This window comes from Apteryx mantelli, chromosome 4, assembly GCF_036417845.1.
Source record: "Apteryx mantelli isolate bAptMan1 chromosome 4, bAptMan1.hap1, whole genome shotgun sequence".
Lineage (NCBI taxonomy): Eukaryota > Metazoa > Chordata > Aves > Apterygiformes > Apterygidae > Apteryx > Apteryx mantelli.
In genome coordinates, this window is record NC_089981.1 from 62,085,601 (window position 1) to 62,229,779 (window position 144,179).

The 144,179-nt window shown below is 41.3% G+C and overlaps 1 protein-coding gene across 1 annotated transcript; it reads right to left on the bottom strand.

Moving 5' to 3' along the window:
• Positions 1 to 109,616: 109,616 nt before the first annotated feature.
• Positions 109,617 to 111,463, bottom strand: NKX2-1 (NK2 homeobox 1). The gene is made up of 2 exons (XM_013941000.2): positions 111,097 to 111,463; positions 109,617 to 110,287 (listed from the first exon to the last, which is right to left on the bottom strand). Exons 1-2 carry the CDS (start codon positions 111,461 to 111,463, stop codon positions 109,617 to 109,619), a joined length of 1,038 nt encoding a protein of 345 aa, XP_013796454.1.
• Positions 111,464 to 144,179: the final 32,716 nt, after the last annotated feature.

The following is a 144,179-nucleotide window of genomic DNA, read 5'->3' on the forward strand; positions in this document are numbered from 1 at the left end:
GATTGCACTTTGCTGGATTTGGATGATAAGAAACACTCTTTGGGTTTTGAAATGCTTATTGCAACATGTTTTCCTGATTTTTGAAGCTCTGAAATGTAGAGTTAATCTCTATTTTAACTTATTTCCTGCAAAGATACTGTTCTTATCGAAAGACAACATCATAAACACATATATAGACCATGGCAATGAATGGCAAAAAAAGATTGCAAAATACTATTTTGCAGTTCTGTCCAACAGTGCTAATTCTAGTTTGGTCAAGGAGTAACTGCTTGAGCCTGCCCTGCCTGTGACTCTTGCAGTGCTATCTCTGGACAGATAGCTGAAGCAACTTTACAGAATGTAGTCATTCTCACTTGATCCAAATCATGAAGCTTTCAAGATTAAAGGAAAATACAATCTCCCTTCCCCCACCAAACACTGTAACACTGAATAAACATGGCAGTAATTTGCTGGCCAGAACAGAATGTGAAGCACTGATATAACACCCTGGTATTCATTGTTGCTCCTCAGTGTCAGAGGATGCATTTTGCCCTGCCTGAATCTCCAATGACCTGCAAGGATAGATCAAGGCCAGACATCTGAAATGAATTTTAAATTAAAGTGATAAATGCTCAGCTACCTGATAAATTCCATTTCCAACAAATGCTGCTTTTCCTGGAATCATGGAGCAGGTATATGTATAATTTTGCAATTGCTAGATGTAGTTTTACTAATTGGGAGAGACCTAAGATCTTTCCTTTGCTTTCAAGCATGTTATCTTTATCTCTAGCAAGAGCTCTTTGGGTACAAAAACAATTTCACATGTTGCTGAAAAATAAAGAGGTAAGTACTGTCAGGAAGCTACTGGTGGTGACACTGCCATATGTGTTATATATGGAAGTATAAGGCACAATGGATGTGAGAATGTGGAGGATATCAAGAGATGGTGGAGGCAATATTATACTATTACTTATTCAGTGATCATTGCAAGAAAAGTAGGCAAGAGATCATGAGGTCTGCAGGACTGTTAACGTCAGAGCTGATGGCAAATGTCTCCTTTTAGAGAAAATCTAATTCCTATTGATATTGAAGGCACAGATTTTCATCTTATTTTCATTTTCTCAGAGGGCCTTGATCCGTTTTGCAGCTGCTAAATGAATACATTTGGTATCAGCTGAAATTTCACAGATTAAATTATGTAATGCACTATGCAAGCATGAATGAGAACAGAGAAATAATCCAAAGGTATTTAAGAGATTAGAAAGATGAGAACATGGGAAAATGAGAACAAACTAGAGAAAACATATGCTAATACAGCTAAGACAAACTCTGTTAAACATTCATATTTAATGGAAGAGAGAGATCAGAACAGAAGGGTTCCAAAAGATGGTTACATGCTCACTGCACGTAGTGCACAGGGAAATTGAGTACACTTGCAATTGCCTCTGGCAATAAAACTGGCCACAGTAAATCCAGGCCTCACATAAAGACAGAGGAAATTACATGGCATGCTCAATAAAGCTCTCATTACTGGCAAGATACTGGTAATTTGGAGGGAATTTGTAGAAAATTGGCAAAAAATGGATTGCCAGAGCTAGAAATACTAGTTTGGAAAGAAGGATCGGAAGATTTAAATGTGTTACTTGGCAATAATGGCAGTTTTCACATTTTTAATGATGTGACTACCAAGGGAGGGAAGAATCTGGAATGGCTTTCAACATTTGGGAGTAGAATTATCATGATATGATTATATCTTCTGCAACTTTGATCCCTGAAATGGATCTCTGAGGCACATAAAAGGCTCCCCTTCCCCCCCAAAAACCCTTGAAAAATATAAACAGCAAAACACTTAAGTTCTTCAGCTGCATTCAAATATAATTTTTTGAAATTGTTGAATTGTTTTCTGGACTATTGCTTCCTTCTATTTAGTTTGTAAAATGATAAAGATATGCACCTCTTTCAAGCTCTGGGTGCCTTTAAATAGTTTAAAATCACAGTGAACTTTAATAAATTGACACAACTTGTGTTTGCTGGTAACTACTGCCATAATTACTCACACTATTTCTTCTTCTGATCATAATATTAACATAATTTCTGAACTTGCACTTTAATTTTGTCCCTAACTAACACTCAAAGAGGGGTGAATGCTTTCCAGAATGTACCAGTGGTGGAGGTTTGTTGCACTGAAGAGTGAAGTGCTGAGCTAGGGAGCCTGTAATGTGCAAGCAGATTTTTCTCCTGAATTGAAAAGCTCACATTGTGTACTTTTGCTTATGTCAGCTATAGCAGCATGGAAAGGCAAAAGAGACAACCTTTTAGAAAAATTAAACTGGAAACATTTGGAGCTTCAAAGATAAAACAATACCCTGAATTCCACCCAGAGCCCCAGGCAAGTCATGCAGCTCTGCACTCATTGCTGTAAAAGTAATACTTTCCTTAATATCCACATTATCGGTATTCTGGGTTCAGCCTCTAAATTATCTGAAGATATAAATGGAAAGTTGATAGTAGCCTACGCTCAAGATTAAAATTGAATGGGACATAATAAAGTCCCTTCCAGAATAAAAGATTGTATTTATTTTTCCAAGAAGAACGCTTCAGTTCTATTGATACCTGGCAAAAGGCATCACTCCAGCCAACATGGAGAGTTCTGCTCAGCAAAGTGCTTAAGCTGATGCCTAATTTTAAACACTAGGCCAGCTGAAAAAATTCAACTTAATTCCCTAAAATGTAGCCATAGGCTTAATTACTTCATCAAATAAAGGCTCTAAATTGCAAATCTAATTCTCAAATGGGAGCTTCATTCCTTCAGTGCAGAAGTCTTTGCTGACCTTTTGGATGTTTCTCTCACTCTGCCAAAATTAAAACGGCCCTGTTTAGACAGGATTGGGATTGGATTTGTATGTCGTATCCTGTGGAACTGAAAAGAAAAACCCTAACAATATCTATCATTTATGACTTGCACTAATTTTATCATTCCTTACAAAGTGCAAGTTCCTCATGGGGCTATTTTCTGCTTTATGTTTAATATCCTTATCTTGCCATACACAAAGACCCATGGTCCTGTCAGAAGCCTGTTTTTGTCTCTCAAACCCTTGAGATTTTCTAATACTGCTGTATGTTTTGCTTTACTTTGGTCATTATTGTTCATGTCCTTGTTTTAATGATTTTACTAACACATTTCAGTTTTATCTTCCTGCCTGCCACCTCCTTCTTGCTGCCATCTGCAAATAAGATCAGCATACTCTGCACTATATTCTTCGGTTCATTCGTTAAAATGTTATGTAATTTTGGATCAAGAACTGGCCTCTGCAAGGACCAGCTCAGTAGCTCTTCTTAAAAGGCAGTGAACTATTATTTCAATTATTCCATGTTCATAAATTTTAGACAGTTCTATAGTTATTTTAAAAGGTTTGATTATAAACCCTCTTTCTGTAGCCTCCTTGTGAGACTATCACATGAAAATGTAGACAGTATCTTGAAGAGTGGTATCTGTGCTCACACTGTTTCTCTTACCTGTAAACTGCCAGTAAATTGACACAAGCATTGTGAAATTAAGCACTCATACCTCAAGATATTCCAAAAATTAATAATTTTCCACTGCATGAATATGTACATGCTACACATATTATATATTTAATTCAGGCTTAATGGGATACTTGAAAATCTATATTTAACAGGAAAACAGGAATATAGCATATTTACTTCAGAGAAACTAACTTTTGGGATTCCTTGATTGCTGAGTGCTTGATTTTACAGGCTGTAGCTTGCATCTTTATTAGTGTAATCTGACTATTATTTTAAAAGAAATAATAGCGACAGAGGCTTGTGAATATTTAAAATAGGATTCCTCAGCTGTGCTATGTACAAGCTTCTCACCATTCAGCTTAGCTGGGAGCTAAATCCTTTACTATGTGTACACCATTCCTAGCCTTTTTTGAAGAACTGTTAAACTGCCCAAATTTAAAATCACCTCATGGTTCAGCAGTTTAGCTTATAAATTCCTGTGCCCAAGTAGCTGGGCAGTTATAGACCATATCTGTCATTATTGGCCTGATCAATCTTCCAGGGTCCTAGCAGGCTTCTTCACTGAAGTCAGGAACCAGATCCAAATCTACACTTCAATATAAAATTCATGAACTGATAGTTGAAACTAGGTACCTATATTATATAGTTGAATTGAGCCTCTCAAAATAGTCTTAATGGGTTAATATATCCATATTACAATGTAAGATGGGCACCTAAATCCTTTAAGCGCCTCTGGAAATCTCACCCTGTGTTCATACCACCTGCAATATTCTTCAACTTCTACATCAGTATGAATAAGCACGTAATGCCATTTTTTGATATAAAGTAACTATCAAGTTATTTGAATGTTCTCCATTGTAAACAGACAAAACAAAAGATCACACTCATTTTTACACTGTCAGTATTTTTCTGATACAGAAGAGGTATTTGTTAATAGGGAATATGGAGTCTTTGACATTTTGGGTCCCAATCCTTCAGCGAAACTACTCATGCACCTGCTTACTTTGTGCACAAATCTTTCTAATGAATTCTAAAGGACTATTCATGTGCATAAAGCTAAGCCTGTGTGTAAAAGCCTTTGCAAGACTGGGCCTAGGTTGTAAGTTTGATAATGACCTGAGGCTGATTCAACAGAGAACAAGAAGTCCTTTTTAAAAGTTGAGAGTATAACTGCAGTTCAGCTGCCCAGGTACGGGAATTCTAAGAAACCTTGTACTACACAGAATTCTCAAAACTGACCAAGAAAAATGACAACGGGTATCGTATATTTTTTCATTTTATGTTATGATACTGCATTTTAACTAAATCTTTGTAGTTATTGGCTTCAACTTAATTTCATTATGGCTATGAATTCCATTTGAATAACTTTATTGCAGGCGCTCAGCAACTTTCCTGTTTAAAATTCATACATATACGCATAGCATGTCTTTAAGAGTAGATCTGGCAGGAGAATGATAATTGTGAGAAATCATAACTGTTCTCTTTGGAACGTTTTTGTTTGAGGAGAAGGCAAGACATCAGCACTGTTTCATAAAGAATTGCACAGAAGGGCTTTTCATATTTCCTTATTCTTACCATGCCATATTCTGGCTTCTGCTGTGAGTGCTTTGTGCTGCACTGCAGCAGCTTATGTTCCCAGAGACAGCACACTGCCGGCAGGAGCCTCCCAGCATCAGGGCAATTCAGCTGTGATACATCTCTTGGACCTTTTCGCCCTATTGCTTCCATGCAGTGCTTACATCAGGAACTTATATAGACTTTGATAGTTTTTTCATGTGTTTAACTTTAAACATGCAGGTAGTGCTACTAAAAGCACCATTTGTGTTTTTAACTATCCATAAGAAATCAATGTGATTATTTAAATGAAAGCCAAGTTCCTGCTTGGGGATACAGATTTTGGCATTTAATATGCTGAGTATATGAGATAGGCATGTTTATATGCCATCATGAAAAGGAAATGTTTTCTTTTGCATAAAGCTAACTGTTGTCTTATAATGATCTATTCAGTGCTAAATTTATTGCTCTACTTAGTGTACTTAGTGGCCTTTAGGTAACATTGGCTATCAAATGCCACTTGTTTATTAGACTTACTGAGACTAGCTTATTATGAAAATTATGCTGTTAAGATAAAGTGCATGAAAAAGGGGGAAAGAGTCTGTGTCTTGCAGCTTAATCATCTTTTAGTCATACTAGGCTGGTCCATCAGAACATTCTTATTTCCCCAGTTAAAGGATGAATTTAATAATCTCAGCCCGGTGAAGGGGTGAGGAGAGTAGGCATGGAAAAAAACATACCAAAGAAGCAGTGGGTGAAGGTGATCGTCCTGGAACCACCACTTTTGGCTTTGTTCTAGTTGTTGTCCTTGGGGACATGACAGATCTTTTGCTCAGTTTGATGTAGTAAAAAGAATGAAGAAGATACTACATATAAGGCATCATGCTCCTTTGCCACTTTTTTATTATTATTATTATTATTATTATTTACAGAAAGATAAAAGTTATGGAGTTAGAGAGTATTTTGCTGTTTTATAATTTAGTGGTTCACGCTGAAGTTTTCTTTATGTTCTTTCTGTTTTTATGCAGGCAGCCTAGAAGATGGACATTTGACAGGCCACAATAGACTGCTCCTTTCCCAGGTATCTCCTGCTTGTTTCCTTTATCTGTGAATAGGAAATGGCTTAAAGGCACCTGTGTTATGAAGGTCCCAGGGGCAGCTGCCTGACTAGTGAATGCCTGATTATGTGTTAACATGCTTTGTCAGATATTGGCAGAATCTGTTCTCTTCTTTTGCCTTTTCAGCAAGGGTACCATTGACAGACTGGCTACCCATTTATAGAAATGTTGTCCATCAAACTGTGAGGAAGGACAATGGTGTTTTTCTGTGGCCAGTGACTGTGGGAAACTTTTCTTTGGCTATTCAGGCAATTTTTGTAGCTTGCTCTGAAGAGGAGAGACTGATGAGTGCAAAAAGTACAATTAAGCAAAGCCAGACTTCAATTGAAGGCTGTAGTGTAGTCTGCTGTTCTCATTTTTTTATTTGGAAAAAAATCTATGGGTTTTCACGTTGCTGTGTGGCATTCAGCAGGGGGCTATTACAATCCTAAATTTTTTTTCCAGACCACCTAATTCTAAGTAAAAATTAAATGTAATGAGAGCCACTTGGAGTTCTGAATATTTTAAAGCATAATTCCCACAGAAGGGATTCGACCTAAACTGCAGAGAGCATCAGTTGGCTAATTATAGCTGCATTTTATATTACAGCAGGTGTCAGATGCAGTCATCTCAATAAAGTCCACATAATACTCTGGGAAATAACAAAAGCTTTTCTTTGAATGTGGGTACTAATTTCTCCTAGGTGTCATATAAGCTCTGATACTTCTTAGTGGCATTAACAAGAGCACTGCAGCACTCAAACATGCTTTTTGCTTAGGATGAATTGATACTGTAAAGCACTTACTAGTCAGACTTGGCAGATGTCAGTAGTTAATACTAGTGTTGCAGAGTTTGGGATATAATGCAAAGAGTCTTATGTAAATACTTTTAGATGATGGGCTGGTTTTGAGAACGAGTGTGAGCCCTGCACCAACTTACTTAATGAAAGCTAAATAGACAACAGCAGGATAACTGCATTTACTTCAGCTTCTATCATAAGTCCTCTACAAGTAAAGGGCAGATGGGAAGGCAGTAAACTGGTGAACAAAAGCATCAAACTTAATAAGCACTTCATGCATTCATACCATTTGCTCGATTCAATGCAAACAGCAAGTTGGAGTTACTGAAGTGATGGGTAAGAAAGGTCATTCCTAAGCCTTGAAACTGAGATTCCCTAAAGGTTGTATCATCAGAACAGCCTGCATGTGCTGAAACTACAATCTATAGGTATTTGATGGTCACCTGACTTTTTAATTAAAAGACAAGCTTCTATTATTCCAAGAGGAATGTGTTTTAATATATTCATGAATCAGTAAAATAAATACTGAAGTGGGTATTTTGCACAGAAGCCTTTGAATACAAGGAACTGTGATGACATTGAGGTGGAATTACAGGGACAGTGGACAGGGTGAAAAGCAAATGCAGCAAAGCCTGTCCAGCTGATTGTGTGCTGCCTTGCAGCACAGGCACTTACCAAGCTTGCCAGGTATCACAAGAAGGGTGAGCTAAGAGAAGCCTCAGAACAGAACACCACGGTCAAGTCATGAGTGGCTTGCCACTTCTCTTGAAGTAGACAGGACATGGTTATGCTGAGCTTGATGAAATTAAGTCTTCAACTTGGCCAACAGTAGAAGGGCTCCATCAAAGAATAATGCCAGATGTTAGGCTAATCATGCAGCAAAAACATCTACTATGTGATAGCAGAACCAAGGCAATTCAACAGATGATGAAAATCTCCTAACACCTAAGTCTTCTAGATGAGCAATAAGCCACCTAGCTATCTATCTTGGGCTCTATCCTGCTCCCCACATTACTCTCCCATGAGAAAAGGTTCTCCCAAACACCAGGCTGCCTTTTTTCTCACATGGAAGCCTATGGAGAAGTGCAGAGGTTATAGAAATAATAAATACAACTTAATATAAAAATCTTTTATTTTTAAAATGTAATAAATAATCAAGTGAACAAATGAACACAAATTCCACTGTTACCTTAGCAACTCCATGAGAAAAATGATCACAGCTTATGAAATATCATTTAATATTTTGCAGTATTGCAGAATAGTTTAAATCATGATCATACTGCATTACATACTGAATATACTAACATATAGGAAAGGCCTGCTTTTTCCCTGAATCCTAGATGCAATGAATTATTTATAAAAAAACAAATGAAAGTGAATTAGAGAAAGGTATCTATATTAAGGATAGCCATATTTTTGGACTAGCATATACATACTGTTCAAAAAAGTTTTTAAATATAAAAGAAAAAGAACATAAAAAAAAGAACATAAACAATTCATAGAGCCTCTAAACCTGGCCAAAAACAGATACAGACAACAAACACAGAGAGATACAGAAGAGAAAATAAAGTGAGAAATAATTCTTTGGTTAATCCTTTGCTGGCATGTGGAAAGGAAAGGGCTGTCTACGAGAGAACTGCTTTAGCTCTCACACATGAGGTTACCTCTAAGAAAAAGACATATGAAAAGGCCTGAGAACAAAAGCCCAATTATAAAAGCTCAGGGCATGATTGCCATTGTACAAATGAATTTACTAATTTACCCCATTTATTCTACATACTACATTTCTGAAACCTATTAAAACTGAGAGCAGCCCAGCTTAATCTGGAATGCTCTGATGAGTTCTGTGAAAGGTAGGGAAGGTAAGCAAAAGGTAGATTTAACTGCAGGAATTGTCAAAATAAGTCATCCTCTGGCTGTCTCCCTTTTAGTACGAAAAGAAAGAGGAAGCCGCCATTGTACTGCATTGCTTTCCCACTATTTCTTTCCTCTGTCTTAATTTCTCTTGTTGGCATGTGCTCCTGTACATGTGACATGGAGTTGGGTGTTAAAGAATATATTGTTGTAAAAAACAATTCTCCTGATAATATCACTCAGAACTTACTACCCTCTGCAGATTACAAAAACCTAATGGCTTCTCCTTGTGATGTCTCTGAAGGAGTCTTTGGAAGCATGTATCTGTCAGACAGCCCCTGTAGTAATGACTGCCCTAGATACAATATGAATTTTATATGTGTGTAATTCTCCTGGATTATTCTAAAAAACTGAATGAGTCTGGGATAATTTTGTATATCACCTACTGTGAAAATTGCTTTGGTTGCAAGCAAAATCAACTAGTCTGTGACCTACACTTCTTGATATTAGAGGTTATATTAAACTTACTGCACTCTCCTTTCTCCACAGTTATTGCTCCTTCTTCCCCTCCATTTTTACCCTAAGATTACTGGGAAGTGATTGCACAATGTAGGCAGCACAGGTGGCAGCTGAAGGTCTGTATCTGCCAGGTGTCTGCATAACAGCTGAGTCAGTGTCTGCAGCTGAGCACCGCTCAGTTTCTGACATAAACGTTCTGCACCATTGCTTTGAACCATGGCCTTGTATGCCTTTTGGAAGGACCTCTGGCAAATTTTGGATTATACGCAAGTTCACAGAATTTTGGCAGGTGGAAGTCAGAGGAAGGTTTGCTCTGAATTCCTTGTAAATGCTCAGAAGACAAAAATACGTCCTGTACCTGCTATTGTGGATGTGAAGGATGGACTTAATGATGTAAAATATGGGAAAATATAGTCCCTACTATAATAATAATCACTTATACTCAGAGAAAGTATGTGGCCGATCTGCTCAGGTTTGCTGACAGACTGTAGTAGAAAAAGGAAGCCCAATCTTTAGAGATGAGGCAGAAGTTACTTGGTCCTGTTAACTAAGAGTGAAAGATCAGTTCCTGCAGCTTGGAAGGGCCGCACGGGCTCATGTCATTCTGGGTTTTGTGAAGCTGATTTCCTCTTGAAAGCCAACAGCTCCTTTCTGACAGCTGAGGTCCACAAATCGGAGTTATGTGGAGAGAAGTAGCGTAATCTAATGTATACCATCCACTCACGGTACCACAATGAGATACTTTCCTGTAGACAGTGCAGATATACGTTCTTCCAGCTTGATCCCCATGTTCAAACAGATGCAAGAGGTGGGAGAACAAGAACCTTGGTTGAAGGGGAAAAAGAAATCTGAAGAAGAAAGAAACCAGGTGATGGTTAATATAAGAAGCAGTTTGGAAAGAAGTGGAAGATTGCACCTTATTGATCTAAGGACTTCAAAAAGCTTTGGGAACGAGGAAAGATAGGAAATGTGAAAGGGAGTTCTGGACATGGTGCCCAGAACTATGCCCAGCAAGTTAAGGGACCAGAAATGGAGCCAATGCCTTATTTATGGGAAGGCATTGTTCTCCTCCAACAGTTTTATAGCCAACATAACTTCATTGTGTGTATGGAACATTTTAGCTCATTACAATGCTATAGATGACATTGTTGTCTCCGCACAAGCTAGGGAGATTTTGGGAGGAATGTTGCTGCTGAGTAGCTTCAAAAGATCAGCTTCTGAAAAAAAAAAAGAAAGAAAAAAGTGTATGGGAAAGAGAAATTGGAAATTCCCAGAGAGTTCCATAGTCCCTGTATACATCAAGGCTAGATCATCATAGCTGTCTGGAAGCAGGTTTGTGCATAAAAGAGTAGCAAGATCCCAAGAGTCATAGCATTGGTGTACTCCGTTTCTAATGATTTTGTAGTGAGATATATGGACTAGTTCATCATTATCAGGGCTGCTAAGAACTGAGCTATGAAGTTTAATGGAGAATTTCATTCCTAGATCCAAGCCTATGAAAGTGAAACAATGTTGATGTTGCTCCATGTCAAAGATGTATCCTCTGGGGGAACTCATTCCTTTTTACTTAAAGAAAAAAAGAAAAAGATTTTCATAAAAATGAAGAGGAAAATATACATTTAATAACATGTCTGTGTACATAGCAGTTTAATTTTACTTCAGCTGTGGCACATAAGACCATGAAATGGCTTCATCTGGCCTTTCATTAAACCATACTATCTTTAAACATATTTCAAGGAGAGTAAAGAGTTTGGGGTATTAAAAATGTATACCAAGATTTTGCAGGTAATGTTTACATGAAAGTTCAAGGAGTTATCCAAGGCCAGAATACTTGAAGAAGTGAAGGACTGTTAAATTATTATGATCTTAAAACTAATTACCATAATACTATGGAGAATACATTTGTCGAAACAAATATAGAACATATTTTCTAATTTGTATTATGGTTCTCAAGGTCATTCAGTGACAGAATGCAAAATCTTTTATTTTTCTCATTCAGACCCTGTGTCAGGTGCATAAATTCTATAGCCACTGTAGAAAGGCATTTAAAAATTGTAAATTATTAATGAAGAAATTATATCTTTGCCTAATATTACACAATAACCTTTATCTTGTGACAGAGTTTAACAATACATGAACTCAGACTGGCTTTATTCCACTAATACATGCTATTTCCAAAAGTCTGTTGCCTATATAGTAAACTCAGTGCGCACACAAATGTCCTAGCGTTCCTGGAAAATGAATTTTAAATCCACATTTATTGTAAGTGCTTTGGGGAAAGAACCATCTGTTGTTATTGAACAATGCACAATGGGATGTTGGTCTGTAATTGAGGCTCCTAACCACTGTGGATTTTTTCACGAATTTTTCTGTTTTCCTCCCTCTCTTTTGTCCCTCTGCAGACTATGCCAGTGTTTCAAAGGTTGGGATCCCTTGCAACCTCATGAGTCTTTACATTTGCCCAAGTATCAGGTTCAGTTTAGCCCAGCATTCTTCACAAAGATAAAAGGGTGACAGATCCTGACATATTTGTGCTTTTGAAAACTTGATAAGCAGATTCCATGCATAAAGCCTATTCTAAAGCTGTCTGTAAAGTGAAATGGTGCCAGTCTTGGTATAAGAAGTGCAAGGAGCTAGGTATTTAAACTATATACAGTAACATGCTTGAGCAGTATCTCTTATACTATACCAGAAAATGCTGTAATAGCCTTATTTTCCAATTTTTAATTCTGAAAACTTACTTTGAATCTAATTTCTTTGTGAGCAGAAGTCCACATTTGTATCTTAAGTGGATTTCCAATCTTCTTCACATATATGGACTTTTATCAGTATTATTTAGAACTATAATATTGGGGAAGAAGATATATTACTGAATGCTTATTTTACAATTTTATTACCTGCACAGACATATACATGTGAGTCATACATTAATCACTGTGCATTACCAGACTTTAATGGTCAATTTATACATGTCAAACCAATATGTTCTATCATTATAAATACTTTTTCTAAAATGAGTGAATTTACTAACGTATTGATAATCTTTTGTGATTTTTATTCAGTGATGTAGTAAAACTAGAAAGAAATGTGAAATTATTGAAGATATCCAAAGAGCCAGAATGTGTGATACTAGCAAATTACAAGTCTCTTTTCTTTACAAATCACAAGTCTCTGGCATTGTAGTTAAAACAAGCTTTGCCACTGGAAGGGCATCATGACCATAATGCTTGTTCCACAAACAACTGTTCACTCAGTTTCTTAGGTTGTTTGTATAATATAAAGCCAGTAGAAACCATTGCAATTATCTAGTCGGACCTTCCACATAACCTAGAGCTAAGGATTTTGTGGAATTAATTCCTTTTAGAATTAGAACATATGTTTGAGAAAACATACTGTTCTTGATTACAGTAGTTCCAGAGATGGGAAATCTACCAAAACTCTAAGTATAATGTTTCAATGATTAACTATCATAACCATGAAAAAATATTCTGAATTTGCATAGCTTTTAATTTCAGTCACTGAGTCTCGCTACACATTTGCCCAAACAGACAACTTTCATCAAACTTCATCTTTCTTTAGTAAAAAACTTACAGACCCTGGCCAAATCGCTGTTTAACTTTCTTCCTGGGTTTGTCTGTGGACAGAATTTAGTGTGCAGAAAGTATATGAATTCATAGTGCTTGAGCTAGTCAATTCTAGTTTGACGAATACACCCATTTGATGCATACTAAGTTACTAAGAATCAAACTACCTTACCTAAAAAACATTTTTATATAACATACATGAGATTGTTTATTTCACTTTGAAATGAAACAAACTACCTCTTAAAAAGGTACGTAAGCAATAAGATCAGCCACAGAAGGAATCAATATGGAATAGCTGAGGCAGTGTAAAATCACATTGTTGTCCAATTTTGTCACATAGACAATCCTTTTTTAAACCAAACAGACTGAGTTTCTTGGAACTTTGACTACTAGGCCTGTTTTCCAGATCCTTGATTATTATTGTGGCTCTACCTCAAAACCAATTCCAATTTATTAATGTCCTTAAACTGTGGACATAAGAAGTGAACACAGTATTCTCATAACGGTTGAACCAGCAGCAAGAAAGAAGGTAGTATATACCCTCTCCCTTTGCTCAGTATTCTTGTACTTATACATCCAGATCACATGAGACCACAGTTATTAGTGGGATATGTGCATTGGGCCCAGCTAACCCCTGTATTCTCAGAATTCAGTATGTTTATACTTCCATCTGGTCTGGTCAGGGAACAGAACTGTATCATTTGAGTTATAGTCTACACTGCAGATAGGCTATATCTGTAGTTAGGATTGTTCCTGAAGCTCATGTGTTGACTTTAAGTAGATTAGGGGGATCAAAAAGTTGACAAAGAAGAAAAACAGATGATGCTAAAATCTTTTCAACAAGAAGTTGGTTTGTTGTAACAAGACATCACTGGGAAGTTGTGCTGTGGCAAAGTCTCACCTTCAAGGAAATCACTGTTTGAGGCTGGACAAGGATTAAAGAGATGCAGGTAGAGCAGAAGATCAAGTCAATCATGCTATTATCTTATCTAATGGGACACGTTGCATGGGTTTAGTAGCCTGCATATGGATCTGGACTTTAGAGCCACTGATATGCGTGTGACTGAATGGAATTGCAAGATGATGAGCACAGCTAATAGTCCCACATTGAAATACAGTATTCTGCTGCTGAATAGCAGACAGAGATGACAAGGACCCCCACAATGAGCTGGGCCTCTGGAAAGCTCCAACAAGTCAATTTTTTTTAATCTTGATTTGGACAGCTGATATTATCAGCATGATCACATTATAACAGAAATCTGTCTAAAGCAACACTGAAATGGACGGGATATGGCAGTGTTCCCCTGCTGAGGAAGACATTTAGTTCCTGAGAAAGATATTCTTAAGGTGGAAAACACATGACAGTGATTTTGGAGCATTTATCCACAAATATCAATGATGTCAGTAGCTTGCTGTAACTGCCTGATCAGAATTCAAGGCACCCTCCTCAGAAAAGACCTGAAATTGAGGGCCTAAAGAGCTGTTATTAGTACAGGCTGAGCCTGAGCAGTGTTGCAGGGAGAAATCTCAACTGAATGTCTACTGTATCCTCTAAGTTACTAACAACATCATTCATTCTTGCTTTAGAAACTCCTATTGTGAGAATTCCTCTGTCAGCTTCTTTATTCCTAGATCTATGACAAAATCAGTCCATATTAAAACATGTATTGTTTGCTTGAACCCCATTACTGAACACTGCAGATGGTAGGTATCTGACTTCTCCTTTATCTGCAGTTTCATCCCACTTCTGCCCGAGACACCTTTAAGAATGCCCCAGCCATAGGACTATACCTGCTCTTATAGGGAAATTCTGAGCAGAAATGACTGTTCTGTAGAAGCAGGGTCAGTGTACATATTAGCATGCAAGGAACATGGTTCAGAGATGTAAATGTACACACACATATGGGGGTAGCATGGTCAAGAAGCTCAAACTTCATCTTCCCAACTGGCTTCTCTAATCACTTAGCCAGAGTCAGACTCAGTCATGCTTTGTCCCATCTGGCCCTATGACTTTTATATTCCTGTCTGTTTTAACAGGAGGTTGAAGAGTTTACTTATTCAGAAAACCCAAGGCTTTGTGATTAGGTCTTGTAGTACTAGGCCCTTGTAGTTATGGCTCTTGTTTGGGAGGCAGAAGTTTTGGATGAGGAAGGGGCCTAAACCAAATTTTTCTTAGTTACTCTTGAAATAAATATCACCATCAGATGACAATATGGAAATATCCTCTTGCTTTTCAAAATATAGAATCTAAATATTGATTCAAAGCTTTTGCCTAATTATAACTAGTCCTACCATTTTAATCCAATAAAGGTTGATTATCTCTCTTTGGATTTATTTTGTTCCTAATTTTTAATGGCTTTTTAAATTTAACTTCGTGAGCCATAGAATTCCTCTCTTGTATTTTTAGTTCTCTTTTCAGTTTGCTGTAATCTCTGTCTTCTGATCTGTATCCATTACCCTTAACTTTCCTCTTCCTCTACTTCTTTCGTAGGAGGTGTGGATTTGCTAATCAGTTATGTTTTTACAGCTGCTTCCACTTGGCTCTGCTCTAGGTTTGTTTCGTAATTAGTCTGCCCTTCTTTCTTTGTTATGCCATTATGTTTGGGGATAACTTCCTCATCACCACCTAATGTTCTTAAGCAGTTCATAATTATTGGTCACAGTCTTTTGCTCAAATTCTTCTCCTGATTGCTTAGATTGATTTGTTTCTGTTTTGTATTTTACTCTGTTCAGCCATTAAATTTATTTATGATCCCTTGTACCTAAACAAACTTTGATTTTTCATTCTGTCAAGAATTCCTCTTTACATTCGCAAGGTGAGGTCTAATATAGAATTCTACATGGTAAAGGCAACAATTCTGAATGAGGACATCATCATCTATGATTTCTAGACAATCCATTGATGTTTTAATATTGGAAACATGAGAACTCTGCAATATGTGACTCCCAGAGAAGTATCACCTAGTAATGCATCTACACAGGTTATGGAGAGGCTTAAGCACTTTGGGATAAACGAAGTTTAACCAGTCCTAACCCTATGCCACACTACCATACCTCCCTTCTCCCCCTTCAGACTTTAAATAAGTTCTAAACATTGGTTTTAATATTCTAATCATGTGTTTTCTTTCAGGTCTCAGTAATACCAACTAGATTGATTTTATGCTCATAACTGAGCTATTCCAGTTCCTCCTCTTTATTTTTTTTAGTTGGACTTCCAGCACTGGTGCCTAGGCAATTATTTCTTCTTTTTAGGCTCTTGGATGTCTTGATTAAGTCTGTTCTCAACATCTTGATTTTTGTACTGCATAAATGCTCATTTGTTTCCTCTTTCAATCTTGTCTTTAAGTATAAAAGCTGTCCTGACTTGTCTAGTTGCTCTGTCCTCTAAGAAACTGGTTCATCTTCCACACAGGAGGCCATCCAAACTGTACAATTTCCATCCACCCACAAGATAGGCTGGTATTCCATCCATCTTACATCCTTTATCTGGGTCACCTTTTGTTTTATATTTTCTGTTGTTTTAAAGTAGGCATGCAATATTCTGTGATAAAGTGAAACCACAAAGACTAATTTTTACATCTGTAGTACACATGGTCAAACTAGTTACCATTTTGGAAGCACTATGTTGCCAGTACTCACAGAGTACATTTCCCAACATTCATAATCTGGGGAATAGGTAAAAACACAGCTTTAAATATATATGCTTTTTAAATAGTAAAATAAGGGTACAAATAAATAGGGACTAGAAAAGGGAGTAGTGTGGTTTATCCTATGTATAGCTTTTAGCTTCACTTTCCTTTATTCAAATATCCTCTCTTAGTCTCCCCTGCCTTTGGCTGGAAATAGTAATGTTGTTGTAGCAGTGGTGATCCATGAATCAAAGAGATACAGGGTATGGAGAGAGAGATAAATTAGATCTGATAATGTCATTGGAAAAGAGAGAGATTTCAGGAGCAGTCTCCTCACCAAATTATTATATCCACAGAACTGTGATCAGGGACCTGCCTGAAAGCTTTTCCTGTTTCCCAGCTATACCAGCTTGTCTTATAGAAGATATTCTCTCTCTGTACAAACTTTGTTCATCTTAAATTAGAATGAGATGATGCTATTTGCTTTAATTAATTGATGAATTTTGTCTTGACTTCTTTATTAGGAACCTCAGTGAACAATTTTGGATGTCCAAGATCTCTTCTTTGAGAGAGAGAGATCTCAAATTCTTCTTGTGCTTCATTTTAGGAGCACTGTCTTTAGCCAAAGATTTGGAGAATGTCTGAATTCCCAGAATAAGGCTATATCAAGGGTGATCGCTGGAAATCCTGCAACATCTTTTCATTCTTTCAGTCCTGGCAGTCTCTCCCATGCTTTTGCTGGTTAGGATTTCCCTTATCAGACATTCAAAAACTAAGAGGTTGTAATGTGATGTTAATATGTTGATATGTTGATAATATATTGATACGTTGATAATATATTAATTATAGCATTTGTGTCTCAACCAGATGTCCACAAAGGTCTTGGAAGGAATGAAATCAAAATGCTGCTGTGCAAGCTAATTCACTATTTTGTCGCAACATTTCCAGAACTGCAGTTGGCTATAAATTAGTTTGAAGGAATTTTTCTATAATAACCGATTTCAGCATGAGGCTGGAAGTTCCATCTGAAATCCCAAACTGCTAATGATATTGGAGAAGAAATGAAAACAATTGGGGGAAGAAATAGCAGAGAAATTTTTAGCTAAATCTCTTCTGCTTTAAAATATTATGTATCTAGATCTTGTGGTAGTGGTATGTCTAATGTAATCTGATACAATAATTGACTTTACTGACTGGATTTTACAGTGCTCTAAATTTGGTTGATATCATACATGTAAGTGTGTGTGTATATATATATATATACGCATATATATATGAAGCATTTAATAATTCCACATCATAAAAATATATTTCTATTGAATGCGCTACATAATTAATCTTAGATGCATTAACTACAGTAAGCCCAAGAACGCAGTAGCTAAGAATTTCAAGAACAGTTACCTCTTGCAATTTTGGGTGCCTCTATTTTTGTTAATGCTCAATTTGGGACTTCTTTAAAAAGGGACTGATTTTCAGAGGTGGGGGTACTCACCTGTTTTCTGAAAGGCAGGTATTTGAAAGGTTTCTTGCTCAGGTATCCAGTATAGAGCCACACAAAACCTTGAGCTGTTTTTGAAAAATATTTGTCATACCACACTTTCATTTGTATAAAGCAACTAAAAATTTTCTGAGCTAGGGGCACAACAAACTGTAGACTGTGGGGTGATAAAGTTGGATGGATCAGAAACTCATGAAGTGAAATGTCAGTATTTTAGAAGTGTTGAGTGGCAAGAGGTTAAGAAACTGTGTCCATTAATTATCAGATCAGTTTCCTGGAAAACATGTTGCATAAATTGTTTCTTTTTTCATATGAATGTTATTTTTTTCATCTGGATCCTTATATGAGCTTATATTAGAAAGGGCTGAGCATTCTCTCTTCCCGATAAATCAATTAAGCACCTGAGTAATTCCACTTGCTTTAAGACTACTTCAGCATCTGCTCAGAGTTATATACATGCTTAAATACTCTGTTGGGACTTAAATAATGTGGTTTTGGATAGCCTCATCTTGGTATTATTATTCTTGCTAAACATACATAAAATGAAAATACAAATCCCTGTGTTACTCTACTCCTATTCTTTTCAGAATAATAAAGTTTCCTCTTAGAAAATTTGTGTGCTTTATTCCTTTACTGATATTAATCTGTGATTTATAATTTTGCTTAATATTCTCTGAAAATTAAAAACAAATGTATGCTATCTGTTTGTTTCCCTGGTTATTTATAACATTAAAGAAATCCAAAAGGTGGTGAAGCATGACCTTTCATTCCTGAGGCTGTATTGGCTATCCTTCATCAAGCTGTGCTTTTCTAAATGGTCCCCATTTAATCTCCTAAAATGCTTTTTAAGATTCCCTCCTCCCAAAAGGAATCCAAACTAAATGGTCTATAATTTCCTGAAGTGTTCCCAGGGTCTATCTTAAATAATGACATTATGTTGGCCACTTTCCAGCCATCAGGTCTTTTTCTGAATAGAATGACTTTGTAAAATGTCTGCAAAACCTGCGATAGTAACTGCCCTACTTTTTTAAAGAAACACTGAATATGGGTAACTATTTATGTGGAATGTTGTTATTAAATATCACTATATTATTATATTATAATATAGATGATGTAGTGTTTTCCCTTTTCCAATAGCAAATCCACTGTCAGTTTCATCTAGAAAATATTCACTTGAGGTATTTACTATAAATGGATTTTTGTATTTTGTATGTGGTTGCATACAGTTATTTACAATAAATGTCCTTAAAATGAGGTATTAGAATAAGAAGAGCCAAATTGTTTGTTCAGTATATGGTCTCAAACTAAAAGACAGAGTCCTAACAGAACAGATTTAAATAGGAAACTAGCAGAAAGCCAGAAATGATATCTTTGCTATTTAATATATAAATAACTTTGTTTTAAGTGTTTCAAAACTAAAATAAAAAATAACTAGAAAGAACAGATGTAGGACACACACTTACAACATTATGGCATAAAAAGATAGGTATTAGGAATACCTCTGGTACACATGTGATTATCATAGCCTGTGCACTGTAGCTACTTAGGGCAAGCACTGACAGCTTGCTAACATGGACCGTGAAGCGTATTATTCCTTCTTAAATATGTTAAGTTTATTAGCAACAGTAGTATCATTATTATTGCTTTGTACTAGGGCAATATGAGAGGTGCCAGTCAGGAGTTTAAGCTGAACTGCACTACATCTATGTAATACAATAGTAATTACTGCCCCACAGAACTTTGATCTGAAGCATTAAAACAAAACAAATGGATTCCAGGAGGAGAGGACATAGGATAACAGCTAGATGTCCACAGCACAACCACTATGAAACTGCTGTTGAGGGCTGAAAGTCAATGTTAACTGATTACCATATGCATACTCCTGTCTATACTAAATGAAAAGTAAAATACATTGTCTTAAACTGCCTTCCATGAAAATAAAGCAAGGTGTGCATGTGGCCAATTACTACAGGTCAGCTGATGCTCAATACTTTGTTAAGACTTAGTAGTGAAAGGTGTCTAAGCCTTGTGTTTTGCTCTTAGTAATTTTTGTGAGGTTTTGGGCAGTTTGTTCAATATACTACTCCAGCACTTCACCTGCAATACAAACTTTTAGTTTTAAATAATTTATACTTGATTACAGCAGTTGTCAGTTTATGTTGTCCTTTTCATTCTTGAAATGCTTTAGAAGAATTAAATCTCACAAAGCTTTGAGAAGCAATTAAGTATTAAGATTCATTTTTTACAAATAAAAAACTGGAGGTGAGGTAAACATTTCTGAATATCAATTGTAAAATTAGGCACTGACCAAATAGATGCATTTGATCTGATTTTCAGAGGCACTGAACAGATTTGGATATTCATAATGGAAACTTTTGGCCTAGTGGCTAAATTCACAAAGAATTGTGGATACCATGATACTGAGAATTACAAGTTTTTAGGTACTTGTCCTCAGGATGCAATCTGCAGATCTGCCTTGTCTGCATAACTACCGAGGACCAAGATATGTGAGGAGTTCATTAACTCAGAATAGTATTTACAGCAGGCAAGCATGAAGCTGCCTAAACTAACACATGGGAAAGACTGATTTACAGATTCTCATAATACCAGCTGCCCTTCTGATACATAAAGAATGCTTTACAAACTTCCCTCCACATGGGTTGAAAAACTCTGAATCCTTTCCTGAAGTTAACTGTTTAAGTCATTTTTAGAGAAATAAGAGATGGAGAGAACTAGGGACCATGAGCGTGATCCTGAAATCTATTGCCTAGAGCACTCACAAGGGTGGGGAAATTTGGGGACTGTTATTTAATGGCTCCAACTGCCAGTGAGAGGTGTCCCTCCCAAGAAGAGTAAAAACTCCCCAAACACCCAAATAGTGAAATAGTGCTCCTGGGAAAAGTGGATTTGACCTTGTTTTTTCTCCAGCCCCAAGAAGAGAACTGAACCTAGGGGAAGTGCTATAATCACTAGAGTATGGTACCAAAAGCAGGTCAATACATGCCTTTGTTTTTAATGAAAGAAATGGCTAACACTCTGTTTCATGTAAAATCAATCCCCTAGATATGTATTTTGCATGCCCTGAGCACAGCTACTATTTCAGGCTTCTCAAGAGATACAGGTGGGATGTTCCTATTTTTTGGATCTGAACAAGAAGGTATGAGATGGGTGTTCTGCTGCTGAACATTTGTGAACGTGTATTGTACAGAAAGAACTGTTAAGTAGTTGGGCTTTTAAATGACACTTTCTCTGACCTATGAGACTAAGTTGTGACTTTGAAGATCTTCACATGGGTGGTGTTTGGACTCTTTTAAAGATATGCCCTATAGATATATCTATAATGACATTTAGGGTTACCCTTGAAGTTATTCTCAAGCTGTTTGAGCCATGTGACCCTGTTTGCATTATATTTCTACAGACTGTTTGCTGTAAACCAAAGCTGTTTGCACTGTACTGCTATTTCATGAGCACACAAGTAAGATATGTCCCAAGTTTCATTGAGGAACGCTTCTATGAATCATTTGGCAGACTTGACTCTTCTAGATTAGTCTCCTTTTGTAAATAGCAAAGAAAAGAATGAGATACAGAAAGGTCATAAATAAAGAATGGCAAATTGTGGGATTCCTGGTGAGAGTATAAAACTATCTCCCAGTGTGAATTTCTGAGCCAGTGAAAAAAGACAAGGACAGTGAGTAATGACAGAGCTAGCTTCACACCCTGAAGCATAGCGGAGCTTCCAGTGCTGAGGTGGATGGCTGGGGATCATGTTTAGGAACTCACAAGTCCTAAAGATCTGTGGGTCTGGGATTGAAGGTGACTGCAAAATTGACACCTAGCTATCAGTGTAAGCATGACTTATCCAAAGCTACAAAGGGAAGCTTGTGCCAGAGCTAAAATCAGATGTTAGGATTTGCTAATTTCCTACATCTGAAGCCCAGATCACTATATTCTACCTCTCCAAAAAGCTGTACCAAGACATAAAATTTCAGTGTTGCATTCCGTGCTTAAGGAAAAGCAAATAACAATGAAAAATGAGGAATAATAACTGATGTGCAAACTGTTAAGAGCCATTTATATACATACTATTAGCAAAGGATTGCATGCACCAATGAATCAGCAATTTTAATCAGATGAAAATACTTTTGAGCACAGTTCCAGTATGATGAATATGCTAGAGTTGTAGATCACCAGGAAGAAGATTAATATTCTGTGTATAATTATACACATTTCTTCTCAATTCTTTTTTTGAAGACAGACAGCAAATAAAATTTAAAGCAACAGTCACTCCATGAATTCACTTCACATAACCACAAAGAAAATGTACAATAGGGCCTGCAACTGCCTGCCCCCATCTGCCAAGTTCCAACATCTCCCTAGAAGACATCTACTTAACTTCCTGTCTACTGCCTTCTTGCTCCTTGAGCCTGGTCCCATTGCCCCACCCAGCATTTTCCTTCCATCCTCTTTCAGGCATGGAGAGGCTACTGGCCTGGGGTAGGGCATACAGAAGTGCACTGCCAGATAGTTATCCCACCTGGCAGTGGTCTCACAGTCTGTTCCTAGGAGAGGTCTCACAGCAACTGTACAGTGGGTGACCCTTGACAATGGAAGTTTTCATGGGTCCATTTATAGTGAGGCCTGCACTGAAAGGATACGTTGAATATTTCATTTATGGCCTGAGAGTATGTCTGTGTTCAGAATATTTGATGTCTTCCTCTTTCTTCAGTAGGTGACAAAGTCTACCTTTTTGAGGGTGGTGGTGTACATAGCCACAGACTGTCTGCCTTTAGCCTTGCTTGAAGCACCTCTCAGCATCTTATCTGGTTTACCCGTACCCTAGCTCGCCCAAGCACGCAGTGATCTCCGCATAGATGTAGCTGTTTCCAAATGCATGGTCTCTTCCATCCAATTTTGATACGGAAAGAAGCATATGAGCCTACTACTGATATGATGAGTTGCGATGTCCCTGACTCACCCTTTTGACACCATAAAGAGGAAACATTTGTGCTGCGCTGTTTTGCACAGTGAAACAGATCTGAGGTGGAGTGTAAAGTGCAGGTTGGTCCAAGCTCGTGGTTTTGCAGGATAGGATGATCTTGGGCTTCTGTAGATCATCCAGATCCTGCAGGCATGCTAACAGCTGAGGCTCCCCACTTGCTGTCAGTTGACAGGCTCAAAGTGCACCCTGAGCTAGTGGCTCAGCAGTGTAAATAGTGAGCGAAAACAGTCCTAAGGACACCACCTGGGATGCTGAAGCAAGATAACATAGATGTAATTGTTTGTGCTTCTGTGGTCAATGGTCATTAATTTGCATTCATTGACTGTTTGATACTATCAAAGGTCTACAACATAGCAATCTCAATAATGTAAGAACAGCAGTCAGTCCTATTTCAAAGAACTAATTGGATGACTCATCCTAAACATCAATTAGCACAATCAGGTCCTTAGTGATGATTTTTGAAGCATTATTGTTAATTTCCTTGCTGGATTTTTTTATAGCTGTCATCTGTTGCTATCAGGCAGTGTTAATGTGATACACTGTGTGCTCTCTTTGTAGGAGCAAAATGAGAAAAACATTTCCATACTGCACACTGATAGCAACTAATTACCTGTGCTAGGGAGAACTACATTCTGTGTTGAACAAGTATTTAAATACATAAAGTGGCACCAGATCATGTTAGGTAAAACTGAAATAAACTCTACTATTTCTAATAGTGAGTTCTGTTGGAGCTGATACATGGTCACCAGACCTGTGTCTAAACTGTAGTTGTTTGCCATAGTACATCCTCTTTGCTCTCCAGTCATCCAGATCAGGGACTTTTTCAGAGCACAGCCCAAATCCCCCTGATCAATAGAGTTATGGTGGCAATGGGGTGCACACACCAGTTCCCAGGAGTTTAGGAGCGTTCTTTCCCTGCTGTTTGCCCAAGAATACAAATAAGCTAGATCTATGCTGCACACTGTAATGAGGGATCAAGATAGCTCAGCCGCAGAGTTCCTACCTATGGCAGTATTTATGGAAGGGTAAATTGGTCCAAACCAACAACTGTGCTGGAATGGCTAGGCTGGTTCTGTTTAACTTGTTTAAGGTGAGTTTGGGTATCTCAACCCTGCACTGCAGCGCAGACATGCAAACAGTAGTCTCTATGCAAGGAAGGCTCACTTAAACACTAGTTGAAAACACCTTAGACGCCACAGAAATGGCACAGAACTTCTACAGAAGCCACCCTGAGATAACCGGAGCTGCAGTTCTTGCTGGCTCACTTTGAGAGGACAGCAGGACCATTACCTGCACAGCAGCAGCCCTCCACCGAGGGGCTCAGACATCTCTTTTGTGGCCAGCTTACCAGGTATGTACACCTGGAATCCAGGTCATGGCCTGTGGCAGAACGCAGTACTGTGCACAGATATTCAAATGTAGCCAAGGCCACCAGTGCCTAGGACTGGCAGCATCTGAATGCTCATGTCAACACAAAGTGAATTGATAGTTTCCTTTTACTTTCTGCTGGTCATGGTCTACTTCACAGAAAACACACCTGCATGTGGCACTCTTGGTAGCACTTCCAGCAGTTAGACAAAGAACAGACTAAGTCTGGAGAATGAGCTGCCCAGTGTAACTATAATAAATCTGTGGCTCAGAAAGCCTCTGCACAGCCTCTATCCCTAGGTATCTATAGTTTGGACAAATAAAGGAGTTGATATCTTTGTATATTATCATCAACTTCATGATCATAGTTAATATAAATGCTGTAGGGTTATTGTTTTTTTACTCTCTACCTCTCTACATTTCTCTCTGCTGAATGGAGCAATGACTGCCAGGCCTTCATTGTACTCCTAGGCCTATAAAAACTTTTATGAAGAGAATGGAAAACACTGGGATTAATTATCTGAGGAAATTAATAAGAGGGGACAGATTAGAATACATAAGATAGTGATTGGCAGAGAAGACTGAGGAGGAATTCTTGTTCTATGGCTATGTTTAAATGGCAAGATCTGTGCGTACTTCCCCATACTCTGATCCAGATCAGAAATAGGTACCCAAGCCCTGAAGAGCAGTGCCATTTCCTACTGGCTAGTTTGGGCATCTCTCTCATCATTTGTTATGAAGCCCATTTTGAGATGATTTTAGCCCAGAAGGTGCTTAAAAGTTTGGCACTGCAATAATTACATCTCTCTATGGTTTTAGCTTCTAAGCCAAAATCCTCCTTTTTGATTGCCTAAATATGCTTAGTGCCTCTAAAAATCAGGTCACGTACTCACTTCTTATATATGAATATGGCATCTGCAGCCTTTACCAACAACAAGTTTCTATTTTCTTCCGTCTCATTGATAAAGATATTGAATAGCACTGAACTAAGAATAGATCTTTGTGGAACCCCATTATATAATGATGCCCTCTGTGCAATTACTTTTTAGCTGTATCAGCCATTTCAAGACAGTTAAAATATGCTACACAGATTTTGTGTTGTGTCAATTTTTAACCAGAAGGTCAAAGTAGAAGGTGAAATATCATAGACCAGTTATAGCATGCAACTTCCTTTAGTAACAAAACCTTTTCATTTCATCAAAAGACGTAATCAGATTTATCTAATTTTCTATGAAACCGCATTCACTGGAATGGTTTGTGTTACTGTCTTTAAACTTCTTAATGATTAGGTCCCAATTTATTCTTTCCATTATTTTCCCTTGTAATGAATATATACTCAGTTTTTAGTTACTTTGGTAATAATAGTTAGGCATTTAAAACTTTGCCAGCGTATGAGGTGTTTTCTAGGCCACTGAAACTTTGACAGCATTACAGTATTATAAGAGGTTGTTGTATGAGTAAGTAGAATAAAATAAACCTTATTTCCTTTGGATTTGTATCTTCTTCCCCCACTTACTGCTGTAATCCCAGCTCCCTCTATGTCTTCTACATCTTTCCCAACACTGTTCTGCCATGTTCCACCACAATGTCTCTAGCTGTCCTCCATCACATTGCCTAACTCCCCATACCACTGCTATGCACTCCTTCCAGTGTCTCTGATGTTGTCCCTGTGTCTAGTTCCCTTCAATCTTCTCTATGTTCAGTACAACAAAACCTTCAGTATTCTCCATGTTCTCTACCTCTGTATTTTGTCCTACCAGCTCGGAAGACACAGCACATCCCTGGCACAGATATGCTGATTAGCTGGCTAGTATATGTGTGATTACTGACTAGCTGGCTGCTGCTAACTGTAGCGAGGAATGAATTCTCCTCTCTCCTCTACCCTATTTTTTTTCCATTAATTGTGTAGTAAACAACTTATCTTTGCCACTGCTACCCTTCTGCTAAATGTGGCTGCAACTAACCCAAAAGGTCAAAAGCTTTTTTTTTTTTGGGGGGGGGTGGGGGGAGAAAAAATGGTAGGGAAGGAAAGGAAAAGAACTAGTGGCCAGCTGAACAGCAGTCACATGAGCCTCATTATTTATTAAGCCACACATAAAAATCAACCTCAGAATGCTTCTTTGGCCAATAGTTTTAAAACTCAGGGGTGCATATTATGCCGTCCTGCAGATCTGAAAATGATTCAACTTCAGTATCTACTGTTAACATTCTCTATCACTGAGAAAATAGGAAGCACTTTGTTATCACTGAGGTGTGAATATACCACCCAGTTTCTTTCCAGTAGCAAAAGAGAAGTACTTACATTGTGCTTTGTCATGACCTAATAATATCTTATTACAATAATAGGTCTAGTAAAAACTTCTAATAAAAAAGAGGAAACTGCATCATATATACTTCATAACACAACACTCAATTAAGAGGGTCAGTCATAGTTCAGAGACTTTTGCTAGAGGCCTGCAAAAAAGCACAAGCTCTAACTCATACTGCCTAAGAACGCTCTTGTTAACGGGACTTATGTGAAACCCCTTCACTTTGCCAGTACTGTGCCCTACACTGGCCCAGACTAGGAAAGTGCACTTCACTTAATATACATATAAAAATACTAAACAACATAAATTCTTCAGCAAGAGCTTGAAACAGTATCTGTGCTACAATCACATATCACATTAACATTTGATGTTATTACTGCTTCACAGGTGCAACAATCCTTGGTCCTTGCCCCTGTGGGAGAGCAGTGGTTGACTTCTATTTCTTTTTTAACTGTTTACATTTTTACTTCAATCATAGTTTGTCTTATCTCTCCCTCTGCAGGAGGGCAATCATCAGTGAGATTTGCCGCGAATACATTGTGGCTGATGTACCTAATGGAACCTGCACTTATAGCCAGACCTGTCAATAACCCTAGCACCATTACAGTAGATAGCTTTTCACAAGATTGGCTTCTTCTTGCAAAGATTATTCAGTACCATATGCGCAAACAACAGCAGCCATTATTGCCCTTTATTTCCCACCTCTCCTTTCCTTAGACTAGCACATCTCTTTATTATTATTTGACAGCAATGAAGAATAGCCCAATCTTTGCCATCATTCGGTAACAACAATTCTTAGCACTTTTCATGTTCAAAGGGCTTTGCAGTCATTATCTAATTAATCTTCACAACAGCTCTATGAGGCTGATAAGAAAGGTCTAGCCTCATTTTATGGATGGGGAAACTGAAGCTGTGAGTTTAGCCGCTTGATTTTCAAAGGTACTGTGCATTCTTGGCTCCCATTGAAGCTAATGAGAGTGTAGAGGGAACAACATCTCTAAAAATGCAGGAGCTGGTCCAAGCTCTCAGAGGAGGTTACTATGAGAACATGATGGGCATTCCTTGGTCCCAGAGCCATGCCCAGGCCACCTGGCCAGTCCTCCCTCACATCTAGGTTGTCAGTGGCAAGGTGGCCATTACACTTCATATATTCCTAGCTAGCTTTTCGTTTAAAGTTTCAATGTCACGGAGGAATATTTCATAAACTCTGCACTGGAAGTCTCACCCCACAGGGATTTTATTAGATTTCTCCCCACTCTAGAAAGATGCCTTTAACCTGTTAAAAGATGTCACTGTGCGTTGCAAGCACCAGGTTTAACACACATTGATTCACTTGCAGTTTTATGGACACATTTTACAGAAATTGCACTTATTTTGAAATACTCTGTAAGCACTAAGGACCATAGACAGAATGCATTCACTAATGCTTCCCTAATTCATGGAGGTGGCTGTTTTACTAGTCACTATCAGATCCTTAATCAGTGGAGTTGTACAGCATGTAGATATTCAGTAAAAGTGCTTAATAAAAATCATTTAATTCTAAATTACAAGAGTGCACTTAACCCCAAAGATATTAAAACTGATTGTTTGATGTACTGCATTGAGTGGTAGAAATTTAAAAATAAAAGCTTCCTTTACTTGCATCGAAGAGAATAAATCTTGTATCCTTCATATCCTAGTGTCATGATGTTACACTGTGATAAACTAATCCATTTTGGAGTTCTAAGCTGTAAATACAAAGTACTTCAATCTGATTGGTGACAATAGGAGAAACTGAGTTTCGAAAGCCAGCATTATGGCTGGCTTTCCTATTATACGGATCTTGAAGGTCATCTGTCTCTGTCGATGTACTTGCTGCTGTGGATTTATCAGTCCATTCTGTGGTTTGGCTGGTGGTGTAATGTGAGCTGTATCATAGTGTTGTAGTGGTTGCTATACATTTTTGGTATTAAATTATAGAATATCTGCTTCTTCCCTTTGTAAAACATATCATAAAACGTTTGTATTCACCCCTATACACATGGATCAATCCCCTCCTCAAACACACACACACACACACACACACACACACACACACACACCAGTGGATGTGATCACCTTCACCCCACTTTCACCAATAAGTATTCAGAAAATGGACCAGCAAAGTCTAGGCTTTGGGCAGATGCAGATGTTTATATTTATTTTCATGATATGAAAAGTAATAAATAAGCATATTGGGGCCCTATTTCAATCTGTTTTCAATGAAAATGGTTTTGCAGTTTGATTTTTGTCAAAATGTAGCCTTTTTGGAAAACATTAATAGCAATGATTCTTTTGAAGAAATCAAAACCTTAACATTTTTGCTTAGGCAGTTAGAAACAGAATCATTTATTTTTATTCAAACTTAACAAATGTCAGGATTTTACTGTCAAAAAACAGAAAGGAAAAAAGGAAGGTGATGGGTGTGTCTGGATTTTGATGCAAAATGCAAAAACTTAAGAATGTGCATTTATTTTTAAAGCAACAAATACCTTTTAATTCTCAGCACTTTTTCCATGGGAACAAAAATCAACTTCCTTCCATACCTAGTGTGTAAATAACCATTATAGACATATTTTGAAATCTCCTTTCACCAGCTCCTTGCTAATTGCCCATTTTTCTGGACAAGATGCAGGACCTGCCTCAGAATATGTGTTTGGCTGCAGGACTGATTTGGGAGTCAGAATCTATCACAATTCAGTATTTCTCACAGTGATGATATTGTTTGAATCCATCTTCCTTCATATTCCAGCTTTATATCCAGATGTTTCCCACATGCCCTGTACTTGAAGATGCATTTTTTGATTGCTTTAATGGGACATTCAGGGACCGTGGAGTGTTTTATTTTCCTAATTTGGAGGCTGTGGGAAAGTGCAGGTTTTCTTTTCTCTTTAGTCCTCCAGAATTGTGATATGAAAACTATCAGTTCAATGTGCTGAGAGTTCCTTGCAATAAAAGAGGCTTAATTCCATCTTATGATGTTAAAATCCTCCCGAAATTATAAAACAATTTGTCTAAAAATTTTTGTGGCTTCTAATGGTTTGGTTTTTCCTTATTCCAAAATAGAATTTAAAATCTTGGGATCAAAGTCAAAGAGTCATACGCCTTTTGATTAATTTTTTTTTTCTTGTAATGTTTTCTGACAAATTTGTACAGTATGTTTGATTGCTTAATTGTTTAATTCTGCCTTCCATAAACAAGATTAATTGCAATTCGCTAGCCTGAATAAATATATTCCCTTTACAGTAAATAGGCAAGTACTGACATTCTGCTTCTGAGCTGTAATGAAAACTTAAGACTGTTTGAAATGTATGCACTGCAATCCTGGAACTGCTTCTGACACCTCACTACAGGGCATCAGAATAAAAATGTTTGAGCCTGGAAGGTTTTGAAAAGATTATCATACAGGCTCACAGCCTTGGAGGGCAAGAAAAAGATCACAGGCCAGATGCTGATTTAGAGGCCTGATCCTCCTCTCCCATCAGTCCTGCTGCTGTTGGGGCACCTTCCTGTGTCATACTGGTATGGCTGAGAGCGGAGCAGCCCTGTCGCCCTCCACAGTGCTTCGGAGAGAGTCCCGACCACAGTTAGCAATCACGGAGCTTCAGAAGCCACAGGCAGGGTTTAGGGAGGCTGGCTGCCTTTGTGGGTCCCCAGAGAAATCCCATCCACACACACTTAAAGCCTCATTCTCGTCACATCCTTATGTTACACTTCATGTAACTCAATTTATGTAGTCCACATAGTGCACAACTTGGAAGTTAATTATTTAAACTATATGTCAGCATGGATGATGTAAAGAGAAAAAATTAGTAAAACCTCTCTTGATAAGACTCATGCTAACTAAAATTGCCATATAGTTATCACCTGTTTCATCATAATGTTAATTTAACTTAATTCACTAGTTCAACAACTCACACATACAAAAAAAAAAAAATCCATCATGTCAGTTACCAGTTACAAGGCTGAATTAGTGAACCAAATTTTGGACACAGCTGGTTGATTCTGAACTCAGTTTTCACCCCGTTTTACACTATACACCACAAAACCAAATATAAACATTTTTTCTAGGTGGGATAAGCATTCTCATCTACAGAACACAATGGAATTTTTTCTAACAGCAGTCTGAAACATGTTAACTGAACTCTACTCCTTTGACTCTATTCTTTCTTTTTTCCCCTTGGCAAAACCCCATTATAGTGTGCGTACAGTCTGTAGTATAGCAGAGTCTATAGTAGATACATGCACAGGGTGACCAGATAGTTTAAGATAATGTTAAAAGTACAACTGCACATATATTGATAATATTAGGGATTAACAGTCCCACATTTACGTGCCAGGAGAACTATAGTAAATTAAATAAATACATGTATTAATAGTTTTGAAAGTTATTGTTAACTTAAGAAGCACAGTCTTGTCTGTTTTGCATCTGGCATAACCTTCTACATATATGCAAAGAATTTGCCACCCTCACCACCTAATAATTTTGCAGAAAGAAATGTGGCTATACAAAGCACAAAACAGCAGCAGGAAAATGGTTCTTTTCTTTGTATATATTATTGAATACTTTAGATTACTGGAAAGGAAAAAAATCCAAAATTCACTGTAATTGTCATTATTCTTTATGCTTGTTTATCTTTTTGGATTCAGCTTACCTTAGACATTTAAAAAATTATGAAATGAATTTCACTTCAGTTTATTATGAGCTTCTCTTTTAGCTTCTCAGATTCCAACAAATATTTTTGCTATATTAAATATTTCTACTGATTATTTTATTTGGAAAAATGTACTGTTACAAAAGCAGAAATTTGGATTACATTTCAGAATTTAGCCCATAGCTAGGAATTTAATGAGTACCATCAAATTTATTTTTCAAGCAACACAACTCATCAGAGTCCTTTTTCAATGAATACATATATCCTTGATACTCAACATGAATGCTATGCAACACTAATTGCATAGTACAGAAACTCATCTCTGTCTGCCTGAATTTAAAAATAATTTGTTAATGCTCATGTTCCAGAAAAAATAAAATGTTCAGACTAGCCTAGTGGCCAGGTTCTCAACTTGGGAAAATTGTATTAAAGTCACTGATCCAGAATAGTAAATGTTTCGAAATGGCAGGAGCAATAAAGTATTAATGCACATTTCTGGGAGTTTTTCTTTATCCAGCTCTGCCAAATGAATAATACTAAATTCTTAGATAATTTTATTTTAAATTAAATAATGGATTCAAATCTTATCAGATTCATGATTCATTTAGATTTCACTAAACCACACTATCCAAATGGTTATGCATATAGTTTTGATGAGCTGGTAGTTTAAGTACAAAGATAATACAGAAAGCTTTTGCTGAAGTGATTACATGGGATATTACTACAGTTGGTGTTTAAACATGTTTTCAGTGTGAAATAGCAAAGCTGGAATGAAATTAGTTTACCATCAGAAATTGTAAGAAGTTTTAATATAAAGTTTATCAGACAGATGTTAATGTTTTGATAAATCCACAAGTGTGGTGATGCTAAAACTACCATGAACTACACACAAAGCACTATATATAGTGCTTTGAGTTCAATTAAAACCAAATATGGATTGTGGTGGTAGGATTATCCCCAAATTAAGTCAAAATAGAAGTTTGAGCTCACTATTATGGCAGTTTTCTAGAAAGCCACTAGGTGGAAGTTATTTTCCTACTGAGCAACTTTATTTTGCTCAGAGAGGCCATTGCCTTGCAGTATAAAGCTGTAAAGGAGGCATTTTCCTTCTGTATTATCCATGTTACAGTTTCAAGCAAACACTTAACATAAAAAGTTGTAATTTACAGAAGTCCTGGAATATAGAACTAGAACCTGTCCTTACAAGTGCTAGGCAGGAGTTACTCTACTAATACTAGTGCAATTGAATTGATGCGACATTTTCTCAAGTAGAAAGGATCAGATCAAATACAGGCAAAAAACAATAGCTGTAAAACTAGTAATAGATGGAGAAAGAAATTAAGTATAATCTGAGCAGAAATAAAAAAGTCTGGCTACAACTGGGGGAATTACAGAGAAAAAAGTTATTTCATCTAAAGTGCTTCCAGCTCAAGTATACTTTTTGATATTACTGTTTGCTATTTTATAAAATTAATCTTACAGTATAAGCTTTCAGATAAAGTTTCACTTTCTGGTCTTTAGTGAACTTGTCGGTACAAAACCCCAAAAGCAGTGAACACTGCATTTCAGCTTGGAATTCATCAACTGTATTTGCAGCAAAGCTGAAAGGGGTGTGACCTGGAATCAGCTACTGAACTTCTTCTATGATGCAGAAGATGGAAACTGATCTTTCCTGAATTTGTCCTTTGCTTTCTGGAAGTCTAAATTTCACCAGTGAGGCAGGATTCTTATTTGATCTTGTGCCATAAAGCATATGACTAACAGAGGGTTATTCTTGCATTTCCCACTGCAGCAACTCTTTCTTCTCCCATCACAGCCTTTATGGCAGAAGAGGGTGGGATGCACAGTGCTTACAATTGGCACTGCTTGGTTTTCCTTCCTAAAGGCAAATTTGGCCAATTTAAAAAAATTTTTTTTTTCTGAAGCATGTAATGAGGAATGCAAAGAACCAGAGCAGATCATACCACCAACTTTTTGTGATCTCCAAAAGAGAAGGAAATGATTGCTAAGCATGCAAACATAAAAATCACACCTTGGGTATAATGTGTTCACTGTTGTGAATACCATGTGATTAATGCCTATAGTCTGCCTAAGATCTTTGAAAATCATGACTTTTCCTGGCAGAGGTTTTTTATTATTATTATTGAGTAAGCCCACAGCAAAGCATTAATTACCAGGATCTTTGTCATTTGGAAAAAAACAGCTTTGCCTTTTTAGCCCTTTGATTTAAAAGGGAAAAAAGCAACATCATTATGTAGTAATACTCAAGCAATAGATAAAAAAAAAGTAGATAACAACAAAAACAGGAAACTCATAAAGCTGATAATATAAATAAAAAATAACTTGAAGAATTTCTTAGGGCCTTGTAATGATTTTTAGCATGATGAAAAATGAAAGTACAATAAATCACTCTTAATATCTGCCTCCATTTACTCATAAAAGGATTTGTCCTATGTGAACGACGTTGGTAAAAAATTTATAACAGTAATATGTCTAGATAATATAATTGTACAAGTCACAGAATCGGGGTCTGAAATCCTTTCTATGAATGCTAGCAGTGGTTAAATAAATGCTAATAACCAATATGAATATACTTCCTCTTCTCCTACTACTTCATAGAGCAAAGGAGAGAAAATCAATTGAAAACACTAAGGTGGGGACAAGCAGTTTCAAAAGTGATTTTTGAAGGGTTTTCCTTTCTTACCTGAACCTCTTCTCTCCAGATAGATTCTTTCATGAATCATTTGGACTAAGAACAGAAACAGATATGGGGAGACAAAAGTCAGAGACAAGCTAAATGGATTCTTACTCCAGACTACAATCAGTCCTCAAGAAAAGCCAGTTAATGATACTTGAGACAATGGGCCTGATCTCCGGCTCTCCCATAGTCACCTTGAAATGTTCCCACTGTAACGGTTTCATAGCAGCCCAGAAGCTGTTGCCCCAGCCCTTTCTTTACCTTTTGTGGTGATGCAGTCTTTGGGCTTCAACATGGGAGACTATGTTGTATCTTGTGCAAAGAAAATGGAAATAATTCAGAAAACAATATCGAAGGCATTTTAGGCAACTAAATTTGTTAATTTGTAACGTTTAATTTTTAAATTTGTTAAGATTTTTTTTCTTCATTGTATCCATATACCAATTGTGAGAAACTGTTTTTCTGTCAATTTCCCTGGCTATGTGCTGGAGAAGGGACCCGATGCTAGCGTCCCTAACCAACAAAACTTTGGGTTTGCCTCGTGAGGAGACTGGGTATCAGGAGAACACTGAAAGATCTAGGGGTCCTGGCTCTAGCAGAAATGCCCAGGATCTAGTATCCCAGCTCTATGACAGTAATAATTTATAATTTAGAAGTCCATCTGCAGTCCATCAGGCCGTTAGGACTCCTGTACCCTCTGTCTCATAGTGAAAGAGCTCTGTGATCTTTGGGGGCCTTTCCAAGCTGTCCTGATCTAGATTTTCTCTGCAGTAAACCCATGAAAGAGGTGGAGGAGGCTGGGAGAGAGGTGTCCATTGTAATGCTTGGCACCAGAACTGAGGGCAGGAAACCCCAGTGACTTCCCCAGTGTCGCTGGGTAAGGGTATGTCGTAGTGACATGGTCTGGCAAGAAAGGAATCAGGAAAAAGAATAAAGTAGGACAGATAAAGGGAGAGGAACAGGAGAATAGGAACAAGTTAGGAAAGGGGAAGAAACCAGAGATGGGAGGACAGCAGCAGTAGTAGTTGTCAAACAGTGAAGATGAGCCAACAGGACAGCAAAAGAGGAAGAATCTGGGGACATGAGAAAGAGTGGTAGGTGCAGAAGTAGTATGCGTAGGACAGGACTCCAGGAGACCAGGACCGTAGAGTTTGACCATTCCTCAGCTGAGAAGCTTACTCTAGTTTCCACACTGCATGATTCTCACTCTGTTATGGCTAGTCAACATAAAAGACAACGTCCTTCTCTTCTGCCTTTTGATCAGCTCCAGAATGTTCTGTGGCTCTCAGTGTTTCAGTTCTACTAATGAACCTATCCCCTGTGGGGTCATGCAGTAACACATGATGAAAGATTTGTTTTTCCAAAGTCTGAGATTTTATAATCTAGGAAATTTTAAAAAATGGATATTTTTAAAAATTCACATTTAAGGAGTTGTATAAAGGTTGAATAGTCAACCACTTAAAATATGAGACTATCTTTATTATTAATTAATAACAGCATTACAAACACTTCAATTCCATGATTTTATAACCTTTTTCTTGATCTTAGCCTCATTTCCCTGTGCATAGGGGCTAGTCTGAGGATGAATCCATGTTATGTGCTAGAGGATATTATCATCTGCAGGAACTCTATCTCATTGACTGCTGAAACCCGGGAAAGCATGCACAGCGAAGAAGAATGGCCTGATGACTAAGACAATGGCATGTTGCCCTAGAGAACTGGTTCCTATCCTGAATTTTGCCATGGAATTCCTGTGTGATGCTGGGGAAGTCACAAGTCACCATTATCACAAGTGGCCACTATTTTTTGTTTTGTCACTTTCCTGATATCATGATTGTGCTTCACTGTTATGCTGAGCTCTGACCTCTGCATCATAGAGTCCTCCAAGCTCTGCTCTGAATATGAAGTGCTTTGAAAGATTTAAGACACTGCAAAATTAGGTCCTTGTTTCTTCAGATCAGTCACCCATATTTACCAGCCATTTCTATCAATTTGGGCTTTAATGTCAGTGGCTATGTCTGTATTATGGAATTTCAAAATGCTTCTATCCTGGAGGACTCCCCCCAGAGAAGAATGAGATATGGGTGTGCATCAATCTCTTTTCCTAGCCTTGTTTTATTCAAAAGAAACCCATAAACTTGGTCCAAAGAGAACCACAGTGAGTGGAGTCATTGCAAGGTTGCCTCACCTGGACAATTGGGCCATATCAATGGAATGCACCTTCCCTGCCTTTTGGTTGCACATCTGTGACACAGGAACGTCAGCCCTCAGGGAAGCACAGGTCCTAATATTTCTGAAGAACTCAGAACTAGATCTAATAGGCATTTAAAGCTGATGCTCCTTCCACTATCATGATGCAAAGACACCTGGGCTGAGTCTGCATGATATGGCTTCTGTGGCTACACTAGTGTTAATTCAGGGGTCTGGGGCTTCCTTGCATCACAGTATTGAACCAGCACAGCCGGACCTTTAAAAATACCTTTTACAATAAAAGATTGAAGTTGGATCAACTCTTTAAGTAAGCATGTGGGCATCTATCTATATAAGAAGGATATAGGCTGTGACTCCTAAATGCAATCTTAGATCTGGACCTAAGATACGAAAATTAGAGTGTTGTAGAAAGGTCCACAAAGAAACGAGTAATTCTATATTCAAGTAAAGCTTAGGGAGTAAAGGGAGTATGGCATGGGATGCATGGCAGACAGGGAGGATAAAGAGAAACATTGAGCAGTAACCCGTTCCATGAAGACTCACCATCTTGGACACTGAATGAGGCAAGGCCACATGGAAGGCCACATCTGATGGTTTTATTTGACTGGAGTTGCGGGGTTGTTGTAGCAATAGTGGTCTAAAGATAGCAACCTCAGGCAAGCTGTGTGGTGGGAGAGGATAAGGTTAATTAGACCAAACTAATACATTGGGAAATAACAGATTTGCCTTTGGGTACACAGTCCCTTCTGTGAAACAGAAGCAGCACTTTCCAAAGTATGGGTGGATCCTGTATGATGAAGGCTGTATTGTAACGCAGTCAGAGATAACTGAATGAGGTTTGCGCAGACAAGCACAGTGAGGTTTTCCTTAACTTCTAGAGACTTGACTTTTGCATTCTTTTGATGCAGCTCTATCATAAAATATTGCTAAACAGGGTATGGAATTCTTCCTTAATACCTGCAGGAAAACCCAGTACTCCATCACCTTACAGATCAAACTGCATCATGCTTTTTCTGCATTACCCACATTGCAACCTTCTGATCCCTTCAATTTGTATTCCACACCCCCAAAAGCAGTGCACACTCTGGACTCACTCCTGTTGATCCTCTTCACAGAAATAAAAGTGACAGCTTCTGTGAAAGGGGAAGTATTGCAGTGAGCTACATATGAGCATTGAGCAGAACAATGCATCAAGTAAGCAGCTGAACCTTGAAGGGAATCTCCACTGAAGTAAAACACAATAGGAGAGGCTAATTCAATTAGCAACTGATGCTTGTTGCTTGAACCAACTTCACTGAGTTTTGAAGAAAGGCAAAGTACATGTTGGCAAAAAAGGAAGATAGACACGTTAACATCTTGCATTTGTTCAGTTTGCCTTAAATCTTACTAGACATCCCAGCTTTCTGGTGTTTTTTTCTGGTTCCCTCTCACCTTATATATATATTTTCTTCCACAGATGAAAATGATCTAACATGACTAAGTCTCTGACAGTATTTTCACTGTCCCATTATTCACCTGGAGCGTCCTCCTGTACGATCTTATCCCCAGAACTTCTGCTTTTGCAGCTTTGAGTTACATACAGACTTACTCATGCTACTTCATTCCTTCTACCAATGCAAGATGCAAAAATTCATTAAGTAGAGTGCCAGGCCACTAATTGTAACATGCTATTAAGCAGGCTAGAGAAAAGTAGAACTTAAATATCACACAAATATGTCTAGTTCTCCAGGAGCCCTCCTATCCAGACCAAAACAGCCTGAATGCAGATGGCATTGATTTAAATGTATTAAAACAGCAAGCCCATTTTTAATGCGGAAAGCCTTATTACAAGGCAGCCAATCAATCGTTATGGTCACTTTGGGTAGTAGTGAGAAGGAAATGATTCAAACATCAGATCACTAGGTGTGATCATTTTTGCTATTAGTATAAAAATCCTGCCAAGGTAAGCCAGAATACTTTATATCCAATTAATGTAATTTGATCTGATTTTGGAAAAGGTTATTAAAGACAACAAACAAACAAACAAACAAAAAATTTATTTCTATGTAAATACATGATTTCATCCTTTCAAGAACATTTATTGCTTTAACACAAAACCAGTTTTCTTTAACTTAGCAATAAAACCAATTTTACTTAGCTCATGTCAAAGTTTATCATGTGACTTTAAAGCATCTGTTAACTTTAACAGCATAAATGAAATCATCACTGAATATGGCTTCACAAGGCAAATGTTTTTTTTTTTTAATGTTTAAGCCATTCTTGTCTATACCCCCTTGTCATTAACTGGTAAATCAGTAATTTATTTCCTATTAGAATTTATATAGTTTGCAGCAATTAAGAAGAAAAGCATAATTGCTGACAAACCCAGGGCACTATTTAAATCACTTCCTTGTTGACAACATATTTCTCCTTCCTAAAACTGAATGTCACTGAAATCTGATTTGTACAGAACCCTTGTGGACTCATCATTCAAATGTACTGCACCTGTCACCTGTGTGCTAGCATTCTGCTAAGGATCAATTTACATAACCTCATTTAATGGTTCATAAATCATACCCATTAAGCCCAGCTAACAGGAACCAAGGGTTCTAATTTATGCTGCCTTTCATAGCAGAAAATTGGGAGGCTGGAGCCTGTGGATAAAGAACCCAGGTCTTGCCTTTGATTGTTGATTGTGATGGAAAATGTATGGATGATGAGAACAGATTTTCACTTTATTGATTTCCTGCCAAAGCACAGCATGCTTTATTGTGAAAGGGGGCCTTTTGGCAGCAGTGCTAAAAGTGGCAGTTGTTTAGGAGCCCTTTGCCAAGATGACATCTAAGACAATACGGAGTGGTAAATACTAAAATAATATCAAGCTGAAATGTTAATTTTTAAAAAGAAACCTCCCCAAAGGTTCATAAAATCAATGATGTTCTCTACCCCAAAGCACCTCACTAATAAACATGAAGCCAGGTGATTACCAGGGGGTAATAATTTTTTTTAAATCTATTTTTCTTAAATTCTTTATTCTATTATAAATTATTCATGGTATTTCACTCAAAGTAATGCAGATGTTTGAAACCCACTGTAGAGTGACAGTTCAGCCAGAGTTGTGTGCTGGGCCTGTCTTGAGCTTTGTACTCTGTTCCTCCCTTTGATTAAATACCTGGAAATAGCTTTTTCTGTCATTTGATTTTCCATTTTTAAGTTCTATTATTTAGTAGGTGGCTGTGTGCCTTAGTGTGTGTATTGCCAAATGAAATATGAATATGCCTAGGGCAGTCTCCCCCCATGAGTTTAGCCTGGGTCTCAAATACCAAAAATAGTCTTGATATTACTTTCTAGAGTGAAACAAACTGTGTTGGTTTGTCCCCCTTACTCACTCTACATTACATCCCTTCATTTCAGCTTGCTCTATAATTTTCTGCTTAACAGTAAGAAATCCTACTTTTCTTTATCTTTACTTAGGATGAGATTGATTTGCAACAACTGAGGATTTAACCACTAATCAGGCAAGTGGGCAAATAATTTTGCAGGACTGAGAGCATAGCTTCTCTCCTCTGTCAGCCCGGATACTAATTTGATAAAGACAAAAAATGTGTTGGGGTTTTCTTTTTTTCTGTCTGTGCTTTATGGATTAAGAGCTCCATCTTGGAAGATGCTGGCCATATTCCAGAGAAATACTTAAGTTAGTGAACAGGTTTACTGATGTAAAAGACTTGCTCAGAGAGAAAAGACAACACAGTGGTTGGGGCATTAGCTGAGGAGCTGGGACACTACTTATTGAAGTCCATCACAGACTTCTTGTGTGACCTTGAGAAATTCACTAGAACCAAATCCACAAAATGCACTTTGTTTTGTTCAGTAAATTCCTAATATAAAATACATAAACAGACAACAGAGAAGGGATTAGAACCCTAATTCTTGCCTCCCTCCCCCTTTTGTGTTGCTATCAGCTAAGCTGAAGAACTGTGTTTGTGCAATCTTTTTATCTGCTGCTTTCATCTCGTGACTTTCCATTACAGCTCAGCAGGACAAAGTGAGAGCTCAAAGCCCAGAACAGGTTAATGTATTTTGGTGCTTTGAGATGGAGGTTCTAGGTCTTCAGCTGTGAAGAGACATGAATGAAAATCTCCCATAGTGCAACAACATCCTCTACTCACTCATCTATTTTATAAAAGGCATTGTGTTCTTTTCTGCCCATGTTTGTGCAGACCCTGCTCTAGTAACTGTGCTCTATAACACCTATATGATCAAGATCCAGAGGTGACAGGCAGTGGAACACTTTGTCTGTAGATCCTGGTAAGTCTTAGTTATAAGCCAGTAGTTCAGCTCTGTCAAGTTAGATATACTGGGCATCCCAGCACCCAGAACTAAGAAAAATTGAAAATTAGGTGAATTTTAGGCACCTTCATGGACAAGCAAAGATTTTATGGATTTTAAACTTGGGCTTTGAGGGAGTCACAGCTGTCCTTCTGTAGAGCTAGCTCTTCATGGCCTGGCAGTAAGTTCTGGTGAATCTTGCTGTGGCAATTTCTAGACATTGCTACTGTGAACTCCCTGTCTCATCCCTCTCCTGCAGGTTACTACTTTTGTAGCAGAAATGGCAGAAGGGGGTACGTGGCTGTACCTCAGCCATTCTAGTTCACAGCTCAGTATATTAGCTATTGAAGTTTCCACTAAGGCACTGGAATATGAAGTGTGGCAGCTAGGGAATGAACACACATTTGATTCAAAAGAGTCTCTACTTGCAATAGTGGCAGTAACCTCTGGCAAAGGAGAATGGAGAACAGATGGGAGAAGTAAACTACCATAATAACTTACTTTAGTGTACAGGAGTGGATCCTGCAATCTCTGTCTCAGTTTCCATTTGCAAACTGGGGAGACAGTGCTATATGAACTAGATACATACATTAAAAGGGATAGCAGCAATTAGGTCCACATCAATATCTTAGATCTGTTCTCTCAAGAGTAACATATATTTCAGTGTTTTGCAGTACTGAAGCCTGAATGCTCATTGTTTTGTGGACTGGAGTTCTACACTGGTTTCTTTGTCTCACAAACATGAATATAATTTTTTAGAGATGGAAACTGTTGGGCCTCCTGCAGTTATTCTAATACACCTGAGTATTGAGCTCAAACAATCCTACTGTTCAAGTCCTTGGCCTTTGCTACACAGAAGCCAACAATCCTACTGAAGAGAGGGGAAGCTTTGTAATCTCAACCTACATGTTAGTAGGTTCATGTCACTGTACTCATTTTCATTTCTGACATAATATTTCAGCACAAGATTCCAGAAGTGAAAGGTTTTAAACTCAAGCTTAGCTCTACTAAAAAATAGTTGGCTGCCAGAATTCTACCTGCTATTCAATTTCAAGGTCCTATTAATCAAAACAAAATAAACACAAAATCACAGCCCATAAAATATCACTGTAGTGTTATCTATATAAGAATTATTTATTTTTCAGAGGCAGAAGTGAGCTGAAGCTTACTGAAATAAGCATCTCTGCAGGTGCTGGGAAATGGCACTGGCAAATTTACTTATGTGGTTTGAGGTATAACCACACCCAGACATTCCCTCTGTCTTCCTGACAAAGGTTATTGCTGCTATAATAATGAGAGCAGCAGGAAAGATCATCTTAGTTTACTGTCAGAAATGCTGTCTTTGTCCTTTCCGAGGTGATAAACCTAAACAAAGCAATGGAGATGACACCTCTGGAGATGAGATTGTCACAGACATGGTGTTTGGAACCCACAGTTGCTGTGATCACTTTATTTATTTAAATTAAATTGCAGTTGTTTTAGTAAGGAGTAAAGCAGATCAAGACCAATGCTGTTCTCTGCAGAAAATTTCCTCACAGGTGCTATTCATTCAAAGTTTAGGCGCACAGTTCGCTTAATATATTGTGGATAGCCCACTGACTTGATTAGACCACGTCTAAAATTTACAGAAACTCTACTCAAATCAACAGGGCTACCAAGACTTGTATTGGACGATGATCTCCATGAACATGAGCTAAGCCTATGAGCGAGACTGTGGCTACCTTTTAAGTCAATCATGTTTCTGCTACTGACGTCCAAGAAGGCGAGATTTCACCCTACAGCATTCCCACATAATGTTAGTGTCATTAGTGGATACACACCGTAGTGCATAAGACTACCCCAGGGCACACCAAGTATGTGGTCTGAATAGCTAAGGTACTCTGTACTGCTAGACCTGCCTATCTGGGCATACACCTGTTCCAATCAGTTCATGTTAACATTATTAAACCAGTATTAAAAGAAAGTGAATTTACCAGAGCCACCAAACTGTGTTATTCTGAGTTGCCATATAATTTAGTTCTTCCTTGCCTTGTCCCTGAACACAGGCCTTTAGAAACGCTCCACACTGACCCAAGTCCAGACATGGTATGTGGGAGGATAATAAAGAAAATATGAAAGTGGGGAAGGGAAGAGAGAGAAAAGGTGGGAATGCAGGCAGATATGCAAGGTATTTAGGACTCTGTCAGAGTTGTGGTGACACATTAAAGTTAGACAGCTAACACTGTTCCTACCCCACTCCTCTAATGGGTCCTGTCACTCTCCAAGGCAGAGGTGTCTAGTATGCTCATAAATCAGTCTGTGAAAAGTCCAGATTCTCAGACTACCATATTAAAGGTGACGGAACTTACAGATGGTTTGATCTAATGCCCTAGGATGATATCTGCAGTGGTTCAGGAACAAAAGTCACCACAGCAGGTAACAGTGTCGGAAGGTGATGGAGAGGTTCTGTCCGAGTCAGTTAGAGAGACAGGTGTTCAGAGCTGAACAGTGTTGGTCTGAAATAAAGCTTGATGATTTATTCAGTTAGCTCCCTACTTTTACCCACTGACTTGTGGTGGGTACTGCTGGTGGCATTCACCAACACAGTCAGTCAGAGATTAATCTTTAATCAGCAGAAACCAGACATAACTTCACTGAAGTTAATGAATTATCCAAGTATAAAACATGTAAATGGGAATAAGGCAATTCTAGAAATCAAAGGCACTATACATTCAGAAGAGTGAAAAATCCAGTACTTAGAATATTTTTAATGCTTTTATATGAAGGTTAAATAAAACAGACTATGCAATATTTCTGAGGCGAGCTGGGAAAGAGAATACAAAGTCTGGTTCTGATCTAACATGAGTTTACTCTGATTAAACTCTACAGCGAGATTGTAGTCAAGTGCTCTGTCTCTCAAAGGTAGAGATCATTGTACTTGCAAAACTATGGCTGAGGATGATCTTTCAGTCATGATCCTATTGGTACAATTCATTTCTTGTTGAGATATGTCTCAAGATTACTTTGATGAGAACTGGAAATCTCAAATTAAATGCAAGATTCCAGGAAAATCCTAGACAGAAATGGTGGAAGATATCCTGTATGTGCTGTAGTCTTGCAACTGTTGTATTTCTTGTTCATTCCATGAGAAAACTATGTATGGCAGACTGAAAATGAGTTAAATAATTTTTCTAAAATTCAGTCCTTTTTAAACTTAGGAATGAAAATAATACTAAAATATACCAACACTGATTCAACTGTTTTTTTTTTAACAGAGAAACTAGAAAGGAATGGATTTTTTGAGGTTACAGTAGCATAAATAATATTTTTTAGTTTGGTTTCTAAATGTGAAAAGATTTGTGTAATTGCTCTGTCTGTCTTCCTGGTACACCCCACTCACCTTAATAATTCCTTGTTATGCTGTCTAATTTCTATAAAATTATACAGGGGAGTGTGAAGTCTCAGAAACAGATTTCAGATTCAAGCTTACTACAAGATGCATTAAAGTAGGTAGCTGCACAGGAGTGTAAAAAATAGTGCCCTTATTGCCAATAAGGCTGTAGTATGAAATCAGCCATGTGATAAGACATAAACAATAACACATAGCAGAGACCATGGAAACCAGCTTTCATAATTCTGATGTTCACAGAACTACTTGGTTCTTTCTCTAAGGCTTTTACATTCAAATCTAATTATATTCACTACAAACTAAAAAATCTCCTGAGTCTGATATTAAAGAAATCCAACAGGCTTATTCCTAGTTATCTTACTTCTCATTTTGAAGCTTTTCTGGCTTCCCAATTACAGTGTCTAAATAAATAAATAAATACATATCAGAACACAAGTTTTCATCTGATTACTGAAAACAGGCTGATGGAGTTAGTGTGCAAACTCCATTCCAGTAAGAGTTGGTTCTTTTCTTTCCTTTTAGATAAGACAGAGAGATGTAATTTAGATTAATTTCAGTAGCAAGTAAGTTCTATTCTCCCTTTAGAAGTATAGCTTTGAACAAGAAGAGTTTTTCTGAGCTATCTGGGAGGGAAAAAAATATATTCATTTTCATAGTAAATACAAGTTGAGTGCAATAAGCTCTACTAACAGTTACATTACAAAATAGCTTCGCTTATTAAATAGATCTCTGCATCTGTAAACCTACGTCCTATAGAGTGTAAGTATGTATTCTTTACTGCCTGATTCGTCTGTTCAATTGCTACTGCAAGTGAGGGTTTAACATGTGATAAATTGTAAAAAGAAATTAAATGCCTAGTCCTGTGAGATACTGACCATCTTGTTTCTGTTGACTTCAAATATCTTTCAGAAATAGTCTCTTTAAGAATGATTTTAAGAATTTGGTTAAAAATCTATCCTGCATCCCTGCTCTCTTCTTCCCTAAATAAAACAAAAAGAAGAAAACCAGAAGAGACAAGGCAAATTTGTCTGAATAATATCAGTAGCTTTATAGTGCATATCATATCTTTTGACTTATTTGAAACACTTTTAATTTTGCAATATCAATATAGACCATGGTGCACCTTAATTATGGGGCTTCCTCTTTATATGCTCTTGTCCTAACAAATCAAATTCATAACACTCAGTGGATTTTTAATCAAATTTTTTTTATAATATGTAGGGATTTTTGTTAGCTTTTGGGGGTTTTACAATCTAAAAGATTTTAATTCAGCTAATTAAGTTGCAGAAGTGGAGAAGAAACTCAAGCTATCATGGGCCGTATCCATTCATGGTGGAACCGCAGGAGACAACAGAATTACACCAGTGAAGAATTTTGCTCATTGTGTTTCTTCTACTTAAATTTAATTAACCCTTTATGAACCACTTTCATTTCAATGGCATTATATGAAACAACTCAATATGATACAATTCTTTTGTTAAAATTGCATTGATTTCTCTGGAGATGCAGATATCAACACAAGTCTCTGTAAAATCTCATCTCCTTTAAGGTAACTCAAATAATTGCATTTTTATTTAATGCTTTCAGGTTTTTAGGTAATAGAGTATCTAAATGAATTTGTGTATTAAACCTGGAGTTAAATTGCATGGGTTCAATGTTATATTATTGCTCTCAGTTTGCACCAGTATCACTGAGAACAGAATCAATGCTTTTCTTTTCCAAGTGAATGGTTGTACTTATGAAATAAAATGTACTTATGTAGATTCCAGATCATTATTATATAAAATTCTGACAATTTATTTTGATATGTTTGATGAATTGGGTATATTTACTTATTTGGATATAATTTTAAAGTCAATTGGGAATACTAAAAAAATAATACATTTTCATTTAGGGACAAAATGTTACACTCCTGAAGACATTAAAAAATTCTTATTAAAACTTTGGTTGGTAATAGAAGCTTAGCAGTAACATATAAAAGGGATCACTATAATTATTAGCCCCTGCTGTTGGAAAGAACTCCTTTTGTCACTGCTGGCTTCTAAGGCAGAAAAAATTATTCTACAGTTCTTCCAACTGATATGTCAAAGCACTGTGCAAACATTGGTGCTGAAATTAACAATTAGAGTAATTTGCTGGTATAAGTATAAAGCCAAGGTTATTTCTCATTTTTCCCCTTTTCTTTCAAGCAAAGGCAAGCTAACACCCAAACCACCAGGCTGCCTATAGCTTACTTGCATTACCACACTATATACTTAAAAGGTGCCCTTCTTGCCAGGACAGTAGTTAAATATGTGTCTAAGATGGAGACACTACTCAGTTCACTTCTGCTCATTTCAAGCTCCCTTTTCTTCTTCCTGACCTCATTTCCAAGCCTGAGTGATTATCATAAAATTTCTGTTGGAGAAGATATGATCTCCTCTAGACCAGCTCCCTAAAGGTACTTCATCTTAGGGACTAACTCCAGGACAAGGTGTGCAGCTGAGGACCCTGAGCTAATGGAGGTGTCTTCTCTGGCCCACCAACCATGTTCAACAGGTCAGCTAGGAAAGTGCCTCTTCTTCACATTCTGCTCCTTGGGGGCTTAAGAAGATGCCCAGTCAGCTGGCTGATTCCCAAAACTGCTTTCCTACGTATCTAACTCTCCCTGAACATGGAAAGCCTTCATGCCCAGCTCAGAGCTGAAAGTTCAGCAGGGAGCAGGTGAAGCTTGGAATCAGCTGTCCAAGAACCTTTAATGGTCTGGACTTTTGGTTGCTGTGCATTAAATACAAGGATCCCAGTACTGCAAACACATATATATATTCTTAAGTTCCATCATGTGAATAGCCTAATTGAGTTCAGTGGAACTATTCAAATTTAAAAGGAAAGTATTCATAATTGTTTGCACATTCAGTGCCCTAGAAGTGAATCACCTGAGTGCATGCTATAGTCACCTTTTCCCTTGAGGCTTGAACTACTCCTTTAAATGTACTACTAGACTCACAAGTCACCCTGGAGGATTAAGGCAGCATTTAGATCTGTGAAAGATTTACAGAAAGTGTTCATTTTCATGCTTTTTCTCCTATGAAAACAATTTGAATTTAATTTTTTTAATTGCTGCGGGGCTGTTTGTACATGTGTGTGTATGTGTGTGTGCGCGTGTATGTGTGTGTGTAAAATTGGCCAGTATTAGCAATCTTCATAAAGTGTTAATGTAATATTCAGTATATTTTCCTCCTTCCAGATACACTTTTTAAAACTTATCTACATTATGATAATTATAAAATAAATACTATGTTCCTAAAATAACTCTTCAACTGTAAAACAGATAGCAAACCCAATCTTCTTATAGTGAGCAACAGTGTACTTTCCAGCAACCGCCAAACACTATGAAAATGGTTTCATTTACTTCCAGAATTTGCCAAAAACAGATGATGACTGAAACTGGTAATGACTATTTTCTATTCTCTATCCCTAAGTAATTGACCATTAATTATAATATCAATAGGCTGTGGATAAGTAAAGCAGACACATGTTAGGGCTACATTTCATTTGTAACTGTTTTGTATATATCATAAATCTCTAATATTGGGCTATTGTCACACATGATGAATTATTGTAAGCATGTCAGCACATAGTGGAAGTCAAGTACATTCAAATACTACTCAGTCAGAATTGAATTTGGCATGATAGTCTCATAAAAGGGGACTCAATTGAGAGTTTCCACTTGCCTGCTCTAAACTTGTCACTTGTAGGTGCTAAAGAGCTTGTTGTGTTGGTTTAATTAGTCAACAAATCGGTCCTTACTTGATTGCGTGGTCGTATCACATATGTTAACACTTCACTGTTTGATGGAGATATTAACAAGTGACAAGAGTCTCTTGGTCTATGGACTTTAAAGAAGAGAAGCTCTTCTATATTATTTCATTTGGTCCTGCCAATATTTATTAGATCATGCAGGCTGCAGGCTGCCAGCAAGAGAAAGACAACACAAACATTTTTCAGGGTTATGCTCATCTGTATCCCAAAGAAGGGTCACTAAACAATCAATGGCAGAAGAATATAAGTAAGATGAGTGTTTTCTACCACAGCTTAGAAATTCATTATTTGATAGAGTTTGCGGCAGACCTCCTTGGAGCTTTTTTCACTTAAAGATAATTTATGACAAGAACAGAGAGGTTCTTGAAAATGCTATAGCAACTGGAGCTGAATGATGCCACTCTGGCACTAGATGCATAGTCACCAGAGGCCAGTAAAAAGGAAGTTTGCATTTGTATGAAGAACTGTATTAGTTAAGCATTCATCAGTGTTGTATAAAATATTCATATTACTTGTTGGTGGAAGATTAAACAAAAAAACTTCAATAATTAAAATGGCTTATTCCCAGGAGTGGGGGTAGGGAAAAAGTTGGTCCTCTGCAAGTTTGCAAAAGGGCTTGTCTATTCACTTTTTGTATAGCAGCAAACAAAAGAGGAATGCATACTTTATAGGCTCCACTTGTTCGACCACCATTCTGTTATAGCTTTTATCTGTGCTTTACCAGTAATCAAGTCTCTGAAGCATGTGCTGTAATAAAGGGGAATATATTGCATATGGAAAATCTCCTTAATAATTTTTGGCAGGTCTCTTGCTAGAAAAAGCCATCTAAAGCATTTTGATAGGTGCCATAAATGCTATTAGTCATAAATATTGACTAATGTGTCTTGACAATGTGTTAAGAATTATAATGAGAGAGGATCTCTTAATGCTTGCTATTTTAATAGTGTTCTAGCTAATTTTATTTCTTTTTGTTAGCAATCTAGAGGATAATTTGAATAATTCCTTTAAGAGGAAATCCCTTTAAAGAGGAAAACAAATAATGATTAATATACATAAAACTTCATTGCTTCCATCTTCATCAAAATGCTATCGCCTCTCTACTTCTTAATTTTCACTAAAAGGGTCAAATTGAACCTTCCCATCCTTTCAGCGCATAGGGTGATCCTCAAAAGTAAGGGTCTGGTGTAAGACAGTTGTCTTGATTCAGCTTGAATTTTTCATAGTGGCTTTAGCATTTTTCATGTAATGTTCCTAGTACAAGAAAATTCATAAAACCAAGTTAAAACACTTGAAATAAACTTGCTCATAAATAACCAAAGATAGAACCACATTTTAAAAAACAGTGGCAGATACGTTGCTTGCCTAAATTTCTCTTTGCACAATTTGTCAAAAAGGGTATTTTTGTACATTCAAAAGCTTCAACATATGTATACAAATGGCATTTTGTAAAAAAAAAGAATAACCTTGTTAATAACAAACATGCACAGATTTTGGAGATGCAAGTGCACAGCCTTAGGGACAGAAAATTGTACTTGAAATTTTTTTCAGCTGCATGGAGCTCCCTCATTAGTACAAATCATTTATTCATACATCCATATATAGATACACATTTTTTGTGGAAAAAGTAAAATTATTTACTAATAAGAATATCAAATGTAATGGCAATTCTGATTTTATTTGATTAGACTGGTGCCAAGTATTTTTATCTGTTGTTCTAAGATGTAATCTCTATTAGTTTGAATCACTGTTCACTTCTTATTCAAGTATCTGGAGTTAATTGTCTTATATTCTTACAATTTTTATTGCCGTAAGGATGAAGATGCCAAGTAGGGATTTAGGACCCAGATATCTTGGAAACTGCACAAATATATAACATAAGATGATTCTTGTCTGTGTCTTGGTAATACTTACCTTTAACAGTGTAGCATTTTTATGGTGTGTAGGCATATTGTGTGCACTTGGAATACGGAATACAAATCTCCAGAGCATTCAAATGATTCTTGTCTTGGGCCATATTTTAGACCATTCCCTTGAGAGATGTTCAAATAAGAATCTTTACCCAGATGCCCATAGTCTCTTAGGGAGTCTGCAGTTATGCCAGTCCTTTAAATTGTTGAGAAACTCCTGTGAATTGCTAAGTATCCTTAATTTTCGCTGATTACAGTGAACAGGGGGAGATTTTAGGAGACATTTGACATCTTATCAAAGTGGGGGTTTGCAGTGTCCTAAAGTGGTGACTGCCTCTGGATTTTTTATAAGTTGAGGTAATTTACCTTGACATTTCTGAAGGTATCCCACTCCCTGTGTACTGGTTCAAAATTTTCTTCAGAATTTTCTTCACTTCCTGTCACTTCAAAATATTTTTGTATTCTAAAATGTGTTAGCGCAGCTAACAGAGGCAGCGAACAGACGCAGCAGTTTGCGCAGCAGTTCGCGCAGAAGGGCGCGCGAAGGGACGTGCGAAGGGACCTTCATTTCTGTTCCCTGCGGTGTACACTTCCCCAATATGGTCGTGACACGCCGCACAGCGCGTTCCCCAGCGGCTGTTGGAGTTGCTGTGTCAGAGGCTTGGACCCAGACTGGCCCTCTGACAGTAGATGCAGCTCTACAGGTCTCAGGCTGCAGGGAGTGCTTGGGGCCTCTCCGGGAGGCCTGGGCTGGCAGCCAGCTCTCCTGCAGGAGGTGTGCTGCTGTTGACGAGTTGTGTCGTCAGGTAAGGGAGTTACGGGAGGAGGTCAGTAGGCTGCGTAGCATCCGAGAAGCGGAGCAAGAGATAGACAGGGTATTCTCGGAGACTGTACAGCTCCAGGAGTCCCAACCCCCTGCAGCAGTGGAGTTGCCAGAGGGCTCTGTGCCGTGTGAAACGGTACATCATAACATCATAGAAGAAGGCTGGAAACTGGTCACTGCTCGTGGGAGGAGAAAGGCTCCTACTCCTCCTGAAGACCTGAAGCTGAAGAACAGGTTTAGTGCCCTCCAGGATGAGGAGGAGATGGGCATGGCTGCCAGGGAAGTAACCGGGACAACAGACCCTGTGCCCTACCGGAACACCCGGAAAAAGCGGCGGGTGATTGTTGTGGGGGACTCCCTGCTACAGGGGACGGAGGCATCTATCTGCCGACCTGACCTCTTGTCTAGAGAGGTTTGTGGCCTGCCGGGGGCTCGTGTGAGAGATGTCATGCAAAGACTGCCAAGGCTCGTCCATGCTTCGGACTATTACCCACTGCTGCTCTTCCATGTGGGCGCCAATGACACCAAGGGCAAACTGGAGACCATCAAGCAGGATTTCAGAGCTCTGGGGATGGTGGTCAAGGGTCTGGGAGCCCAGGTCATCTTCTCCTCAATCCTGCCAGTGAGGGGGATGGATGAGAGGAGGAGGAGACGGACTTTCCAGGTTAACGACTGGCTGCGCCGCTGGTGTTGGCAACAGGGTTTTGGTTTCTACGACCATGGGACCCTGTTTGAAGATCGACAACTGATGGCGAGAGATGGGATCCACCTCACGAGGCGGGGCACGCGGGTCTTTGCCAACAGGTTGGCCAACCTGGTAAGGAGGGCTTTAAACTAGGAAAGATGGGGGAAGGGGAGAGTTATAGTGACAGGGTAGTTGGCAAAAGACTGCTCAAGTCAGGATGCCTCCAACAGGTGAATGCAGCCAGGGAAGTGCGCATGGGATGTGGCTATGGAGGACCCTCTTGTATCCCTCCTGGGAAACCTGCATGCTCGATCACCTCCCTGAAATGCCTGTACACCAATGCACGCAGCTTGGGGAACAAACAGGAAGAACTAGAGATGTGTGTGCGGTCGCAGGGCCATGATCTCATTGCCATTACAGAGACATGGTGGGATAGCTCGCATGACTGGAGTGCTGTCATGGATGGCTACGTACTTTTTAGGAAAGACAGGCCAGGAAAGCGAGGTGGTGGAGTTGCTCTTTATGTGAGAGAGCAACTGGAATGTATTGAGCTGTGCCTAGGGGTGGATGAAGAGCGAGTCGAGAGCTTATGGGTAAGGATCAAAGGGCAGGCTAATAGAGGTGACACTGTTGTGGGTGTTTACTACAGGCCACCTGATCAGGATGAGGAAGTGGATGAGGCCTTCTACAGACAGCTGGAAGTAGCCTCACAATCCCAGGCCCTGGTTCTCATGGGGGACTTCAACCACCCCGATATCTGCTGGAAAGACAACACAGCTAGGCACAGGCAGTCCTGGAGATTCCTGCAGAGCATTGGTGACAACTTCTTGACCCAGGTGGTGGAGGAGCCAACAAGGAGAGGTGTGCTGCTGGACCTCGTACTAACAAACAAAGAAGGACTGGTGGAAGATGTGAAGGTTGGGGGCTGCCTTGGCTGCAGTGACCATGAGATGGTGGAGTTCAGGATCCTGCGAGGAGGCAGCAGGGCACCAAGTAGGATCGCAACCCTGGACTTCAGGAGAGCAAACTTTGTCCTCTTCAGGGATCTACTTGGAGGAATCCCATGGGTGAGGGCCCTGAAAGGAAGGAGTGTTCAAGAGAGTTGGTTAATATTCAAACATCACTTCTTCCAGGCTCAAGAGCGGTGCATCCCTATGAGTAGGAAGTCAAGCAAAGGAGGTAGGAGACCTGCATGGATGAGCAAGGAGCTCCTGGCAAAACTCAACCAGAAGAAGGAAGTATACAGAAAGTGGAAAGGGGGACAGGCCACTTGGGAGGAATATAGGAATGTTGTCAGAGTATGCAGGGATGCGACGAGGAAGGCTAAGGCCCGTTTGGAATTAAATCTGGCTAGAGATGTCAAGGACAACAAGAAGGGCTTCTTCAAATACATCAGCAGCAAGAGGAAGACTAGGGAAAATGTGGGCCCTTTGCTGAATGGGGTGGGTGCCCTGGTGACGAAGGATGCAGAGAAGGCAGAGTTACTGAATGCCTTCTTTGCTTCAGTCTTTACTGGTCAGGCCAGCCCTCAGGAGCCCCAGACCCTGGAGGCAAGAGAGAAAGTCTGGAGAGAGGAAGACTTTCCCTTGGTGGAGGAGGAGTGGGTTAGAGATCATTTAAGCAAACTTGACACCCACAAATCCATGGGCCCTGATGGGATGCACCCACGAGTGCTGAGGGAGGTGGCGGATGTTATTGCTAAGCCACTCTCCATCATCTTTGAAAGGTCATGGAGAACAGGAGAGGTGCCCGAGGACTGGAAGAAAGCCAATGTCACCCCAGTCTTCAAAAAGGGCAAGAAGGAGGACCCAGGGAACTACAGGCCAGTCAGCCTCACCTCCATCCCTGGAAAGGTGATGGAGCGGCTCATCCTGGAAGCCATCTCCACGCATGTGGAGGAAAAGAAGGTGATCAGGAGTAGTCAGCATGGCTTCACCAAGGGGAAATCATGCCTAACCAATCTGATAGCCTTCTATGATGGAATGACTGGCTGGGTGGATGAGGGGAGAGCAGTGGATGTTGTCTACCTAGACTTCAGCAAGGCTTTTGACACTGTCTCCCATAGCATCCTCATAGACAAGCTCAGGAAGTGTGGGTTAGATGAGTGGACAGTGAGGTGGATTGAGACCTGGCTGAATGGCAGAGCTCAGAGAGTTGTGATCAGTGGTACAGAGTCTAGTTGGAGGCCTGTAGCTAGCGGTGTCCCCCAGGGGTCAGTACTGGCTCCAGTCTTGTTCAACTTCTTCATCAATGACCTGGATGAAGGCACAGAGTGCACACTCAGCAAGTTTGCTGATGATACAAAACTGGGAGGAGTGGCCGATACGCCAGAGGGCTGTGCTGCCATTCAAAGAGACTTGGACAGGCTGGAGAGGTGGGCAGAGAGGAACCTCATGAAATTCAACAAAGGGAAGTGCAGGGTCCTGCACCTGGGGAGGAATAACCCCATGCAGCAGTACAGGTTGGGGGTTGACCTGCTGGAAAGCAGCTCTGCTGAGAAGGACCTGGGAGTGCTGGTGGACACCAAGTTAAGTATGAGGCAGCAATGTGCACTTGTGGCCAAGAAGGCCAATGGTATCCTGGGCTGCATCAGAAAGAGTGTTGCCAGCAGGTCGAGGGAAGTGATTCTCCCCCTCTACTCAGCCCTGGTGAGGCCACATCTGGAGTACTGCGTCCAGTTCTGGGCTCCCCAGTACAGGAGGGATGTGGCACTACTGGAGCAAGTCCAGCGAAGGGCCACAAAGATGATTAGGGGACTGGAGCATCTCTCTTATGAGGAAAGGCTGAGAGAGCTTGGCCTGTTTAGCTTGGAGAAGAGAAGGCTGAGAGGAGATCTTATCAATGTGTATAAGTATCTGAAGGGAGGGTGTCGAGAGGATGGGGCCAGACTCTTTTCAGTGGTGACGAGCGACAGGACGCGAGGCAATGGGCACAAACTGAAACACAGACACTTCCATCTTAACATGAGGAAAAACTTTTTCACTGTGAGGGTGACAGAGCACTGGAACAGGTTGCCCCGAGAGGTGGTGGAGTCTCCTTCTCTGGAGATATTCAAAAGCCGCCTGGATGCAATCCTGTGCAATGTGCTCTAGGTGACCCTGGTGGAGCAGGGGGGTTGGACTAGATGATCTCCAGAGGTCCCTTCCAACCTCAGTGATTCTGTGATTCTGTGATTCTGTGTTTTACCCTGACCACTGCTCAATACCTTCTCTTCCTCTTTTTCTCTTTTTCATTTTGTATTAAAATTGTCAAAATCAATTGTATTTGCTAGAGGATGATCTTTTGGTTGTATGGCAGCACTAGCTGAATGGCCTTCCCAGTCATGAATGAGAGTTGTCTTGCCTGAAGCTCAAACCAGAGAATATTGAGGTGATGCTGGTAGTTCAGTCAGGAGACACGAAAACTGCACTGATGAGTAGAGAAACTCACTCTCAATTTAGTCTAAAACAAGGATGACTACGCAATCCTTAAGTGTAGAGGAAAGGGAGGTACAAAGTGCACCTACCAAATCATGGAATCATCAGATAATTGAGGCTGGAGGGGGCTCAGGAGGTCTCTAATGTAGCCTGCTGCCCAAAGTTGGGCCAGCTGTGAGGTCAGACCAGGTTACTCAGGACTTTATCCAAGTAGGTCCTGAAAACCTCCAAGGATGGATACAGCACAACCACCCTGTGCAACCTGTGGCACTGCTTGACCGTCCTCGTGTTGTAAAAGGTTTCCTTTATATCAAGCCCAAAACTCTCTTGCTTGCATTTACATGCATTGTCTCTCGCCCTCCCACTATGCACCACTGTGAAGACCTGGCTCCATCTTCTCGACACCCTCCTCATAGGTGCCAGGGGGCTGCTGTCAGGTCCTCCCAAAGCCACCTCTTCTCCAGGCTGAACAAGCACTGGTCCCACAGCGTCTCTTCACGGGGCACCTGCTTCAGCCTCCAACCATCTCAGTGGCCGTCTGCCGAACTCCCTCCAGCTGATCAACATATTTCCTGTATTGGTGAGCCCAAAACTGCACACAGTATCCAGATGTGGTCTCACCAGGACTAAGTAGAGGGGGATAATCACTTCCTGTGTCCGTGCTCCTGTGAATACAGCCCAGGATGCTGTTCTGCAGGGGCACACTACAGGCTAGTGTTCAGCTCACTGCCCACTGTGACTCCAGGGACTTTTCAGCAGAGCTGTCTCCCTGCCTGGTACTCCCTGGCCTGTAACACTGCAAGGGGCTCTTCTTTTCCAGGTGTAGGACTTTGCATTTGTCCATGTTGAATTTCATAAGGTTGCTGTTGGCTCATTCCTCCAGCCTGTCTAGGTTCCTCTGGGTAGCAGCCCTGCTTTAAGCATGGCCAGTCCCTCCAGTTTGATGACATCTCCACACTTGATGAGAGTGCATTCTGCCATCTGCTTCGGGTCACAGATAAAAATGGTTAACAGGACAGGTCCCACGACAGACCCCTGCAGTATCCCTCTTGTTACCAGGCTCCAGGCAGAGTATAATTCATTAATCACAACCCTCTGAGTCTGATCATCCAACCAATTATTTACTCATCTATTTGTCCAGCAACCCAAACCATAACATCCCAGCATGGACACAAGAATATTGTGGAGACTGTATCCAAAACCTTTCTAATGTCAAGGTAAATGACATGCACTGTCCTCCCCTTCTCCACAGATCTAGTCATTTCATTATAGAAAGCGATCAGGTCAGTAAGGCATGATTTACCCTGCTGGCTGTTCCCAATGACCTTCTTCTTCATGTGCCCAGAAATGTGTTCTAGGAGGACTCGCTCCGTGATTTTCCTGAGGAGCAAAGTGAGGCTGACCAGACTGTAGTTACCCAGATTGCCCTTTTGGCCTTTTCCTGAAGATTGGTGCAACATTTGCTTTTTTTCCAGTCATCAGGGACCTCCCCCTGATCTCCATGACCTTTCAGAGATGATAGAGAGTGGCATTGCTATGATACTGGCTATCATGTAGATTCCAACAGACATAAAAGGAGTCATGCCCTAAAAGCTTTTGAAAAATATGAGCCAGTTACATGCTAGGAAATAATAAATAGTTGCAGTGTAGGGAATTAGTTCAACAGTACAATTTGGGTGATTGTCATCACCCTGTCAATAGCCTAGAAGAAGCCCTTTATAAAGAGTGGAATTATATGGAAAATGTTAGAGAGAGTCCCTCTGAATCTTCATTCAGTCCATCTGGCTTCCTCCTCACGTATGTTCACTGAGACACTAAAGTAAGTTTTGTCCACTGTAGAACCAGTGCAACCACAAGGGGATGAATCCAATCCCCATTTGACTCATATATTATCAACATGACTGTTAAGTATGTTTGCTGAAACATGTGCAACACTGTCAAAAGCAGTTCTTTCTTGCATAGAGAGATGCCTCATCATGGCATGCATATGTGTATGCATAGCCATTCTTCAGATTAGCCACAGCCACATATTTATAAAACACTTAATTACCAGAACACAAAACACAGATTACATTTCCACCCTTAACCAACTTCAAGATACAGTCAGTTCTGCCTTGGGGGCTGGAAGATCAATGTGATGATATCTTGAGATGCTTTCCAGCCCTGTTACTCTTGTAATCAGCAAGAAACAAAGAAATCCAATTCCCATCCATGTGTGCTCGGATTTCCTTCATTGCCAAATATGAATGAGTACAATGATGCTTAGTTGTTGCTACTGCATTGTCTTAGTAACTATACAGGAGTCAGCCAAAGATGGCAAATGCACTGCTATTTGAAAGTGGTGTGGACTAGGTAGTAGTCCTCAGCTACTATTAGGTCCTTAGAGAAAATGTTTATTTTTAAAAATAAAAAGATTCCAGTGGTATCCCCCCAGACACGCTCTTACAAAAAATAAAATAGAAAATACTTGTTTCAAACATAAGCAGTGATGCATTGTTTCCCATGGGAAAACGTAGTCTAATACAAAATGTTTGGGTCTAACGACATTATATATCAGAAATGCATGGATAGGTTCCTCAGTGAGTATCATGATTGTCACAGTGTTATCTGCTACTAAGCCAAATATTAAATACACAGTTTGCATGGTGTGGGGCTCAACTGTCTTACAATCTCTGGAACTGCTTGTCTCTCTCCAGTAACTGCAAATGGGTCCTAAATGATGACCGGCTCTGGTGCCTCACTTTTAGACAGCTAAAGTTAGGTGAGATGAATCCTATCTAGATGAATCCTACTAGAGGTAGTGTGCATGCATTGATGTTCTAAGCTAAGAGGTTGAGCAGTAAACTAAGGAGGACTGAGGCAGAAATATATATCCTATTCTGGTGCACCTGCTAAAGGGATGGTATCTCTGACAAGGGAAATTGGAGTAGTAAATCCTTTTTATAAGTGTAGCCCAGAGAGCTTGAGGCAGTAACTCTAACACTACTGCAATTAATTTGGCCACAGCTCATCTGTAACAGTCCCTAATGACACAGATATAACTGCAGAGAAACAAGTATTGATTCTTACTCAAATAAGTTTGTAAATATGGAATCGTGTCTTATTAAGAGAATAAGAAACAGCAATAATGATCCTTAATTCTTATCTGTGGGTGCTTTGTACATCTAGTATATTCATCACTTATACCCATGTGTGCCTCTGCCTTTACATGCAAAGTACAGAGACTCCAAAGTGTCATCTGCTCAGCGGTTTCGAAAGGTCTGTACATGATCCACTAGGTGTCAGGGCACTGCACACACACGCATCCTCACATGGCTGGATATACAGTGGGTTTCTCTGATCCACGCTTGGTACCTGTGGGGTTTCCCACCAGACAGGTCCTGGCCTGCCATGAAATTGGACTTGGGATAGACCAACAAGCAGGATCCTCACTCTTATGACATGATGTGCAGACACTAGACACACAGTCTTTTTCTTTACCTCAAGATGACTTCTACTCAATAGTACTCTGCTTTGCAATAACTTAACACTTGTACATGTTGTCTGCGCAAAAAAAAAAAAAAGAAAGCAGCAGAGCTACTCACAGCTGACTTTAGTTTCAATCCAGATCAGCACTAAAATCTAATAAACATATGAACATTAAAAACATAGGGTGATCAACTGCAAGGGATCCCCCAAAATGAAAAGGTGCAATATATTATATGTCAAAGCCTACCAGTTTACTTATTTCCCAACAAACACACAATGATTACCTCTCAGCTGTAATTATTAAAATGTCCTTTGGCAGCTATCAAATTCTGTTTTGCTTCAAATGTTGGGTAACACGGAGAAACTAAATCCAGTTTAGAACACATTTCAGGCTGTCATACCTGCACAGTAGTACACTGGTACATACTCTCAAGTCACGTAGGTGCTAAGGAAATATAAGTGTATTTATAATATGCATAATGTTTAGCAGGTACTTTTGTTTTGTGAAAAAGGAATGGACATGAATATGTGCTCAAGTTTTCCATTGAAGTGAGGGCATGAATGGTTGTCCTGCTTTATCAAATATCTTAAGAACAGAAGTTAACAGGTGATTTCTAGTTAATTTCTAGCTCCTTATTAAGTTCAATGTGGCTCATGGCACTCCCTCTGACAATCAAAAGGTGGCATTTCTAGCTGCATGCTTCCAACTAATTTTAACCAATTGTTCAGTCACATTTAATAACATAATAGTATTTCAACTATTGATGTACGGATGGTAAAGCATTAAAAATTCTCAGTGAATTCTGAACATTGGAAAAGCCACTGCAGGAGATTGTTGTGAACCTGAATTTGACAAAATTTGAGTTTTACAGTGATTTCCAATTTTCTGCCCTCTAAAAAGCTAAACATCCCCTCAGTTCTGGATGGCATATGTGATCTGTAAAGTCTATACTAAAACATCAGGAAAAAATCTTAATGACGTTTTATGGATTTTATGGTGCCTTTCATGGCTCCTTAGTCTGTACTAGAGTGAAAAGAGTAGCCTGCAGAAGGGCCAGAGGGTTCATGTTTACTTGAATTCAGTGGTCCAAAATCTTCCAGTGAGGATCTCAGTACCTGTGCCTGCTAGCTAAACTGCAACCCTAAGCATTTCCTGGGGCTGTAAGGCCAGATTCAATTCCAGTAGGCAAAGCCCAGCTACTTTTGGTTTGCGAGATGTGAGGAATGGTGAGTCATCTCTCAATTTACAGCAAAATATCAAACATGTAAGTACATGCGGGTGCAAACAAGGTATATGCAGTAAAATATGGAACTGTGATAGTTTATTATGATTATTGCATTTACCTCTTACATTCTTACCCCTTGAGCAGCCTTGATTGCCACAAAAAAGAGACAGACTTTTGGAGAAATACTCTCTTTCTCATCTTAAAATTATAATACCATCTCACTACTCCTCTCAGCAAGGGAGGAAAGTATTATACCACCAGAAATGGAAGTCTTCCTTCCCTGGTAAGGGACCTGGGAGGATAAAAGTCTAGCAGGCTCTGCAAGACTGAAGTTGAACATCTGTAGATAAACACTTAAGGTCACTTTTAATAGTCCCAACTCCCTGTAACAGCAGCTGTTCTAAAAGTAATTAAATCAACTTGATACTAAAAATAGTCCCAAAAACGTTTAAAGACTTTCTAAAATAATTCTGAAGGGTTTTTAATCTGCTGGAAACTAGAAATTATTTCAATGAATACAAAAATATACTCCAACTGAGGCTATAAATATATGTGTGTGTATGTGTGTGTATGTGTGTGTGTATATATATGTGTGTGTATACATATATATTTATATATACACACACACACGTACACAGAAGAGTTTAAAGGGATTTTTACAGAAGAATGTAATGTGTTTAAAGGTCAATAAACAATATAAGAGTTTCAAATTATGGTCATTAAAAATAACCCTCCACGGAAACATTACCTTTTCTTCTCCTGTGGTTAAACTTTACCAGCCAAAATTATGGTGGATTTAATCCTGGAAAGGTTGACAGTCCAGTACCTTGCCCTTAGAGTACCTGGTAGTGCAATACCTTGCCCCTAGTAATATTAAAAAGGGGAGAGTCCCAACTAGCTCAGGAATTAGCTCCAAAACTTGCTGAGTCCTGGAAACACCCCTGACACCAACCATTAAAGCTGTGTAACATTCCTATTTGCCTTTATTCACTATAAAGGCTAGAAATGTCCTATACTACAAGCATGGCAAGGGCAGCTAGTCCCCTCTCCTGGGGGTGGTTTCCTGCCAACTGACCTCATTCCAGGTACATCCCTTTCACTGTAGTACTGCAGTGCAATACAATCGAAGAAGAGAGGAAAAAATGGTTTCATGAATATGAGATTTACAGAGAGGGAAAAGAACATGTATTAAAAACTTGTCCATTTTATTAAAATTATGCTATGCTACTACCGCATCACTTAATAGAGCAAGAAACAAAGTATAAAAACACCACTTCAAACCAGTAGTTAGGGTATTAAGGGCCTGATCCAATGACAAGTGAAGACAATGGGGAGGGTTTGTATCAAACGCTGAATGCCCTCTGAGCCCATCAAAGGGATTATCAACCATATGACGAATTTGTGTCATCCTGTGCTGGACCATGCTAATCTTATTGTGTCATTTCAATTGTGGTAAACATTCAGCTGATGCAAACATATATGGGTCTTACTTTTTTTCAAATTCTAAAGGATTTACTTAAGGAGATCTAAAATTTCCCCTCCTTATTGCATATCTTAGTACTGCAACTTAGTGAAACATTGAAAGAACTCAGGAATTTCTTCATACAAAGTTTATGTCAATTCCCTTACATAGCTAATGAAACCAACTCAACTGAGTAAATAAGATAACTGAGTCTTCCCTCACAGAAAATATTTTACCAATTAATGAAAAGTTGTCTTATATAAAGGAATTCAAATTTTTTTGATTGGCGCTAGACTCACAAACAGACAAAAATAAGCTGCCATTCTTCCATTTGATAGCCAGACGCTGCCAGTTGTTGCTAGGGCAGTCATGCTGTTAAATTAGGTCTAATGAACGAGTAATTGCTTTAGGTATAGTGAACCATTTCAAAGAAAACAAGGATTCTAATTGATTTGCAATTTGTTTGGCACGTTGCATTGTCTGGGGCTATTGATTAGTCTTCTGGATTTCACACTGCATGTGTTTCCCTTTATTAAGGGAATAACAGGTTACTGATTACTTTCCTTCTGGGTTTAATGTAGCGGTTAACGTCTACTTTGTTCTTGTGTCATGTCACAGGCAAGGAAGGAATAATATGCAAGTGGGTGGCCCTTTGCTAAGAAACTCCCCTGCTGCTTTGAGCTGTGTACTCTAAGACATGCTGAAAAGCAGATCAAGAGAAAGGGTTAGAATAGCAGGACTCACAAGTTATGGCCTGAGTCAGGCTACACCCAGGCTAGAAACTTGGCTTTCCTTCTCTGTCAAAGCACAACACAGTATGAAGCAGTTGGTGGTAGATTTGTTCTTGTTTGATTATGTGTCTACATATAAGGAAACATACTATAGTTTTATATGCCCCAGTTTATGTACAGCAGCAACATCTTAAATAAGGAAGCTTACAGTATATTTATCCTTTTGCTGCAAGAGATTCACTACATAGCATACATCTTCTGGAAAGCATGCTATCACACATTTTAAATCTATCTTGGTTTGTGAAAAATAAAATTAATTCAATTAACAGCTTTTTTCCTTTCATAGGTCAATTTTTTATAATATAGTTAATGTATATTACAGTATAATTCATTTCTAATTTCTTAAAATTTTTAGCTAAGAATGTATTCCTTAACACATCTTTAACAAGTATGATAGTAAAATAAAACAGACTTCATTATTCTAAAATTGATTATGGCTCTGGAGATTATTTAGTTTTAGATTTTGTACCCCCGTGTTGGGATCCAGTACAGATGAAATGAAGTGTAGGCATCCAGACTACTCGCAGAGTCCAAGGAATCATGGGGTTTTTTGTGTCCTTACCACATCTTCCTCTGCCAGAGGGATCTGCCATATATGTGACTTTCATGTATCTGAAGATCTTTAGCTGAAGCCTGGATCTGAAGCCTGATCCACAGCCAGTTGAAGTCAACAGCAACCTCCCAATGATTTTTTAGAAGCTTTTGCCGGTGAGTCCATCAGCTTTCTTAATTCATCTCTTGAGAAACCATCTATCAATTCTCAAGTAACATGAATGTCACTGCCAGGTGAGCTGCCATGCAGTGTCCTAAGTGCCCTCAAGCTTCACGTAGCACCAGTGGCACCAAGTGAGTCGTCTCAAAAATCTAGTCTTTGCTCTACGTGTCAGGATTTGAAATTTCTAACTTTGTAAAGATATTTTTGTTGAGTTGTTATAAAGGTGTTTATCAGCACCTTTCCTGTACACTAGGAAATCTGCTGAAAAAGGGTTATGAGACATCTCTGAGATATAGCACCGGTCATGTTCAGTTTATTCTAATGACAAATTTAAAACTTGGTAACTCATGATCTTTCATGATCTAGAAGTTGCTGATTTGTAAGTTTTTGAAGGGAGATATAGAGCAGCTGTGACTTAACCTGATTCATCCTGAATTTCAGAGCATCTTAAATGTCTTAATGAAATTTGTTCCATACTTTCAAATTCCTGTTAGACTGAGATTAATGAAGCCCTTGACCTTATAGGCAGAAATACAAGAAATAGTCTCAATAATGGAAACAAAAATAACACTAGCCACAAAAATATTTTGGTATAAGTTTTGGTAGGCATTTGGCATGTAACAGATAGAGAAGAGAGTGCTTTAAAACTGTTGTCACTACTGCTTTGGGATGCCATATGTAATTAATTTTTGCTTCTCCATTCACAAACGATAAACTGTTGTATACCAAAAGTATACCAGAATGATTTTTATAACCTGATGTATCATAATCTATTTCTTTCTATATTCTGTGATCTGATGACATCAGCATGTCCATGTCATACAAAATATATATTAAAGTATATATTAAACTGGTAATTAAATATTTTTCGTACAATATGGGTGACCTAATGTAACTGTACAGTAAAAGGAACCATAACATCTTGATTCCCCTCATGTTTGCTTTTCAAATCTTATAGCTGGTGGGGGAAAATCGGGATGGGGGAAGATGGTGCAACTGCCCAATAGTTATGGTGGACCATAGGCTTGAGGATAGCTATTTGAGCAGCTTGCAGAGACACGGCGAGACAGTTGAGGCACTAGTTTGCTACCCCCCTACTGCTCTAGCCTTTGGTTCAGTAAGGTAAGCCTGAAAAGGAGCATTTTCAAGCAAGAATGTGCACAATGAATGATATCCATAGCTACTAAGAATGAAGATTAGAAGCCAAGCATACTCCAATTACAACCTTTAAAGCAGATTAGAGATTAGACTAAATGTGACCAATATAGAAGCAAGTATACCCTAACGTGATATGATCTGAATTTTCCTAAATGGCATGTTATAGCCCATCATTTCAATCACTGTGTACTACTAGAGAAACTCAAGATGGTTTTAATGGGGAGTGATCTGAGCTGACCTCTGTTGATAAAACACATACATACCGAGGTGGATTGCTATGATAAAATTATGAATTTCTCACAATTTGGGGAAATCTTCAAGGAAATATTCCATTTAAGTGCATTACTGCTGTGCAAGCTTAATCTTTTCATTTCCTCTTGTTTTGTTTATTCCAGTCAGGATTGAGATATGCCATTTAATTCTAAGCAAAATTATGTGGAATGCAACAATGAAGCAATGGTCAAAAGTGGTTCTGCTTTTCACCTTCAATCATAGGGTTTGCTGTGGTACAAAGGCCATGTGATGCACCACATGTAACAGAAACTTTGCTGATGAATCCAGGGACTAACATATGTTGTTCTTTGCTGAGGTTATTGTGTACTGAGTGGATTCCAGTGAAACCTTTTTTTCCCACTTTGGGGGGTGACTTGTAGGGGAAATTCTGTTGTTTCCTAAATCTTCTTCTCTGGGGTTCAAATATTCAAATTTTATGCCTGCATCCTCAAAGTTGCACACACTGTGGTGTGCTCCAGGATTCTGGCCTCTTATCATCCAACAAAAAACTTGGCCACAAAAGCTCCCTTCTGCCCACATGAAAGGCTGTGCTCAAAAGAGAGCTGGGTGTGCCCAGATTTCACCCTGAAATGGGGTGTCCATGCAGCCAAGGAAGGCACCTGGTTCTACAAGGGAAGTAGAAACAAATTGAAAATTTGCTGGGTCAGGGAGAAAGAATGCAAGCTGCATGACAGATAGGCTTAGCTACTTAGGAGTCTCGCACAGGCTGAAGAAGTCTTCGGTTCCCTCCCCAAAAGTTTATGTAGTTTATCCAACAGGTATAATTCAATGAAGAACTAAGTCTCCTCCTTTCTAGTTAGGTAAGTTTAATCTTTAGAGGCACCTGTACAGATGTACAAATGGTAGGCATTTACCTATGGAAACGAAACTCAAAGGCCAGCATTTGTTCAAAGCTTTTTGTCTCTGACATGCATGTTCTGGTGAACCACACTGGGAAAAAGTGTATCAGGGAGAAAAATATCACTTGTGGCACCCAGCTCACTTTCTGTCTCTCACTTCAATATCAGAAGCAACAAAAGTAAGCGTGTTTCAATGCTTCAGCCACCCAACATTACCCTCAGCATATTAACATTAAGTCCATCTTCTTTTGTGGGTTAAGCTGAAACATAAGGTTGGGAACATCACATCAGCTCTGGCTAGCAAGAGTTAAAAATCAGTCACTCTCCTACATATTGGACTGGGCCTCAGTGGATGCAGGCAGGATATAGTTACCTTGTGAGCCACTGCAAAGCTCAGCTTACCACCATGGTTCATCTTTGACAAGAGTAAGATTCTTCTTAGCATGATATAAATAGCAATCTAGGCTTGCACAGAATTTTTTTAGCTAAAATTAAAGTCACTATAGACTCTAAGTGCCAATGGATTTAAGATAGAAATCTTGAGGACTGCCCCCTTTAACTACTTAATTCACCGAGGACCACCCGTAAGTGGCTATCTCCTTTAGCGGCTATCAGCTTAGTTTCTCAGCTGGCGTACATGAAAATATTTTCAGTGAAGTTCACAGAGGCTAGTCATCAAGAATATTTCCTTAAATATCAGATAGCTCCTGAGAAATAGAATACATTTTCCATTCTCATCTTTATCAGTTGTTCACTGTTACTGATTGTAATATTGTACGGAAGCCACAAAACTACTAAGCCTAGTGTGCTAGGTACAGTAGAAACATGCCTGTGACCCTTACTTCTTTTAGCTAATCCTTCCATCACTTTTGCCTTGACTGAAGGCAACTAAACTCCATAGTTTAGTCTCACTCACATATTTTACTCTATCTTCTTTGGAAAAAATCATACTGGTGTTGGAGAATGTTGCTGTTGCTTCTTTCTGACCCCATCTGTGTTGAGCTTTTTCACTGAGAAAAAAGGTCAATAATGACAGTTGCTGAGACAGCTAAACTTCTAACGTGGCTTTGCTGGTTAGTATGCACAGAAGCAAATCACATTTTAAAATATTTAAAAACATGGAGGAGTTTTAAAGAACTGTTTAAAAAACTGCTCTTAGTTTGGTGCCAGCTACAGATGCCATACTGATTACAGATTACTTAAATTCCCCAAGCCTTATTATCCTCTCACTTACACCTAAAAATTGGGAAGAATTCCACTGAAGTCACTGGAGTTACACAGGTGTAAACCTGTGCTGGAGAAGAATATAGCCATTATGGTCGGCAAGTTATCAATGCTTTCGGTGGGTCCAGTTACATCCACCTATCTATTAATACAAAAACAAAGCATGTAGGATATAATGTCTATGCTTAAATGTCTATGTTTAAAGCTTCATTGCTTTCAACCAGATTTCACAGCTTTATGTGCCAGATGAAATTTGACTCAAATATGTAGAGAAATAATCCAACTCTTAGGAGCCCTCACTGTACCACATTATTGAGATTTTTTACAGAGCATGTATCTTTTCCATACTGATCAGACTGCTTAGTTTCTCCAGGGTTCCATACCACTGATCATCCTGGCTGAACTTATTTTCTACGTCTACTGTTACTCTCTTCTGAGGTGAGCTGCCAGACCAACATACAGCATTCAAGATGGGGTTAATCAAGATAAAGATTAATTTCTGCAGCAATCTCATGATGTTAGTGTTTATTCTATTTTTTTTTTTTGGGGGGGTCCCTCTCATTTCCACAATATGGACCATGTTAGTAAAGATTCTGAAGAATTCCTAGTATGACTGTGAAGACCCTTGTAGACCTAATGACCCCAGGGATAACTACAACACCTGTTCACATGAAAAGTGATAAGAGGAAAGTTAGTATATTCCATGATTCTTTTTGTGCTATTTAGCTGACAGTAATAACAAAGAGAATTAAAACTTAGTGACCTGTCAAGTTTCTACAAACAGTCACCAAGAGCTCCACAGACAAGCAATGGCCATGAACAGATGAGTAGGAGACAAACTATGAGGAATAAATCATTAATTTTTTTTTCCTAAAAGTTGGGATGATCCTATATTACATCATTGTAGAAAACCCTTAATACCTTTGCTGTGGTCCCTAGCTCTCAAATGAGATGAAGAGTTCTTAGTCTATAAAAGAATCATATATTTCTTGAACAATACCAAGTTGAGAATAAAAACAAATTTGTTCCTTAGAAATTGCCTAGTGTAGCAGTTGTTTCATACTGCCTGTTGAACATTTGGGTAGACTGATTCAAATGTTAAAGCTGTGTTCAAACCAGAAAAAATAAAAATAATAAGCTGTCAGAATAATTACTAAGAACATACAAGGATTATACAAAGTAAACTGCAGCCTGCAAAAAGAGAATTGCATGTTAGCTAATTGTTAATTTTAGCAATTGCAATGGCTAATTACTGTGGCACACATTGACTATTAGCATGATGCCCCAGCACCTGCTTTCTCCAATGAACAGATTTCTTCATTGCTCGTGCAGGAGCAAAATGTGTAATTATTGGCCATCATTGGGGCGATTTTTCAGTGATTCTTTTGTGTGATGTGAATAAAGCATAATGACATATTTTATTAGAGGGCAAATAGCTGTTTGTTAATGGAAATGATTTGAAATCCAAGAAACTAGGAGCTAGGAGCATGTTTTCAGTATCAGCATGAATTCAAATGTATTTTCTTTTAACTCTTTATAAAAGAAGCATAGAAATCAAATCTAAACTTAGTATAATATATTTAATGATATGTGCAAACACAGCATTGATTAATTGCCTCAAATGTTTTCAATGCTACACCATTTCATTTGTTACAGCAGTCTGCTAAATTTATGCATTTCTTATTTAAACTCTTCTTTCCTGGGTATATAGTGTTAGCAAGATTATGTGGCTTGTTCCTCATTTACTGAAAAAAAAAAAATCATCTTTGTAACTTAAGCAACAATTATGGGCATTATGAGGCACATTTTCATTGCACACATTGTAGAACACAGTGCACTGGCATTATTATTCCTGAAAGTACATGCTTGAATGTATCTATCAAGACCCAAATGTCAGCTACTGAATAGATTATGCATAGTTATCCAAAACAGTATAGAGATACATAAAATCTCAACAACACAATATTCAACTTTTGAGAAAAGATTTTATTAGATAATCTGCATGATACCTGTGAAGAACAATGCAAATGAAAAAAATCACATATGAATCTGAAACTATAGTGGTATTTAAAACAGCTGACTGTCATTTTTGAAGGACAGATCATGGGTAATATATGAAAGTTGGCCTTTTCATCTTGTTGTTAGTTGAACACTGCTCAAAGCTGAAAAAAAGCGTGATGAAGGGACGTAATTTTCTGAATTCTGATATAAATCTAGACTAAGTCAATGGAAAACAATGAAGTGACTTGGGATTTCCAAGGAAAGTATAAGCCTTGTCAATCTCTGTGAAACTTTTAAGGTAAGCAGGAGACTTCAGCCTCTTAGACAGTGTTCAGATATGGAAGCCAAAAATTTTACACCATTTTAGAAGTACCTTAGAAGTCTCTTCTACCTTAGAAGAGATTTTTTGGCATGACTCTGATTTCATTTCATTTTGACAAAGATCCAGTTTCTTAACTTCAACTGAATTTGACCCAATTTATACACACATGAATTAGATGAAATTCAGACCTAATGGATAGATACAAAATGACTGGTTGAAGTAAATTAGCTTTTAAAACCATATTCAAATAAATAAAGCCAGTACATAGTAGATGTAATAGGAAGATATAGTAAAGGATCCTATATTCTACATTTCTCCTAAAATTGCATTTGATATATGTAACACATTTTAAAATTGTGGCTTCAAAGACCAACTTAAGAAAAATTAGCCCAACTCTACATACACAGAAAATCTGGTTTGTCCCGTGTACTGAGTCCGAGTTATTTACAAACTTGAGGAAGAAACTGTGAATGGGCACTTCCTCTTCTCACCCAGGGCCTATAGCTTCTCTGCTGTTGCAAGATGTAGATAAGTTTGGTATTCAGGTTCACTGTTTGACCCATTAAACTGGTATTGAGGTATAATTTGTGTGTTTTCCCAGTACGGTTGCACATAGAATGGGGTTCATTTCCACAAGTTTGAATAAATTTATCCAGTTCAGTGAACCTGTTGTTAAGCTTAGCAAAACTCAGTAGGTGGCTTTAAAGTCCTGTAATTAGCCCATTACATAAAATCTGTACTTTAGATTTTTGCACATTGGTTAATAAGTATAACGTGCTTTGTATATATAAATAACATTACATTAAATGATGCAATATAAAGGAATTAAAGGCCAAAGCAGTTAAATAAAATACTTGAAGGAGATCTCAAATTAGCATGTTTAATTCCAACTCACTGAACAGGAAAAGGCTTTAGCCTTACTGTACCAGTTCCATACAATGTGCAGAACAGCAGATATTTAGTCTCCATTTTACATAAGGTCGCTGTCATCCCTGACCTCTATGTGACTTTGGAAAAATGTTCTAATTAGCTTGTTTCTTTTAAAATCTAATCATTACAATATCTAAATATAGTCATGAATTACCCAGACAGCACTTGCCTCAACATTTTTTCATAGTTTGTACATAGCTAATTAATTCTTGATCCTTAATTTTTGCTTTTCAAATGAAATATATTAGAAAAATGCCGTCTACAGCTAATTAACCCATGCAATGCTTGCTGTTTCATAAAAAAAACACTTACCTTAAAGTTCAAGCTTTTTAATAGATGCACAAGTAAAACACAGCTTTGAATCCTGTTGCAATAGGTCAAAGTTCCACTTTAATCTGACAGATGATTATACTTTTTATTTTTAAATGTTGAAAAAATTACTTAAGCAAAATTGCAGACTTCATTTTCTCTTCAAATCTATCGATGAATCCTATCATTTGAGTTAATATATTGAAAGGTAATGTTCCATATATAACCATTACCTTTTTGAAGAACTTCTTTATTTAATAAAATTAATACAGAATACTATATAGCCCTCTTCACAGATTCAAGGTTATCAATACATGAAGAAACATATTTGTGAAGTTTTGTATAAATGCACAGATGCATACATATATATACATACGCATATATACATACACTACTATATTAGAATTACATGAAATACTCAGAGTTAATTCTTTTGCCAAAGGAAACTTGCTCAAATTTGATCTCATGAACTCTTGGATAGTTTGCCAAGATTCATAAATACACAGATTCTTGTGGGTGAACCTGACCCGATTTATGTATTTATACTGAATTTACATTAAATCAATGGTTTCACTTGATTTCAACCTGAAGCCAAACCTCATTCAGAATCCCCATCTCATTCATTTGAGATTTTAGGAATCATCGGAAAATTCACAGACAAAGCCTGCATAACAATCTTTATGATGCTCAACCAGAAGAAAAGAGCTATTGAAAGTGACAAATTTCACACACCTTTCCTTATTGTGATATGGCAAATAAAACTACCCCAATTTGCAGTAGTGTCCCGTTTTTCTTGTGCCATTTTATACCATCATCTTTGAGTGCCTTTGACATTTTTCCCATTAAATTTATTTCAATAGTCCTCTACTCTGCTCTTTTTGTTAAATATTTCATTTTATTGACAATTTTACTTTAACACAATTGCTTCTTTACACATATATGTCCACATTATCTACTTTTTTCTACTAAACATTGACATCTGGAGAATATTTATGATTTGGCCAGACACTGCACAAGGTGCAAAACCCACATACATTTCCTATTTGTTTCATACAGAGCTGATCCCATAAAACTGGAATAAACTTTGACCCCTTGCATAAGCAGTTATATTTCTCAGAACTATCTGGACTATGTTTGGAGGTAACAGAAATGATGAAGAAAATACCATGTATGGTATTAATAGATCAGAAAGTACGACTAAGAGGTGGAATGACTTGCATTGACTGATTGAGTATACCATAATTTGTGCAAAATGAATTTAATTCAACAGCTGAGGAAAAAAGATAGAAAGAAACTGCAAGATGGAAAAACAATCAGTAAAGGGGACAACACAAACCAGGTTGATCTTCTTTAACTTGTTTCATCCCAATACATTCCCAACCTTGCATCCTCCATCTTGCAAAATGCATCTCATTTGGTTATCTCTGAAGGCCAGGTTAATGCTCTGTTATGCTATTTTCCAACACCTGCTTAGACTTTCTTCTTCTGAAAAATTTCAATCCAATCTACTAAGTACACCATCAATTACACTCCTTTACACTATGGATCTGCATAACTGAAACAGTGAGAGGCGGTCACAGAGTATGGGTTATTTTTGTGAATGGAATACTTGATTCAGGCTCTTAATTGACCATGTGCATTAATTCTACTCATGGGAAAAAAGTTATATGTGGGGATCAATCTGCTAGAATGCCAAAGGGGAGACAATTATGGACAGGAATTGGAAAGTTGCCTTCTCCCCTCCCTAAATACAAAATTCCTCATTAACATTTAGCAGTAAGTTAATGATCCAAAATAGCCAACACCATCTTGCCTACTAACCATAACTCTCCATTTTCCAAGGACTAGTAACCATTAATGAATAAAGCACACCAATCAAATATTTTTTTTAAGTGTAAAAACATTACCAAATGGAAGATGGGGAAAACTGTTTCTGTTTGCCAAGTCATTTTGTAAACATATATATCACATTGTCAGGCAGCGTATGACCATGTTCATCCTTGGACTTCCTGAGAAACTGCAATTTAATTTACAGGGCAGAGAGATTTGTCTTATCATAGGTGAAGAGGGTTTTTTCCTCCCCCAAAATAAATTAATGTCAATGGAGGACTTAGTTCTCTCTTTCTAGAAATGGATGAGTATATACAAATAGGTAACTATCAGACCCTAAATCTATATATGGCAATAAATTAAAATTTTCTCAAGTGAGGAGAAAAGCGTGTGTTTATTTTGAAAATCTGGCCTAAATAGGAATTTGGATGCCCATCTTTGAAAATATTGATTGTATACATGTTGGTAAATATCACATCAAGTAATAGCTGACCCTGCATCATTTCTAGGTATCTGAATCTCTGAAGCTTATCAGTGGTACCTATACAGTAGCAAAGATACAGAATTTTACTTTTGTTTGCTTTTGAATTAAGACACTATTAGGGACATCATATCTGGAAGCATCTACCTAGTTTAAGGACTTTGGCTGACTACCGTTTAGAATATTTTGGGGTTATATAGAGAATTAACGACTAAGCACAGGAATGTATAAATAATATTGCTGTAAAAGTAGGCGAAGCAGAACAGACAATGTGTTTTCTTCACTTCTGCTTTTTGTGTCAACAGTACCATAGATGGTTGTTAGGGTTTGTTTTAGTTAAGCCCTTGGTTTTCCTAGATATAAATACTGATTTTAAAATATGTGCTTTTAACAATGCTTGACTGCTTTTCCTCATATACCTCGTTAAAGAATAGGTGCAATAGGACAAAGATGCTGAAGAGGTGGTGTGATCTTTATTGCTCCTCTGGTTTTGCTTTCTATAAGCTGACAGAAACAGACATCCATTACAAACTTCCTTTTCATACCGGAGCTTTCACAATATAAATTGAAAACATGTTAGCTGGGAACATTTTGTATGGAACTAACAAAAAAGGACACATTTCTCTTATAACTATTATTATGAAGGCACTGATCATGAGTTGCTAATGAAAACTGAGGTGAACTTTTTATTCAAATATAACAGACTACCCATGAGTGCTCTAGCATAACCAATCATGATCACACTCCACAGCAGCTGGCAAAGACACAAGTAAAACAGAAAATACGCTACCTGAGTTTGTGATGTGTGCTAGAATTATTGTTTCATCTGTTGAATTTATATTTTGAACTCTAGAGGTTTTAATTATTTGGGGGAGTCTGGGATAATTTACTGAGTTCGCTCCCTTCTCTCTCTTTTCCCACTAAGGTAAGATTTCTTTATATTGTGAATCTAATGATGTATACCTCAAAAAAAGTGAACAGCATCTAGCTCATATAACTCACCTGATTTTATCTACTATCTTGGAATGTTTAAAAGCTAGAAGCTAGTCCCATGTATTCCATTGGGACAGATAGAATTTTTCTTTTCCAGTAATATAAATTTCTGGGAGACAAACAGTTTGCTGGGACAAATTAACTGACTTCACAGAATACAGCTGAGCAGAGACTCTAGTTAAAGATTTTTTTCTAGCTGGTCAAGGTTATGCATTGTGAGACTAAATATTGACCAGTCTCCCAACTCAGAGGGATTCAAATTTGGAAGTGCGAGTTACAACGGAAGCTTCTGTGGTAGATCAGTTCCTTTAAAAGTGCAAAGACAGCTCGAACTTTGAAGCAAATAATGTGGTAGTCAGAGAGCCAAGAAGGCTGCTGAAAATGCACTTTGCAGTCTAATACATTATTACTATCACTAATGTAGAAAGTATGCTTCTGCCAGCACATAAACTCATGGAACCTGTTTCTAATATCACCAAGTAAACTAGGAGACAATTTTCTTTATAGTATATTAGTAGCAATGTTTTTGTCTCACAAAGCACTCACTCTAAAAGCTCCTGAAGATCTAAAACTACAGCTTTTTTCATTATTCCTTTCTACACTTGTTCTAATTGTTTCATGGGCTAACCATCCATCTGCATTTTCTATCACAGATATACATTAAAAAACATATTAGAGGATCAGAATAAAGAAAGATTACTAAAAAAGTATGACTCCCTATGGTCACCAGTGAATTGTGTTTTAGAATAATTCCTTCTAAAAGCGTATAAAATAGCACCTGAATAGTTTTAGCTCAGGGTTTCAACCTAAAATCCTTTTAGGCACCACACCTTAATGAAGTGGAAGGAGTTTTGAAATAAACAGTGATTGCAGAATCAGGTCTAAGCAAGATACTGTGATTGCATTATCAATTTTATTCTATTATTGTGTATAGTCAAAAAGAAACTTTATTTATTACCAATAAAAAGCCCAAAACACTATTAAAGCATAAAAGTTGCAGACAATATTTGCTGCTATTATTTCATATGAACAGAAACAAGTCTTGTGAAGGAATCTTTCGTTTCTGAGGCTATTCAGGTGACAGTCTAAAGACAAGCACTATTCTCTTACCTAGACTGTATATTTGACTACCTAAGAAATCACACTTTCAGAGGCAATCCTGCCTATGACCAGAACAGTTCAATTTATAGAAGGGAGAGTAGGTGGCTCGGAGAGAATAAGAGTGCAGGAAGAGAACTCCTAAGTGGAGGAAAGGTTTAGATCAAGTAAGAGAAAAGTTATACATTCTAAATTATTTATCCAAGCTTCTTGCCTGGTCAAATGTTTAGACACTTAAACAGAAATATCCACTATTCAGGATATAAACTTCCAATACTCTGCACTGCTCTAGTGAAATTTACTATGAAGCTTCTCAGTTTTTCTGAAACGAACTACTCCTGTCAAGTTCTAGCTGCCAGAACTTAACATACTTTCTCTGAAAGTGTTTTAATTTCATATTCACAAAACTTTTCCCACTTTAGAAAGTGAAGCACAAAAATTTCAATCCACTTAAAACTCAGTGTGGGAATTTGGAAGGCCTGAGAGAAAGAATTCTGCATCCCTTTTTTCTGCGCACAAAACCTTTAAAATGTGTAAATAAAGCACCAATTAGGTTTACCATTCTAGAGGATAATGAGAAGTGCCCATCAAATATGTTACATTCTTAAAATGTTTTGATTTAGCAGGATAAATTCAGAATACCGTAGTAGCTTCCAGAGTAAAACCTGATTGCACTTACATGTCACATTCATAAAAAACAACAAAAAACAAAAAGGAAAGGACCCTCTCCCCAAAAAACCATAAAGCTCTAATTGGAAAGCTTCCATCATCTGAACACTCGCTTCCTGGCATACATGAAATGATCAGTGGGGAAAGGAGGGTCAATCGAGACAGACTGAGAATGAAATTAAAATAATAAAATGTCTAAACATTTAACTGCAAATAGGAAATCTTTATACACACCCACACCCTATTCTGTAGCATAAAACTAAGGCAACAATTATTCATATACCTCCAAGTAATTTGCAGGCTCCACACAAAAATCTCATTTAAAATAAGAAATTGCTATTTCTGCACATTTATTCTCCCCAAATGCTGGCTAATTGCTGCAATGGCCATTATAAAGAATAATTTTCGCTTAGTGAAAAAAAAAAAAGGAATGAAGAGAACATTTTCTGGTTTTGTTCCTCTGCGGAGGCTCTATTCAGCGAATCCTGAATGCACAGCGTTTCACTGCTACATTTATTATGCTGAGAGGTCAAGTATTACACAGCATCTTGTATTACGCTTTGCATGCTAAGTATTTCACTTCACAAATTGACCCTTCGGTGTACTTACTACATAATGCTCTAAAAACCCAGCTAAAACGCAGGACAATTAGCAATACTTTGGCTCCCGCTTAACAATGGGGACACCAATGTAGGTGATTGCATTTACAGTGTTGCTTTCTTCACAAAACATTTTTGACACATTAAAGGTACTTTGGAATTGTGCAGTACCAGTCGCCCCTCTCCTGAATGGCTTTTCCAGCATGTACTGAGAGAAACAGCTACTGTAGTTTAGGGCTTAATTGAAAAGAATTCAGGCACGGCCCTATGAAGCACCAATTAGGGGGATATTATATCATAAAAAGCTGTAATATCCATTTTCAGGCTTGTTCACCAGCCAATACAAAGTAGGGCACGGCTTAAAAAGGGACGGAGCTTCAACCCGGGGAAGGGGGATGTTTGGGGAGGAGGGCGGGGGCCGCGGAGCGGTGGGGGGGGGGGCCACAGACAATCCTGAAATTAAAAGAAAAAAGAAAAAAAAATCATCGCGGCCCCGGCTGGTGCAGAGGTCCCCGCAGGCGAAGGCGCCTGCTTTACACTTAAATCATTGAACCGCAGCTTCAGGTTATTGTAGCAAGGTAATAACCATCAACAACATCGGCGAGCGCGTAACGCGGCCGCCGCGCTTTCCATGTTCCTAATTACAGACCGCGTTGGGCTCCGTGCCGGCCTGCCTCCGCTCGCCCCCGAGGCGGGCCCGCTGCCGCGCAGAGCGCCGCGCAGAGCGGCGGCCTCGCAGAGCGGCGGCCTCAGCGCGCGCGGCGCCGCGGCGGGGGCGCCGCCGCCCCCCGCAGCCCCGGGAACGCCCCGAGAGCGCGGCGGGATGAAAGCGCCCGGAGCTGCCGGGAGGGCTTTTTTAACTATTATTATTTATAGCTGTAATCATGGAAACAAACAGAACCCTCCATTAGAGCTAACGCCTCAACTCGCGTTTCCGCGATTTCGGCTCCCACCCCCCTACTTGGCAATCCAGAGGGCGGCAATTTCTTTTTCTTTTTTTTTTTTAGTTCATTCTGAGGAGAAAACAAACAAACATAAACTTATCGCCCCGAAAATTTTGGATTTCCTCACGTCAAGCTGCTAATAAAACGACATTAATGGATCAACCCTGTAAAGTGTCTCTTCAGGGGTTTTAAAGTACTTTTCGAGTGCCCCGGGAGCCCCGCGCGCCTCCCCTTCTCCCGCCGCCGCCACCGGCGGCTGCCCCGCGGCGCGGCACGGCGCGGCACGACACGGCCGGCGCCCGGCCGCCATCGCGCCTGCCGCCCCAGGCCCAGCGCCTCCCTGGCCCTCAGGGACGTAAGGAATTAGGCGCGACCCCACCGGGTCGCACCGCGCCAGTTACTCACGTAAATAAAAACGTGGACCCGACAGGCTCCTCCGAAATTCAAGCACCGGCCGCGCCCGCTGAAAATAGCTCCCTTCTGTCCACGTGCCCCGAAAAGGAGTGCAGGGAGCTAAGCGGACGTGTCGGGCGGGAAAGCGCGCAGCGCAAAAGCCGTATCGCCGCGGGCACCGTCTCGTCCTCCCGCCGCCCCGGGCGCCCCTCCGGGCCGCGCCACCCCCGCCCTCCCTCGGGCGCGCTCCGGAGGGCGCTGCGCGGGCGCCACACTGCCGCCTCAGGGTGGGCCAGAGCCGCTTAGGCACCATCCAGACGCCTCGGCCTGGGCCAGCGCCTGGCGGGCGCCATTGCGCCGCCTCGGGAGGGTGAGAACGCTGCGCGGCGCCATTTTGCTGCCTCAGGGAGGAGCAGCGGCGGTGGCGCCGTTCCCCTGCCTCAGGCAGGGTGAGCGCTGCGTGGGGAGTTGACAGGTGCTGATTTGCAGACTTCGTGTGTCCTGCCTAGGAGCTTTCTCTTGCTACATTTCCTTACCATTTACCTAGTGCTGAAGCTGTTTGCAGTCAGGATGGGCCTCTTTTGTAGGGCTTTGTACAGCAGTACAGGGCCCGGAGAGGACGTGAGAGAAAACTAAAGGCAGTTTTATTTGCACTTGCATCCCATGGTCAAAAGGATACATTTCCTTCTGACCTGCTAGAAGGATGGGAGCTATCATGCGAGTCATCACCTAGTTAAGCCCCCTACTCCTGTACACCTGGAGTTGGGGGTCAGCTGTACAGTGGGCTTGCTTTTGGCCTGCAAGACAGAGTGCTGAAGGGGACATTATTACTGTAATTATAAGATTTCCTAACCAGAGCATTTCTAAGGTGTGTATCTCTTTGCCATCAGTGTGGCAGTGCTCAGTGAGACTTAGAAAATTCAGGTGTAACCAGATTAAACTCCCCTTCTGCACCAGGGAGCATGATCTTGACTCTTGCAAGCAGAATCCCTACAGCCTGCTCCTCTCACTCCGTGGTTATGATAGCTTGATGCTGGCTCCTTTGCAGTAAGCAATGCAAGTATTAAGTCCAATGTCAACACAACTGGTAAAGAGAAAATCTTTGCTATGGCTTCCTGATGGGGACTGAAAACACAGTGAATAAGTACCTAAGGCTGTGTCCCTATGAAAATATATTCCCTCAAAAGGAACAATAAAGTCTGTATGTAAAAGAACACAGAGTTACAACACCTCTAATGCCTGTTCTGCCTGTTTTTCTCAATGCACATATTTCATTCCTTTCTCCTAGGGCTCTGGCACCACTCCTGTAGCGCTGTTCTAGAAACACAAGTGGTACTAGGATCATGGTACGGGGAAGAGAGACAAGTAACAACAGGAAACTAAAGCTAAATAATGTGGAGGGAGGGGACTGGTGGTGGCAAGGAGTTGTTCAGTGAGTGTAGTGTCTGGGGAGCACTATCTGCATGGGATCCCAGTTGCTATTACATGTGCTTCATGTGCTTAAGAGTAGTCCTGTAAGTGATGAAGCAGGATTTTTCTTCTGAAGTGAACTAATAAAATACCACATTCCAATGGAATATGGTTCCATCAGAGCCCTCTGCCTTGCTCTTGAGACAGTCTCCACGCATAAAGCACTGTTGTTTGTGAAGAGGAAGAGCTTTGAGGGCTGATACCAGCTGTAAACTCTAGAGTGGCCCTGCTTTCGCAAGTGCAAAGTCACATGTTTTCCTCCACTAAAGGCTTTTTGGAACTGTGCACATAGCAATGAGTCATGCTTTTTGCCATCCTTAAATTTGTGACAGCTCACTTCAGGTCAGGCAACTTAATAGTTTCACAGGAATGACCAGCGGTTCAACTTTGGCAGTATCGGCAGAGCCTGACAACAAATCTTTCAGCACCTGTACATAGCTCTGTCTGTTTTAAAACTTGATTAAATCTTTTGAACAACCTATAAACAAACAAAAGGAACCAAACATAGAAGACGGTCTGTCTAGGTGTCCTTCCTCTGTGAGCCAATACTATTAGGTGATGATGCCGGGGCAGTGTGTGATGATGGTTTTCATGCTCCACTTTCCTTAATTAGAAGCTTTTGGCAGAGGGAAAAGTGAAAGGATATTCACTATGACCACAGACTGCAGCTGTTTTAGCCATTCTTCTCAGCAGAGCGTTACTTAAGACCATTGCAAGTACATGGTGGTTTTGTCTTTCAGCAGCCAGAGCACTGGAATCCCACTCTGCTGCACATGCAGACCGAGCACTGACTGAGTTCGGAATGAGCAGAACATAGAGTCTGGGATTGCACTTTGCGATTTTTCTATATGATACAATTATAAACACTTGCAGGGACCTGTGGCAAGGCTGTTGTTGGGAAGCCTTTGTGACATGTAATGATTCAATGTCATGATAAATTGTAATGTAACCGAGATTAACCAAAACATACTTCTTATATGCCTTCCAGAGAAAGGTTTTTTTCTATAGATCAATCAATTTGATCACATAGCTGATGAGATGTGGGTGCCTAGATGGAAAATAAGTGTATGGTACTACATCAGTATACCTATATCACTGTAGTGTGGCATCTATCTCATCTATCTGTCTTGTCCACACTCTTGGATCCCTGGTTTAAAAACATCAGTTTACTTTGTTTCCTAGGAAAGGGAAGAAGTATTTAAATACTGGTAAAGGTTGATTAGCACCATGACTAGCTAGCTACATCAATTGGCAATATCCGCAGCATAGTACTGAATGGAATACACCTTAGCAACACTACATTTGACAGAATGATGCACATGCTGAAGCCTATTGAAAATTACGGGCAAGTTATGTAGTTATGAAATATTTTCAAGACACTATTTTTAGGTGTGCCATATTAGAATCACATTTTATTGGGCATGCAAGATAAATGTATGCTGAGTGTTATCTAGACTTATCTCCCCTTATCTGTTACGCTAATCCCAAAACAAACTAACTAAAGACACAAAAGAGAGAAGTATCCAATAAGGAAATTCTAAGGAAGAGTGAGCATGCAAAATTCATTAAAAGAAAAAGACATTGAGAATTAGATATCATTTTATTATCCAACTCCTATATTAGGTCTATGGTTGCTAAGTTTGAGACTTTTATTTATAAAGTATTTCAATTACTTACAAAGACTTACACAGCTAATCAGTTACAACTGACATACATTTTGGCTAAATACCTATAATTACAGTTGTTTCATACCTGAGCCCCTGTTATTGATGTTGTGTAACAAGCAGTCCTGATTGCTGACATCAGCCCACTTAATGTGCCTGCATTTATGTGATAATTGGATAAAATCAAATAAAGACTTTTAGTAACTTCATAAAATACAGTAAATATATTTACTGAGAAGGGTGTAGATCTCAAATATTTCATTATTTATGGTTTCATCTTTTTCTGACACTGCAAAGGAGCATGAAAATCACCAAGTATCTTAGGAAATGTTACTTTTTGAAAGTATGTTTTCCGGTGTAACAGTGTACAGGTCTGTGATATGTGAGGTGAGATTTGTAGAGAGACGTAGTATCTTTGATTAGAGCAGCTGAGATACTTAGAAAAAAACAGACAATTCAAGGCTTTGTGTCTAGAAGCTTTCTGTTTTTCCCGGCTCCACCAGCTGATCTAATAAACCACGTCACACTTATATCCTTAGACTACCATTGCTACATTAGCGTTACATGTTTGTGTTGACCCAGAATACACAGATGATCAAACTAAGGTGTGCCTGCAAATGAACATGTGGAAATTATGGTCTGCTTAGAAATAAAGCTTCAAAGATATTTTAGAACATCACCTTATTAAGAAGATACTTCAAAGGTATGAGGATAAAAAAGCAAACAAAAAGAATCTTCAGCCATTCTAAATAAGGCATTACTGACTGACAGATTTGGATTCAGCTGAAGATTTTTTCTATTTAAATAGAAAAGTTTGAAGGATCAGTTATTCTGTACATGCTACAAGGAAAATGTGTGGGTAGTGTACACTTTACGGAAGGGTCACTTTTGACATTAGAGCAATAAAAAACACATTTGTGTGCTCCAGGGTGAAATTCACTGCAGAGTAAAGGATCTGTCTACCACATTAACCCAACAGTCTGGATGTACAGGGAGTATGAGCACAGTCACTCTGTGCCCACTGGAAGCTAGAGAGGGCGATGCTCTGTTCCAGCTTTGGCTGTGCTCACCCTGAGTGACCACTGAATCCACAAATACTCTGTAGAGGCTTGCATTTTCCCCTTCATTCTGTTGGCTGAAATAGCAGCTAGAGGAGATTAACACTGCAGCCTGTCAGGCTGTATACAAACGGGCAGTTGAATTCCAGTCCTCAAAGCTTTCTGCTCTCCCCTGTACAAATCTTTATTTCAGTGACTCTGTCACTCAGTCCTACTAAAGCTCATCCTGTTAGACACTCCGTGTTTGGGTCCTAGCCTTTTGGATCAGTTTGCTCTTAAGCTTCTCTTGGTCTGAGTAAGCTGCAGCACTGCTTCTTTCCTTCACATCTCTGACATGTATCCTAGGCATCTGCTTTCGGTCTTTAATCCCTTTACAAAAATGGGTTCTTGCTGGCCACCTGCCATAAGCCTGCAAGAGCTGCTTTGGCTTCCCAGGCTTCTTATTATAGTGAGTACCCTGTGCTCCAACCTTCCAGGCTCCACTTTATCACTTCCTGGACATATGTAACAGTTAAAGTAAGACAACACAGAGTCTTTGTGAAGGGTGTAAAACCAGTCACTCTACACCTTGGCTAATACAGCTCTAGACAATTTACAGGTATTTCCTCACCTCATCACTCTTGTGCGCTTTCTGCATTTAGATCAGAGTACCTCTGCAGAAATCTTTGCCTTTCCCATCCTGCCCTCACAAGCTTTTTCCCTGAATTGTAGAATTTCCCTTCTGTATATCCATTTTCTTTTTGCTTCAGCTGATCCTGCAGTTAAACAGGACTATTCTGCTTTGAAAGTGTGCCCATCTGTTCTGTCCCAGCATCCTTTGTCTGAGTCTAAGTTACCTTTGGGTGACCCTGCAATCTTTCAAACTGTGGTTTAAAAGTAGTTCTTTTAGCTCCAGTTCTCTTTCCAGACCCTTTAGAAAGGCTGGAAACAAATGATTTCTTCCAGGATATGGCCATTCCATTCCTTCAAAATGACTTTTGATTGTTTCTCATCAGGTAGATATGTGGCAGAGCCATGATGAAGCAATAGCTGATTGTGCAGCCTTTAAGATAAAACAGTGGCATAGCAGTTTAATAAAATCAACCAGAATTCATACATTATATATAGATTATTGAGATTGCTGTATCTGCATTTCCACACCTTGTGATTTTGTCAGGAATCTCTTAATATCTAATGTTTACTTTAAATATCTATTTTCTGGAGACATGTGACTACATGAAAATACCAGCTTTCATTTTTTCAGAAAATTCCCATTCTCAGAATGGCCGTCTTGGATCAGATCAGATGTCTAGCTAATCCAGTCTGTGCTCTCAATAGCAACTCTTAAGGAGAGAATCTAAGAAATAGGACAAGTACAGCGTGGTACTTCCGTGGTGTCGCTTTAATAGAAAGTTGCAGAGAAGCTACAGAAAGATTTTTCTTCCATGAATTTGTCTAGGTGTTTTTTAACCTCTTTATACTACTGGCCCTACAAAATCCTGTGTCAGTAAGTTCCACAAGATAATTACGCAGCATTTCTTCTTGTTACTTTTAAACCTGCTATGTCATCTTTTCACTGGATGCCTCATAATTCTTCATTATTCACCTTCTCCATGTCATTTGTGACTTTAAAGACTTAGTTTCCAACGTGAAGAGTCTTAAATAGGACTTGGCGAGAAGCCATGTTATGCCTCTGATAGTTCTTTTTTCTCTGAATATATTTTAGTCTTGCTATATTCCTTTGTGGTGGATTCACTACGAGGTATATTTAAGCTGTAGCTGCACTATGGATTCATTCACTGGCACAGAGGTGCTTTCTGTTTTCTTTTCTATCCCTGTCCAGTAATTCCTAACGTATCATGTACTTCATTTGTCATTACAGACCACTGAGCTGGTATTTTCAGAGAACTATACAAAATGACTTCCAAGAGCTCCTTCCTGAGCAGCCAGTTAATTTAGAACCCATCAATGTGTACACAGAACTGCATATAAGCGGCTTATTTTTCTTCAGGTCCATTTCTTTGGATGTATCAACATTATGTTCATCAGTGATTTAAGTGGCTGCTTACTAAATGTCTTGAGATCTTTCTATAACTCTCCATAGTCAGCTTTAGTTTTGGGTAGCTTGAATATTTGTGTATCAGCAACAGTCTTTATCTTGTCGTGGTGTATCCCTTTTTGTGACAACTTATGAGTATATTGGACAGATGCCCAGAATTCACTGGCAACCTGCTTCCATATTTTTCTTCAAAATGGTAAACGCTTGGACATTTTTTTCTCCCTGATCTTTAACCAGTGTTTAATACACAAGAGGACCTACCCTCTTATGCCAGAACAATGTCATTTAACAGTCATAGGTGAAGGACCTTGTCAAAAACTTTTTGAAAATATGCCATATACCCTATCAACTGTGTAGCCAATATATATGAGCATTAACATCTTTGAAGTAACCATGGAGTTACTAACTGCTGTTTTCACAAAAAAGCTTAAAAAAACAAGCCCTCAAATTTAGTGAACACATAAATGGGATCCTACACATATGTTAAAAAAACTTATTTTAAAGCCTGTTTTGATTTGTCGTGCTTGGTATTGGCAATGCAACTAATTACATGTAATTGGTAGTACTTTAGTATTTATTCCCTTCCTGTTCTGTACAGCTTTTATTAAGCATGGCTACTTGTGGCTAGGGAGGAGGTGCCTCGCCGAAAACACATTTCACTGAAATAAAGCCTCCGATTTATTCTGAGATTGAAGGGGATTTCTGAAGTTCCTAGGTTTTGCATTGGTCCTGTGCGGAGTGGAGAGTGTCAGGCACCATAAGTCAAAGCTACTTTTCCTATACAAAGAATGGAATGACATGGAATGGTGTCATTAATAAGCCCTCATAGTATTAGGGATAAATGTAGAGAGGAAAACCGTAAGCATATTTATAAATATAATAGGCTCAACTGTAGCATTAATCCACAGTCACTGACAAAGGACTGCCCTGAATCAGGGATGATGTGGGGATACTGTGCTTCCAAAAGTACCAGGGAGTAAAGCTGCTAACCACAGGAGGACGTGGTCCTTCCAGCAAGAAATTCTCTATGAGTCCATATTCTTGTACTAGATTTTCCTTGCTCTGCATCATCAGTAATCCCAAGTGAGATGGACAGAACCATCAGGAAAATGCAAGGACTGGAATGATGTTGGCTACTCGTATAGAATCACCAATGGGAATAGTCTGCATGCCTTGGCCCTCATTAGCCATTAAGTCCCAGCTATGGAAATACTGATCTTGACATTCTTTTAGTAAGTGAAGGTGCAGAAATGTGGTAGCGAATATGATGTATATCTTTTAGAAGCAACCCTGAAATTCAAAATACAGCGAATACAGCTTTGCTTTCTTAGTATTTGTGCCTTCTCTGCTATTGCTTTTGTATCACAGTTTAAAATATCAATATCTATACTTCACTGCAGCTTGCTATTTTGATAGAGAAATGTACTCGACTCCCTACAGTTATTGCAATTGGAGGGGGATCTGATTAGGATGCTTTTCCTAATTAAGTGATATCACCTAAAGTGAGTTTCCCTACCATTGTCTCACTACAGAGTAAAAATAACAACAGAGGAGAATCATTTAGTTATTTTATTTTCCTGATTAAAATGTCTTTACTCATTCATATTTTACTGGGTAAAATTCCATCTTAATGAAAGAACAAGGGTCAGTTTCCTAACACAGCTAATTACGTGTCCTTGTATTCCAATCATAGTTAGGGCTCAATGCCACTGAATCTGGCAGCAGCACGTCTCAGTAGACCCATACAGAAGGAGAAAGCCCAAGGTGGGGACTCAGCCACCAGGGGTCAAACAAAGGGTCCTTCCTAGGGTTTTTTTTGCCCACAGTCAAGTCTGGGGGAAAGATGCATTTCATCCCCTCCCTGACCAGATACAGCATATAAGCACTTCTTCAAAATGTGCAGGAACTTCTTTGACTTAAGCAGCTTCCCTAAAATCTGTGTATTTCAGATTCAATTAGTATGTTTCTGCTCTGGCAATAAACCACTCTCTCCCGATGGGAAGCACTCCTCTAGATTTCTCTCCACTTCTGTGCTCTTTTTAAAGGTCCAGCTGAGCCTTTATTTGACCAAAATTCTGCTCTCCTAACCAATGCAAGTAGTTCCACTGAAACCAGTTAGCCAAATAAAGGGGAGTTAGAGCATCTTCCCTTATGTTTTGAGTTAATAGAAAACAAGTAAGATAGATGAGGTCTGTATTTTATCAGCCCCCTCTCTTTGGTTCACCATCTTATTTAGGCATGTGTTCATAGAGTTGCATAAGAAATCTTTTTAAGACCTTAAAAGTTAACAGACATGGTCCTAAAACAGTTATTTCTCCCAGAAAGAGAAATGTTTTATTGTGGCAAAAGAACTGTTGTATTTAAGAAAATATTAAAGTAAAATATATTCATTTCTCTTTTTAATTAAGAATTTCAGGTACAACTATTGGATACAAATCCTGCAGTTTTTACTTAAAGCAAGTCATTTATGTTTCTAGAAATTTTGCTTGAAAAAGGCTTCAGGATCAGGTCCAGGTTAGACAAGTTTTCTAAATAGAATATTATGTAACACTCATTTATTCATTTATTGTTTTTTTACTTGTGACATTGACATTTATGTTGTTTCATGTCTCCTCTGATAATTGTATGCAGCACAGTTTAACAAAGCAGTTTTCTTTATACTATTATGAAAGTTGAAGCAGGATTTCATATGTTTCATTTATTTCGATCTGACTAGTAACATTCTGTGTAAAGTATTTCATCACTGTACTGCTGTCTTCTGTGCCTTTGTGCCTGCATGCTTAATCATTAATGGAAAAATAGACCTTCCTGCAGTTCTGTGTTTTCTTTCTTGTACTTCCTTTCCCACTTCTGTTGTTTTTATTGACTCTATCACAATAAGTAACAGACAAAGAGAAGATTAGAGCAAAAAGATTTCCCCAGCCCATCAATAAATTTTCCTAAGCTTCATTAGCTTTAGTTTCTTAAAAAGACTTAGAGTAACATTTATATTATGTAAATAAAATATATAATCTAAGGGATCAGCTCTTTCATGTTCAGTAATATGTACCAAAATTAATTCAGCTGAAGCCAGTGACTTAAAATTTGTACGAGAGAGCGGAAAACCAGGCTGGTGTACAAAGTGCCAATTCTTGTCACTTTTGCTTAGGCAAAAATCTAGGGAAAGACAGCTGTGAGAGTGTTGTCCAAATAAGAATTTTGATAGCCAAGGAACGTTAAGAAGGCCAGAATTAAATTCCAGTATTTTCTAGATGGAAGTGTTTGAAAGACTGTTCTCTGCTTGTGTTTTTTTTTTTTCTTCAAAGGTTTTCCTTTTCTGTTGTACACATTGCAACAAATTCTCTCCTCATTAGTAGAAGACGACAATTTTGCCTGCTGAAAATGATAACAAATGATGTGATTGAAACTTCTCTTTAAAAAATTGCTCATACGGTATACCCTGCTGGGCCAAAGTCTCACCTCAGCTTTCCAGGATTTCACCTTACTCTCTTTACTGCCTTTATGATTTGTCTATCCAAAAGATTAAAATATTTTTATCTGAACTATTTGACCTTTCGCTGGGACATATTTGCTTTAGGAAACAATGATTTTAGAGGCAATTCTGTGACTATTTTAATATTCAAATTTGGCATTACAGCATTGACATTTTATTTACTAAAAACAGTGTCAACAATTTAATTTTTCATTAACCAGTGTTACTAAAATTGCCCTCAGTGTTAAGAACATTGGCATCTTTACAAGCAAGCAGTGTCACATTCAAAAATGTTTCACTGAAATATGAACATGAATAGCACAATTGTCCTGCTGGTCAGTTTTGAATATCTCCTGTAATAGGAGCATTAAATAATTTGAGGGCATATGCTTTATTGTAGTAGCAGTTTATTAAATACAAATGAAACTTTACAGAGGCTAAAGAGCCTCCATTAAAATTGTATTTAATTCTGCTTTCAATTTTTATTGTACGGGTTTTTTTTCAAAAACAAGCAAATTAATGATACAAGGTACTTGTCTCTTAAAGTAGGAGCCCTTACGTTCCCTCCTCCTAATTAATTCCATCCCCAGACCCCATTCACTTTTGCAATAAAGGTGGCCCCTGTTCAGCTGGGTTTGGTACATATACAACTGAAGGGCAGAAAATATTTTAGTATTATTTATTTGTTGTTACAAAAGTGAAGAGCAACAAACAGTGGACAAATGATAAATAATGTCTGTGGAAAATGTCAGCATTTCAGAAAGTTCAAGAAGAAAGCTATTCTCTTAAGCATGCTTTCTGGTCAAAAGATTTTTATCTTTTGCATTCTCTAATATCCTGGTTTAAAAATAATCATCTGAGCTTGGAAACACTGCCTCTGTCCCCAAAATAGTATATATTTATAAATTTGTATACAGAGAATAATAAAACTGCATCTCAATTTTTAAAGTAATACATTTTAAAGCAAATACTGTATTCTGATACATGTTCTAATAGTAATCTGTGGACAAGTTTTAATATTCTTCACAAAAGTGAATTACAATCACTCCTTTGGAAAGAAAGCATTTTAGACAGATCATCTCAGCTCTAAGCTGAAATGGAGAGCTGCTTAGGGCATTTTAAAGACTATGTACAAAAGTAATAATTTGTACACACCTGTTTGAAGTGCAAGATGCAAAGAATCCGAACCATTTAAATACGGGTCTTGCACAATCAGAATTAATTGTAATAAATAAAATTCATGAAATATGGTACTTCTCCCTGGGAAATCACTTGCCTTATACAAATCTCTAAGACATAAACTCTGCAGCCCCCTCTGGACCAGAATGTTCATTGAATAGTTGTAATAAGAAGAGAGAATCAGATGTTATTTAAAGGCACTAAGCAAAGTGTAGATGTTTAATACAGATAACTTAGCTCTGCATTCACTTAATATGGAAATAATTATTATAATGTAGCACTTCATTATTTATAATGCATTAAATGGAGAATTTTATATGATGCCTTTACAGAGCAGAAAGACAGTTCTCTTGCATAACTGAAGTGCACAAAAATTAGAATAAATAAAGAAAGGTTGAAAGATCTTTTTAAAAGCAGTATGTGTGATTTGATGATTAAGAATAAATATTAACCCCCCAAATGCTAAGCAAATAGGATTACAAAGCACGCTGTTCAGTGGTTTTAATCTCTGTTTTTATGGAAATGATTTCAAATCTCTTCTCTGGTGCAGGAAAGATTGTCTGAAATATCTCTATACTTTGAATGACTAAGCTATATATTTTCTAGTTATTTTCTTCACTCAGAGTGTGGGAAATGTTTATTCTAAAGCCCAGATGAAGCACTGATGTGAGAAATGTTGTAAAGCATCTCATGTTGACTGGAGCTAATTAACTGCAGTGCTCCAGTGTTGTTCTCAGTTTTAAGCAGGAACACACAACACAATACCTTTTATTTTGCTTTTCAATAGATTTTTTGCTTAAAAACAGATGAATTCAATATCTGTACAATTTTAACCCTCTTTTCCTTAAAACATTCTTAGTAGATACACTAGGAATATTTTCTATGACGTGGCAATTTATGTTTATAAAGAAAGTATAATTTGCTAAACTAACTGTACTATTGTGCCCTTTTTTAAGTATAGTGTACATACTAAACATGCTATACTTTATAACTGCATTTCCAAAACAGCATTACATTTTAAGGGTAGACATCAAAGAAAACATAAGCCTAGACAAAGAATGTCTCAAAGAGATTCAGTGATTAACTTCCCCATTTTCTCTCATGTACAAGCTAACCTTGAATCAGAAGTAAATGCTGATATCCCATATATCCTACACTTGCCTCTGTATATCGTAAACATACATGCATTCAGGGTGTTAGAAGCTAAGATACTAAAAAGCTGTTTCAGCTGTAGAAGGAAGCATTTTTGTTATGTGCAAATCAGATTGTTCTAATATCTAAGACGTGTGAAATACGTAAGAATTCATGATTTACCTTTAGTTGCTGCCACTAGAATTTTAGTATCTAGAGAAAGTTTACTGTAATAAATTGTACTTAATATTAAAACACACCACCACTGTTAAAGAATTTGATTTAAAACACCTTGTATTTTCCATTGGCTACACAAAAAAAAAAGAATCTCTAATTTTTTACCTGACTAGCTGCAAATTTACCTATCACTTTTTCATACCACTTTCCAAATTCTTTATCTGTGTTTCAAAAGTGCTGCAAATTTACCTATCATCTCTTCATGCCGCTTTCTAAATCCTTTATCCTTAAATCAGAAGTGCTGCTTTATTTTTGCTACAAAACGTCTTCTTTCATACCCATACAGACTCTAAGAAGCAGAGCCAGAACAAGATATTGATATAAAACCAGAGGGTGTAAAGTCATCTGAAGATTTTAAATTCAAGAGCAGTTCAGCTCTGCATCACACAGGAGCCTTTCCACTGTCTGCAATGGGAGCTATGTCCCACTTTGAGACTGTATCTCTTGAGGTCATATCTTGGTATTAGTCTATGTTTGCCACTCTCACTGCCACTCTGGGGCATTAGATTGCCCTGATGCACAGAAGGGCTGCAGGGAGGGGAGGGATGGTTAGGTGAGCATGGCACTCTCCCACAGAGCTCACCTCCATGCAAGATAAAGCTGTCCACCTGGCAGCCTGCCGCTCCAGTGAAACACAAAACCGAACTCCCAGACTGAAAACTCCAGTGTGGAGGCTGTCAGCCATTGAACTGTGAAAGAAATCAGTCACAGTTGAAATACTATGTGAATTTTATGCTGACAGTAGATAGGACCTAGCTGCTCCCCCATCCTTTCTCTCCATCCGCTGTTATGCCCCTCAGACAACCATGACATATTCTTGGACCCCTATGAAATCACACTTCTATAAAGTGGAACTGGAGCTGAGAGGCCTCTTCAGGCTCGGGGTCACTGAGAGCATACTACATCTTTTGTTTCTGTTATGCTGCTCCTGCTGCTTCTAGGGATTTGAGAGCAAAGAGAGGAAGGAGAGACTTGTGACTAACATGTTAGCTGCAGCTTGGCAGGCTTCTTTCCATTTCCCTATCGTGCTACGGACTTCCAGAGGAACCTTGAGCCTATCCCTTCATCTCTGTAACTCAGCTTACTTGTTAGAGTAATACTCAAATTTTCTCGCTCTCTTTCTCTGGTTGAGGCTGGGGCTGTTTCTGGGTTTTAGGCACTACTGTGAGATGAATAAACTCCATTTTATTTGCACATGATCACCTTTGTACCAGAGAGTGAGAAACATCAGAGGCCCTATGTGTGACAGGACAGGTCCACGTAATGGAGAGCAGAAATCCATTCCAGTTCTCATCGTAGTCAGCCTATGTTGGCCCATAGTCTTTTTTAGTCCACAGAAGAACACACAGTGAAATCCCACCTTCTGGGAAGTTTCCACACAGATTAAGAGGAGAAAAGAGATTGCTAGATAAGTATCCAATCACCTATCTGCATTAAATCCCTTTTTATGGTGTTAAACCTTCAGAAAGAATTCTCCCCTTCAGGACAACCACTATATTCCAGCTCCTCCATATTCTCCTGTCTCCTCTCTGTTTTCCCTGGCTTCATGTTTTTCCTTTGTTTTTCTATCTTCATATTTCCCTGCAGCCACTTGAATTCCTGGTACTACCTCCTGTATTTTTTCAACCTGTCTCCTTCCTCTCATTATCTGCTAAGGTTTTGACAATAAAGTAGCTAAAATTGAAATGATCTCTGCAATGAGAAAAGAAGGTGTGCTGAGTTTCATACTTTCTGAAGGCATTGAGTAGGACTTCCTTGTTACATTTATAGCTGGTTGACTTTGAGGGATGGGGGCATTTAAAAAATGTAACTGTGATTTCTTTACAGTCTATCATCTGGGTCACTTAGACATATTATGTAGGCCAGATCTCTAACATCTCAGGTTTCTGAACCATGCTTTTTAACTAACATGGGTCTAGAAACACTCTGCCCTGAAAGTAGATCATACCTTTTCCATTAGACAGTACCATCTGCCTCTCTTCCAAAGGAAGTCCCCTTATTGGAAGTATTGTGTAGTAAAGAGATCCAAAAGCAGCCTTTGAAGCTTATTTCAAGAATTTTATTCTGGATGCCAAGCAAAAATCGAACAAATAAGAAAAGGTAGTCTGATTCTTAGTGTAAAGGACTAAAGTGAAAATGATGTTTCAGATTAACTGGAATTTTTCCTTTCCCTGACTATGCTGGGTTTGAAGAACCCCTTTTATCAGTGTTGTTAATGACTCATCGCAGCAACCTGTCAAGTCAGTTTTCAGCCCCAGTTAGCTCCTGGTGCACCATCATGAACTGCCAGCAGAACTGATTCCTGTGCCCCTCTCTCTCTATCCCTCCCTGCAGTGCCTACTGAGAAGGTTAGACTGGAAATGGCACAGAAGATATATAGGGGACTGAGAAGCGGGGAGCAGCTATGGGAATAAGCCCAAGAAATATGAATTCTAGCAATAAACAGACAGTGAAAGCTCTCTGGGGACCTGTCCTTCTTGGGTCACATACCCACAGAGCTCCCACTAGCTCTAGCGTGGATAGGGACTATGAAAGAGGAGCTGCCTTGTGTTTCCATTACATATCTGCTTTCTCCAGGTGAGCAGTAGATCTAGACCATCAAGGAACTTGTTTGAGAACTGAGTACTGGACCCTTGTAACAGCTGATTATAGCAGACATTATGGGTTTGTTTGTTTTTTGGGGGGAAGGGGTTGCTTTTTTTTTAGTGGGGACATTTCAGCAGCTGTTAGGGTTTCAGTGCCTGTAGGTGTGATGGCAGGTTTGTGGTGTTCTCTTTAAAGAGACCCACATTTGGCTGCTGTGCCTGCAAAGTCCTGGGGTTTCACATGCTGTGAAATGTTGGTGGCTAGTAATGATGGACCTGTCAATAGAACACTCTGAGATGAGAAAGTAATGCCTCTTGGTGGTAAGGCAGGCTGCTAGGGAATTGATTCACCCTTCACATGTGATGGATGAGAGAATAAGTATAGGAAAACAATGTCCATGTATGTATTGAGCATTAACATAGGGGCAGAGGTGTTTTTCTTCAACTAAAACATTTGTCCCCATTCACTGTTTCAGAGTTTCTGAGGGAAGAGGCTTTGCAAGCTTCTCTCTATATGAGATTAAAATAGGGTATAGCATTAATGCAAGTCTTTCTTATCAGTGTTAATTGTCTTGATCTTACATAATAGCCTTTCTGAAAGAGTCTGTCCTTGCAAGGACAAAGAGACCTTGATCTAGGATTTCTCCGAGTAACAGAAATTGAGACAAGAAAGGGCTAGTATGGATCTTTAGTCCTACTGCCAGCACACCACAGGCCACTGTACTTTGCCCAGTAATTTCTGCATTAGGTTTCTGTCCAAGCTCCAACATACCTCTAGAAAGACATGCAACTTTGAGTTAAAGTGATGGAGAATCTACCACACCACACTTACGCCTTCACTATTAAAGATTTGTACCTTATTTCAGGTGGACTTTGCCTAGCCTAAGCTTTCAGCTAGGGTGTCATTATGCCTTTTTTCTACTAAATTAAAGACATCTAGTATAGGAAATCTTTTCTTAGTTGCATGTAGACTGTGATTGTGTCATCTCAACCTCTTTTCTGCTGCCCTGGAAAAACACACTTCATTGATTTTGTGTACTGGAAAAGCACCTCATATTCCTTAAATAAATATAATTTAAATGTTGCTCCTGTATTGGGGTAGAAATGGACCGCATGAGAGTGAACAAAATGGAGGGTTCTTGTATTTGCAATGAATAAAATAAAATAATAGAGAGCATCATGTAGGGAGGGAAAAGAGTTTGGACTGTGGCACAGATTTTTGTTTCCAGTTGCTATGTGAATTATATAGGCAGGAAATGATTCTTCACACTGTAAGAAGACTCCTTAAAACTTGAGGTTCTTCTGCTTCAAGGTGCATATTAACTATTCAGGATAATTTTTGTGCAGTTCTGGTCAAAATGGTGATGAATAGTGCATGGTCTGAACTGAGATAATAACAGCAATGAAGACACTAAAAATAGAAGAGTAGATTTTCAGATCCTAAAGCACTGCTTACTGAGTCTCACAAGACAGGAGGAAGAATAACTTGTCCTGGTCCCCCCACTCTCTGCACTTTTTAGAGAAAAGCTTAGATTAGAAACTACCAGGGAAGAACGTGGTGGAAGTGATTCCAAGCTGCAAAGCACACTGAGAAAGGGCAACCCTAACTTTAATGTAACACCACAAAAAATGTTGCCCTGTGGAATATTCTGTTTATTTAGGTCAGCAGAGCTGAGGAACGGAGGGACCTTAAACTGCCACATGTGGATCACATCATGGTTTAGTGGTGGAACTCCTTGCCACAAAATATCTGTGGGAAAGTCCAAGAATTAATGAAATTCAGAAAGCTACCAGACATGTATGAGAAAGCTCTCTTTTGAGCAGTTTATTCCATACTTTCCCATTTTGAGCACCCTGTTTTAGAAGCAGTAGTTAGTACTATTGTCAGAGAGAAGGATACTGAGTTATATGAGCTACCGGTCTGATTTGACCTTGCCTTTTCTATATAATCTTTTTTTTCTAAGCCTAACCATTGCCTTACAGATAATGTTCTAGTATCAGTGAACTTTTGCACATTCACATCATCCCCATTTCTCTCCTGTACCTCCAGTAGTACCAGCATTTTTGTCTGACCTGTAATATCCTCATACCTCCCCATGGGCCTTATCCCCTTCACTAGAGCCTGGTATTTATTGCTGCAGCCCATTACTAGAAACGAGTGGCAGAAGTTTTTCTCACTTCAGCCAGAAAAGTAGCCCAGACTTCCAGAACAGCCTGTCTCCCTTTTGTTGTTCCTCCAAGCTTTGGGACCAGTGTGCGTTACAGTGCAAGTTCTTGTTTGCAACACAAGTTCTGGATCACTCAGGGCTCAGTTTCCTGACTATTTTGCACTAGGCTTTCCTGGGTAAAGACAGGATACCCAAAAGGAAAGTGACTGCAAAGTCATTTTTGAAATCTGGCTTCCAGTTTAGAGTCAGCGACTTTTTGCACTATTTGCCAAAAAAATCAGGCTGTGGCTGAGGCATATTTTTTAATAAATTCTGTCAAAACATTAAACACGTCTTCATATCTCTAAAATATTAACTCTATTCTGAATCATCAGAAAAATTCTGCTCTACTTTTTGTTCATAGGGACCAAAACAGTCTAAAAAGCTTTCAGAGAGTGGAGAAAATAGTGTTTTGCAGCACAGTCCTTAAATTTATGGGTTATTTCTACTCAAAAAATGTAGAAAATAGACTCATTTGATTGCTCTATGCACAGCAGCTTAAAACAACCAATAATAAAGGTTGCATACTGGAATGTCAAAGTTTAAAAATGCTGCATTTCCATTATTTATATTGCTAGAGAGTGTAATTGCTCTGTGATTTATGTCTTGTGAAGGAATCTTGAGATCTGGGTTTGACTTACCTAAATTGTTAGAGATAAGAGATAGAAAAAAATGTTGAAATGTCTTTATCACCAAGGTCTTCCTTTTTACAGACAGATCACTCAATGTGGCATAAGAAATCCCAGTGCTTTAAATCTATAAGCCAGGACTAGACTGGTCAGGTTTCACTCTAGATCAGTAGATCTGGCCAAGTAGCAATAGCCTAGTGGGAAGAAAAAAGCAGTAAATCTTATGATTTAGCTTCTTCACTCAAAGATATCTGTAACCCAAAGGACTTCAAATGAGAGGAAAGTCATGTGAAATACCAAGTTTCTGGGTGAGACTTTGTTGAGAGTTTTTCTCACTGGCCTTCACTGGCTTCTGCAGCAAAGTCTGTTCTCACCTCTGAGCTTCCCTAAAACATACCCTGGAGAGGTGATGTAATTGCTTCTTCAGAAGCCAAGAAAGCTTTTTGATTAAATTCAGCATAAACAGAACAAGGCCATTTCTGGACATTTTAAAGCCTTGTCTCAACTTTTCCACAGAACTGTTTTTTGATACTCCTTGGTCCAAACTCTCTCTGGCTAGAAAGACTTCCATTGCAACCTAGGAAGCTCTTGGTTGCAGGTTGTATTTCACTTTTCTTATCAAAGGAGCATGCTGGAGTCCCTCTTAGTGTAATTTGGAGACTTATCATCCACGAGCCCATTTATCCCCTGTGCTATTTCAGCACAAAACTGTTGTGCGTTACTGTGTTGGAAAACCTGTCCTTTCTTAGAGGTGGTGCACTGCCAGAATGATCCAAATAGACTGTGAATGGAGCTCACTTGCATAGTTGCCTCCAGTTTCTGTTAAGATGGGGATGGAGAATCTTTGGAAAATGGGATTATTTTTCTTATCTTCCATGCTATTTTTGCAGAGCTTTGCACATGTTAACATTGCCCTGTGTTGTTTCTTCATGCTTTTTCTCTATTCTTAGTGCAACTGCTGTTGTTATCCTAATCTTGCATGAGATAATGCTAGGGAAGAAAAAAAAACTTCTCTCAGATTTTGCTCGTCTATAAGCATTTTTCAGTAAATACATGGATTTACCAATATGTTGAGAGAAGTATCAGTGTTACCTGCTAGCTTTCATCTCTCCTTTAATGTTTCTCTAGACCCAGGTTCTGTCTTGCCCTTAGGCATTAACAATGTTGCACGTTTCAGTTTCCTTTGCTGTATTGTTTGCCTTTTGTTCAGCTGTTTCTCTCCTGTATTTTCTGTGAATATCCCACATCCATGCAATCACAGGCACTGCAAGCAGGGAAAAGGAGTGGCAGAGATACTGTATGACTCTTGGACTGGTACCCCCAGAAATCTTGTCATTCCATCACTCAGTCAGCCCTGTTCAAGCCTGATTTAAAACCGATTGAGTTGTGGACTGAGTTGCTTTCATCTGTAAAATAGCCTTTTAAGGCAAGAAGAATTGCCCATTCTTTCAGACTGCAAGAAGAGAACATATTTGCCTGCATGACACCATTTTAATAAGAATAATTTTCTTAACATTAAAATCAGTGGATTTGAGGCATCCTATTTTCTGCAGAGAGTATCCTTTCATTTTACTATTTTATTTTCTTAGAGCAAAGATTGTTTGGCAAATGTATCTCCACACCATGATAGGAAAAGGCTGAAGAGCACTTTATTTTGCAGAAATATCATGGTGAACCTCAAGTTTCTTAAGGAAAAAATGTGTCTGTGATTATGAACTGAAAGGAAAAAGAGAAATTGTAAATCACTGCAGGTCTAAGGAAGGAATGAAAATCTGAAGTTTAAAAATAATGCCACAAGACTTCTGCAAAGTTGAGATTTCTGTTAAAAAAACAGTCTATCTCGTATCCCTCTTGCAGCCTTGAAACAAGGCTTTTAAAGTGATAATGCTAGACTACTCCAACACTCCCTGTAAAGAACTTCTCAGGTCAAATGGCGAAAGCCTAGAAGCAAAGTTGTGGAGCAGGATATACGCAGGAGCTCTTGATTTTCCACTCCAGTTCTCAGTTTTGCACTCAGCATTAGGACAGAGATTGCTCAGCGAGTAACTAGCTCACTTTTAAAAATGTGACATTTTACTTCAGCAGTCACGGTCGGGCTGACATGTCCTGAGCGGTATAGGCTAATGGGTGTAAAAAATGCATGCAGTATTTTTATTTTTAACTGTTGTTACTTATTAGAGTAAACCGCTAAGAGAAGAGAATGACAAAAGAGCAGTGGGTTATTGGTATCACTGCCTGTGGGTTATTGTGGGAAGTATGCGTGATAAAGAGCCATTTGCTGTCACCAAGGAAATGCAGAATAACTTTAGGAGGAGTAATATCATTGCACCTGACCGGGTCAAGGTTATAATGGTGGCTGTTGGGCATGTACTGATGCTACTAAACCCCTATTAACATGGAAAGGCTTGATCCTATTCCACTGAGAGCCGGGGGAGTCTTGCATCGTAACTTCAGTGGGAACAGGATCGGGCCCAAACCGTCTTAACACAGACTATTGATGACAAATTTCTCACATGGGAGAAAAAATAGTGCCCGATTTTTGAGAAGAATGACCCCAAGTTGTAAGAGCAGGGGCACATTTTTGGAAGATTCCGTTTTTATTCACAGAGACTTGCTAAAGACTTTCTGAAATGTCCTAAATGTGACAATAGAAAAAAAGAAGAAGAAGAAGAAGAAAGAAAAAAGAAGGGAAACGTTTCCGTTTAAATAAAATATTTCTGATGTGAGAAGATGGCACTTCAAAACCGTAATTATAGAAATGTTAGTAGTAAAAAGCATCCTTCATAACCTGGCAATACAAAACCCGAGCACAAACATAAACTTGTCATCCGAGTGGGAAAAGCATCCCTCCAAGTATGATTTTTTTCCCCTCTCACCACTTTTATATCCGAAATTTGAAAGTATCGGACAACTACAGGCAGGTGGCGTGGTTTGTTTTCATTTTTTAAAGCTGTGCTACGGGAACGGTGTATTTAAATTGCCTATAGCCGAAGCGCGCGGCGCGCCCCAATTCCCAGGAGACGGGCTGCGAGCAGGGAGGCAGCCGTGGGAGACGGGCAGTTTAGGCTTCGCGCTCGTAACAAATCGATCCTCGACTGCAGCACACACTAACAGTAGCAGCACTGATTGCTTTAATACCAGCCGGTGCCGGCCCCAGGGCTGAGGCTGGTTCGCCTAAGAGCCACCGTGCCCTGCGCTTTGCCCCGCGTGCGCGCACAGGGAAAGCGCCGCAGCGCGCAGGCTACGCTGGCTGAGCCAGACACAGTGTGCGGGAAATAGGAGGGATACAGCAGACATCTTTTCCCCTCCGTGTCGCAATGAATTTCATCTTTTCTCCTTTTTTTTTTTTTTTTTTTCTTGCTGTTTCCTCTTCAATTCTGCCCGCGGAATCCGACGAGTGCTTTACACTACAAACCGCCGAGTAATGGGGCGGGGATGATAAAATTCAGGGTTTGAAGAATTCGCTAGTGCCTCGAGAATATCACTTTAAAACTGCTTCGAAATATTGCGTAGCTTTTTAATTGAAGTAAACAAAGTGCAACAAATCCTAATTCAGATATGATTGCGCTGAGATTAGGCTCTAATTACTTAAGGTTCAGGTGGACTCTGCAGGCTAAAGCCTATAGGAACAATCTGAATTTCACAATCATTCTGTCAAAAGCAAAGAGATGAGAGCCCACACGCTTCCTAACAAGTCATTTTTAACAGTTACAAGCTTCTTACAAAGACCACACAGGGAGTCTAAGAGATGCAAATCTAATCCCTGGTCATTCTGCAGGCCTTCAACAAAGATGTACTAAAGCCTAATAGAAAAGAAATCAGTTCTCTGTCACCAGCTCCTAGTAAAATCTATTAGAGAAAGTACGGATCTTGTATTTACAGCAGTTGCTTTTAAAGGTTAAGGACAAGTACATATAACAGGTATAATTTTTTTTTGTCTGAAATATTTAATAAAACCTATTATCTGCTCGTTTTATTACTAAACATGCTTTGGAAATTAGTTTGTATTCATTAGACAAAAGATATATCCCTCTCTTTGTTCTTTAAAATATTGGCAACAGAAATGAAAAACGTTAGAGTCTTTTAGAAGACTGTCGTTTCGGTTTATTCTTTTTTTTTTTTTTTTTCAGGGCGCCTCATTTAAAAACGCATGCATCGACCTCAGAACTGCGGTCAGTGTCTTGTCAAAATACTTTGAAATGTCTCCATCCCCTTGGTAGTTTGACCAGTGTCCAGAAGTGAATTTTTAAATCAAACGAATATCTAAATCAAGAAAAATAAAAGGGCCAGTTGTATATAGCCAAATGATACATAGAAATAGCCAGCCTTTTTGACGATACTCTCCTCTCTTAAGTTTTATTTTTAATGAAATCATCGAAAGTCCTCTATTTTTTTCCCTCAGTCGCTATATAATGAATTACCTCTGTCTCTCGGCAAATCTTACATTGATTTGTTAAGGCTCTCTATTGTACTTTTGAACCATTCAAATTAACTAACATAAAAGCCGTCACTTTACTGTGCGAACAAACACAGATGCAAACACACCTCTGTGTACACCTTTACGTGTATGCATTTATTATGTTTTTGCAGAAGATCTATATTAACATAGAGGGCTTCCCCCCCCCAACACTTTTATATAGCAACATTAATTTTTAGGTCACTGTTACTCTTCGTAGGATTTTCGCCTGTTTCTTTTGCCCAGAAAAAGGTCTCAGTATACCAGTCTATAACCCAGTAATGTAAGTAAATGAGGTCGCAGTCTTCCACCAGCAACACTTCGATTGGGTTATGTGGGAATATTGCCTGGGTAAAGACTGTCGGATTAGACCTTCTATTTCTCTGATAATAAAACTAACGAGTCACTTGTTGATGAACTACAAGTTTTCTGCGCGTTCTTGGAGTGCAATATTCACCATGGGAGCCGAAGTGCGGGGGCAGGGGGCTGCCCTAAATTACAAGGGGAGCTAGAGTGTGCTCCGCAGAACAGATGATACTTCTGGGGATGAAATCGCCCTTTCTTATTCGGGGCTATGTTGCCGGCATGAGTAAAGACTTAACTCCCGACAGCATTCAGGTAATACATCTCCATAGCTTGGTGACCCACAGCAGAAAGTAAGCTGCTCTTTAGGAATTATGTAAAAGCAAATCAGATCGGAATCGTTTGCTTTTTCTGCTCTTAGCCTTGGAATGTTTTTTTCCCACGCCGTGAGAAATTCAGCACGATCCGTACAGCGTGGGAAACACCTACAAACTAACCGGCATGACTTTAGGAGAATTAAAAACATGTGGGGCCAAAAACTACTCATTTCTCTCCATGATCAACACGTAGATTTCGGAGGGACAACTCGTATGAATAAATCCATCAGTGTCTCGGCTGGGAAATAACTTTTCCTAAGCCGAACAGGCCCCCTTTCCTCCTCCATCTCTGTGTCCATCTCCCCACGCCGGCATTTTCGTGGGAAAATCTGCTCCCTCCCTACGCCTGGAGACGGGGGTACGAGGAAATCTTCTCTCCTTCGGAAATGGCAACGACGCGAAACCCTCCCTCTGCACAGCCGATTCCAACCCCGGCAGCCGGCACCGGCTGCTCCGCAGCATCGGATAAGTCGCGCCGCGGGCCGGGACGCGGCGGGGTCTCGGCGGCGCCTCCGCAGCCCGCAGGCGCCCGGCCGCGCCGCCGGTTTGTGGGGGCCCCGGCGGCCCCCTTCCCTCCTTCCGTCTGGAAAGTGCCTGGCCGCTCCCCGCGCCCCCAGATTGCCTGAATGGGCCCCGCCTGGGCGTGGGAAGGGCCGCGAGGGCCAGGAGCGATTACTGCCCACTTTGCGGGGGGAGGGGGGGACGACAGGTGGCACGGTGGCACGGTGGCACCTCGGACCGGGGAGGAAACGCTTTAGAGCACCAAGGGCAGCCTTCAGGGACCCCGGCCACCAGCCCCTCGCCGAGCCGTCTGGCCTGAGCCCTAATTAGGGCTCGCACCCTAATGAGCTGGCCCGGCGGGGAGGAGCGGGGGGGGGACGGACCTCCCTTGGCGGCTGGGGGAGCAAGACAGAAATCACAATCGCGGGAAGTTTCCCTCTTCTTTTCTTCTTGCCGGGGAAAGTGCTACTTGCCGGGGGGACGGCGCAGCAAAACGCGGGGAAGGGAGCGGGGAGAGGTCTGGAGGAGCAGCGAGCGCGAGCGAGCGCGCATCGCCGCGGCGCTCTGCCCGCCCGGCGCCGCGCCCCGGGCCGGCGCTGCCGCACTGGCAGCCGAGAGTCCCCGAAGCAGTGCCGGAGAGGACGGGGCTCTGCAAAAACCCACCTGCCATCCCGTTCAGTGTGCGTGTGGTTTGCAAGCCGGTAATAACAATCTTTACCTCTTATAGGGCTAAATCAGCTTTCTACGACATTGCCTTATTTATTTAGATATTTATTTATTTACTGCCCCCTTTCCCAAGGGCTGATTTGGTCCCTTGAAGTGGAGAAGAATAAAGTGTGTGTGGCAGAGGGTGGGAGTGGGAAAAAGCAGAGACTGCTGCGACCGGGACGCGCCACAGTATTTAGCTGCAAGGAGCAAGTGTCGGCTTCCAGCATCCTCGGAGAAACAGGGCGGATGGCTGTGATCGGAGCTGGGAAGTTGCCTGCAAACATTGTGCTCTGTCAGCAGCGCATGCAGTCACATAAACAAGTAAATGAGGGAAATCGGAAATGCCAATTAATGTGCTATGTGCGGTGTTGGGAGAGCCTTTATTTCTCTATTGGTTATCCGCAGGCGAGCCTCAACTTCCCTGCCCGCTCCTTTCCTGCGGGATGATTATGATGGAGGACGCGTAGGCCTCCCGGCTTTCTCGTGCCTTTGGGCACTTGAGGAGTAAGAAAAATGCTCTAGAGGAAGCAGAGGCGGGGAGGTGCGGTGTCTGCTCGGAGCAGGGATTGCTGGGGGGGGTGAGGTGAGGGGAATTCTAACCTGGGACTAAATCCCCCCCAGGCTCTGTTGTCTGGCTTTCTTTTCTGCATCTTTTCCGCCAGCTCTGTCTGCAGGACAGGACGTGGCTCCCAGGGGACGGGACTGTAGGAGTCCGGATTTGCTCGCAGAGGCAGCGACGTCCCTGGCCCCTGTCCGCGCTGCACGGCTGTCCCGCGACGGCCGCCGCGCCCCGGTGATGGGGCTGCTCCAGGGCAGCACTCGCTTTGCTGCCGGGCTGTCGCCGCTGAGGACACTAGCCCCTGTTTGTCACCCTCCTGCAAATGTTCTTCCTCCGGGACTTACTTGAAAACAAATTCGCATTTTCTACAAAATCATTTACCTAGTGTACTCCTGATTAAATGACTGTTAACCCTAAGAGACGGGTAGGACAATCAACATGCTTTTCCAATCACCATTCTTTTCTTGGCTGTTGGTATTTTTCCCCCCAACGGGGAGTCTCGCTGTAGGTCAAAAACTTGCTTTCTAAAGCAATTAAGTCATATTTTCAAAGGGAATACTAGATTTAAAATACATCGTGATTAAAGCATCGTGTAAAAGGTCTGCAGCGGGAAGAGCGTATTTGGTGCTCGTCTGTAGATTCTCTCACCTACCACCTACTCTGAATGCGTTCTGTATCTTCCAGCATGTCCGGCCCTCATGATTGCAAATAGGCCTGTTTTCAAATGGAAATAGGACTTCCAAACTGATTATGTGTATTGAATCAGAATCACTCGCTAGATCCTCTTGTTTAAAATGTATTGAAAAAAGCATGATGGTTGCACAGCTCTGAAACTGTCTCCTTCTCATCTCAGGGAGGTCCATCTATTTTGCAACTTTTTGCCATTTGAGAATGTTTCAGCTGGATAATTACGCTGCCGTTGTGGAAAGGAGATACACTGACACACAAACATCCCCTCCCCGCTACACATGCAGACACACACACACGCACACGCACGCACACTCCGCCGCCAAGCCCCGGCGCACGCACCTTTTGCCAGCAACCCCGAGCCTCCCCGCCGCACAGCTCGGCGGTGCCCGGCGCTGGCCCGCGCGGACCCACCCGCGCTCCCCGCGGCCGCCCGGCTCCCGCGCCTCGCCCCCGCTGCCCTGCCGCGCAGCCCCCGCGCCCCGGCAAGCCCCGGCGCCGCAGCCACCGCCGCCGCGCACAGTCTCCTCTGGGAGCCAGGCACAAAATGCGCAACCCACCGGCACCCTCCCGAGCCCCACGGGACGGCACCTACAAGTCGGGACCCAGTTTCCACGCCTGGGTTTTGCTTCGTGACCTACTATTGAAAGACAACCAGCCTGTGTGTGTGCGTGCGTGTGTGTCCATGAAAGAGCCAGAGCCAGGGAGTGATAGCTTTTGCTCATACACTGAAGAATAAGGACAACCTCCATGCGAAGGTTCTGTCTGTTGATATGTAATGAGTGCTTTAAACCCTGTCATATCTTGCAAAGAACAATCCATTCAAATTCACAAGCATAATTAAAAAGAAAGGGGAGAAAAGGGGGGTCTGCAACTGGCAGGCAGCGATCAGCCCCCCGGCTCGCCACGCCGCGCATGGGGGAGCGCGGGGGCGGCAGCCGGACCGGGCCCCTCCGCGCCCCCCGCTCGCCCGGGGGCAGCCCGGGCCACGCACCCGCCCCTCGCCGTCCCGCGGGATCGCCAAAACTTTCTCGGGCGCTTCCTCGGGATTTGCTTTCCTCCGACTCAAACCAGCCAAGCCCCTAGCTCCGTGGGGACGGGGGGGCCAAATCCTGCGCGTGTGCGGGGTGCCGAGAGCCCGTCGGGGCTGGACTAGCCCAGGTGGGCAGCAGCCGGGCTGTCCGCGGTACCGCCCGGCCGGCCCGGGGTCCCACGAAAGTGACTGCACGGGAACCTCTGACAGCGCAGAAAATGTCAGTGCCGGGCCACGTCCTCCTTCCTTCCATGCATTTGCACAGTACCTTGAGAAGACATAACTTCTTCCGGCCGCATCCCGTCCCCGATCACTTTTGGGTTACCACGGGGGTGCCACGTACTGCCCCGCCGTTAACCCGCCAGGCAGACGCAGCGACCGGGCAGTGCCGGGTCCCCAAGTCCCACGCCATTCGCCCTAACTATGGCAAAGCGCCACGGGCAGTCGGCACCTGGTCAGTGGGTTTGGGATCAGCGCTAGGACCGAAGCCCAGCGGGTTCCGCGGCCGTGCCGCGTGCGCCCCGCCACGCGTGCCGGGAGAGAGGGGAGCCGCGGAGCGCGCGCAGCTGGGGCTGCGGGGAGCACCTGCAGCCTCGGCGGCTGGGAGCGCGGAGGGCTGCCTTAGCTGACATTTAAAAAGTAAGGAGCGAGACCGGCGCTCCCCTCGGCAGGCGCAGAGCCGCATTGAGATCGCGGGCGGGGAAATGTGCCCCCGCCGCCCGGCCGCGCTGGGCCGCGCAGCACCTGGGGCTCAGGAGGCTTCGCCCTTCGCTCGGGAGAAACCCCGGCTCGGGCAGGGCCGGCCCCGCCCCGGCCCCGGCCCCGGCTGCCGCTGCGCCCCTCGGCAAAGCCTGCGCTTCGGGGCAGCAGTATCAGGCCCGTCTTGCTGGACTGAGACCTGCCACCTGAACACCGGCGAAAACTTTGGCCGGGTTATTTCTTTCGCAGGCGGCGGTGCGGGGAGGGAGGAGCGCGGCGGCGCCCGCTGGTCCGGCGCTGCTCGGAGGGAGCCGGCGAGGCGGCGGAGGCGAGGCCGGGCCCGGCGGGGCGGGCGCCGGCGGCCGCGGCGGCGAGGGGCGGCCAGGCGCGGGGGGTTTCCCGCAGCGAAAAAGAAAGAGCCGAGCACGGGCCGGGGGGCAATGCTTGTTTCAAAGTAAGAGTTTTCTCATTGCAGCCTGCCTCTGCTCCCTAGACCCAACTGTTAATGCCGGATACAGCAGCCCCTAAGTACACCATCCTCAGTGTAGATGCATCTATAGGTATATACTCGTATATGGGCGCACATGTATAGACTAAACACCCCGCATCGATCATTCACTTTTTTTTTCACTGCGATGAGCTAATGCAGAAAGGGATGAAAGGGACAGGGAGCCGGGTGCACTCCGCTTGGCAATAGCAACAGTGCGTTTCTAAAGTAAGGCGCAGGTTAAGAGCAAATGCCCAGAGCAAGAAGGTGCACAAAAGAAGATATTTTTAAGAGCTCCTCTGAGAAACAGCAACATCAGCAACAAAAAGTTTCAGAAACAAAAGCACCGAGAGAAACTCTAAAAGAACTGTGTTCTAGAGTCACGTTATTAGGTCACTAACACACTGAAATGAACTCAGCCACTTCAGCAACACCTTTGATATGAAGCAAAAAAGTCTGTTCCCTCCAAGATCCCAGGTGTGCGTAACTTTGTCTCCTTCTAGCACATTATTACTCGGAAAAATTTACTTGATCGGAGAAGAAGGACTCTGGTGAAATCCAGCAGAACAGATGGAAGTGTAGATCTCACACCTTGCTTAATTTCCTGCATTGCAACTATCTTTTTTTCTTAAACTCATGTGTACATACACTTTTTTCCCCTTTCCTATGGATGAAACACTATTCAGAATGATATTAGAAGTTTTCATCGAAAGAATACAAGAAGTCATATATGCTTACTAAAGCCAGAGATGTAAATTCATTTGCTAAAGAAGCACAGCCCCCAAACTAATTTAAAATTACTCGGAAAGTCCCGCTGTGCTTAACGAATAAAAATATATTTCAGAAAACAGTAGCCATCATTTTCAGATTTAGTTGCTAGCATGAGATATGGAGCTAGGCAGCAAAAACAGATGTAAGCATCGCTAGTCACCTCGTAAATACTTTTTAAAACATTTTTTTAAAGTTTCTTATATCAGCTCAGGTCAGTGAATTTCTAGTATCTTTCATAGTTAATGCATTCAACGATTTGTAAATGTCTTTGTTTCTTAATGTCTGTGTCACTGTAAAAAAAAAAAAAAAAATTTCCCTCTCCCCCCTCAGAAAAATAAACCTTTAAATAGAAGATTAAATGTCATAATTAGCGTTTTCAAATCTAGGTTTCCCAAGGAATTTTCTGCACAGTAAGTTGTTTAAGCGTCAAAACGAATTTCAATTTCTTTTTAACATCAATATATCTTATTTACCGTCTTATTTATATAGCTGACCAGAAGCTTTCGAGAGAAAGACATAGTATATAGAAAACTTTGACCTTACCTGCTCCCTAATGTGCTTGCAGCCAGAAAAAAAAAAAAAAAATCATTTCATGTTATTCACCAGTTTGCCAGAGAAGGTAATCTCTCTACCTCATAGGAACGGCCGCACTGGGTCAAATCTCTGTACACTTTTGATACATATAAACAGTATTACCATTTACTTTTTTTTTTCCCCTGAAGGGGATCATAAGAGGAAAGCGGTCAGATAGAAAAAAATATTTCTCAGCTTTGTTCCCGACACGGCCATAAAAGGACTGAAATTCTTCAGAAGTCATCAGTTTTTACCTCTAGGTCCCCTTTGTAAAAGCAGCCGTCGCGACAAGTTGGACCGGGGCTGCCTTCCCAGCGAGGCCCCTGTACCTGCGCTCTGCCAAAAAACTGCTAAAATACTTTTTTCCCCCTGTGGCAACTTCTCTTGGTGTCATCTTAGAGCTGTCTCAGATTACATTGTTTGGGATCTGCACTTTGAACACTGTCTTAGGGCACTGCACTGCCTTTTGAACTGAGATGCAGGCAATATACTTTTAGATCAGCTCCCCATCGCTTTTCTCGTAGGTATGGAAACAATTCTGCGCTACTTCATTATTCTGCCTGCCGGGGACAGAAATAGCATGTGGGTGCAGGCCCCAGGATTGGCGAGTCTTCTTAATGTTTCTTCCCGAGCCTCCCCAGCTACTGGTGGTAAAAGACGGTGCTGTGAAACAAAAACGTTTTGATATGAAACAGCAAATATGAAGAAGCCTTTTGCTATTGTTGCTGTTGTTGTGACGGTGGTAGTGGTGGTTGTTTTTTTTTTTTTTCCACAGCCTGCTGTGCCTCTACATGCACACTTCATGGCACTCAAGCATGAACTCCTATTTACAGCAGGAAAAAATGCCCTCAGCAATTCTCGTATATTTGCAGGCAGTGTCAGGGAGTGGGGGAGTGGAAGGGAACAGCCGTTCTTCACTAGCTCCCTTTCTCCCTCAAAATACGGGATGCCCACGGTCTGATGTCGATAAAGGACCAGTTATATCGGGAAATGTGTATTTCTTCCATCATTTCAGATTTAAATCATGCTCGGCCCTCCCCCCTTCCCACCCGCCATCCCATTATCCAAGTTTTGCATTGATTAACGAGAGACTGAAAATCAGCGTATTGGAAGAAGCAAGCGTTTACACGGAGGCATATATTTTAATTTAGAAAAGCTATACAGTGACTAAGTTCTCGTGAGTGTTCTCGAGGGAGATTGGAGAATAAAATGTATTTTTAAAAAAATCACCGAAATATTTTTATCTCAGTCAAGGCATAACTGGTTTATACAAAGAAGTTTATGATAAAAGGCAATAACACAATGTCATAAAAAAACCTCTATAAAATTGTTAAAGAGAAGTTTGTTTGCATTTCTCCTGATTGATATGTAAATACAGTTTGAACTGTGTTTGCTCGGTCTCTAGTGCTTAATAAAGAGATGAATTCACCTTTCTGTGGAACAAGTAAACAGACTTTAAACTAAGCCGACATCAGACAAAGTGGAAACGAGTTTATTTAATCGAAACTAAATCTAGTTTAAGAAAGATAAGTTAGTGTACATAATAATCCATTACAGTAATTACACCCACCACCAAATATGTGTTTATGAGGTTGTCGAGACATAGTAAAATTCATTTATTTCCCCCGAAGTCTATGATGAAAAGTCACTAGCTGGTTCTCTATTGAACTTGCCAACTTCAATTTTTTTCGGGCCAAAATAATATTTGTAGGTTGTATGAATGTCTTTCAGTTCTCGTCAATTTTAAATATTACTGTGTTTGAAAGGATGCACACATTAATTACATCTGAACGGGGAAATGTCGACTTAACCGCATCACTTTCCACTTTGCTCTCGTATATTAACTCCTTAAGAAACTAACTCTAATTAAAAAATGCGTAGCCTTCACCGTGCCCTGACACCGCTCCTGCTGCCTTCGCCGGGACCTGGCAGAGCTGTGACACGTACAAGGAATTCCAAACACTTTATCCCTTTATCAGAAATACCAGCACTCGGCTCCAGACCCCTCCGTGCCAAGTTTGACACGACGTTATGCGTCTGAAATGAATATCCTCAGTAAAGAAAAGAAAAAAGGAATATTTTGGGGTTAGTTGAGAATGTCCCTGTATAAAGCAGGGCATAATATAAAGAATGAAAAGTCTCGAAATTCCTGTTGACACACGTGATGTTCTCTAGTTAGAAATAAAGGGGCGGGAGGCAGAAAGAATCCGATAATCTTTTTTTTTATTCTGTCAATTTCCCTTTTTCTCCATCCAAACTACCATTTGGTGTCTGAGTAACACCGGTTATCTTGTATAAATAAAAGCCTGGAGCTTTCGAAAGCTGCTACTTAAGCTGGGGTCTGGTTTGTTTCCATTCCAGGCAGTCTGTTTTGTTTTTTTTCTCTCCCTCTGTCTTCAAAAATATCAGTAGTTCATAATACCTCTGTAGTTCAGAGATCTTTGAATGACCGTGATTCGCTTCCGTGGTTTAACAGAGGATGTGGGGGAAAAGCGAAACCATGCAGAAGATGCAAAGGAAAATACACTATGAGGTCTTTTAGGATGGAGGAGTTCTTATTTTCAGGTACACTCACAAAAAGGATATTTGGGGTCTGAAAGACAGCGAATTACACGTATTTGTTGATTGTCCAATACAAGCCGCTTCACTTGATCTGTTTTATCTATTTACAGCGAAGTTAATACCTAACTCTCTTGCATTATCCAAAATATTTAGCTTATTAACAAATGCACCTCGGTTTCTCAGCTACACGCGCACACTGCATACACACACACATGCACACACACGTACACACACTTTCTCTTCGTCTGCGTCTTTGCAAGCTTCCCCAGTCGCTACAGAAAAGCAATCGGCGCTCCGCTGCGCTGCAGCCTGCAGGCAGCCTCCCGCTCGGTACTACGGCTGATGACGTTTGCAGAGGAAACCGCAGCGTTGTGTGCATGCATGCGGAGGGGTGTACGAGGAGAAAATCAAATGCATTCTCATAAAGAAAGTTAATTCAAACTACATGTCGTACACAATAAACTATCATTTTATTTTGATTATAAATAAGGTGACTGTACTTTCCTTAAAATACAAGTACATAGGAAAACCTGGTAGAAATGAGTCTCTTTTTTTACAAGTTATTAAAACTGGACGCTCTTTAAAACGGCCGCATATTCTATATTGTCAGCAGGTTCTTCGTTAGTTTGTTTCCAGTGGCATTAGACTTTTACCTTATCCTCCGTGCCTTTGGCATTTGAATTTCTGCTCCCGGAATACTTTGCTTTCTCTAACAAAAAGTATCTGAGGTGCACCCCCCCCCCCCCCACAAAGCGGGCTAATCAGTTTGGACTCTATCCCTTCACTCTCGAGTTTATCAACCCCATACGTTTGCCCGTCATTTTTCCACGCTGGGGACTTATCCTGTTTCCCATTAACTCCCTGGCGCAGTCCCCTTCTGGGAACACAGTCCGGGCCTCCGGAGGGGCAGAGGTTCAGGATTTGGTAGCATCCCGGTTTGTTTCTCCATCAAGGGAAAAAAAAAAAAAAAAAAAGGAGGAAGGGAGGGACCGGGGAGGGGAGGGGACCAAAGGGAAATAAAAAAGAATATTCGTAATGTGTATAATTTATTAGAAGCTTCTTAGGAACTATATTTAAGCCAAATATCTACATAAGTTACAACAGGAAAAGGCGGCGTGCGCAAATAACAAACTGCCAGAGGATTTACGACGGGGCGATCAGTGTCCATAAAAAAGGCGGGGGTTGGTTTGGTTGATTGTATTTTTTTTGTCTTTTTACAACAAAATATACAGGTTACTAAAAACTATGGGTTTAGTCCAACTTTTGACAGCATTATACATCTACAGGTTCACATCAAACGTAAGGAGGAAAATAAAAGCCAAGCCTTTGATGACTCCACGTCTCCAACCGCTGGCCCTGGCGGTGGGGCTGGGAGAGGAGACCGAGGGGAGGGGGGAAGCTGCTTCTTGTGTCTGGGTGACGCGAATGCTTTTTTGGGGAAAACCACCCCATCCCCCGAAATTTCTATATTTACATGCAAGTCCTAGACGCTGGCAAAGTGTACATCTGAAATCCAAGCCTTCGGACCATGCCTAACGATGGTCCCCTTTCTGCAGACTGCTCCATTGATATTAGTCAGAATTTTTTTTAACACCCCATTTAACAACCTTGGGGAAAAAAAGACCCAAAACCATCAACAGTAGCAACAAAACCAAACAAGAAAGTCACTCTCTCTCTCTCTGAGGCGTACTCAGAAAACCACTCAGTTAAACCAGAAAATAAGCGTTAAAAATGAAAGAAAAAAAAAGAAAAGAAAAACACCCAGTAGTTTGGACAGGGCAGAGATTTGTGTGACTGGGGAAATCTGCTTTTTTTTTCTTTTTTTTTCCTTTTTTTGTTTTGCTTTGTTTAATCCTTTCACCAGGTCCTACCGTATAGCAAGGTGGAGCAAGACATGGCAGTGCCATAGTCAGAAGTAGAAGAGTTTAGGTGAGACAAACTGGAGACTTGGCTCTGCAGAGAGGAAGGGCTGGCTGAGTGCTGTCCCATGTCTGGAGACTGCCCCGCACTGTTTGTCTGGTGGCTCTGATGCTGTCCGAGGCTGTTGCCATTGGTAGCCACTGTGATCGTTGTAGCTGCCTGCTGCTGATGGCTCTGGATCGCTGCTGTGGGTGTGTTGGAGCCTGCTTGGCAGGGCTTGCCATCCTTCACAAGCACTGGCACTGCCACCCTTCTGGGAGACTGCTGCTGCTGGCAAGAGCCGTTCTCCTGTTGCATCTGCTGCTGCGCAGCCTTGTCTTTGGCCTGACGTTTCATCTTGTAGCGGTGGTTCTGGAACCAGATTTTGACCTGAGTCGGGGTGAGGTGTATCATGCTGGCTAAATGTTCCCTCTCAGGGGCGGAGAGGTATTTCTGCTGCTTGAAACGCCTCTCCAGCTCGTAAACCTGGGCCTGGGAAAAAAGGACCCTCCGTTTCCTCCGCGGCGTGCTCTGGAGCGGGGCCATGCTCTTGCTCACGTCGCCCAGGGAGCCGAGGCTGCCCATGCCGCCCATGTTCATGCCCGAGGACGGTGCCATGAAGCGAGAGACTGCAAGGGAGAAGACGGCACGGTTTAAGCGGCTCGGCTCAGCTCGGCTCGGCCTGAGCGGGGCCCCGCGCTCCCCGGCCGCGGCCCGCTGCGCCCCGCCGCCGCCGCCCGCTCCGCCGGGGCCCCGCAGCCTCCCCGTAGCGCGGCCCCGGGCGGGGGCCCCGGCCGAGCCCCCGCGGCGCCCCGCTCCCAGCCGACACCCCGCGGCCCCTCGGCGGCGGCGGCGGCACCCCCTCCTCGCCCGGCCCAGCCCCGGGGAAGAAAGGCGACCGCTCGCCCCTCGCCCTGCCCTGCCCTACCCTGGGTGACACCCGATCTGGGGACCGCTGCCGAGCAGCTACCTGGAGGCGACAGCGCGCCGGCAGCGGCCGGGCCGGGGGGCTCCGCCGGGCCGGCCGCGGCGGGCTCGCCCGCTCCCCGCCGCGCCTCCGGGGACGCGGGTCCTGCTCCTCCGGCTCCCCCCTCGCCCTGTCGGAGCCGGGCGGCGGGCAGGGCACAGGCAGCGCCGGCTCCCTCGGCGGCCCCCGGGCCGTGCCGCTGCCGCCCCGCCGGACGGCGAGCCCCGGGCTCCCGCTCCCTCGCAGCGCGGGGCTGCCCGCCTCCTTCCCCCGCCGGCAGCCCCGGGAGGCTGCCATGAAACCAGACGGGGGAGGAGGGACCGGACACCATCCTCGGGCAGGGGGAGGAATGGGGGGGCGGCTGCGATTCGGACCGGCTTTTGCCCTGGCGCGGAGCCCCCGGCGCCCGCGGTGCGGCGGGGCAGGTGCGCAGCCACCCCCGCCGGCCACCCAGCCCCGGGGCTCACTTACTTGAGGAGAAGCGGGGGTCCGGGTTGGTGCCGTACCATCCTGTCGCCGAAGCGCTGTTCCTCATGGTGTCCTGGTAAGGCGGGAGCTCGCTCATGTTGCCCAGGTTCCCATTGCAGTAGCCCCCCATCGTAGCGTGGGAGAGCTGGGGGACCCCTGCCGCTGTCATATGGTAGGCGGCAGTCACTGTTCCGTTGTGGCCCATGGGGTGCTGCTGCATGGCCGGCTGAGAAACCTGAGACTGTCTGTAGGCTGACAAGGGAGCCCCCAAGTTACTGCCCTCCATGCCCACTTTCTTGTAGCTTTCCTCCAAAGGACTCAAGATGTCAGACACTGAGAAAGGAGTCGTATGCTTTGGGCTCATCGACATGATTCGGCGGCTGGGGGAAAAAAAAAAAAGGAAGGGGAGGCAAATCTTTTTTTTTTTTTTTTTTGCCAAATATTCTGGTGTTGCCTTAACGCCGATCTTGTTGGATGTACACGTAACCGAGTGGACGAAGTCCGCCTTAATTGGATTGAGTGGAGGCTCAGGGCTGCCTTTCGTTTGTTTTAGCCAGACGCCAGGTTTTAGGCTGCCACCAGAGGCGGGGCATAGGCACTAAAGCAACAAGACAATAGAAGCCTACATCTTGCCCAAGATAATTAGCTTACATGCTGATGACAAGGTAAACACCTTTAAGTTTTACTTGTCAGGATTTTTTTTATGTCTTTAAAAAAAAAAGAGAGAGAGAGAGGGAGAGAGAGGGAGAGAGAGGGAGAGAGACCCCGTGAGCACAAGTCATTTTATTTTTCTCGGGGGTGGCAATATTATGGATGGGGAATCGAAGGCAGTGCAAAAAGCCCCATTTGGCTGGGTGAAAGGATTTAAAATCAGCTCCCGGGTGGCAAGGCTGCCACCCAGCCTTTGTGAGAGCTGGGGAGACGGGGCTGAGTGCCGGCGAGCAAAGGGACCGAGCTGCCCTCTACCTCCCACCAAGTTTGATGTGGCAGGAGCACTGCAGCCGGGAAGGGCGAGCTCTCCAGAGGGGGAACACTGGGCCACCGCTCCCAGGGCTCCGCGCTCCCTGCGCGGACTTGTCAGGTACCTCGGCTGGCTGGTGGCTGAACAGCACCTGGGATTTAGCGTCTCGGGAACCCTTTTATGTCCTCTAAGACCCCCAATGCGAGACCCCTAGTGAGAGGATCGTTTCTCCCCCTAAAACCATAAGCTCCGTACATCTAGGGCTTTTTTTCTTTCTTTCTCCCCCCCCCCGCCCCCTTTTTTTTTTACTTCGAAGAGTAAGAAGATGCAAGTTTGCAAAGACGAGCAGTAATTCAGTTGCCTGGGGCGAGGGACTGCTGAAAAATAGGTTAGAGCAATATGTCGCTCGCTATTCTCAAAGGGAAGGAGTGTCACAGGCTGTCGTGGTCCCTGTGAACCCGAAGTTGCCTTCTAAAGTTATTTATACAGTACGGGAGCTGGGATGGAGAAGACCTCTCAGGTCATCTGCTACACCACCTTGCCAATGAATTTCCTGCAGTTTCTAAGAAAGTGCAATTTCTGGCACTTTCGGATCTGTTCTCGGATCTGGTGTGAAAACGAAAGAGAGCCCATTCACAGCCACACACACGTATATACAGCGAGTAGCTAATGTCACTCCGGTCTTGGAAGAAATCTCCCAAGTTGTCCAGTGTCTCCAAAGCTCACATTTCTCGGGTGTTCTCGAGATGAGAAGAGAAACCTCCCCTAAGTGTTTCACACCCCGGCCTACTGTCCTGGAAACTCATTTAATAAAGTGATTACCTGAATATTAAGAAAATTGCAGCGAAGGTACAGTTAACCCAGTGACTTTGAAGTGTCAAATAACTGTTTAGTAATTGCACTTGTAAATATGTTTGTGCTCGGCTGGTTCGTGCTTAAAAATGCAAAAGTGCACTTGCTACCCGGGAATAACTAAATATCTTTGTCTAAAGTGGCAGCATAAATAGCCGGTCGCTTTGTGGCTGTGCTTGATATTAGTACATAAGGATCATTTTGCTTCAATTGGGAGGCTCTCATTCAGTAGGCAAGAAACCGTTTAGGAGAAAGTAGGTTCCCGTATGAGAGTTAACATCCTTCAAGTGTAAGCCTCAGTCTTGATTACACTTTAGAGCTCTGCAAGAGGTGAGCTTTTCCACACAAATATAATCGGGGGAACTTTCTTTCAATCAGGCCTTCAGCTCCTCTACATCATCTCAGCTGCCTCTTTCGGCATCAGCTCCCTCAAGCCTGAATACCCCACAGAGGGCTTGTTGTGAGTCTGCTGGGTTACCACAAGCAGGGAAGGGCGACTTTGGGTTAGAAATGCGGCTGCTTTTATCACGTTCTCGTTTCTTTTCCAAATCTTATATCTTGTCTGTTCCGGTCCCTGGAACATTTCTCCCCCCACCCTCATCTCCCTTTTCTGCGCGTGTTTTTCAGTACGGTCTTTGATTTTGCTTCTACAAAGAGAGACACTAGATCCCGTCTTGTTTCCCCCCCCCCCCCGGATTTCTCACCCGTCAGCTCCGTACCTGTATTATTAGCCTTATAAAGGAGGGGGGTGGGTGGAGGAAAGGATTTACCAAAGGATTCACCAAAATAACGCTGCGGTCGACTCAAGTCCGGGACGAACGACAGCGAGTGACCGCACTATCGGCGGGGCAGGAGCTGGGGCAGCGACCCTGCTTCCCTGCGGGGGCTGAGGCGCGGGGCAGCCGGGCGCCCGCCGCCGCCGCTCCGCGGAACCCGCTGGCGCCGCAGCGCCTCCCGCAACGCGCACCGGGGCGCGGCCGCGCTCGGGCGCGGCGTCGCAGCCGCAAGTGCTCGCCGCTGCGCCTGCCCGGCGGCGCCGCGGGAGCGGCTCCTTCTGCCGCGGCTGCGGCTCGGCGGGCTTACTTATCCTCTGGCTAGACTGAACGCAGGTTAAACAGCCTGCAAAACACCGCTCATTTAGACTAACCCGAGTGAGTCCAGCCTTGGCTCTGCACGGGGTCTTGTAAAGGGAAGCTAGTGTGAGAGCCCTAATTCTGCCTTCGCTGGGCAGCGGGGAGAAACTCTCATTGTGGGTTTGATCGGTTAGTTTATAAAAACACCGAGCACATGCAGGCACATCTACACCACACAAGGTCCCAGCCGCACTTTTTTGCCCCACTAGATCGATCTAGTGAACGGAAGCAGGCTAGGCTCTGGTCCTCCTTTCCCACCACAGAATAACTGTAAGATGGCAAATCAAACCCCGGACAACTAGCAAGAAAGCTTGTTTGCTGTTGTTCTGTCCCAACCGCTCACCCTTTTTTTTAACCCTCCACCCCAACTTTAGTTTGCCAAAGCTGTCTCCCCGCATCCCCCGGGAAGTGCAGCCGCCCGGACAGGGTCCTGCCTAGGCTGCCTCTAGTGATGTGCTCGTTTACCTGGTGATGCTGCTTAGTAAAACGCTCGAGTTAAAAGGAAATGCTAAGGAGGAGAGCAGGGAAGATGAGATGCGTTTTGCCTGGTGGAAGCATTTTCATGAGAAAGGCACGGTCTTCACCCCGTGTTTGCAGAATGCGGCTATACGGACGTCCCTTCAATAGCTTCTGACCCCACACAATCCGTTTGATAACACTCGAGAGGTGGAAGAATGGGAGACTTTGTCAATCAAATGGTGCCAATCCCAATGGAAACGGTGCCACCAAGACCGCAGCGCGTTTCCTCATCAGCTGGATTGCGGGGGCTGGGAACTCAAGGATCAGCTTTTGAAAGTGCGCACAGGGCTCTCCAAAGACAACAATGTCTTTTTTATACGAGCTGCCGTGCCTCCCCAAGGGGAATCAAATGTGCTCGTCCAGCCAGAGCCGCGGAAGGGCTACAGCTATGACTTGCCACCCATTTCGCCGGGCAGCAGCCGCGGAGGGGGGAGGGCATTTCTGCCTGTCCCGGCGCCTCTTCTCAGCTCCTTGCCCCAAATCGCTCTCCCCGCCTTTAAACACTTTCAGCTAGAAGTGATCGTTCCGCTGCGCCTTTCCTCCGCAAGCGGAGCTCACGCAGGAGCGCGGGCCCGATTCAGCACAGCACTTAAACACGTGCTTAAGTGTGACCAGACGCCTGGGGTGATTGGGTCCGAGTACGGGGCTAAAATCTTTGAAGCATCTGATCTCAATGGGGAGAGGAGAAGGGTTCCAAACAACTTGTAGGCAAATTCTTTCTCAAAGAGAGATTTTTTTTTAAGTGCACCTTATTATTACAAAGGCGAAAGGTGCTTCCCGTCCCCAGTGGGTCTGTTCAAAAGTGTGTGTCTCCCTGCACCAAGCCATTGCGACTTCTCGCTGCAAACACTAAGTGTCCAGCTCTTCCCTGTCCCCCTCCGGGGCAGGGGTGTCCTTTCCTGCAGCCATGTGTCTGCTGTGAACTGTCATCTGCCGTTGGAGCAAAAGGCTCAGCAAGCTTCCACTGCGGCGGCGTGAGCCGCTTCTAGAGGAGCCTGAGTTAAAGTGGTCAAGAACAGAGCTGGGACTGATCTCTTTCTTCTGTCCTGTTTTTTTATCAGCACAAATCTAGCACATACATCTAGAGATATTTAAATTACTCTTCAAAAACCCTTCGTCTGGAAAATGGGAGAAACACCCCGCACCACCGGGACAGCTAGCTGCAATTCCTCCCCCTTGGCCGACCCTCAGAGAGCTCTGAGAAACTTCATCACTAATTTCTTATGAGTGTGGGGCTAATATATCCCCTACTCCCGTAGCCCTCAGAAATCAAGTGTGCCCGGCACATTTTGCCCGCAGCCCGTGGCGGGAGGGAGGAGCGGGGGGGGGGCCGTCTCGGCAGTCACTGCGTGGGGCGGACATGTGTCACTGTCGCCGCCGGGCGCCGCGGGGCGCTGGGAGCGGCTCCCTGCCTGCCAGGCGCATGCTGGGGCGTGCGAGGCAGGGCTGCTCCCCAGACCCGCTCCTGCAAGCGCTCCCTCGGCATAGGGTGCTCTGGGGAAAGAACTGTGGCCAGGACGTATCGGAGTAATTCAGCTCCGTAGGAAAGTCGCCCTGCCCCGGTTATTTCGTTAAGCCGGGAGAAACTCCGCAGCAGATCGGTCGAAATCTCTACCCCTGGCGTAGGAATCCGAGAAAACAACCAAAGCAACCAAAGCCTAAACCAAAAATCCTCCGTCCTCCCCAGCACACGCACAGTTGCTCCTCCAGATGCTCGGGGCATGGAGGCTCTTGCACATGGAGTTTCTTGGGGGGCCCTTTCGTGACCAGCCCTCCGGCCCCACTTGCAAGGTTCCGTGCAGAGGTCTGGTCCTCGCATCCTCGCAGCCCTTTTCCCTCCCGCCTTCCCTAACGCCTGTCTGACGGCGGAACCCCTCTGCCCTAATCCTCCGCCCCCGTCTTGCCTCGGCCGGGGCGTTCCCGAACAAGAGGGACAGACGGGGCCAGGCGCGGGGTGCCGGGGCAGGGCCTGGGGGCCGCTCTGGCGGGCGCGCCCCGTCGGCCGGGGCACCCTGCGCATCCCCATCGCTGCCGGGCGGCACGGGGCAAAGGGCAGCCGAGATTAAGGCTCCAGACAGCTTGGGGCGGAGAACAGAGGGACTCGCGCCGATATAGTAACTGTCTGATGCTGGCACCGTTCTTATTAGCAATTAATATATTGTCCTTATTAATCCTCCACATCTGGCTTCCTTAATATCTGTAGATTGTCGCTGTTGCAACATTCTCAGTGCATCTATACGAGACTCCTTATTTTCCCAGAAGCATCTCTGATACACCTAAGTCAAGGTGATTTCGACCGGGAGGTGGTTGCTGAGACAATTTGCAGAGAGTTGTACTAGAGAGAGAGTCAAAAAATACAGGTATGGATTATACAGATACAAATTCAAATCTGAATACTTACCACTTATCACTAAATACCTACAAACAGAATCCTGTCGGGATCGATCTATTTATTTTTATATATGTAGATGTCAGTATATTACATTAGATATCTTAGGAGATATGTGCTTGTGTATGTATACATATATATAGCCACATGCATACACAAACACACATGTATATATGTGAGGGGTGCATGTCTCGGGGAGTGGACATGTATGCATGTATATTTATGCATACATTTATAATCCTTAGTCCTGTCGTTTGTAAGTGTTTCAAAAGGGAACACAGCTTTTAAATCCGTTTCTTTGCAGTCCTTACTTTCCTGTGCCTTCCTAGTGAGCTCTGCTGGAACTGAGCACAGCTCCTGCCCTGTCAGCGGTGGTGTGATGTTTGCCAGGCCTCTGCCCACGGTAGCACTGGGGAAAAAACTGCGGTTCCCCCTGGGAAAGAGGGAATCCCTCAGCTCCTGGGGTGAGACTGGACACCGAGTTTAGGGCTGCCGATGGACATGTGTGTGCCTGGAGGAAGGGAGATCAGCACTATTGGTTTGATTTGCCCCATCCTTTCCGTGGTTACCACTCTCGGCCGGTTTCGGCACGGCTGCCGGGGGCCGGCCGGGAGGAGGCCGGGACTCGCCGGCTTTGCCTGGAAGCGCCCCGTCCCCTGGCAGCCGCGGCCAGGGGACGGGGGAGCTGAGTCTGCCCTGGGCGCGCGTGTGCGGGGCAGGGGCTACGCGCCGGGCGTGCCCTCGGGGCGGCGCGGCCGGGGCCGGGGAGGGAGCCGGGCCCGGGGCCGGGGGGGCGCGGGCCGGGCCCGGGGGCGCTCCCCCGCGCCCGCCGGGAGTACGTGCGCTGGCGGGAAGGCGACCTTTCCCCCTCGACCTTTCCCTGGGGGTAACCAAAGCTCCCTTTTATTTTCAATGTCACTTCGGAGTTTGCCTTTTGTTCCCCGCTACCTCTCGCTTCCAGGGATACAGGCGGCTCCCCGCTGGCTCGGGGAGGGGCGAGCGGTTGCAAAGATACCTCATTTAAAAACGACAATGGAGCCCTTTCGACCGGCCCGGGTGGTGCCGAGCTTTATTTTGGGGCTGGGGGAGGGGAATTGTTTGCTTTGCTTTTGTTTTCACAGCAAAACTCGAGGGCAAGTTACAGGAGGGCTGCGAGCAACCTGAGCCCTGATTGCCCCAAGGTATCGGGCAGGGCCACCCAGCCAAAGACGGGACTGCACTCGGCGCACCCGCCCGCCTGCCCACGGGAGCCTGGGAACCCGCGCACACAGCACGGGCTCGGGCGGGCCCATCCTCAGTTCCCCCGCTGCCACTCGCTTCTGAGTGACCAAGTTCTCCAGTCATTGCCTCCAAATCCCCTCTGTTCCCCCACCCTTCTCCCGTTTGCTGCTTGGCCTGAGCTCCCCCAGGAGTTTTAATTCAGAAGGAAGCTGCCAGCTGGCCCGTTGCGTCCTTGATTTTTTTTGTTGTTGTTTGTTTGTTTTTGGCAAGGGCAATCGCTGCAAGGTGGGACTCGGCATGTGTGCTCCCGCGGCTCCAGCGCCAGCGTGCAGACTCCCAGCCCTGCCCAGGAAGGGACGTATCGGATCCGGGCCCCCTCCGCCCCTTCGGGTGCAGGCGACCCACAGCAGCCTCCGCTGGCCGCCGGGAGAAGTGCAGCGCCGAGCCCAGAGCAGCGGGGGGCTTGGGCGCCCCTGTCCCTGCCCTTTTTTGTTGTTGAAATTTGCCCCTAAAAAGACATAGAGCCAAGACAAAAAAAACCACACACACACACACACACAAAACCACCACGGAGGGGTTTTGTTCGGTCGTCCTCTTAGGAGATCGGTGTAATTATGCGGATATTTGGCCCTCTGCATTGTTTCATCTGTGCATTGCTCCAGATCTAGAGGGAAGGATTAGCTTCTTTTAAAGTTGCTGTAGCATCTCTTTTCAACAGCTTCCCGTACAAACAGCTCAGGCTCTAAACAGGGTTCTTCCCCCTCCCTCGGAAAGTATTTGTGATGAGCCTGTTCCTGGATCAAGAGGAGCTGTTATAATTTGTGGCCATTGCAAGTGTTCACTTTTGAGTGACACAGTCAAACTTGTGTTTAAATTGTGCTCTTGAAAATTCATGGTCACACACACACAAAATTCTTACATAAAAACTGCCTGTCAGGCATGATCCTGCCTCTTCCCCACCTTTTCGTTACCCCCAAGCCTGCAGCACATGTGTGCAGCCCACAGGGGCTGAGCTCAGCTCCCCCTCTGCAGGGGCTGCCTGGTTGTCAGTCTGCACTGCTTGCAGGATCACGCTCTTTTCCAAGTGCGGGGAGTGAATTTGCCATGTCTCTGTCCCAGCCTCCATGTCAAACTTGCCTTCATCAGATCAAGTCCTAAGAGGTAGAGCTGAGATGAGTCAGTGCACCAAAGCATGGTAGGACAGGTAGTACACTGGACTGACCAAACTGCCTACTATGAGTGACAGCTGGATTTTTTTTTTCTCATGTGAACCTTAAAATCAACATTTTCCCCATATATATATATATATATATATATATATATATATATATATACAGAGAGAGAGAGAGGAAGAGAGAAAAACCACAGTTCACTCTGTCTTGATTTTCTGCTGTTCACTTCCTGGGACAGAGGGCGCAGGAAGTTTCCTAGGCAAAGAGGACCATTTCAGAAGCCCAAGTGCAATTCTAGCGATATTTCAGAAGTCTCCTTTTCAGTTCATGGGAACCAAAGTCTCCTGGGAAGATCATGCCCTCCATCAGGCTAGTACAACTGGTAGGTCTAGTTAAAAGTTGACGTAAAAAGCTGCAGCACAAAGGAAGGCATTTGTAGCAAAACTCAACAATGAACTTTATTGGTCCTGCTACCAAACTCATTAACAAAGCTGTACACTCTCGAGCATTGTTTCCAGGACTGTTTTTTGTTAAATAGCTACTGACATATATATGACCCAGAGCGCAAATGTAACAGGTGCATCCCTCTTGCCAGCATTCAGTTAGCAGTTTCAACTAGTTCCATTTGTAGGCACCACCGTTCCAAGAGTTTTCTACTGTAAGCAGGGTCTCCGACCTTCCTTGCACAGTGTGACTTACACATGGCAGGGAAGCTCTTCTTGGGCCATGAGACCTGTGTGCAACAGAAGGACTTTGGCTGCCCTGTCAACTGTTCTCATCACCTCTAAGATGATGGGTCAGACAGAACATCCTGGAGGCCATAGCAGGCTCCATCATCTGGACTACCTTGCAATACTGTATCTTCCAAAGAGTGCTGTAAAAGCAGTGTATGTGGCTCACTCACTCCAGCACCAATAGCACCTGTACTGGCTAACATATCTATGAAGGCAGAGTCCCTCTATTTTGTGCAAGGACTGGAGATGAGGAATAGTGAATTACAAATGTTTATAATACTGAGTTACTTCTGGGAGCAACGGGTGTTTATGCCTTTCTGTGACTTTGTGTACAGCTATATCTTTGCTCAGACACTGGCTTTTTTCACTCTCTGCCATTCACTGTGCCAAATAAGTTTATAACGTAAGCTTCACAGTACAAAGTATGGGATCTGTCAGGATGTTGTTCTTGCCAAGGAAGGTGACACAAATGGTTCATCAAACTGTTTCATTTTTCTCCCTCCCAAAAAGAAGAAAAAAACTTGGTAAAGAAAGGATCCAGCTGAAAAAGGCTTTTTACCAAGTCTTGTGGAGAACAGAACTGCTCCCGGATGAGCTGCTTGTATTATAATCGGCTGAGGCCTACATATTGCTCTCTTGCTCCAAACAGCAACCTTTCTTCCCTTTGGACACATTAATCCATTGAGGATGATTCTTTTGCTCCTCTGTTACTGAAGGGTTGATAGCAGGGTTCCACTTGCAACTGAATCCTAACCAAAATATCTCACAGATATAACAAAAGACAACTTCTTTCTTCCTGGAGCATCTTTCTTCCTGTAGTTGATAAACAGAAAAGAAAGAGTGAAGCCTGAGATTCAGCTGGGTTGAAGAACTGAGAGTTAGATAAGCAAAACAAAGACTATCTGTATTATAACCTAAAAAAAATGTACCCAAGAAGTTTCTGAAGCCCAAGACATATTCTACTTTTGCATCAGAATAGCACTTTTTATTTGAAATAAAAGTCTTACAACATGTGCTAAAACAAGTCTTTTCTAGCAACTCTATTTTCTTTTTCCACAGACATTAGTCATTATTAGCATTCTAGTGCAGAAGAGTCTCCGTGTAGCAGGACTATCTTCTAAATTACTTTGGATGATAGAAATAATGAAGTTAAAAATTTCACTCATCTTTTCCCTGTCATAAATGAAAGCACATATTATACTCATTCAAAAAATAGCTAACCATAGACTTAGGTTCAAGTTACATTTTCAATGTAGAAATGTTTGTGCTGAAATAGCCTAGATACTTTCTTGGAAGTAGTTTAATGATGTAAAATAGTCCATTAATGGATTTTGACTACTGTGCAGTTTTTGAAATAATGTCTCTTATAATTAGTTATTTCATCATTCCTTTATGTGCCTTGCTTATTTCAAATTCCAGGGAAAGAAGGCTGCTAAGCTAATATAATGAGATAATACCCTTCACTGGCATAAGTAAGGATATGAGATGGACTGCTACCCACATTGGTAATTATACATGCTCCATTTCTACAGTTGAAACCAGAATGAATCCTCTACAGCATTTTACTGTCTTTGAATAACATTATCTGAAAAAACAAGTTGGTAACTTGTTTACGCATTAGTATTGGAGGAAGCAACCTGAGCTGGCTGTCCTTGAGTTTGTGGAATCAAACTTGTTCAGCGTGCACTTAACACAGGACTAGGGAGGAAAACCATTGTGCCATCTGCATACATACTTGCTGTGCTTGTTCTGCCGCTCCACAGGTGTACCAGCTTCACAAGGGGTTCCCTACTGCCCTCAGCAGGTTGCCAGAAGTCAGGGAGAAGACCACAGTTTGTCCAGTTGTGAGATACAAGCTCATTAGATGAATAAACTTGACCCTTCTGTACCATCTTCTCTGCAGGATCTCAGAACACTCTGTTACTATTATTGGGCTTAGGGTGTGAGGAGGAAGTGTTTTTATTGCCATTTTGAGATGACACAAGAGGCAAAGATTTGGCTTATAGTCATACAGGAAAAAGGTGAGTCCAATCTGATCAGTGTTCCCTTCTGGAAATCCATTTTGGTTAATGAATTAGAGGCAAATTCACTGCCTATTTGGCTGCACTGACCTCTCTGGCAGCACGACTAACACAGCTGGCTGTCCAAGCTGGACGGCAGGTTTTATGGTGAAAAGTGCATGCCCAGTCAGAGCAGCTTGGTGCTGCAGACAGCCACCAATAACCTCCTTGCCTGCAATGGGTAGAGAGCAGCTAGAAAAAGGCCAGAGGAGAAACACCTGGGTGACCCAGCAACTCCGCAGTTCCTCCTCACGGGGCTACAAACAGTGCTGCAGGCTGTGGCTCAGGAGCATGTACACTCTGCCATCACCTGCAGGCAGGGGTCCTCCCTGCCATTTGCCACCTGTGGCCCAGGACTCTTTCAGAGTGAGAAATAAGAATTGCATTTAAATTCAGTGGGAAGAGGTTCTTGTACTTACAGCCTTTAAAGCTTGCACTGCAAAACCTATCAAAGAGTGCTTGCTTTCATTATTGCATTTTGGTGCTTTTTCAGTAAAAAAGAGCTTTGTCCTGAATACTGCCTGGAAACATCAAATGGAAATACATATTACATGAAGCAAGGGTTTCCAAACAGAGCTTGCTTTGGGTACTGCTTGCTGCAGCAACCATAGCTGCTGGCAGGGATGGCAGCTGGAGCTGTGAGTGTCGGCTGTGGCCAGGGCTACCAGCAACGATGGCGGCTGCCTTATTAAATTTGTGCCAGCCTGCATATACCTCTGTCTACTTCACCCAGCTCCCTAGCCTCCCATCAATGCCCCAGCACTACGACTCCAACCATAAACCTGCTTATCTCTCTCTCAATCCCACAAACAAAGAATCAGCCCTCTTCCTTCTTCCTCCTATCACATTTTCAGTAGCTGACTGGCACTAATGATGTATTCATAGGAGCTGACTTGAGTGCCAGTGCCTGTGGGACACTTTCTGCATACAGGTATAAGCCTCACGGCTGACTACCTTTCTATATAACACACAGAGTAGTTTGAGTACCAGCAGTGGTTTGCAGGCTGCAAGGTCTTCATGCCTAGGAAGATGGTGAACTACAGTGACCAACCACTTCAGATATATAAAATAAAGAAAAAGAGGTCTGAAATGTCTGAAAATTGTCTCTCCAAGAAATTTGTCTTCTGTAGAAGCTTCTGTAGAAAGTTTTCAATGAACTTTGGATGCTCAGCTGTCCGTGGCGTTTCCCACAAGGGTCTGAACTGCAGTCCCTTAAATTGCGGTTTCTTTTCTGAAGAAGTCATCATGTATCCTGCATTTATAAAAAATAGCTAGAAACAGGGGAATTTTCACTTCTCTCAATCTGCATGTCTTTTCTTTACAAAGCTTGGAAATATTTTTCCTCTGGTGTTTATTCATTTTCCTGTGCTTTATATCCAATTAGACTATTTTGCTGCAGATTCAGAAATGTGAACAGTTCCACCTCCCTCGCACGCTGCTTCATTTCTCTTCAATTTCATTTCCCTCAGGGTCACTGTTAGGTGATGATATACAGAAATGTCCCCGGTGAGGTGCTGTTTCCATTAGCTTTCTGCTTCAGAGGTGGTCAGAGGTCTGAATTCTTATATGATTTGTTTTCTTGGCTGCTTAGAAAATAATGTTCAGTTTTGATCTCTCTTCTACACAGATGAGAAACACTCTATTTTCAGGTATTTCTTTCTCCTCTTAGAAGACAGTGGCTCTTACCTCTGTTTTTAAAATGAGCAGGATGTTTTGGTGGATGATTTTTCTAATTAGCATTCAATACTATTTTTATAAAAATGATGATAAAAGGAGGAAGAAATCATCTGGCAGAACATAGCATGATCAACTATACATCTGTTTTAAGGAAATAGCAGCAAATGCTCCCAGATACACCTACAAGAAACGCAGGGAGAAAACTAAGAATACTTTTTCCTCTGGAACACAAAGCATTTCTGTAGATGAGTAAATATACAGACTCCGCATTAAAAGGATCCAGTAAATTCAGTATACGAAATCTTTGCTGATTCATAAGTGATGACATGCACCATGCTTTCAGTTATACTGTTCCAAAGCCTTCTCCATTTTGGCAACTGCCTTTTGGGGCAGGGAGAGAGCCATGACAAACCAAGTACAATAGGTTCCCATTCTTCCATCAATGAAGTGTCGTTTGAAAGTTTATCTTCTTTTGAGCACTGAAATAACTCTTTTTCTGATCATGAAATTCTGATATAGGGAGGCACTTCAGTGCCTTGCTGCACTTTAGTTTACAAGAGCAGTTATTGCCTTAAAGCTAGTATAACTCTATAACCTTCTATTGGCTCTTCACACCACTTGAGGCCCATGGTAAGGCTTTGCAAGAGAAACTGGAGAAAAATGGCCCTGTACTTTGCAGTCATGGACCTTGAATAAACTGTTGTGGAAGTGGGTTGGAGACAATTTAGGGCTATTGTCTCAGGGGAATCAGTGACCCAGAAGTTGGAAGGAGGGGGGTTAAAAATACAGTGACTGCTACTCAAAAATCAGAAGAGCTCTTATTCATACGTCCAAATAAATAAATAAACAAATGTCAGAGTCATGGTGAATTTCAATCCACTAGTCATAATTCTTCCAGTTAGTTTAGTTGATCTTTCTGTGCTTTGACTGAATATTTTCTGCAGTTATCTACATTTAGCTAGGTAAAAAGTCAGCAGTAGATACTATATTGTAATTAAAGCTGGGAAGGTATTCCTTATCATTTTCAATGGAAGATATATTTTTTCTGAATTTGCATCGTTTTCTGTTGAGCATATCGAAGTGAAACACTTTCCGGGGTGCTGGATTGACGTGAATGGCTAGATTGGTGAGATGAACTGAACTGAACTAAGTTAGACTGGGTCAGTTGGCTGTTGATGTGAGTCTGCCTCAGCTGCTGTACAATCTTCTGGGATTTTCCTTGGGGGTGTCGCCTGCCCACATTGTTCTCTATCCTCCAGACAGATATCAGAAATTGAATTTTCTCTCCCACAAATCTGTTTCAACACAGGAGCAAAGCAAATGTAAAATTTCAATTTTTTTTCTGGGACAGAAATTTCACCAGACCCCTGATGTTTTGACAAATGCTTTGGTCTGGATTCAGGAGAAGTATTAGATTTTTCTGTGAGAGAGAAATTTCGGTTTGCAATCATCTCAAACTGAAATAACAAATCCAATTGTTCTGAGTTCTTAAAATTGTTTTGAGTAACTAAAATCCCATGAGAAAAGCCTGTAGTCTGGACTCTCTCTGGGGAGCAGAAAGCTGTGGAAAGAATTCATAGATGGTACATCTGAACTTCAGATGGTGGGCAGAAGCCTGCCATCACACAGACTAAGTAGTTAGCACAGACATTTTTCTTCTGAATGAAGCACAGATGTTGGTTTATGCAATTGATCAGAATTACAATGGAAAATCATCTATGTTGCCACCACATCAGGAGTAACTGGGTCTTTTTCAGCATCAGGAATGTTGATGTCTGCTTTACAGACGCTGAAAGACATTTGACCTTCCTTTGTAACTCAATGTCATCATTCATTACTTGTCAGAGAATTATTTTAGTCTATTAGGGCTTTTTTTCTCCAAAGCCTGGCATGGCTCAAATTCTTGCCCTAGAAGATAAGCAGATGGGAAGGGATGTAGCCAGAAAACAACTAGAATCAAATGATTTTAGGCAACAACTTAAGATATTGGATCTGCTCCTATGGGCATCAGTATAACTTAGACTGCAGAACTCTTTGAGCAGTACAAAGTCTGGTCAAGATATTTTGCTTCATTACATTAGAAAGCCTTCAGCTAATCATTGCACTGAGCTGGCTATATTATTCACGACTGTTATGGCAAGACTGACAGGCTTCCCCAAAGACAGGAATCTTGCTTGTCCTAGTTGGGCAGTAGCCCTTGTTTCCTAGCGGGATGTTTCTGAGACCTGTGGGGTCACCCATGACACAGCACCAGCTCTGTTGCTGCATTTCAGGACTCAGTGAAAAAATATTCATGCCTTTGTTCTAGTAGACCCAAGGATGTGGGTCCTGGGTTTTTTTTACATATTGTTCTGTCTCTCCTGGTTTAAAAATAACGACCCCCTAAAATGTGTTAGTGTTTTCTTTTTACCCATTGATTGCATATGTGTTTCCTTCATTTTTAAAAATATATTATTGTCTTTTTTTAGTACATTATTGAATTTTACTTTAAAAACTGCTCTTTGAAAATGTTTAGTCTTCAGCAGGGAATCTGAATGCCTTCAGCGTTTTGGATTTTTACTGAAAAACAAAATCCTGCATATCCTTAAGAGACATGCACACTATCCTTTTATTTGGCAAACTAGGCCATCCTGTACTGTCACTTTTAAACCGAGCACTGCAGGATATTTTGCATGAAACAACCCATACATGCACACTATATACTGTCATAAAACATCTGCTAGCTTAAATTCACTATTGCAGCATAAAGCTCATTTGTTTCTTGCTTTCAAGTCAACAGCTCTAGAGATGCATAGGTAAGCATCTTTTCCTTTTTTTCCCTGAATAGCAAATGTTTTCCACCAAGTTTCACAATGGGCATTATTCTTTTATATACTATAATGTCTTTGTCAGTTAGTGTGTTTCAGAGGTCTCTCTTTGGATTAGTTATCCAAATGAATGTTAGGTAAAGCTCTTCACTTTCAAATCCTCCTGTCTTTATGTTCAGACATAACTTGTACTTATCTCACAGAGTTGTGTATACACAGGGAAAGGAGAGTAGTGATCCAGTAATCGTGCAACTGGCAACACACAGCAAAATCTTTTGCTTCTTTCTTTAACTTTGAATGCAACACATAGCATCAATATTAAATTTCTTCTCTCTGTGGTTGCCTCTTCCTTTGCCAGTAACTTTCTGTTGCTAAGCCTCCTCTTCTTCATCTTCAGGTGCATGTGTTCCCTCTCTTGCTCTCCTGCCATACAGCTGAGGAGATCAAGTCATATTCCGGGAGAAAACAGTTGTGTGACTGTGAAGACCACGCATTTGCAAGGTATGTTTCTACTCCAAACCCAGGCACATGTCACTATGCTCTAAGAAATGCATAGAATTGATGAGCCAGGTAGAAAAGGAGTCAAAGAACAAGTGACAAGTATGGTTAACAGCCTTTTTAGAGGGCCAGATTTTTGGGGAGCTATTCTATGGTTGCATAAGCAGCTCAAAGGATCTCTAAATGGCCTGAAAAGCAGAAAATGTAGATGCATCTCTCCAGCCACTTGTGCCATGAAAGGCAGATTGTGTGCCAGGATGGCTCTGCTCACAGAGATGGACTGAAGAGAGGAGGCAGCATTGCAGACAGGGGCTCTGTGGTATTAATGCCCCCCTTGATGTATAGCTGAACTTCTCTTGGATTGACTCCAGATGAGGTAGCAACTGTTTGTGTCCATTCACCTTTATTCCAGTTCATCTGTGCTTAGTTAGGATGGAAAGCTGAGCCATAAACAACTTATTCTTACACAGCTTGAAAGGCCCGTGGCAAGGGGAGGAGACAATATGACTGACTCTCAGACCAGTAGCCTGATGAAATACAAGTTGGAACAGGCTGAGATTGCTACAGCTGGGGATAGAAGAGACTTATGGGAGGATGGTCCTTTTGTATGTTATTTGTGGAGCCAAGATTTTGATATCTCAGGCCTGTAGAAGGGCACTGGGAGAAAATGTGCCTTTTCCATTGACCTGGGGCTTTATTTAGCATGACTGAATCTTTCCCCGAGTGTTTGAATCCAGGAAAAAAACCATCTCTTGTATCCACCTACATGATAAAAACCTTCTCCAGGTGTTTGTATGAGAGAGGAACACAGAGGCTTTATGCTTTAAATAAATACACATGAACGTATTTCTTTCAAGGCTAGTTGTTCTGGTAATCATTTCTTTAAAATTTCTTCTTGCTACATCTCATTTCTTTTTCACATCACATGCTTCATTTTCCTCTTCAGAAAAGGGCAGGTTTCCTTACTGCTCCATCCATGTGCACAGCAGAGTCAAAGGGCTGGAGTCTGGAGGGTATGTGGCTGGAATATAATTGTATTTTCTTTAGTAGTTACTCCTGGAGTACTTGAGAGAAAAGTCAGAGACAAGTTATTTTTAACAACAGCAAAGTCTATTGTCACGATTGTTTAATGCGTTAGGGTGTAATATAGGATGTATCAGATGATGTTCATTTTTAAAAAGTACCCTTTCATTCTTTGCAAACTTCTGCCAGCTGAAGGCTTTGATGTTACGTTGGATTTATCCTTCTCGTTGCCCAGTTTTGCAACTCTTTTCTCCATTAGCCTGATCTAAGAAATTCTTCCAGATCACAGCGTCTGATAGCTCTGATGGTTCCCGTGTCTGCCTAATTTGTTTGTGTGCTTAGAGATGAATCGTGACTGAGAGAAAAACTTGAACTCTGCCATTTCCACTTGCTCATATATATATCTTTAATGAGCAGTAAATTGTGCTGGAAAATGTAGTTCCATTTTTTTTGACACTGTGTATGTGCAAACTGCACCAAATAACAGGACTAGACTGACAGCTCTGCTGAAAGAGTTGTCTCTTTTTCATTTGGAGTAGAAGACCAAGATTCCTTAGGGGATTTGAACCAGCTTACCCCACCTCAAAGGCTAATGCCTTCACCCCGTTGTGCCTGTTAGACAGCATCTCACCTCTTTGGCCTTAGCCAAGACTGTTGGCTAAGTTGTTGAAGACTGCACACATGCAAAGCAGGGGGAATGAGAGCCCAGAACAGCAGACCATCTGTCAGACCACACAGTCACAGCCACCCCTCTGGCTCAGTTAGTTGTGTATTTCACATCTACTAGAACGGCTCCAACAGTGGAAGATTGATTCTTATTTCCCTAGTGCTTTATCTATTCTTGGATTGTTTTTTTTATTGCTTTCCTTGAGTTTTTTTGTGTCACAACTTTTCCAGTGCTAAAACTACTTTTTTTCTTGCCTATTTCAAACTGTCACTTTTATTCAGACATTTTGTCATTCCATCACTTTTAGCCATGAGCACTCTGCTTCTGTCACATCTTTGTACTACAGACTCCTCGGTTTTCTCTGTTTTACACACCTATGTTGCAAGGAATTGACTCACCCTAGAAATGCTTCTCTGTATTGCCTAAGAAAGGCAGTTTATACAGCTGTCTCTGATTAGAAATCTACTTACTGACATCTCCAATTAGGTGAGCCAAATCTAGTTCTTGTGTTGGTCATCAGCAGCATCCTTGCAGAGTGACTTTGCTGGAGAAGCTCCATAGCATTTTGGAATTCTCTTTCCCAGAGCTGAACCGCTAAGACAGCCAAGGGAGCCAAGTTCAAGTCCCTCAGTCCCTACTGCCTGCTCAGCTCTCTCTCTTTGCTCAAAATGGAAACTCCCCCCCCTTCGCAGAAGCCTTTATTCAAAACTTTTTTTTTTTTAATCTAGTAGCAATGCAGCTTTTGGATTTACATTCATTGACATAGTATATTGCTAGGAAAATTTGCAACCCTCCTTCCTCCTACCCATTCTTTGAAATAAAAATGCAAAATTAAACAAATAAGATCCTTTTCCTCAGTTTATACTTCTTAATTAGCACACACTTTTTACCTTAAATGGCCCTCCTACTGTTCACAACATTGGTATGACAGTTATACTATTTAATTAATTATATAGCATAAGAAGTAGCTGCTGTACAACGTGTTTCAAGGAATACTTTCTGTCCATTGTTAATGTACGCATTATCAGGTGGACAATACGATTCATCATCCCAATTGATTAACCTTGCACTGGGCTTTCCTCCCTTCCTCCAGATTCTTCATCTTGCATTTTTCCTAGATAAATCTTGTGTTGTTATTTCCAACCATCTTCCCAGACTCCCTTAGTCCTTTCATTTTTTATGTCTGTTTAACATGCATGTCCCCAGAGAAGGAAGGGAACACTTCCCAGGGAAGAATCATCTTCAAATGTCATCAGTGTGTTTCTAATCTTCCTTTTCCTAATCATACAGAAGATATTAAATAAAATCAGAGCTAGCCTGTCTCTGTAAGAACCCTCTAGGCACCTTCCCCAACTTGTCATATTAGTGCTTATCATTTAATCCAACAGTTAATTTACAACTCATGTGTTAGTGCTCTTCAAGGAAATTAATGTAACAATTCAAGACCTTTGGGATAGGGTGATATTTATTTTAAATAAAACTGATTGCAGTCACTCACACTCCTTCTCTCATAGATTTCACTCACTTGTGTTCTCACACCCACATACTCACAAATATGCATATGTTCATGTAGTCTGGCTGGATTCAATTGTGTGTGATGGAGGATAAAGAGTGCTGGCCATTGAGTCTTCACTGCATCTCTTGGGTTCCTTTTGGTTGGCAACAAGTTGTTTTTTGGATAGGTCTTTTATACCTTTAGGAGTCAAACTTACTATGACATGATCCCTTGACTCCAAATCTTGCTTATTCCATCCTCTATAAATCTTGAGTAAGGTTAATGGTCATTGTTTTGGGCTATTTTTATGGCTGCAGTACATCTTCCGGCTGGGGTAGTGATAAGAGGAACGACTCATGCAGTGTGCTATAACTTTGTTCCCCCCCCCGCCATCAGAGGTCTGTGCCATGGCCTTACTGGAGCGCAGGCCTTCTAGTCTTCATGTAAAAGTCCCATTCCTCAAGGTTTACCAGTTTGACTGCAGTTGATCATATCCTTGGTTTTCATTACAGGTACCTCAGGTATTGTTATCCTATCTGTCCATAAGTATGACCAATTACAGGGAAATTTTTGAAGTTGCTTCAACTATTCACTCAAGGGACTTCCATTTATTTCAGATTTTGTGGACTTATATATAGATTATGTTTTAAATGTTATTAACTCCCTTTTACAGATCTGATCAACAAATGCTAAATGTGATTTGTTTATTCCTATGCACTTCTAAAATATCTCAGCCTGAATAAAGAGTCATCTCAAACTCTAAGTTAATGTGGGACATTATCAAAACACTCAAATGTAAAAGATCCCATACTGTGCAGTTTGATTTTGGTGGAGTGACTGAAGCATACTCTAAAGGTGGGACAAATAAGTTCCATATCTCAACAGTTTTAGAGTTGCAGTCTGTTGAGTTAAATCAATTACAAATGGAGGGTCATTCAAAGACAGCAAAACATTTAAAGTGTAATTTCTCATTTTGCAACAATGAGTCAAATAGCACTGCACAAGCTCATCTTTTGCATGTTTTTGTTCAATGTCTATGGTTTTTAGCACTGGTGGTGTTAGCTATGAACATATTACATATTTATTCTATTTCAAGGTCAAGATTTCCTGAGAGGATAGAGATATACAAATAACTTATGTTTGATATGGCTGGGTATTCAAGCAGCAGTGCAATTGTAAGGGATAACAAAAGACAAAATGTAAGTGTGATACTTCAGGTCAGAACGTGTTGTTTTTGGTTCCTCTATAATATTATGAAGAAATAGAAATTCTATCTTCCTTAATAAAAATATCTTTATTTCTTTGTAGGTTTACTTTATGATAAAGGCTTTTCAAAATGATTCAAGCAGCTCTCATAATAAAAATAACTCATTAATGCTCCTACAGGATTAAATATTATTTCTTGATATATATCTGGGTATGTCAGTATCCGGAGATCATTGCTTTCTCATTGGAGAGAAATATGAAACAGTGCTTTTTGTGTTTAATTATAAGTTGTTTATGTTTCAGTAAGCAAATTGTGACCTCATTTAGCTTCTGCTTTTGGGCTCATTTTATAAAAACAATTGTTTGGGGGTTACCACTGCCATTTTGTTCATTCTGTGTGTATGCATAGCCATCTCTAGTGCAGACTGTAAAACTCACAGCACAGTGGGTGGTGATGAGCATGAGTGTGCACACATACTTCTGCTTTCTTTGTCTTCTGTTAAGTTCAGAAATTCATAGACAAAGTAAGATGACCCATACTGAAAAGGCATTGCCCTACCTTTGTGATGGATTTTTACATTTTCTGCTCTATCACGTAATCAACAGTTTTATATGACACCATTACATTACATCAGTTATTTTAAAAGATTTTTTCATCTTTTCCTTCATTTAGGGCTAAATTATGACCTGAAGCAACAGCACATTCAAGGGGAAAAGATCAGGGCATGTCCATGGGGCTAAAGTGCTCACAAAGCCGTGGCAAATGCCACTATCCCTGCCTCATAATGTTTCCAAGGGTGCTGGGAAAAACAATCGGTAGTGGAATTTCATTCAGGTTCATGTTCAAAACCCAACACAACGTGTTGGCCACAAAAGCTCCCACAAACAAATGGTTGAATTCCTGGCCCATTCAGTGATGGAGAGTAGGGAAGGAGACAGTTGTTGTTCTTTTCTTTTCCCTTCACCCATGCTTCCAAGGAGTCCGTTAATTGAAAATACAAAGGTGAGCATGAGGCCAGACAGAGTCTCAGCAGTACTGGGAGGCTGCAGGAGAGACAAAAAGTGAGGAAAGTCCTGCAGGAGGAAGCTCATGGATCAGAGGCAACCTGAAGAGCAGAGAGAGTGCACACAACCAAGGGACAGAAGAAGAGAACTAAGGAAGGAAAAAGAAAGAAAGGAAATCAGAGAGGGAGAAACGGAGGGCACATGTCCCGATACATAACATGTAGGCTTGTCTGCTCTCCAACACCGAAGAGCACTGCGCTGGCTGCTACTGTCCTAGGGCTCTGCTGTCTGTTCCTGCTTCCCATTGAAATCAAAGAAGATATTCAAATCACTCTTCAGGGACAGGTCCGAGCAATGCAGAGGTGACTTCTGCTTCCATGCTACCAATCTGATTCCACAGCTGGATTCCAGCCAAAATCTGACTGATTAGTAGGAACTTCTGCCATCGGGAGGCAGAGACATCACTGTCACAGGAATTGCACTGAGATTATGGGCCCTGCTCTTGCAAGCAACAAAAAATGGCTATAGAACTTAATACACTGGGAGCTAAATGCCAGGATGCCAAATACTGTTCGTCTGCTTGGTGCCTCTACAATAATTTCTTCAAGTACAAACACTTAGAGATGCAGGCCACCCACTCAATCAAAATAACAGAACTGTTTTGTCTCTTGCATTCTGCCATTTATATTTTATTTAAACATGCTACAGCCAGCTGCCCACTTGTGTCAGGTTCAGGTAAAGTCTGTCATAGAAGAATAAAAAAACATTAAATTTCTTTTGCATAATTTTTTCCTCTTATTTTTTCTGGCACTTGGAATAAATAGTTCAGGCAGTCTCAGCATGATCCTAACATGAGCCATCCAATACTTGGTGTTTTGCCTAGAGCCCAAGGTCTTTTAAAACATGTAATTGTCTCAGTTTAGCCTTCCTTTGTCTTTTTAAGGTAAGGTTCTTGCTCTCATACCTGCAAAGGACAGCTTGATGGAACCTACACAATTCAAAGAATATCAGATAAATAAAGAGCTCGAGATTTCCTTACTTTGAACAAGCTCATATTTTGAAGCCAGTTTAAAGATTTTGGAGAGGCCAAACCTAATTTTTTGAACATTTGGTGCTGCCAGTGGTGCAAGTGAATGAGATTCTTCTTGAAAGGTAAAAAATTCATGCAGGGAGGCTGGCCTGTTAGCCAAAATAGGAGTTATTTTGCTGGCTTTTGACAGGAATGCTACCCAACCTTTTTTTGTTCAGGAAATTCTGTCAAGATATGAAACCTTTAAGCAATAAACAAACAAAGACAATTGAGGTAAAATAAATAACAAGGAGATACAAATCATTCTTCAGCCAAAATGTACTTGGAGTGTAAAAAGAAAGAATTCAGAAGCAATGAGCCTAATCAAGTTACCCCATTGTTCAGATCATGTTATATAGCCTGAAAATTTTTAAGGAAATCCAGTTCAGCCTACCAAGTATTGAAAGCTTCACCAAATATTAAAGAAATCCCACTAAAACCCTTGCATGTTGTCCAATGAAGTCTTACCACAGGCTGCCTGATTTTCTATTGAAATATGTAAACTCTGCAACAGGTGGTAAGGAACTTCAGGAAAAATTATTTTTTCTTCTGAGTTTTGCAACAGTAACAGAGCAGGTTCCATAAATCCTCTTTGCAGATAGTCTCAACTCTATCCATTTTACTCAGATCCCTGATTCCATCGCAGCAAGATTTCTGCACAGTGGCTTCAGATCTCAATGGTGATAGATTGTCCCCTGGAGCAAAACATGCAGAAAAAATGCTCAGGATCATGAGTCTCTTTCTTCTCTCCTTTAGGTAGGAAAAAATCTGTCCTCTTCCTGTTTCTTTCTCCAAATGCTCAGAAAAAGTCCAGCATTTTTCCAAGTCTTCTGATGCCAATTTTCCATCAAAGAAAATTGTTAGAGAAGGAAAATAAAGCTTGCAAACTCTTGAGCCTGGAACTGGGCAATTTTCAGATTCAGAACAAGAATCATTGTAAGAGGAAGATCTACTCTGGTTAGAAGAGGTTAAGGGCAGATGTCAAATGACCTTAATGGTGTCAAACCAGATATAAGGAAGAATGAGTTAATCAGTCTCATGTAGGAGACAGAGATAATCCTAATGCTGCTCAGTCCCAGAGGAAAGAATGAAAATTCTGACCCAAATCTAAGCAACCTTTTCAAGATTTTAAGACCACAAAGGTCTGTCCAATGAGACAACCTTAATGACTCAGAAAAACGGGTCTAGACAGAAATATTGACTGAAGAGTGACACATCAAATATAAGCTTCTTATACAAAATAATGCATGATTTATCATCAAAGACTCGAGGCTGAGTCGGGGTGAGGGGTTGATCAGTCATTGGTCTCCTATCCACTGACCTTGAGTGGTGCATTTCTTTTCTCATTCCTATGAGCACTTACAAGACAAAAATGTAGGCTGCCACTGCTTGACTTTTACAAACTGGGGAACTGAACCAGGCCTAGTGCTTCATTTCTTTCCCATTGAGGATGAACTCCAGCTCCAATTGAGTAGGTCTCTTTGGAGCATTTCAACAAGCTGTCATGGAACGGCAGATCTGCAGTGGAGAAGTTAATATCCATTCTCATAGCAGCTGACAAAGGAGACTTTCTGCCTTTGCTACATTTCAACAGATGTTTGCCCTTAGCATTAGCCAGTCTCTCAGCAGAGCTCTCCCTTTTGCCATTAAAGTGCAGCACTTTTGAAATGGCCACACTGTAGTTTCCATCTAATATGCTTACATCCAGCAGCCACCTGCAGGGCTAAGAATCTTGTGCGGGGAGGAAGAAAGTGGAGAGGTAGGAGAGAAGCAAATGGTGACTTGAGGATATTTCTTATGGACTGCTGGTTCCTGACCCATGCATGAAGAATACCCAGTTCCCAATTCTAATGAATTTTATCCAGGAACAGAGTGGGTCCAAGGGTACCCCACCCTTGAAAAACTGAATCCTATTTTCCAGTAGGATACCCCTACAGCAATTCCTGGAAACTTAAATATTCAAATTAAAAAAAAAATTACTGTTGACTCTCTAAGCAGAGAACAGCTATTCAAGTATAGAAGAATCCTCTTGGGGGTGTCTCTGTTCCCATTGGGAAAATGCAGGGACTTTTTGAGAGATCAATGTGAACCACCCATCAGTTGCAGGATTCTCTCCTTTTTCTCCTTAAGAGGGATTCAAGCAGAGCTAGTTAGAAAATCCTCCACAAAACATTTATTTTTGAAAATGTTCATTCCTAAAAACCAGAACTTTTCACAAAGACATTTCATTTTTAGTCAACTTTTACTAGAAGTGTTTCTCAGCTCTCTGTTCTCCCAGGAGCAGATTTTCATCCAGAGCCACAATACCACGACAATACTAAATATAACACACCAACCCAAGTATAAATAAATAATATGAATAAAATAACATACCAAATATAAATAAGTATAACATAACAATACTAAAATAACTGCCTGGTTGTGTTGTTGAAAGTGCATACACTTTCTTGCATGAAAGGAGAGTCTGATTTAGAAGATGAAGTCTTCCAAACTAGCTGTTGGCAATTTTTGTAGAAGTTAAGCAATGATGTATCATTATATCACAAAATTTTTTTAGAGATTTCATGGGAGACTCTGCCCCAGAGCTGCCCTCCCTCTGTGTGGAATGGCAAGTGGCTGAGATGCCAAGTGTGCACTCTGCCACATGGAGGAAGAGGCTGTCTTTGCTCTGGGTTATCAGGCATCTTCTCACTATTTCCTTTTACTTCTTCACCTTGTGCTCCCTATGTGGTACCTTAGGATCCCTGGAAGGCTGCCACTCAGGGAGCACTTCCTGGGAGTCACTGCTGCCTCCCAACACCAACATCAGTTTTTGCTGAAGCTACCTTGGGCTGGAGGACTGACCACTTCTGGGTCGCCCCTACTTACCATCCCATCAAACTGATCAGTCCCCTCTGTTTGGATCAGTCCAAGGCACAGTTAACCTTACATCTGCTCCTCAACCTGGCCTGACATTTTGAAACTCTCCTGTGTTATTCATAAAAATGACAAGACAAGAAATATCATCTTTTCCTCACTGAAAACTCAAAGTTAAAAGCCATCACAGCTGCTGCAGAGGCTTCACCAAAAGCCGTATCAGCAGTTTCTGTTTTAAAAACATTTTTTTTACTCAGTCACACTGATGCAGCTGCAGTTTTCAGCAGAGCCTTCTCTGCGGCTGATTTGCCTGTTTTCTCTCACTTTCCATTAAAAAATATGTAGGGCTTTAAACACCTGAAGACTTAGTTTTTGAAACTCTGAAAGTGAAGGTTAAATATAACACAGCATCTGGCAAAGCTCTGTCAGAGCCAAGGTCAAGTATTTTGTATTTTTAGTTGGAGGAATGTCTTTGTTCTCCTAAAGAATTCTGAATGCCGGATGAAGTTATCAAAAGTTGCTCCCCAAACTTGCAGTATTAGTAACACACTGTGGCTACCTCAGTGCTAATGGACTCTACCAGATGAATTTGAATTGTCCAGCCACAGGCAATGAGTGGAGCTCCAAACCCCCCATGGTCATGGAGACAATCAGAAGCTTCAGTAAGCTGTATAAATGCCGCTCTGGGCAGCATACTCTGGGAGGCAGAGGTATTTGATAGAGTTTGTACCACTTCCCCAAAATGCCTTCCTCCCTGGAAACTCACCCCAGTCCCCCCAGGAGCCACCTGATTCATTTCCTCTCATCCAAGTTCCAGGTTCCTTCAGAAACAGTGACAACTGCATAGCAGCTGCTGCTAAAGACATGGGGACAAAGTGAGGAGTTGGCTATCATGAGCACAAAGGTAAGGGGTTGTCCCCTGCTGACCTGAGACCTGCACTAATAGCCCTGGCTGGTTTGTGCTCTTACAGCAGGAGCAGGGGTCCAGGCTGATTCCTGCAGGGCTCTACAGGGGGACCTTGCAGCAGAACAAGCAGGCCATTTCTACACCCTCAGAAGCATGGCAGACCTGCAGCAAGAAGGTGGTCAAGAAGACAGTCACATGTCATTTGATAAAATCTTGTGGTAGAGGAAAGAAAATCACCTGTTGGAACTCCTAGTGATGTGATGGGGTGGGGGGAGATGACATGCCATCAGCTTAAAGATTTTGCTTTCTTTGTTTTCGTCTACTACTGTGCTGTTGTCTTGGCTATTGTCTTCTGTGAGTGCTGCTCCCATGTACATCAGAAACAAACGTACAGGTGAAATGGATATTCAGCTCCAGCAGCCCTTAATATCAAAGCAGAGATGAGTGCATTCTAATGCAAAAGGTATAAGTATTGTTTATCTAACACCTCTGCTTGACATCTAACTTTTGAGCCCATATATGAAAAGATACAACCTCCTCCCTATCCATTTCAGTAAGAATTTCTGGATGCAGTAGAACAAAAGTACTTTTGTGGGCTTTGTGCAATTCAGTGCATGCAACTGAGCAATAAAAATTTTAAACAAAAATATCACCATCACCACTAGTGGGAACACATCAGTCACACTATATTATCTTGTCTTTTCAATATTATAGCATGTGTGATACAAAGTGGTCTGAACAAAGTAAGACCAAAAGCAGTGAACTGTGGTTTGTTATATGTTGCGGTTTCCTCTATCTGGTGGCTCCACTTCATTTACATTGAAACCGGACTGATCTAATCATTCATCTGAGGGCACTGCTGTCAAAATTCCTGATGTTAGGGCTTTCCCAGAGCAGAGTCTCACCTGATAAAAGATTGCGAGAATGTAAGAACTGCAATGCTAAGTTAGATCGAAGGTCAGTGTCCTACAATAGAGAAAAGTGAATGCCTAGAAGAGAGCAGGAGGACAAAGAAAGTGCATAGTGTTGCTTCTCCAAAATAACCTTCCAGTCTCTAGCAATCTGTGCCTCAAAGATCTCCTTAAACAGATATGGTGTTTAATAATCTTTCTGTTTCTGTTACTTGAACTGTTCCAATCTTTCCTTGAACTCACTCACAGTTTTTGACATCCGCAATGTCTTTTGGTAAAGAGTTCTTTTGCTTAACTACTTTGTGTGAAGAACCCCCTCCTTTTTGTTTTCGACCTGCCACTTGCCAATATCATGGGATGGCCCCTTGCTCTTGCACTGGGACAGGGACAATGAACTATCATTTCTTATTTGTCTTCTCCTTGGCACTCAGGGCTTTATACTCCTCCAACATGTTTCCCCTGTGTTACCTCTTCTCAGGCTGAAGATGCCGTGCCTTGTAGGGAAACCATTTCATACCTTTGTCAACCTTCTCTGAGCCTTTTCAAATTCTGTTATACCCTTTCTGAAATGGGCAAGCAGAACTGAGGTGAGGGCCCTAGAAGGAAGGAGTGTTCAAGAGAGCTGGTTAATATTCAAACATCACTTCTTCCAGGCTCAAGAGTGGTGCATCCCTATGAGTAGGAAGTCAAGCAAAGGAGGCAGGAGACCTGCATGGATGAGCAAGGAGCTCCTGGCAAAACTCAACCAGAAGAAGGAAGTATACAGAAAGTGGAAAGGGGGACAGGCCACTTGGGAGGAATATAGGAATGTTGTCAGAGTATGCAGGGATGCGACGAGGAAGGCTAAGGCCCGTTTGGAATTAAATCTGGCTAGAGATGTCAAGGACAACAAGAAGGGCTTCTTCAAATACATCAGCAGCAAGAGGAAGACTAGGGAAAATGTGGGCCCTTTGCTGAATGGGGTGGGTGCCCTGGTGACGAAGGATGCAGAGAAGGCAGAGTTACTGAATGCCTTCTTTGCTTCAGTCTTTACTGGTCAGGCCAGCCCTCAGGAGCCCCAGATCCTGGAGGCAAGAGAGAAAGTCTGGAGAGAGGAAGACTTTCCCTTGGTGGAGGAGGAGTGGGTTAGAGATCATTTAAGCAAACTTGACACCCACAAATCCATGGACCCTGATGGGATGCACCCACGAGTGCTGAGGGAGCTGGCGGACATTATTGCTAAGCCACTCTCCATCATCTTTGAAAGGTCATGGAGAACAGGAGAGGTGCCCGAGGACTGGAAGAAAGCCAATGTCACCCCAGTCTTCAAAAAGGGCAAGAAGGAGGACCCAGGGAACTACAGGCCAGTCAGCCTCACCTCCATCCCTGGAAAGGTGATGGAGCAGCTCATCCTGGAAGCCATCTCCACGCATGTGGAGGAAAAGAAGGTGATCAGGAGTAGTCAGCATGGCTTCACCAAGGGGAAATCATGCCTAACCAATCTGATAGCCTTCTATGATGGAATGACTGGCTGGGTAGATGAGGGGAGAGCAGTGGATGTTGTCTACCTAGACTTCAGCAAGGCTTTTGACACTGTCTCCCATAACATCCTCATAGACAAGCTCAGGAAGTGTGGGTTAGATGAGTGGACAGTGAGGTGGATTGAGAACTGGCTGAATGGCAGAGCTCAGAGAGTTGTGATCAGTGGCACAGAGTCTAGTTGGAGGCCTGTAGCTAGCGGTGTCCCCCAGGGGTCAGTACTGGGTCCAGTCTTGTTCAACTTCTTCATCAATGACCTGGATGAAGGGACAGAGTGCACCCTCAGCAAGTTTGCTGACGATACAAAACTGGGAGGAGTGGCCGATACACCAGAGGGCTGTGCTGCCGTTCAGAGAGACCTGGACAGGCTGGAGAGGTGGGCAGAGAGGAACCTCATGAAGTTCAACAAAGGGAAGTGCAGGGTCCTGCACCTGGGGAGGAATAACCCCCTGCACCAGTACAGGTTGGGGGTTGACCTGCTGGAGAGCAGCTCTGCGGAGAAGGACCTGGGAGTGCTGGTGGACACCAAGTTAAGCATGAGGCAGCAATGTGCCCTTGTGGCCAAGAAGGCCAATGGTATCCTGGGCTGCATCAGGAAGAGTGTTGCCAGGAGGTCGAGGGAGGTTATTCTCCCCCTCTACTCAGCCCTGGTGAGGCCACATCTGGAGTACTGCGTCCAGTTCTGGGCTCCTCAGTACAAGAGGGATGTGGCACTACTGGAGCAAGTCCAGCGAAGGGCCACAAAGATGATTAGGGGACTGGAGCATCTCTCTTATGAGGAAAGGCTGAGAGAGCTTGGCCTGTTTAGTTTGGAGAAGAGAAGGCTGAGAGGAGATCTTATCAACGTGTACAAGTATCTGAAGGGAGGGTGTCGAGAGGATGGGACCAGACTCTTTTCAGTGGTGCCCAGTGACAGGACGCGAGGCAACGGGCACAAACTGAAACACAGACACTTCCATCTGAACATGAGGAAAAACTTTTTCACTGTGAGGGTGACAGAGCACTGGAACAGGTTGCCCCGAGAGGTTGTGGAGTCTCCTTCTCTGGAGATATTCAAAACGCACCTGGATGCAATTCTGTGCAATGTGCTCTAGGTGACCCTGCTTGAGCAGGGGGTTTGGACTAGATGATCTCCAGAGGTCCCTTCCAACCTCAGCAATTCTGTGAACTGCAAATATATAGTGTTGAGGATACAGATGTACCATGAATTTATACATAATGGCTTCTCTTTTGTTCTCTTTTCCTTTCTTAGACACCTTTAACATTCATTTTCCTTTTTTTACTTCTACTAAGCATTGACATGACATTTTATAAGACTGTTTGTTATAAACTGTCATTCCTGAGTAGTTATCTCTGAGCCCATAATATTTTATGCGAAGTCAGCATACAATTTTTTTTCTGTTGTGCATCACTTCATGTTCCTCTACACTGAATTTCACCTGTTATTTAGTACCCAGCCACTCAGCCTTGTAAGATCTTTCTGCAGCTCAGTCACCCTACAACTTATGCTTGAAGCATTCAGTATCTGTTATTTCAAAGACTAGAACATGTAGTTAATTACTATTTATCTTTAAAAACATACTCAAATGTAAAACAGGGAAAGTTATAACCACTTAGTCTAGTCTGCATATTCAGTAACTCCAGGCTTCCTATTTATTGCAAATCAGTGACAGGGGAAGAGAAGATTTCTCTGGAAATTTCTGGTGATGTGAAGCTGGGTGGGGGATGCATCTGGGATGTGAGCTGGAGCAGTCTTGGTTAAGTAATCTGTGCTCTCTTTTTCCATCACTATAAATAAGCCACTTGCATTGGCTATTGCAGCAGTGGGAACAGACGGCACATATGGGAGAATGAGTGTGTACAGTTCAGAGGTGTCTTGGAAGATGTAGCTGGCATTTGAAGTCAGGCAAGATCTAGAATCAAATACCTCATTCTCGGGATTGAAAAATCTTTTAATCTATTTTGAATAACAGTCTCACTTTTTCTTGAAAATACTGTTTGGAATGTATAATTGGTGATTAGGGAAAGGATGGAGAACAATGATCCTAGTCTCAGTCAGTGGCCTTTGACCAGTTAGTTTTTCTTCTCTGCCAAGCTCTGAGCTCTGCATGGGACATAAGAGTGCCACGGAAAGTGTATGCAAGGAATTCCCAAGTTCTTTCCCTTGAGCCTTGTGTTACCAGAGTAGCATGAGCCTAAGGGAGAAAAGGGGCCCATCATTTTCCCTCTTCTGAGCCCTGAGAATCAAAACCTCCCATCTTCACCACAGATGTGGGCTGGACTTGCTTAATCTGCAACATTTAAGAATTAAGATACAACAAGAAGAAAACACAGAAGTTTATTAAAAACGATGAGCCGGCAACCTACACCTCACCAAAGATACCTTGTAGAAGCATAAACTTTTTCCCTCTGGCTTCACAGGGATGATTTAACTGCCAGAATGCAAAGAAAACAGAAGCTAATTATCAAATGAACATTGTCTTAATATGTTAATGAAGCGGTTTTGCTAATAGCGAGAGACCTGAATTTTAATACATTTTAAGAGCTCCTTGATTACGTGTTTGTTAGTTGTTATGATCATTTTAAATTATCTGTGCATGGCTTTATAATGGGTTAAAAACTGTATTAAGCACTGTATTCTAAACAGGCCTTGATGAGGCAGGTGAATAGTGCAAACATTGTCGCTAGGAAATTCACTTCAAAAGAAATGTAAACTAGTTATCCTAAAATGTGTCATCAGACTGAACAGTCACACTTAGCAATGTAAGTAATTTTTTATGTGCCTGCCAGTTACTTCTTCAGAAATTTTTTTTCTTATGAAAACACCTTGGAACCTTATAGCTTATAAGTTTATAAGGAACCTTATAGCCATTGTATCAGAGTGTTTCTGTATGTATGAGATAGTATAACCCGCCTCAAAGCATGTTTTGCTGTTGAGATTAGGGGAATGAGTGAAGCAGTTTGGAAAATATTGAGTTGTTTCATCCTATCTCTGATGATTAGAACCAATCTTGTTTTTTATTCAGTTATCCGCAGACAAATGTATTTCGTTCTTCTCTGTTCAAAGAATCTGTACAATCTTCTCTAAGCAGGTCTGGGGCTGGTACAAATGAAAAATGCTTTCTGCAATGACACCAGCATAAAAATATACCCACCTACTTGGCACTTTCCTATTAGAAGATTTCTCTGTCCCCCTTTCCATCAATTTTATTCCAAATCAAGTCATCCTGGAACATTATTCTTTCTTCCCCAGCTTATTTTCAGCCATCTGGAATGGGCTTCGATCAAAATAGTCATCCTGATGAATGATTATTTTTCCTATGGAGCAATAACTGAAAGAGATTTGCTCCTCCTTAGTGAGAAATTGGTGACTGTCATGAGTCCTCTGGCTTCAACTTCTGCAGCTTCTAGGAACAGTCAAACTGAGGTTTCCTCTGAATGAGCTAGTCTCCAGTCCTTGAAAACCCAGTTCCAGTCAAAAAAAATGAATTAAGCCCAGTGTGGGGTCCATGTGGACAAAATGTCAGAAAGTGCTAACTCCTTGGAAGGATGTCAGTGTTAGATAGGGCTTGCTCATGTGTTTGTGTTCATTTGGAGGACTTTCCCCTGTTGTTAAATTAAATGATACTTGAGGTGCTGTGTGCCACATGTGTTGGGTTTGCAGGTGTGTGAGTACATGTATATTACCTATGCAGGTGATCGAGGAAATTAGACTTTAGTCTTAAAAGTGCAGCTCTGGATAGGACCTGGGCACAAATGGGAAAAATAGTCTGTTTTAGAAAAAGCCACTAGATAGATTAGACTTGCCCCTCACTGCTGCCATTAACACTGAATAAAAGGCTCATGCCTGCAAAAATAAAGGTGTTTTGTGAGTCTCATATAATATATAATATCAAGTCATTCAGGATGGGACAGACACCCTCATTTCAATGGAGGGCACACATCCCTCTCTCATTCAGATGCTGAAAGTGCCTGGAAAATTGGGCTGTCACAGCGGTTTGGTGACTATATGGGCTAACTTAGAGTACTAAGCCCTGGACAGTGCCTGAATAATGGCCCAGTACTCTTACCTTCTACTGACATGGGCATCTGAGATCTTTTAGTACCTCAGGATCAAGCTCATGCAGTGGTAGGGACAGATAGCCTTAAGGCTAAAATAGGGAACTGAGACCATCTGAAATTCTAGCCATAAAACACCTCTTAGGAAAACAGCTGACAGGATACTTAAATACAACATACTTGGTTTTGATAGTCTGCAAAATCAAGTATATGTATTAGGTGAGATAAATAAATTAAAATAAGGTGATATTGTTCATTTGATTATATTAATTTTCTCTTATAATTTAGAGATTATAAATGTCCCCCAATTTCTTGCACCTTTGTGCCAATTTGTCAGATCAAGTAGG

What these genes read in the sequence shown, in the direction of transcription:
- NKX2-1 (XM_013941000.2), bottom strand. Translation starts at nt 111,463, where the DNA reads ATGTCGATGAGCCCAAAGCATACGACTCCTTTCTCAGTGTCTGACATC. An exon ending in GGACCCCCGCTTCTCCTCAA is followed by an intron (nt 110,288 to 111,096) that starts GTAAGTGAGCCC and finishes TCTCCCTTGCAG; the next exon opens with TCTCTCGCTTCATGGCACCG.